At 46.9% G+C, this 144,179-nt stretch overlaps 5 protein-coding genes, 2 long non-coding RNA genes and 4 pseudogenes across 7 annotated transcripts; 3 read left to right on the forward strand and 8 right to left on the reverse strand.

Moving 5' to 3' along the window:
* Window positions 1-25,595: 25,595 nt before the first annotated feature.
* On the reverse strand, window positions 25,596-29,024 carry LOC125543080 (UDP-glycosyltransferase 1-like). The gene is made up of 2 exons (XM_048706329.1): window positions 27,831-29,024; window positions 25,596-27,499 (listed from the first exon to the last, which is right to left on the reverse strand). The coding sequence occupies exons 1-2, from the start codon at window positions 28,322-28,324 to the stop codon at window positions 26,497-26,499; spliced, it is 1,497 nt and encodes a 498-aa protein (XP_048562286.1). The 5' UTR covers window positions 28,325-29,024; the 3' UTR covers window positions 25,596-26,496.
* An 83-nt stretch (window positions 29,025-29,107) lies between these two features.
* On the reverse strand, window positions 29,108-31,535 carry LOC125543079 (UDP-glycosyltransferase 73C10-like). Its single transcript, XM_048706327.1, has 2 exons — window positions 30,840-31,535; window positions 29,108-30,515 (listed from the first exon to the last, which is right to left on the reverse strand). Exons 1-2 carry the CDS (start codon window positions 31,331-31,333, stop codon window positions 29,519-29,521), a joined length of 1,491 nt encoding a protein of 496 aa, XP_048562284.1. The 5' UTR covers window positions 31,334-31,535; the 3' UTR covers window positions 29,108-29,518.
* Window positions 31,536-31,836: 301 nt separating this feature from the next.
* Window positions 31,837-32,464, forward strand: LOC125543081. Its single transcript, XR_007298280.1, has 2 exons — window positions 31,837-32,080; window positions 32,268-32,464. It is a non-coding gene; the product is annotated as an uncharacterized LOC125543081 (long non-coding RNA).
* A 12,379-nt stretch (window positions 32,465-44,843) lies between these two features.
* On the forward strand, window positions 44,844-70,320 carry LOC125548058 (annotated as a pseudogene).
* A 7,002-nt stretch (window positions 70,321-77,322) lies between these two features.
* Window positions 77,323-79,372, reverse strand: LOC125543084 (annotated as a pseudogene).
* Window positions 79,373-80,334: 962 nt separating this feature from the next.
* Window positions 80,335-82,415, reverse strand: LOC125543083 (annotated as a pseudogene).
* Window positions 82,416-82,664: 249 nt separating this feature from the next.
* On the forward strand, window positions 82,665-92,865 carry LOC125543085. The gene is made up of 3 exons (XR_007298281.1): window positions 82,665-82,806; window positions 82,982-83,116; window positions 92,624-92,865. It is a non-coding gene; the product is annotated as an uncharacterized LOC125543085 (long non-coding RNA).
* LOC125543082 (chloride channel protein CLC-c-like) lies at window positions 85,236-92,761 on the reverse strand. The gene is made up of 8 exons (XM_048706330.1): window positions 92,470-92,761; window positions 90,450-90,740; window positions 89,396-89,596; window positions 88,954-89,131; window positions 87,725-87,987; window positions 87,095-87,364; window positions 85,855-86,986; window positions 85,236-85,655 (listed from the first exon to the last, which is right to left on the reverse strand). The coding sequence occupies exons 2-8, from the start codon at window positions 90,707-90,709 to the stop codon at window positions 85,542-85,544; spliced, it is 2,418 nt and encodes an 805-aa protein (XP_048562287.1). The 5' UTR covers window positions 90,710-90,740; window positions 92,470-92,761; the 3' UTR covers window positions 85,236-85,541.
* A 40,539-nt stretch (window positions 92,866-133,404) lies between the features above and the next one.
* LOC125543086 lies at window positions 133,405-136,640 on the reverse strand (annotated as a pseudogene).
* A 20-nt stretch (window positions 136,641-136,660) lies between these two features.
* On the reverse strand, window positions 136,661-137,739 carry LOC125543087 (UDP-glycosyltransferase 73C3-like). The gene has a single exon (XM_048706331.1). It carries the CDS (start codon window positions 137,636-137,638, stop codon window positions 137,090-137,092), a length of 549 nt encoding a protein of 182 aa, XP_048562288.1. The 5' UTR covers window positions 137,639-137,739; the 3' UTR covers window positions 136,661-137,089.
* Window positions 137,740-139,164: 1,425 nt separating this feature from the next.
* Window positions 139,165-141,221, reverse strand: LOC125543089 (UDP-glycosyltransferase 73C5-like). Its single transcript, XM_048706332.1, has one exon. The coding sequence runs from the start codon at window positions 140,874-140,876 to the stop codon at window positions 139,221-139,223; it is 1,656 nt and encodes a 551-aa protein (XP_048562289.1). The 5' UTR covers window positions 140,877-141,221; the 3' UTR covers window positions 139,165-139,220.
* Between the last annotated feature and the right edge of the window lie 2,958 nt (window positions 141,222-144,179).

Consider the following 144,179-nt stretch of genomic DNA (forward strand, 5'->3'; position numbering starts at 1 on the left):
CTACCTTCGGGATTAGTATTAGACCTAAATAATTGTTATTTGGTGCCAGCGTTGAGCATGAACATTATATCTGGATCTTGTTTGATGCGATACGGTTATTCATTTAAATCAGAGAATAATGGTTGTTCTATTTATATGAGTAATATCTTTTATGGTCATGCACCCTTGAAGAGTGGTCTATTCTTATTGAATCTCGATAGTAGTGATACACATATTCATAATGTTGAAGCCAAAAGATGCAGATTTGATAATGATAGTGCAACTTATTTGTGGCACTGTCGTTTGGGTCATATCGGTGTAAAGCGCATGAAGAAACTCCATACTGATGGACTTTTGGAACCACTTGATTATGAATCGCTTGGTACTTGCGAACCGTGCCTTATGGGTAAGATGACTAAAACATCTTTCTCCGGTACTATGGAGAGAGCAACAGATTTGTTGGAAATCATACATACCGATGTATGTGGTCCGATGAATGTTGAGGCTCGTGGCGGATATCGTTATTTTCTCACCTTCACAGATGATTTAAGCAGATATGGTTATATCTACTTAATGAAACATAAGTCTGAAACATTTGAAAAGTTCAAAGAATTTTAGAGTGAAGTTGAAAATCATCGTAACAAGATAATAAAGTTTCTACGATCTGATCGTGGAGGAGAATATTTGAGTTACGAGTTTGGTGTACATTTGAAACACTGTGGAATAGTTTCGCAACTCATGCCACCCGGAACACCACAGCGTAATGGTGTGTCCGAACGTCGTAATCGTACTTTACTTGATATGGTGCGATCTATGATGTCTCTTACTGATTTACCGCTATCATTTTGGGGTTATGCTCTAGAGACGGCCGCATTCACGTTAAATAGGGCACCATCAAAATCCGTTGAGACGACGCCTTATGAACTGTGGTTTGGCAAGAAACCAAAGTTGTCGTTTCTTAAAGTTTGGGGCTGCGATGCTTATGTGAAAAAGTTTCAACCTGATAAGGTCGAACCCAAATCGGAGAAATGTGTCTTCATAGGATATCCAAAGGAGACTGTTGGGTACACCTTCTATCACAGATCCGAAGGCAAGACTTTTGTTGCTAAATTGGATCTTTTCTAGAGAATGAGTTTCTCTCGAAAGAAGTGAGTGGGAGGAAAGTAGAACTTGATGAGGTAACTGTACCTGCTCCCTTATTGGAAAGTAGTACATCACAGAAACCTGTTTCTGTGACACCTACACCAGTTAGTGAGGAAGCTAATGATGATGATCATGAAACTTCGGATCAAGATACTACTGAACCTCGTAGATCAACCAGAGTAAGATCCGCACCAGAGTGGTACGGTAATCCTGTTCTGGAAGTCATGCTACTAGATCATGATTAACCTACGAACTATGGAGAAGCGATGGTGAGCCAGATTCCGCAAAGTGGCTTGAAGCCATGAAATTTGAGATGGGATCCATGTATGGGAACAAAGTATGGACTTTGGTTGACTTGCCCGATGATCGGCAAGCAGTTGAGAATAAATGGATCTTTAAGAAGAAGACTGATGCTGATGGTAATGTTATTGTCTACAAAGCTCGACTTGTCGCAAAAGGTTTTCGGCAAGTTCAAGGGATTGACTACGATGAGACCTTCTCACCCGTAGGGATGCTTAAGTCTGTCCGAATCATGTTAGCGATTGCCGCATTTTATGATTATGAAATTTGGCAGATGGATGTCAATACTGCATTCCTGAATGGATTTCTGAAGAAGAGTTGTATATGATGCAACCGGAAGGTTTTGTCGATCCAAAGGGAGCTAACAAAGTGTGCAAGCTCCAGTGATCCATTTATGGACTGGTGCAAGCTTCTCGGAGTTGGAATAAACGTTTTGATAGTGTGATCAAAGCATTTGGTTTTGTACAGACTTTTGGAGAAGCCTGTATTTACAAGAAAGTGAGTGGGAGCTCTATAGCATTTCTGATATTATATGTAGATGACATATTACTAATCGGAAATGATATATAATTTCTGGATAGCATAAAGGGATACTTGAATAAGAGTTTTTCAATGAAAGACCTCGGTGAAGCTGCTTACATATTAGGCATTAAGATCTATAGAGATAGATCAAGACGCTTAATTGGACTTTCACAAAGCACATACCTTGACAAAATTTTGAAAAAGTTCAAAATGGATCAAGCAAAGAAAGGATTCTTGCCTGTGTTACAAGGTGTGAAATTGAGTAAGACTCAATGCCCGACCAATGCAGAAGATAGAGAGAAAATGAAAGATGTTCCCTATGCTTCAGCCATAGGATCTATCATGTATGCAATGCTGTGTACCAGACCTGATGTGTGTCTTGCTATAAGTCTAGCAGGGAGGTACCAAAGTAATCCAGGGGTGGATCACTGGACAGCGGTCAAGAACATCCTGAAATACCTAAAAAGGACTAAGGATATGTTTCTCATATATGGAGGTGACAAAGAGCTCATCGTAAATGGTTACGTTGATGCAAGATTTGACACTGATCCGGATGATTCTAAATCGCAAACCGGATACGTGTTTACATTAAACGGTGGAGCTGTCAGTTGGTGCAGTTCTAAACAAAGCGTTGTGGCGGGATCTACATGTGAAGCGGAGTACATAGCTGCTTCGGAAGCAGCAAACAAAGGAGTCTGGATGAAGGAGTTCATATCCGATCTAGGAGTCATACCTAGTGCATCGGGTCCAATGAAAAACTTTTGTGACAATACTGGTGCAATTGCCTTGGCAAAGGAATCCAGATTTCACAAGAGAACCAAGCACATCAAGAGACGCTTCAATTCCATCGGGGATCTAGTCCAGGTGGGAGACATAGAGATTTGCAAGATACATACGGATCTGAATGTTGCAGACCCGTTGACTAAGCCTCTTCCACGAGCAAAACATGATCAGCACCAAATCTCCATGGGTGTTAGAATCATTACTGTGTAATCTAGATTATTGACTCTAGTGCAAGTGGGAGACTGAAGGAAATATGCCCTAGAGGCAATAATAATGTTATTATTTTATTTCCTTATATCATGATAAATGTTTATTATTCATGCTAGAATTGTATTATCCGGAAACATAATACTTGTGTGAATACATAGACAAACTAAAACGTCAGTAGTATGCCTCTACTTGACTAGCTTATTAATCAAAGATGGTTATGTTTCCTAACCATAGACATGTGTTGTCATTTGATTAACGGGATCACATTATTAGGAAAATGATGTGATTGACATGACCCATTCCATTAGCTTAGCACCCGATCGTTTAGTATGTTGCTATTGCTTTCTTCATGACTTATACATGTTCCTATGACTATGAGATTATGCAACTCCCGTTTGCCGGAGGAACACTTTGTGTGCTACCAAACGTCACAACGTAACTGGGTGATTATAAAGGAGCTCTACAGGTGTCTCCAAAGGTAAATGTTGGGTTGGCGTATTTCGAGATTAGGATTTGTCACTCCGATTGTCGGAGAGGTATCTCTGGGCCCTCTCGGTAATACACATCACATAAGCCTTGCAAGCATTGCAACTAATGAGTTAGTCGCGAGATGATGTATTACGAAACGAGTAAAGAGACTTGCCGGTAACGAGATTGAACTAGATATTGAGATACCGACGATCGAATCTCGGGCAAGTAACATACCGATGACAAAGGGAACAACGTATGTTGTTATGCGGTCTGGCCGATAAAGATCTTCGTAGAATATGTGGGAGCCAATATGAGCATCCAGGTTCCGCTATTGGTTATTGACCGGAGACATGTCTCGGTCATGTCTACATTGTTCTTGAACCCGTAGGGTCCGCACGCTTAAGGTTTCGATGACAGTTATATTATGAGTTTATGAGTTTTGATGTACCGAAGTTAGTTCGGAGTCCCGGATGTGATCACGTACATGACGAGGAGTCTCGAAATGGTCGAGACATAAAGATTGATATATTGGACGGCTATATTCGGACACCGGAAGTGTTCTGAGTGATTTCGGAGAAAACCGGAGTGCCGGAGGGTTACCGGACCCCCTCGGGAGAAGTAATGGGCCGTATGGGCCTTAGTGGAGAGAGAGAGGAGCAGCCAGGGTGGGCCGCGCGCCTCCTCCCCCTGGTCCAAATTGGACTAGGAGAGGGGGGGCGGCGCCCCCCTTTCCTTTCCCCCTCCTAGTAGGAGTAGGAAAGAGGGGAGTCCTACTCCTACTAGGAGGAGGACTCCTCCTCCTTGGCGCGCCATAGGGCCGGCCGGCCTCCTCCCCTTGCTCCTTTATATACAGGGGCAGGGGGCACCCCTAGACACACAAGTTGATCCACGTGATCGTTTTCTTAGCCGTGTGCGGTGCCCCCTTCCACCATAATCCTCGATAATATTGTAGCGGTGCTTAGGCGAAGCCCTGCGACGGTTAAACATCAAAGATCGTCACCACGCCATCGTGCTGACGGAACTCTTCCCTGACACTTTGCTGGATCGGAATCCGGGGATCGTCATCGAGCTGAACGTGTGCTAAAACTCGGAGGTGCCGTAATTTCGGTGCTTGATCGGTCGGGCCGTGAAGACGTACGACTACATCAACCGCGTTGTCATAACGCTTCCGCTGTCGGTCTACAAGGGTACGTAGCCTCTCGTTGCTATGCATCACCATGATCTTGCGTGTGCGTAGGAATTTTTTTGAAATTACTACGTTCCCCAACACTCTTCGTTTTCCGCATCGAGGACCACTTGTAGCCAGTCTGTTCCGGTATTTCTTAGCTTTTGCTCAGCCGGTAACACCCAGATCTTCCTCATCTCTGCTCTCAAGGCCCGGCTTTTGGTACAAGTTATGACTGCATGGTGTTCATCCTCCTCACCATTTCCACAAATGCTGCATGTGGCATCCACTTCCAAGGTTCTCTTCCATTTATTTTTCTTGGTAGCCAGAGTATTTGTCGCAATCCTCCATGCAAAGATACAGACCTTACCGGGGACCTTTGCCTTCCAAATAAGATCCCAAATTCTTCTGTCATACGGTTCCCTGGTAGAGCTCGAAGGATTCTGAGCCGACTGATCCTGTATGGCCGCGGCCAGCTTGTAGGCGCTCTTAACCGAGAAAACACCGTTTTTCTCATGGTGCCAGGCAATACAATCGCCTACCTCCGAGGCTGGAATGCTGAGTTTGCATATCTCATCAGCATCGAAGGGGTGGAAAATTTGTCTGATGAGCATTTCATTCCATGCTTTCCTATCTGGTACCATGAGTTGGTTAACCCATCTGATCCGGGAACGCCTCACAAAAGCGGCTGTCATGAGGCCTTCCTTTCTCGGGATCCATTGATCCCTTTGGATCTGTATACTTTTTCCATCTCCCACCCTCCATATAAGCCCCTTCTTCAATAGTTCCAAGCCGAACTCAATAGCTTGCCACACCGGTGAGGCATCATGTGCAAACACCGTATCCAGCAGATTTCCATTAGGGTAGTATTTAGATTTTAGCACTCTTGCACACAGACTATCTGGCTTTTGCAGGAGCCTCCAACCTTGCTTTGCCAGCAGTGCTTGGTTAAACAAATGCATGTCCCTGAAGCCAATGCCCCCGGCTCTTTTTGGTTTTGTCATACGATCCCAAGACATCCAATGTACCTTTCTCTGTCCCTCCATGTCACCCCACCAGAAGTCTCTAATCATTTTCTCGTATTTGTCACAAAAGCCTTTGGAGAGCAAGAAGACACTCATGGTGAAAGTTGGGAGTGCCTGCACAACTGATTTCACATGAACTTCTTTTGCAGCAAAGGACATAAACTTCTTAGACCAATCGCTGCATCTCTTACCGAATCTATCCAAAATAGGCTGAAATTGATCCTCCTTCATCCTCCCCTCAGGAGTAGGTAAGCCTAGGTATTTGCTTTCGAAAGAAACCGAAACCACACCCAGGATGTTCTTCATTGCCTCTCTTCTTTCCGGTGGGCAGATTTCGCTGAACAGTAGAGAGCATTTGTTAGAACTGAGAAGCTGCCTGGTGCACCTTTGGAAAGTATCCAACACTTTCTTGATCGTTGCGGCTTGTTCTGGCACCGCTTTAAAGAAAATCAAGCTATCATCCGCAAAAAGTAGATTTGAAATGCCCGGGCTATTTCTAGCAATCTTGATAGGGTTGATATTGTTCTCGGCCAGCTCCTTCTTCAGCAAAAGCACCAAACCATCTGCAATAAAGAGGAAAAGATAAGGACTTAACGGGTCCCCTTGCCGCAACCCCCGGGAGGGTAAGAATGGCTCCATCAGCTCTCCATTGCACTTCACTGAGTATCTCACTGATTTGACACATTGCATCACCCATTGAGTCCATTTGGAGCAGAAACCAACTTTCTGGAGCACCCCTTCCAAAAAAACCCCAATCCACTCTGTCATAAGCCTTGGCTAGGTCCAGTTTGTAAGCGCAGTAGTTGTCGTTCACATTCATGCAGTGTTGAATCTTATGGAAACATTCAAAGGCAATGATGGCATTATCCGTAATCATTCTGCCCGGTATGAAAGCGCTCTGGGTTTCCGAGGTGATCTCGTCTAGAATAGGATGCAGACGATTTACAAGACACTTGGAGATGACCTTGTATATGACGTTGCACAAACTGATAGGTCTGAAATCGTTAAGAGACTGCAGGTCTTTTCCTTTTGGGATAAGCACGATCACTGTGTCGTTTATTCCTTCAGGCATGACACTATCCACAAAGAAACTCCGAACGCTCTTGATCACATCATCCTTCATATCTCCCCGGTTTCTTTGGAAGAAACGAGATGGGAACCCGTCCGGTCCAGGTGCTTTTAGAGGGCCAATCTGAAAAAGAGCATCGCTAATTTCCTCGTTAGAGAACGGCTTTGTTAGATCTTTGTTCATGTCACCCGAAACCCTAGTTGTCACCAGCTCCAAGATATCCATTGGGTCAGTGTTCTCCTCACAAGTGTACAGGTTGCAAAAAAAGGCCTTCGTTGTTGCATGCAGACCGCTAGTGTCCTCGACCCAATTGCCATCCGTGTCTCGTAATTTTTGAATAGCATTCTTCTTCTGACACCAAGTAGCTTTCCGCTGAAACCACTTCGTATTCCTATCCCCCTCACGCAGGTATGTCACACTAGATCTCTGTCTCCACATTAATTCCTCTGTTAGGAGCAGCTCGTCTAGGTCCGTTGAGAGCTTGACTGCTTCCACCTCCAGAGCAGCCGTTGGGGTGGCACACCAGATTCTTCTTAACCTTTTCCTGATTTCTGCTATCTCCTTTGTACCGAGCCAAAATCTCGCTTGGCCCATTCAGACAGCTCCTTTTGCATGTTCTACAGTTTTGCGCCTATCATACGTAAACTGGCGGCCGGCCCGAACTTGCCCCAAGATGCAGTTATAGTTGGCTGAAGCGACTCCGCCCTTTCCCACATCTCCTCGTATCTGAAGTTGCTCTGTCTGCCCTGTTCCACCGGCCTCCATTCTTTCCTGTGCCCCATCCTCAGAATAATAGGGAGATGATCTGAGCGCGAAGAACAAATATGATCCACGGATGCGTTTTTGAACAGGTCTGACCATGACGGAGAAGCGAAGAACCTGTCCAGCCTCGCTCGGACATTGCTGTTGCCCTGCTGCTTATTATTGTAGGTCCATCCCGGCCCTTTGAAGCCCAGATCGAAGAGATTACAGTCGGACAACACCTCCCTGAAATTGCACATATATCTTTCTGACCTCTTAGCGGCTGAAAAAAGTTCAGACTGCCACATAGTTTCATTGAAATCCCTGGTCATGAGACACGGCAAGTTGCTTGTATCTTTGATTCTTCTCAGGAGTAACCACATGTGATGATGCTCATGTGCTTTAGGTTCCCCATAAACAAAAGTTCCCCTCCATTGGGGGCCATGAACATCAAGTCTGACCAACACATCAATATACCTCGTCCCCACGACAATCTTTTTTATTTCCACACTATCATCATAGAATAGAGCAATGCCGGCACCTTTACCAATGCCGGGTTGCGTGATACAATGGCGGAGACCCAGCCTCCACTTTAGGTTTGTGACAAACTTGTTATTCTGCCGCGTTTCAGTAAGGAAGACGAGCTTGGGCATATGTGTGTGTACAAGACACACTAGTTCTTGAACTGTACGAGGTTGCCCGAGGCCTCGACAGTTCCAGCTCATGATCGTCATGGCTCCTGGTGGGCGCCGCCCTTGGCACCCACCAGGTTGGCGGGAGCCCCCTGCCCGGTCGCTTCCTTGCTGTCCGCAGATCCCTCTTTCACCATACCAGCCGCCCACACCTTCCTGAACTTGTCCGGTCCCCCATCAGACTCAGCCTCCACTGGAGCTTCGACAACAAGCTCATCATGCCCACCCCTTTTTCCCAGAATCGAGTGCACCTGTCCGGCTCTTTTCTTTGACCTGTTGTCCTTTATCACCCTACCGTTGAACAAGCCCTCCACCGTCCACACAGTCTGCTGCTTTGTGAAGCGAGGAACTGGCCCAAAACCAGGAGGGACTAGCAGCTCCATAGTGGTCTCTCCCACATCCTCACCGACCTTTGTGCCTTCGCTCTTGGGCACCACATCGCTGCCCTCTTCCAGGGCCGGATAAGCCTGCGCCTGCGCCAGTCCAAGCTCGAGGTTGACCATGGGAGCTTTTCCATCTGACTTGCTTGGAACTGATTTCTCCACAGCGTCGGCCTGACCTTTCGTCTGATCCGCCCCAATGGTACGAGGGGGTAGGCTCTGATCCAGCAGGGCACCCACTCCTCCAGAAAGGGGCGTGCTCGCCACGGTTTGCCTGGTAACGATCCCGACCCCATCAGGTTTCTTGGTCAATGTTGGTGTAGATGACCTTGGGGGGCCGCTATCATCATAGACCCTGAGAGCACTTACAGCAGCAATAGCCGCCTGCACTTGCGGGTTTAGCAGCACCTCCTCCGGGATCTTCTCGCAGGCCCTCTTCCCATGGCTTGGGCTCTTCCCTTTGTGAAATTCTCTCCCAAAACTAAGGAGGCGACGCGCGCTATTCGCCACAGGAGCCACATAGCCCCCTCTACTATTGCTTTTCTTATATGGGGAGGCACGCATTGTTGCCGTGAACCTCATCTCATGGAGGTCCTCCGGCAACTTACAGTCGCGTTGGCCATGCCCAAGATACCCGCAGTAACCACAAAAACGCGGCACCCTTTCATACTTAACCTCTAGAGAGAACACCTTATCGCTAGGTTTATCACGGGATTTTATCCTATCTCTGAGGGGCTCATCAACATCATGATTGATGCGGATCCTAATGAAGTCTCCCCATATCTTGCCCCTGCTATCAATATCTACTTCCAAAACCTCTCCCAGCTCCGCTCCGAGTTTCCACGCGACACCTTCATCGAGCATAATGGGGGGAACATCATGGACACGCACCCAGATGGGCATGGGTGCAACCTCCACCTCGCCCGGCGGGGCGCCGCCATCCACCGTAACCATGAGGAAGGCATCCCCCTGGTGAGTCCATGGGCCGTTGTTGAGGATGAATCGCCGGTTCCCCTCCCGCTCAAACTCGATGAGGAAGCGGTTGTTCTTCAGGGGCTTGTAGTCCATGCCCCCGTGGAGACCCCACTTGCCCTTGAGCTCTCCGAAGAGCCCTTCATTGCTATAGGGCAGGGGCGAGAAGAAGAGCCCTACAGCAACCCACCGGTAGTTCATGGCAGATCGCTCCTTCGTCAGGTCCAACTCCACCACCCCCTCACCACAGGGGGCGTAGCGGGTCGGGAATCTTTGGGCAATGATGTCACTGCCCGCCCCAAGCCTCCTCATCGAAGCCCTGTCTCCCTGGCTGCGGGAGTTGTCGCCGCGGAGCAGGGCCCCGGTTATGTTCCTCCCGCCTGCGAGGCCGGGACCAGCCTCACCTTCCATGGGGGCCTTGTCTTTCCGGGACTCCATGTTCGGCATCACTGGTGGTTTAGCGAAAGCGTACAGCGCGCCAGCAGACAGAAGAGAGGCGAGATGTGTGTGTTCTTCCAGCTCGCCTCCTCTTTTTAAACAAGCCTCTACCCAATTTGCTCCCAGCGATTCCGTGATCCTTGTGGGTGATATCTTTCCTTCCTCTTGATTCCTTGCCCTGCCGTCCGATGCTGGTGATCCTTTGAGCTTATCCGGGGGATCCCTATCCTTTGAACAGAATGATTCTGGATCCGAAACCCTAGAGACTTTCCTTCCCCTCCCTTGATCCAGACCTTTCCTCATGGCTTGCAATCTCTCCCCGATCCTTTTCATGGCTACACCATCAATTGCACGTACCTTCCCCACGATCCCAGATCGGAACACGCCGATCTTCTCCTTTTCCATGCCGATCTGCTTACTCTCTTTCCTCATTCGCAGCCATGCCTCGCGGAGCCTCAACAGGCCCACTGCCGGCTCCGAATCCCTACCACCCTCGGTGACTCTATCCTCTCTTCTCCAGTCGCCGGGGTTGTCCGTCGGCGGCCGGCCCCTCGGGTAGTTGGGCGTCGCCCTACTGTCGCCTCGACAGGGGCTCCGTAATTTTCGGTGTCCATCCTTACTATTCCTATGATGATTTCATCAATGTAGAAAATGTACCGGCTCAGGCTCTAGACACACAGGCTTTTCATTCTCTTTATCAATGTCATTTTGTACTTCATCAGGATCATCACCAAGCATCTCTCTGTCAACTGCCTCATTGATCTCACCAATTCTTTGTGTACCAATGCCAAGTCGCCTCGCAAAGTCATCAGGGTCCTGTGTACAATCAAATTCATCTTCTTTCTGATAATCTACATCATTGTAAAGTCCTCCAGCACAGCTGAGTCTTTGGCGAATTTAGCATTAACTTGTTCCACTCCGGAGAGTAGTTTCTCATTTGACATTTTTTCTCAAGCAGTTTTTTCCTAGTCTCTCTCTCAGCAATCAAGTTCATGTCAACTTCATACTGGCTAGAAATAACTTCTTCCCTGTGTGTATCTTCATCATAAGCTGCACTTGTATCTACATGTAGTTGATTCCTCGGAGATTTACTGCATCCAGCATCATCTCCATTTGCCTTATCTCTAGGTCTTTTTTCAGCAACACTAGCATTCGCGGCAATGTTTCTCGGAGGTAGTTCTCCATAGTCGGAGATGAACATCCACAAGGTAGTTCATGTCAACCTCGGAGATGAACATCCACGAGGTAGTTTTCCACAATCGACTCGCGTATCGCCTTATTTTAGAAGACCCTCGCCAAGACGCCGATAACGTTGAAGCTATCCATGTACATTGGTATCGCAACACAAACGTACTCGTCGCGGCTATACTTCATCATCATATTTTTTATCTCATCCACCAAAAAACCGCACAACATGGCAGTGGAGATGCAAGCGAATAAGGTGCTGATTTTCCCAGTCTATCAAGTGATGTTCATCCCTAGTTAGAATTAATTCACTAGGGCCAAGGGGGGTCGTGCCCCCCTACCGTCGAGAAATTATGTGAAATATCATTAGTTGCTAAGCTAAAATTTTAAGGATTGTCCCTTTTGGCCCCTCTCAACTCTACTTTGCCTAATGTCCAAACAAGAATTATAATTGTAAAGATAAGTTGACATATTCTTCGTGTCATTGACGAGAAAACCGCACAACACAACGGTGGAGATGCAAGCGAATAAGGTGCTGCTAATTGTCCCAATCTACCAAGTGATCCCGAACCAAACCTTCGAGCTGCACGCCGACGACACGGGTGGGATGATTGTGGACTCCGGCGCCATCTTCATGGTCCTCGTGGAGAGTGCTTTCAGGGTGGTCGCCAACCACGTGGCCCAGGTGCTCGACCAGCCGCCGCTCAACACAACGAGCCTGGAGAGACCTTGCTTCCCGGCTCCTGCCGATGAGCGGCAGCTCCCGGCCATGCCGGACATGGTGCTGCACTTCGCCGGCGGTGCGGATATGAGGCTGCATGGGGGCAACTACGGGCCTGTTTGGTTCATGGCTAACTTTGCCACAACTAAGCTTAGGCAAAGTGTGGCTGCCACAAAAAAGTGTGTCTCACAAAATGGCCACCACAAGTGTGGTAAGATTTGACAAAAAGTTGAGCCTATGACATGTAGACCAAGTGGCTAGAAAAGTGTGACAAACCACAAGTGTGGCAATAAACCAAACACATGCCTAAGCTATTGTGGCACGACTAAGGTTAGGCATGGCAAGCTTAGGCTGCAAACCAAACAGGCCCTACATGTCCTTTAACGAAGAGGACTCCTCATTCTGCTTAAACATTGTTGGGGCCACGTCGGCTTCGAGTTCGGTGCTGGGCAATTTCCAGCAACACAACATACAGATGTTGTTTGACATCATCGTAGGGCAATTGTCATTTGTCCCCACCGATTGTAGTAAGCTCTGAGGTTTACCTGTACTTTATTAAACGATGCACTATTTTTTCATGCATGGCAGCATGAGATCAAATGATATCCAATCAAAACACTTCCATGAATAAAGGGGTGGCTCTGGAATTAATAGGATTGTAAGAAACACTACATGAAAAAATTTGTATGCCGAGGAGTGTACTAGTATTTCCTAGGGCGCTCAGCACAAAGCATTTCAGAAAAAGAAAATATTGACTTGTGTTTCGTCGTAATCTGAGTGTAATTTGTTGGCCATTCGACTTACAAGAGCGTAAGTTGAGGGCAACCCTAACACAAGAAAAACGAAGGACCCTTGTCTGACACCACCGTACACCAAGCAAAGTTTGAGAAACACTCAATTAGAGCATCTCCAGCCATTCGGCCCCCAAAGGACGCTTTTAGGCGAAAAAATAGCGCCTCTTTGGGGCCTGCCGATGATAATTTGGGTGTGGGGGCGAATCGATTCCCAGCCGAGACCGCACCAGCATGGACGAAATCTTTTTCTAAAACCACAAATTCAACGAAGTTCGGTAACATTTGGACAAAATATAGGCGATTTCATTAATATTTGGCAAATTTTTACATAGATAATAAACATAAAAAACTACTCCAAGTTCATGACGAGGAGTTTGTAGAAGGCGGTGTAGTCGTCGCCGTCGTCATCGTCACGGTCGCTCGGCGGCCCGTCCTTAGGGGCGCCGTCCTTGCTGCAGCCCTGCCCTGGGTCGCCGCAGCGGACCGGCTGGCTCGGCGCAACAACCTCGTCGTCGTTGTCAGAGAGCACGTCGACGCTGGCCTTGTCGCGGCCGCGGCGCTGCGTGGCGATCTCCTCCAGAGCGCGGCGCTGGCGCTCCATCTCATCCTACACGTAGTCCTGACGCGACCATAGGAGGCCGCTCTCCAGGTCTGGGACCATGGCCTCGTGCTCCTTCTTCACGGGGAGGAGCTTCGCTAGCTCCTTCTTCGGCTTGACCAGGTGGGAGGGGAGAGGGGAAGGGGCGCGGCTGCCATCATTGATGACGAGGGCGCCGCCGTGGGTGCGCCGACGGAGCGGCGTCTCCTGCGGCTCGAGCTTGACGGGGAGGAGTGCCGTCTACCCGGAGGAGCGGTAGCCCGAGGGCGACGAGGATGTCATGTCTATGCGCCTCGGCGTCCAGGAGCTTCCCCGGCGGCGAGAGAAGGAGGGCGCCGGGTACTCGAGCGACGGCTCATTGCCACTCTCGATGTGCGCGAGCACGGCGGAGAGGGCCCTCCCCAGTGCGCCCCGCCATAGATGGCGGCCCTCCGCGTTGTGGCGCCCCCCGGCGCTGGGGCACCGTTGGTGGACGCCAGCTGCTCGACGCAGCGCCACTCGAAGTACGCGGTCTAGAGCGGCTGGTTGTCCGCCGCGTACCGCGGCTGCTGGCGCGCCTGCTCCGGCATGTCCGCCCGGATCACCGCGATCTCGGCGGCGCGCTCCGCGCCGGAGGGCAGTGGAGGCATGGGACACCGCCCGTGCTCAGCTGCCATGCACCGGCCACGCGCATGTCGGGCACCGTTGGGTAGTTGACCTGCTGCAGAAGGCGCGCCTCCCAGACGTGTAGCCAGCGGCGGCCGAAGCTGTTGGCCGCCGCTCCGCCGTTGGTGAACCTCTCCATCATGGGTGAATGAGTGAAGGATAGAGGGCGAGAGCAAGGGCGGCGAAGGAGATCCTTGCACTATTCGGAGCAGCCTTGGGCCTCAGAATCAACCTTGTCAAGAGCGCGACACTTCCCATTCGGTGCTCTCCCGTGGAGTTGGATTTGGTTTGCCAAGCACTAGAATGCACAAGTGCGGCCTTTCCATGCAAATACCTTGGCCTACCACTTACAATCAGGAAGGCCACTGCTGCACAATTTCAGTACTTGGTGGAGCAATTTGCTGGTCGTCTACCCAACTGGAAAGCGGCTGCCCTACCCAAAAGTGGCCGGCTCATTCTCATACTCTCAGTGTTGTGCGCGATTCCGATACATGCGATGATGGCACTTTAGATACCTCCCAAAACTCTCACGGCTTTGACGAAGATATGTCGCGGTTTCCTGTGGTGTGGCAAGATGGAGGCTCGGGAAGGGAACTGTGCAGTGGCATGGGACTCAGTTTGCCGCCCCAGATGGGCGGGTGGGCTTGGCATACCGAACCTGAGATGGTTGTAACACTCCACTGTTGGCGAGATGGCCGTGGTTGCAACGCACTGACCAGTCCCGACCTTAGGCTCAGTTCAAGATTACAGTTCCGGCCGAATCTATGGCACTCTTTCGCATGGCAGCTGCAACAACCTGGGCAATGGCGAGACAACGCTCTTCTGGGAAGATAGATGGCTTGAGGGCTATCGGGTCGAGGAGCTGGTACCACTCCTTTACAAAGAAGTACCACACCAAACTAGGGCGACTCGCACGGTGGCTGATGCTCTGGCGGATCACACTTGGGCAGTGGAAGTGGGGGTGGATCTATCTACAACCATGCTTCGACAATTCCTTGACCTATGGCAGCAAGTGGAAAGGCTTAACATCCAACCGGCAACAGGTGACAGCGTCTACTGGGTATGGGAGAAAGACGGCAAGTTTTCGGCGCGATCGGTGTATGCGGCCAAGTTCGCCAGCCTCCAAGTTACTCCTACGGCTGAATTCATGTGGAAGTCCAAGACGCCACTGTGTAAACGCTTCTTCGTTTGGTTGGCCATCAAGGACAGGTGCTGGACCTCGGACAGATTAGCACGGCGAGGCCTCCCACACCAAACCTCATGCCCTCTCTGCAGCCAGCACGATGAAACAGTGACTCACATCATGATCGGATGTGTTTTTGCTCGGGAGGTTTGGGCAAAGGTATGCCTTGCCTTGGACCAGCCAGGCAGGACACCAACAACAACAGAGACGCTGCCTGAATGGTGCCTTCGACAAGAGGAATGTGGGCAGCACAAGAAACTCGCAAGACCAATTTGCATTCTGGTCCTATGGGAGCTGTGGACGCACCGCAACGCCGTAGTTTTTGATGGAGCGGCGCCAGCTACAAGCCAGGTACTACGAAGCATACAGAGAGAAGCCCGAGCATGGAAGCAAGCAGGTCTACTGAAGGGAGGAATTGAGGCATTTTTGGACGGCCTTGAAGCGTGGGTTAGGGCCGAGTAGTAAGTGTAATATGTAGTGGAGTGGATGAAATCCACTTGTAAATACTCAGGTAACTCTCTGAATGCGGAGGGAGTCTTTCCCCTTCCCTCTTTAATATATGATACGCACACTCGTGCATATTCGAGAAAAAAAGGCGGCGAAGGAGAGAAGGTGGTAGGCGCTGGAGGCATGCGAGAGAGAGAGAGAGAGAGAGAGAGAGAGAGATGGCTGTGACGAGTGTGCGGCGAGCGGCGACAAATGCCGACTTTTATAGCGGTGAGGGGGCGTCAACAGTGTAGACGTGTGGCGGGAAAGGGCGGGATGTGCGGTGGCTGGGCATCACTACGCTGCCCATGATCAATGGAAGGCTGACCGGTGGCAGCCTTAGAATTGATTCGCGCGGGAGCCGAGGCGAGGTGATGAGGACGAGATGCCTAGTCGCTGACTCCGGCGGGCAGTTTTGGCGTCATTTTTCTTTCGACCAGCGCCCCTGGCCGGCCCCAGCACGCTGGTTTCGGCGTGGGTCTCGACGCAAATTTCGACCCAAACCGATGAATTTTAGGCTCATGGGGCCGAGCTAAAAAAGGTACCGGGGTGCTCTTGGGCGGGGGGTGTGGAGGAGATGCTCTTACAGGAACTATGATCGATAAAGCGGCTCCGTCTGTACCAGTATTAAAGAAAAAAATATGTCCAATAGATATTTATATCCCGTGGTGCCTCGGCCCCAAACGTTTCCCTTATAGAACATTTATATCCCGTTGCAATGCACGGACATGTTGGGGAACGTAGCAGAAATTCAAAATTTTCTACGCATCACCAAGATCAATCTATGAGTAATCTAGCAACGAGGAAGGAGAGTGCATCTACATACCCTTGTAGATCGCTAAGCGGAAGCGTTCAAGTGAACGGGGTTGATGGAGTCATACTCGTCGTGATCCAAATCACCGATGATCCAGTGCCGAACGGACGGCACCTCCGTGTTCCTCACACGTACAGCCCGGTGACTTCTCCTACGCCTGATCCAGCAAGGGGAGAAGGAGAGGTTGGAGAAGACTCCATCCAGCAGCAGCACGACGGCGTGGTGGTGGTGGAGGAGCGCGTGAACTCCAGCAGGGCTTCGCCAAGCACTACGAGAGACGAGGAGGGAGAGGTAGGGCTGCGCCAAGAGGGAGATTGAATCTCGTGTGTGGCAGCCCCAAACCTCAAGTATATATAGGGGAAGGGGAGGGGCTGCGCCCCCACCTAGGGTTCCCTCCCTAGGGGTGGCGGCAGCCCCCAGATCCCATCTGGGTGGCGGCCACAAGGGGGAGAGGGGGAGGCGCACCTAGGGTGGGCCTTAGGGCCCAACTGCCCTAGGATTTGCCCCCTTCCCCTCTTGGAGGCGCCTTGGGCCTTGGTGGGAGGCGCCCCAGCCCACCTAGGGGCTGGTCCCTTCCCACTATTGGCCCATGTAGGCCTCCGGGGCTGGTGGACCCACCTGGTGGACCCCTGGACCCCTCCGGTGTTCCCGGTACACTACCAGTGATGCCCGGAACACTTCCGGTGGCCAAAACCATACTTCCTATATATCAATATTTACCTCCAGACCATTCCGGAACTCCTCGTGACGTCCGGGATCTCATCCGGGACTCCGAACAACATTCGGTAACCGCGTACATACTTTCCCTATAACCCTAGCGTCATCGAACCTTAAGTGTGTAGACCCTACGGGTTCGGGAAGTCCATGCAGACATGCCGAGACAACTCTCCGGTCAATAACCAACAGCGGGATCTGGAATACCCATGTTGGCTCCCACATGCTCCACGATGATCTCATCGGATGAACCCACGATGTCAAGGACTTAATCAATCCCGTATACAATTCCCTTTGTCTAGCGGTACGATACTTGCCCGAGATTCGATCGTTGGTATCCCGATACCTTGTTCAATCTCGTTACCGGCAAGTCTCTTTACTCGTTCCGTAACACATCATCCCGGGATCAACTCCTTGATCACATTGTGCACATTATGATAATGTCCTACCGAGTGGGCCCAGAGATACCTCTCCATTTACACGGAGTGACAAATCCCAGTCTCGATTCGTGCCAACCCAACAGACACTTTCGGAGATACCTGTAGTGTACCTTTATAGCCACCCAGTTACGTTGTGACATTTGGCACACCCAAAGCACTCCTACGGTATCCGGGAGTTGCACAATCTCATGGTCTAAGGAAATGATACTTGACATTAGAAAAGCTTTAGCATACGAACTACACGATCTTTGTGCTAGGCTTAGGATTGGGTCTTGTCCATCATCATCTATCAACGATCCCGTTAGGAAACCGTAACCATCTATTGATCAACGAGCTAGTCAACTAGAGGCTTACTAGGGACATGGTGTTGTCTATGTATCCACACATGTATCTGAGTTTCCTATCAATACAATTCTAGCATGGATAATAAACGATTATCATGAACAAGGAAATATAATAATAACCAATTTATTCTTGCCTCTAGGGCATATTTCCAACAGTCTCCCACTTGCACTAGAGTCAGTAATCTAGTTGACATCACATGTGATTAACACTCACAGGTCACATCGCCATGTGACCAACATCCAAGAGTCTACTAGACTCAATGATCTAGTTCACATCACTATGTGATAAACACTCAAAGAGTTCTGGGTTTGATCATGTTATGCTTGTGAGAGAGGTTGTAGTCAACGGGTCTTGCCATATTCAGATCCCTATGTATTTCGCAAAACTTTATATCGTAGATGCTGCTACCACGTTCCACTTGGAGCTATTCCAAATTATTGCTCCATTATACGTATCCGGTATCTCTACTCAGAGCTATCCGGATAGGTGTTAAGCTTGCATCGACGTAACTCTTTATGTCGAACTCTTTATCACCTCCATAACCGAGAAACATTTCCTTATTCCTCTAAGGATAATTTTGACCGCTATCTGGTGATCTACTCCTAGATCACCTTTGTACCCTCTTGCCAGACATGTGGCAAGGCACACATCAGGTGCGGTACTCAGCATGGCATACCGTATAGAGCCTATGACAAGAGCATAGGGGACGACCTTCGTCCTTCCTCTTTCTTCTGCCGTGGTCAATCTTGAGTCTTACTCAACTTCACACCTTACAACTCAGGTAAGAACCCCTTCTTTGACTGATCTATTTTGAACTCCTTCAAAAACATGTCAAGGTGTGCGTTCTTTGAAAGTACCATCAGGCGTCTTGATCTATCTCTATAGATCTTGATGCCCAATATGTAAGCAGCTTTATCCAGGTCTTCCTTTGAAAAACACTCTTCAAACAACCGTTTATGCTTTCCAGAAATTCTACATTATTTCGGATCAACAATATGTCATCCACATATACTTATCAGAAATGTTGTAGTGCTCCCACTCACTTTCTTGTAAATACAAGTTTCTAGCAAACATTGTATAAACCTAAAAGCTTTGATCACTCCATCAAAACATATATTCCGATTCCGAGATGCTTGCTCTAGTCCATAGAAGGATTGCTGGATCCAGCATACCTTTTAGCATCCTTAGGATCGTCAAAACCTTTTATTGTATCACATACAACTTTTCTTACGAAAACTGGTAAGAAAACTTGTTTTGACATCCATCTGTAAGATTTCATAATCGAAAAATACAGCTAATGCTAACATGATTCCGACGGACTTAAGCATCGCTACGGTGAAGAAATTCTCATCGTAGTCAACTCCTTGAACTGTGAAAAGACTCTTTCCCACAAGTCGAGCTTCATAGACGGTAACATTACCGCCACCTCCGTCTTCTTCTTAAAGATCCATTTATCTCAATGGCTTGCCGATCATCGGGCAAGTCCACAAAGTCCATACTTTGTTCTGATACATGGATCCTATGGATTTCATGGCTTCTAACCATTTGTCGGAATACGGGCCCACCATCGCTTCTCCATAGCTCGTAGGTTCATTGTTGTCTAACAACATGATACTAAGACAGGATTACCGTACCACTCAGGAGTAGTACATATCCTTGTCGACCTACGATGTTCGATAGCAACTTGATCTAAAGCTTCATGATCACTATCATTAACTTCCTATTCAACAGACGTAGGCTCACAGAAAACATCTTTCTGTGTTGCATCACTCTCTGGTTGAAGTAAAGGTTCGACAACCTCATCAAGTTCTATCTTCCTCCCACTCAATTCTTTCGAGAGAAACTCCTTCTCGAGAAAGGACCCGTTCTTAGCGACAAACAATTTGCCCTCGGATCTGAGATAGAAGGTATACCCAACTGTCACCTTTGGGTATCCTATGAAGATGTGTTTGTCCGCTTTGGGTTCGAGCTTCTCCGGCTGAAGCCTTAAGCATCGCAGCCCCAAACATTAAGAAACGACAACTTTGGTTTCTTGCCAAACCAATGTTCATACGACGTCGTCTCAACGGACTTAGATGGTGTCCTATCTAAAGTGAATGCAGCTGTTCTCTAACGCATAACCTCAAAATGAAAACGGTAGATTGATAAGAGACATCATAGATCACACCATATCTCATAAGGTTCGATTACGACGTCCGGACACACCATAACCCAGTGGTGTTCCAGGTGGCTTCAACTGTGAAACAATTCCACAATGTCTTAAGTGTTTGCCAAACTCATAACTGAGATATTCTCATTGATCAGATCATAGGAATTTGATCTTCTTGTTATGATGATCCTTAACTTCACTCTGAAATCGCTTGAACTTTTCAAATGTTTTAGACTTGTGCTTCATTAAGTAAATATACCTATATCTACTCAAATCGTCAGTGAAGATGAGAAAATAGCGATATCCACCGCACGCTTCAATTCTCATTGGATCACACGCATCAGCATGTATGATTTCCAACAAGTCACTTGCCCGTTTCATTGTACCTGAAAGCGGGGTCTTAGTCATCCTGCCCATGAGGCATGGCTCACATGTGTCAAGCGATTCAAAATCAAGTGACTCCAAACATCCATCGACATGGAGTTTCTTCATGCATCTTACGCCAATATGACCTAAGCGGCAGTGCCACGAGAAAGTGGTACTATCATTATTAACTCTACATCTTTTGGCGTGAACATGTGTATTACCACGACCGAGATTCAATGAACCATTCACATAGGGTGCATGACCATGAAAGGTATCATTCATGTAAACAGAATAACCATTATTCTCTAACTTAAATGAATGACCATATTGCAATGAACATGATCTAATCATATTCATGCTCAACGTAGACACCTGATAACATTTATCTAGGTTCAATACTAATCCCAAAGGCAGATGGAGCGTGCGATGGTGATCTCATCAACTTTGGAAACACTTCCAACACACATCGTCACCTCGCCCTTAGCCAGTCTCCGTTTAGTCCATAACTTTTGCTTCAAGTCACCAGTAATAGCAACTGAACCGGTATCCAATACCCAGGTGCTACCAGGAGTACTAGCGAGGTACACATTAATAACACGTATATACTTTGTTGAAGTTGCCAGCCTTCTTATCTACCATGCATTTGGGGTAATTCCGCTACCAGTGACCGTTCCCCTTACAATAGAAGCACTTAGTCTCGGGTTTGGGTTCAACCTTGGGTTCCTTTACTGGAGCGGCAACTGGTTTGCCATCCATGAAGTTTCCCTTCTAGCCCTTGCCCTTCTTGAAACCAGTGGTCTTGTTAAACCATCAACACTTGATGCTCCTTCTTGATTTCTACCTTTTACAGTCTTAAGCACCGCGAACAACTCCGGGATCAACTCCATCCCTTGCATGTCATAGTTCATCACGAAGATCTAGTAGCTTAGTGATAGTGGCTAGAGAACTCTGTCAATCACTATCTTATCTGGAAGTTTAACTCCCACTTGATTTAAGTGATTGTAGCGCCCAGACATTCTGAGCACATGCTCACTAGCTGAGCTATTCTCCTCCATCTTGTTGGCAAAAGAACTTGTCAGAGGTCTCACACCTCTCAACACGGGCATGAGCCTGAAATCCCAATTTAAGCTCTTGGAACATCTCATATGTTCTATGGCGTTCAAAACGTCATTGGAATCCCGATTCTAAGCCGTAAAGTATGGTGCACTAAACTATCAAGTAGTCATCAGGATGTGTCTGTCAGGTGTTCACAACATCCACAGACGACGTTGTAGGGGTTTGCACATCGAGCGGTGCATCAAAGACGTAAGCCTTCTGTGTAGCAGTGAGGACACTCCTCGGACTACGGACCTAGTCCGCATCAGTGTTTACAATATCTTTCAACTTGGTCTTTCTCTAGGAACGTATTGAAACAGGGAGCTACAACGTGAGCTATTTATCTACAACATATTTGCAAAGACAATTTAGACTATGTTCATGATAATTGAGTTCATCTAATGAACTCCCACTCAGATAGACATCCCTCTAGTCATCCAAGTGAAACATGATCCGAGTCAACTAGGCCGTGTCCGATCATCACGTGAGACGGACTAGTCAACATCGGTGAACATCTTCATGTTGATCGTATCTTCTATACGACTCATGCTCGACCTTTCGGTCTTCCGTGTTCCGAGGCCAAGTCTGTACATGCTAGGCTCGTCAAGTCAACCTAAGTGTTTTTGCTGTGTAAATCTGGCTTACACCCATTGTATTCGAACGTTAGAATCTATCACACCCGATCATCACGTGGTGCTTCGAAACAACGAACCTTCGCAACGGTGCACAGTTAGGGGGAACACCTTTCTTGAAATTTTAGTGAGGGATCATCTTATTTAAGCTACCGTCGTTCTAAGCAAATAAGATGTAAAACATGATAAACATCACATGCAATCAAATAGTGACATGATATGGCCAATATCATTTTGCTCCTTTTGATCTCCATCTTCGGGGCTCCATGATCATCATTGTCACCGGCACGACACCATGATCTCCATCATCATGATCTCCATCATCGTGTCTTCTTGAAGTTGTCTCATCATCTATTACTTCTACTACTATGGCTAACGCTTTAGCAATAAAGTAAAGTAACTACATGACGTTTATGTTGACACGCAGGTCATAAATAAATTAAGACAACTCCTATGGCTCCTGCCGGTTGTCATACTCATCGACATGCAAGTCGTGATTCCTATTACAAGAACAAGATCAATCTCATACATCACATATATCATTCATCACATCCTTTTGGCCATATCACATCACAAGGCATATGCTGCAAAAACAAGTTAGACGTCCTCTAATTGTTGTTGCAAGTTTTTACGTGGCTGCTATAGGTTTCTAGCAAGAACGTTTCTTACCTACGCCAAAACCACAACGTGATATGCCAATTTCTATTTACCCTTCATAAGGACCCTTTTCATCGAATCCGATCCGACTAAAGTGGGAGAGACAGACACCCGCTAGCCACCTTATGCAACTAGTGCATGTCAGTCGGTGGAACCAGTCTCACGTAAGAGTACGTGTAAGGTCGGTCCGGGCCGCTTCATCCCATGATGCCGCCGAATCAAGATAAGACTAGTAACGGCAAGTAAATTGACAAAATCAACGCCCACAACTGCTTTGTGTTCTACTCCTGCATAGAAACTACACATAGACCTAGCTCATGATGCCACTGTTGGGGAACGTAGCAGAAATTCAAAATTATCTACGCATCACCAAGATCAATCTATGGAGTAATCTAGCAACGAGGGGAAGGAGAGTGCATCTACATACCCTTGTAGATCGCTAAGCGGAAGCGTTCAAGTGAACGGGGTTGATGGAGTCGTACTCGTCGTGATCCAAATCACCGATGATCCTAGTGCCGAACGGACGGCACCTCCGTGTTCAACACACGTACAGCCCGGTGACGTCTCCTACGCCTTGATCCAGGAAGGGGAGAAGGAGAGGTTGGGGAAGACTCCATCTAGCAGCAGCACGACGGCGTGGTGGTGGTGGAGGAGCATGGTACTCCAGCAGGGCTTCGCCAAGGACCGCAAGAGACGAGGAGGGAGAGGGGTAGGGCTGCGCCAAGAAGGAGATGTTCTCATGTGATTGGCAGCCCAAAACCTCAAGTATGTATAGGGGAGGGGAGGGGCTGCGCCCCCACCTAGGGTTCCCACCCCAAGGGGTGCGGCAGCCCTAGATCCCATCTAGGGTGGCGGCCACAAGGGGGAGAGGGGGAGGCGCACCTAGGGTGGGCCTTAGGGCCCATCTGCCCTAGGGTTTGCCCCCTTCCCCTCTTGGAGGCGCCTTGGGCCTTGGTGGGAGGCGCCCCAGCCCACCTAGGGGCTGGTCCCTTCCCACTATTGGCCCATGTAGGCCTCCGGGGCTGGTGGCCCCACCTGGTGGACCCTCGGACCCCTCCGGTGGTCCCGGTACACTACCGGTGATGCCCGGAACAATTCCGGTGGCCAAAACCATACTTCCTATATATCAATCTTTACCTCTGGACCATTCCGGAACTCCTCGTGACGTCCGGGATCTCATCCGGGACTCCGAACAACATTCGGTAACCGCATACAAACTTTCCCTATAACCCTAGCGTCATCGAACCTTAAGTGTGTAGACCCTACGGGTTCAGGAGTCATGCAGACATGGCCGAGACAACTCTCCGGTCAATAACCAACAGCGAGATCTGGATACCCATGTTGGCTCCCACATGCTCCACGATGATCTCATCGGATGAACCACGATGTCAAGGACTTAATCAATCCCGTATACAATTCCCTTTGTCTAGCGGTACGATACTTGCCCGAGATTCGATCGTCGGTATCCCGATACCTTGTTCAATCTTGTTACTGGCAAGTCTCTTTACTCGTTCCGTAACACATCATCCCGTGATCAACTCCTTGGTCACATTGTGCACATTATGATGATGTCCTACCGAGTGGGCCCAAAGATACCTCTCCGTTTACACGGAGTGACAAATCCCAGTCTCGATTCGTGCCAACCCAACAGACACTTTCGGAGATACCTGTAGTGAACCTTTATAGCCACCCAGTTACGTTGTGACGTTTGGCACACCCAAAGCACTCCTACGGTATCCGGGAGTTGCACAATCTCATGGTCTAAGGAAATGATACTTGACATTAGAAAAGCTTTAGCATACGAACTACACGATCTTTGTGCTAGGCTTAGGATTGGGTCTTGTCCATCACATCTATGGTTAGGAAACTGTAACCATCTATTGATCAACGAGCTAGTGAACTAGAGGCTTACTAGGGACATGGTGTTGTCTATGTATCTCCACACATGTATCTGAGTTTCCTATCAATACAATTCTAGCATGGATAATAAACGATTATCATGAACAAGAATATAATAATAACCAATTTATTATTGCCTCTAGGGCATATTTTTCCAACAGTCTCCCACTTGCACTAGAGTCAGTAATCTAGTTGACATCACCATGTGATTAACACTCACAGGTCACATCGCCATGTGACCAACATCCAAGAGTCTACTAGACTCAATGATCTAGTTCACATCACTATGTGATAAACACTCAAAGAGTTCTGGGTTTGATCATGTTATGCTTGTGAGAGAGGTTGTAGTCAACGGGTCTTGCTCAATATATGGCGAGCTAAACAGGGGAGATCCTTCCAAACGAAAAACACGGGACGAATGCGAGCGAAGCCTCCCTGCCTGCCGGTTGCCAGCCGACCTGCTGCAGCGCAGCCTGCGACGAGTCCACCTCCAGCTACCGATTTCACCCTCGCTCCACCGCGTCGGCATCGTCCGCACTCCGCGACAGATCTCCCCTCTCTCCTTCCTTGGCCAATCTCTGGTGGTTGCTGCCGCTGCAGCCGTGAACCAGACGCGAGCCGCCACCTCGACCCTTGTAGCCTCGTGCGCCCGTGGCCTGTTCGACGGAATTCCCCGCCGGGGCGCCTGGTTCGGCTTCCGGCGCTGAGGATGCTCTTGCGGGCGTACATGGGCATCCTGGCACGCGGAGCCAGGCCCGACGCGTACACGCTCCTGCCATAATGCCATTGCTCAATGCGCGGTGTGGAGCCGGCTGTCAGACTCCGTTCATGCGCAAGTCGTGGCTAAGTTTGGGCTAGAGCTCAACGCCCGCTTGCCAAAGCTCTCTGGTCCTCAAGGTGAGGAGGCTATCCATATGATTTACAGAATGCTCCAGATGAAGGGGCAGTCATCAGTGCATAGCGAAACCAGGTTTGTTTTGTTTCCTCCAGTCTACAGCTTTCCCTTTGCCTAGTTCGTACTCCATTTGAATATAGAATATGTTACCATGCCTATTCATAATTGCTCAGTAAATCTTGGCACTTCCTATGAAAGTCATCTGTTTATATGCTTTTATTACATAATGGTTTCTTTGAACTTATCCAGGCCTCTTTGTGCCCCCAGTAGCCAGATAAATACATGATTTTATCCGTTTAGAAGACTTAATAAGTTCAGGTTTAGATTGATTTTGGCAACTAGGAGTATCAACCAGCACGTTCAAAACAATAGGTTTGCTCACTGGTCTTGAGCTTGACCCTTTAGCTACTTGTCATATAAACAGTACAAGAAAACCTTGTTTTAGGTGATCCTAACCTCTTTTAGTATGAAGATTAGGGAGATCCTTGAAATTTCATGTTTGCCACACTACTAAGTCAAACATATAAGATTCTAATGTCATATGTGCGTTATGTGAGTTCCATTTCCTTCTCTTCCGTTGATTATTCACCTCGAAGCATCTCTTACTCTTAGTTTCAGTTTGATAATGTGCATACAGTTTATTTCATTTTTTTCTCATTCCGAACCCTTATTTAACTCTGATGAGCACGTGGTAGCAAAATAAAAAGGAGAGCATAACATCTGGAGAAGAAGACTGTGTGATCATTATGTTGACAGCAATGAAACCGCACAGCAGCGTAGACAATTGATATTGCTGTCATTTGGACCCTCGTTTAATCTCAAAACAATCGCGCCCCCGCCAGTGAGCCTAATACAAGGAACGGGTTATTTCTAAAATAAAATTATTTCCAATGACATAAAGGCTCTTTCTAATGACAACAGGTTATTTGTACTATAGGCTCTTTTATTTTATGTTTACACCAAAAAAGAGAGCTTACTACCATCTGTATCAACCACATGCATTTGTCTTGTTTCCCGTTTCTTGAATTAATAGCCTTATGTTGTCATGTGAAGGACCTCCCTCATCAAAAGCCTTCCTTGCCTTAATGGCGCAGTCTTTTGCTCTCACCTCGTCTCTTCTGCAGCCGCCCCCCTCATCCATCAGGGTGTTCACAGCTTTCTCCACCTCATCTCTTGTAATTGTAACCATAACCTCCTGTTTTTCACTTCCCCACTGTGTAACTCCTTTCACTCCAACCTCCACCCTGATTTTCAGCACATCCACCACTAGCTTCTGATTCCAAAACTGCTCCCCAAAGTGTGGCCATGTGATCATGGGAAGACCTGCACAGATGCCCTCTATTGTTGAGTTCCTCCCGCAGTGCGTCACAAATCCCCCAACGGCTTGGTGCCGCATGATCATGAGCTGTGGTGCCCAACCCCTTATGACCATGCCTCTATTTTTGACACGCTCCTCGAACTCGTCTACGAGCCATTCCTTAACTTCTGGAAGCTTAGCTCCTGCTTCGATCACCCAAATAAATGGTTTCCTGGAGGCTTCAAGTCCCAGTCTCAGCTCAACAAGCTGTTGAGGTGTAGTGCAAGCGAGGCTGCCAAAGCTCACAAAGACCACTGAGCCTGGCTTCATTGTATCAAGCCATTGCAAGTACTGGGCCTCACCCATTGACGTCTTGTTTCCTCTTGCGGCCATAGTGTTGTTGTCTTGGTGGAAGAGGCACATTGGTCCAATTGCCCAGACCTTCTTCTTTGTGGTCTGCTCAAAGGATTCACTGTACAATGTCTCCAGTTCTTGGAAGCTGTTAATGACCTCACCATCACTTCTCAGCTCCTCTTCAAGGAACTTCTTACGGATTTGCTCCATACCAGGAATGGAAAGATTTCCCGGGCATTTAGCCTTCGTCAGCTCTAGTGGTGTAGGGAAAAGCCTGATCGTGATGAGCTCATTTTCGTCTTTGACATTTTCAAATACATTATTGTGAAAAGTGATGTACCTGCAAGATGGTCGTAGTTGTTTCAAATACATATGAGTGCAGACTTCTTCGACAAACGTCAACTAGATATGATGATATAGCTGGCCTAAAAACTTGCTCATGAAAACCTTTGGTGTCTGTGATGGAGTGTAAATTACATGTTTTGTTACATAAAGTAGTACTCAGATCATTTTTTTTTCATTTCAGGTGTAGCATTTTGTATGTTCATTGCTTTCTTCTCTATGGAAGAAATTTACACTAGTTTCCCATCCACTGTTGAAGTAAAGCACTTAATTGTAATGTGTCTAGTACAAAATTAATTACTCACAAGGTTTGCCTCTTTTGGTTGTACCTGATGAGGGACGAGAAGCCACAGAAGCCACTAAAGGTCAGCCTCAGGATACCAAGCTCCCTCGCGATGTCACCAGTCCACCAGTGAATCAGGTCACATATGATGCAGCTCGGAGGCGAGCGCTGCTGCTCATGGAGGTATGCCTTGAGCGGCTCCTGAAGCATAGCGATGGCATACATGAAGTTGGGGAGAAGATACGTGGATTGGATCATGTCTAGGTTCTCGCACCCATCCGGTAGGCCGAACTCGGCGCTCGGGAAATGGAGCTCCATGAGCCGAACTTCCAGGCCCGACGCCTCCACATCGGCTGCAAAGCCTGCCAACCTGGAGGCGTTCACTGGCATGGTGATGAAGCTGACATGCGCTCCGTGCTCTGCCAGCAGGCGCGCCATGTCGGTCATGGGGATGGTGTGCCCCTGAGCCAACATCGGTACCAGCACAAAGTGCGCCCTCATGGAGCCGCTCTGGCCATCGCCACTGCCCGTGAAGGTCATGGCTAATCGGCTGTTGTAGCAAAAGTACTGGTGATGGAGTCAGTCAAACTGGGAGAACAGTGACACTGGCAAGATAGCATGATCTGCTGGACACAATCAGATGATGGTCACAATGGCAACTATAGTGTGTGTATATAACACATGGTGCTATACCTTCCCAAGGAAAGTTGACGAGCTGACGATGCAACAACGTATCAAATTGGTCACCTCTTGCCAGTGACGCATGCTCTCACATCAATCATGGACTCGTGGAGTCAGCCATGTGGATGAATCTTCAGGTTCTGAATCGTCAGAATCCAGGCCATCTGATCAGACATTGAGGGCTCAGATTAACCACCGCTACCGCCTGTCATGCTCAAAGAGGAGTCATTTTTACAGGATTTGGATGATCCCCGTGTCTGATGCTGACTTGTCGTATATGCACACTTACTTAACTCTCAAGGCTGTGGAAGGCCGAGCCAGCCGATATAATATGATAGTGCATTATTTTCTGTGTGGAGATTCAGTCATTCGGTGTACTGTGATAGTGGGTGGAATTTTCTTGTTTGTATCCTTTCAGAGTTTTAAGCTAAAAGGAACTCCCAGTGACATGGAAAATATGAGTCCATTTCTGGAGCGACGCAATGCATCCTAATCAACACAGTGGCTTCCTGACGCAAAGAGGTACGACTGAGGCTCCTTGTTTTCATTTTGCTTCATGCACACAGACCAAATGAACTCTATATCTAGAAAGAATTTAATACACCCTAAAAAGAGAATTTAATACAAGACCGCAGCGATTAGCATGAAACAAGGTCTGTTATTAAGCCATGTACAATGCCTGGCGCAATGCAACAGCGCAGTGTCCGGTGCACGGCGGCGCCCCTCCCTAGTTGCTCCCACGAAACGGTGCTTGGCGCCGGCGGCACCATCATGGGAGTCATTGTCCTACACCTCCACCAACTGTGGCTAGTCGTGCAGCGGTAGCAAAATGCAAGGGAGAGCGTAACCATCTAGAAGAGCAGACTGTGTAGTTGTTATGTGGACTGCCATGAAAGAGCGTACATAACAGACCGATGTTGCATTCATTTGGATCATCTCTAATCTCTAAATAATCACCTGTGGGCCTGGTACAGAATTCTATATGATGATATATGTATTCTAGGATCTTTCACTTCATGTTTACACCGAAAAAGCGAGCTTAGGTAATCTCTATCAACCACATGCATTCGTCTTGTTTCCCATTTCTTGAATTAACAGCCTTACGTTGTTGTAAGAAGAACCTTCCTCGTTGAAAGCCCTCCTTGCCTTAATGGCGCAGTCTTCTGCTCTCATTCTCAACTCCTCTGTAGCCTCCCCTTCACCCATCAGGGTGTTCACTGCTATCTCCACAGCACCTCTGGTAACCATAACCTCTTGTTGTTCACTTCCCCACTGTGTAACTCCTTGCACTCCAACCTCTACCCCAAGTTTCAGCACATCCACGACCAGCTTCTCATTCAGAAACTGCTCTGCAAAGTGTGGCCATGTGATCATGGGCACACCTGCACAGATGCCCTCTATTGTTGAGTTCCACCCACAGTGTGTCACAAATCCTCCAATGGCTTGGTGCCACAGGATCAACACCTGTGGCGCCCAGCCCCTTATGATCATGCCTCTGTCTTTGACACGCTCCTCGAACCCATCTGCGAGCCATTCCTCGACTTCTGGAAACTTAGGTCCTGCTTTGATCACCCAAATAAACGGTTTCTTGGAGGCTTCGAGTCCCAGTCCCAGCTCAACAAGTTGTTGTGGTGTAGTGCAAGCAAGGCTTCCAAAACTCACAAAGATCACTGAGCCTGGCTTCCTTGAATCAAGCCATTGCAAGCACTGTGCCTCATCCATTGGTGCCTTGTTTCCTCTTGCGGCCGTTGTGTTGCTGTTTCGGTGGCAGAGGCACATTGGCCCGATCGTCCAGACCTTCTTCCTTGCTATCTGCTCATAAGATTCAATGTACAATGTCTCGAGCTCTTTGAAGCTATTAGTGATCTCACCATCGCATCTCAGCTCCTCCTCATACATCTTCTCACGGATTTGCTCCATACCCGGAACACAAAGGGTTCCAGGCAACTTAGCCTTCGTCAACTCTAGCGGTGTAGGGAACCCCGGGATCGTGATGAGCTCATTGTCATCTGTGACATGCTCCAATAAATTATTGTGAAAAATGATGTACCTGCAATATGATATTAGTTGTTTAGAATACGTTGAAGTGCAGACATTGTTGACACATCAACCAGCTGCAACTGGCGTAACAATATCTGATGAAAATGCTTATTTTCTATACTTTCTTATGCAGTTTGAATTACATGTTTCATTACATAAGGTAGTACACACGTTGATTTTATTATCTTGTGTACTCTATTATATATGTATGCTTTCTTCTTTTCTGGAAGGAATTTACTGTAATATGTCCTTTACTACTGAAGTAAAATACTTAATCATAGCAGCAAAAATATGTCCAGTACTCACAAGGTTTGCCTCTTATGTTTGTACGTACCTGACAAGGGACGAGAAGCCACAAAAGCCACTGAAGGTGAGCCTCGGGATGTCGAGCTCCCTTGCGATGTCGCCGGTCCACCAGTGCATCATGTCAGATATGATGCAGCTAGGAGGCGAGCGCTGCTGCTGACGGAGGTACGCCATGAGCGGCTCCTGCAGCACGGCACAGGCCTTCATGAAGTTCAAGAACAAATTCTTTGATTGAATCATGTCGAGGTTCTCACAGCCATCTGGTAGGCCGAACTCTACACTCGGGAAGTGGAGCTCCACAAGCTGAACCGCCAGGCCCGCCGCCTTCACGTCAGCGGCGAAGCCCTCCAACCTAGCAGCGTTTACCGGCATGGTGATGAAGCTGACCTGCACGCCATGCTCTGCCAGCAGGCGTGCCATGTCGGTCATGGGGATGGTATGGCCCTGAGCCATCATCGGCACCAGCACGAAGTGCGCCCTCGCGGAGCCGCTCTGGCCATCGCCGCTGCCGGAGAGGGTCATGGCTAATCGGCTGTGGCAGCAAAAATGCTAGTGGAGTTTGTCAAGCTGGGAAGACTTGGACTCTGTGCAATGGCATCCGTACTGTCTATATGCACCTGCTGCTATATATCTTCCTAAGTTGAGTTGACGAGCTGACGTTGGAACGGGTGCAGCGTATCAACTTGGGCACCTCTTGCTAGTGACGCATGCTCTAACGTCAGCCATGGACTCATGGAGTCGGCCATGTGGATGAATGAATCTTCTCAAGTTCTGAACCTCCGGAAAGGCGGCATCCAGGCGGTCCGATGGGACATCGGATGGCGCAGGTTAACCCCGGGCACCGCTCATGGTCAAAGAAGAGGACGCCATTCGATACTGCATTGAATTTGGCTGCCCGGATGATGTTCAACTCTGATGCTGACTTGCCGTATATGCATGGTGCTGCTCAACTCTCAAGCCTGTGGCCTGTGGAAGGCAGAGCCAGCTGGTTCTGCCAATAATATGCAGGAGTGCATTATTTTCCATGTGGAGATTCAGTGTACTGCGACAGCGGGTGGAATTTTCTTGTCTGTTTTTTAGCCATATTGGTCTAGTCAAAGATTACTCGGTATGGTCTGTATCCTCTCAGGCCTTTGGAAGTGAGAAGCTTCTGCAGAGAAAAGTACTCCATCGATTTGGAAAATACGAGTCCATTTTTGGAGCGACGCCGGTGGACTGGAGGCAGTGCATCCTATTCAACATTGATATAAACTTAACTTCCGCAAAGAGGTACGACGGCAACGCCTCCTCCTTCTCCGTTTTGTTTCACTGTCTGTCCTCGCTACTCAGCGCACACAAAACCAAAGAAACACTATCTGAAAGGGACTCCCTAGTTTTAGTACTGTAACAGATAACCTGCGGCGATTAGCAATGAACCAAGGTTTGTTATTGTCTGATTTTATTGGATGGCATACAGTGCAGGTCCACTCAAACTCTCTGCCGCACCGGTGACTGAAGTGAAGCGTGGCCCATCCTATTGCCAGGTTTTGTTTTGATTCTAGAACTCCTGTAATTTGGTTGATGACCTCACCGGCTTTTTTTTACGTCACACAAGAAAAAACGTGAAACCGTGGACAAAAGAAAAATGACATGCATCTTTTTAAGAGGACGCCATTCGATGCATTGAATTTGGCTGTTTGCCAGTGAGAAGCTTCTGCAGAAAAAATAACTTCATCGATTTGGAAAATATGAGTCCATTTTTGGAGCGACGCCAGTGGAGGCAATGCATCATATTCAACACTGATATACAAAAAACGAGACCAGTCAGAACTAGCCCTTGGCGGCATATGTTTATAGAAGAAAATCTCTAATGACCCGTGGTAGAGCCAAGCCTCAAACCGAGGTGAGCAGCTTGTGCTCCCGCAAAGCTAACCAACAGAGCATATAGACTTCATGTCGCAAAGAGGTACAATGGCAATGCCTCCTGTTCAAAAAGAAAAGAAAAAAGATTTAGTGGACACATGTCTGATGCAACGACTTTGTTCAAAAATTAGGGCTGTGGGAACGACAAATTGTTTAGCAAATTGACCGGAGTTCTGTCAACGACGATGATCACACGCACAATATAATAGACACAAAAGACACGAAAAAGATTTCCTTGATACAACTAAAAGTTACTCCCTCCGTCCCGTGTCAAAAAACGTATTACATTATGTGACGGAGGGTTTAGTACATTGAAGACTTTTGAATCCTCAACTCTACCTCCACAATTTGCAGCTTGACATTTCTCAAAACTTTAGTAGAAAAATTTGTCAGCACACCAAACATACAAAAACGTGACTAAAATTGGGTTTTTGAAGAGCCGCTTAAGTCATCCATCCCAATAGGTGAGAACCGATGAGCGTTGAACGTTTTATCCCCTTGCAAGGTAGGCTACAAAATCCCTAGTTCATCATGTATTGTCCCAGAAAAAGTTTTGCTATCACAAAAGAAGTAACTATGAGAAATAATAACCACATTGTTAGGGGGTTAGTTCATGTAGCATTCAAATCGAACCCTACATCCACGAAAATTCTAACGTAACCTTCCTAAACTAATTAAACCCCCCCCCCCCCCCCGGAATTTCAGGGGGTGGGGTCGTCCTCCAGTGTTACCCAATCAAATAAGACCATGTCATCCAATATGTAACTTTCCGTAGGTAACTGACGTAATGTTGGGGAACGTAGCGTAAATTCAAAATTTTCCTATGTGTCACCAAGATCTATCTATGGAGCCATCTAGCAACGAGGGAGGAGTGGGTCTACATACCCTTGTAGATCACGCGCGGAAGTGTTCAAGAGAACGGGGTTGATGGAGTCGTACTCGTCGTGATCCAAATCACCGATGATCCTAGCGCCGAACGGACGGCACCTCCGCGTTCAACACACGTACGGAGCAGCGACGTCTCCTCCTTCTTGATCCAGCAAGGGGGGAGGAGAGGTTGATGGAGATCCAGCAGCACGACGGCGTGGTGGTGGAAGTAGCGGGATTCCAACAGGGCTTCGCCAAGCGCTGCGGGAGGAGGGAGATGTGTCATGGGAGGGAGAGGGAGGCGCCAGGGCTTAGGTGTGGCTGCCCCCCTTCCCCCCACTATATATAGGGCCAAGGGAGAGGGGGGGCGCAGCCTTGGCCCTTCCTCCAAGGAAGGGTGCGGCCAGGGAGGAGTCCATCCTCCCCAAGGCACCTAGGAGGTGCCTTCCCCCTTTAGGACTCTTTCCTTCCCTTATCTCTTGGCGCATGGGCCTCTTGGGGCTGGTGCCCTTGGCCCATATAGGCCAAGGCGCACACCCCTACAGCCCATGTGGCCCCCCGGAGCAGGTGGACCCCCTTGGTGGACCCCGGACCCCTTTCGGCACTCCCGGTACAATACCGATAATGTGCGAAACTTTTCCGGTGACCAAAACAAGACTTCCCATATATAAATCTTTACCTCCGGACCATTCCGAAACTCCTCGTGAAGTCCGGGATCTCATCCGGGACTCCGAACAACTTTCGGGTTACCACATACTAATATCTCTATAACCCTAGCGTCACCGAACCTTAAGTGTGTAGACCCTACGGGTTCGGGAGACATGCAGACATGACCGAGATGACTCTCCGGTCAATAACCAACAGCGGGATCTGGATACCCATGTTGGCTCCCACATGTTCCACGATGATCTCATCGGATGAACCACGATGTCAAGGACTTAATCAATCCCGTATACAATTCCCTTTGTCTAGCGGTACGATACTTGCCCGAGATTCGATCGTCGGTATTCCGATACCTTGTTCAATCTCGTTACCGGCAAGTCTCTTTACTCGTTTCGTAACACATCATCCCGTGATCAACTCCTTGATCACATTGTGCACATTATGATGATGTCCTACCGAGTGGGCCCAGAGATACCTCTCCGTTTACACGGAGTGACAAATCCCAGTCTCGATTCGTGCCAACCCAACAGACACTTTCGGAGATACCTGTAGTGTACCTTTATAGCCACCCAGTTACGTTGTGACGTTTGGCGCACCCAAAGCACTCCTACGGTATCCGGGAGTTGCACAATCTCATGGTCTAAGGAAATGATACTTGACATTAGAAAAGCTTTAGCATACGAACTACATGATCTTGTGCTAGGCTTAGGATTGGGTCTTTGTCCATCACATCATTCTCCTAATGATGTGATCCCGTCATCAACGACATCCAATGTCCATGGTCAGGAAACTGTAACCATCTATTGATCAACGAGCTAGTCAACTAGAGGCTTACTAGGGACATGGTTTTGTTTATGTATCCACACATGTATCTGAGTTTCCTATCAATACAATTCTAGCATGGATAATAAACGATTATCATGAACAAGGAAATATAATAATAACAAATTTATTATTGCCTCTAGGGCATATTTCCAACAGTCTCCCACTTGCACTAGAGTCAATAATCTAGTTCCCATCGTCATGTGATTAACACTCATAGGTCACATCGCCATGTGACCAACATCCAAAGAGTTTACTAGTGTCACTAAACTAGTTCACATCATCATGTGATTAAGACTCAATGAGTTCTGGTTTTGATCACGTTTTGCTTGTGAGAGAGGTTTTAGTCAACGGGTCTGCAACATTCAGATCCGTATGTACTTCGCATATCTCTAGGTCATATTATAAATGCTGCTTTCACACTCCACTTGGAGCTATTCCAAATGGTTGCTCCACTATACGTATCCGGTTTGCTACTCAGAGTCATTCGGATAGGTGTTAAAGCTTGCATCGATGTAACCCTTTACGCCGAACTCTTTATCACCTCCATAATTGAGAAACATGTCCTTATTACTCCAAGGACAATTTTGACCGATGTCTAGTGATCCACTCCTGGATCACCTTTGTACCCTCTTGCCAGACATGTGGCAAGGCACACATCAGGTGCGGTACTTAGCATGGCATACCGTATAGAGCCTATGACAAAAGCATAGGGGACGACATTCGTCCTTTCTCTTTCTTCTGCCGTGGTCGAGCTTTAAGTCTTAACTTCATACCTTACAACTCAGGCAAGAACTCCTTCTTTGACTGATCCATCTTGAACACCTTCAAGATCATGTCAAGGTATGTGCTCATTTGAAAGTACCATTAAGCGTTTTGATCTATCCTTATAGATCTTGATGCTCAATGTTCAAGTAGCTTAATCCAGGCTTTCCATTGAAAAACACTTTCCAAATAACCCTATATGCTTTCCAGAAATTCTACATCATTTCTGATCCATAATATGTCAACAACATATACTCATCAGAAATTCTATAGTGCTCCCACTCACTTCTTTGGAAATACAAGTTTCTCATAAACTTTGTATAAACCCAAAATCTTTGATCATCTCATCAAAGCATACATTCCAACTCCGAGATGCTTACTCCAGTCCTTAGAAGGATTGCTGGAGCTTTGCATACTTATTAGCATCTTTCAGGATTGACAAAACCTTCCGGTTGTATCACATACAACCTTTCCTCAAAAACGTCGAAGAGACAATGTTTTGACATCCTATCTGCAAGATTTCATAAATAATGCAGTAATCGCTAATATAATTCCAACAGACTCTTAGCATCGCTACGAGTGAGAAAGTCTCATCGCAGTCAACTCCTTGAACTTGTCGGAAAACATCTTAACGACAAGTCGAGCTTTCTTAATGGTGATACCTACCATCATTGTCCGTCTTCCTTTTAAAATCCAGATGTACCTAACAGCCTTACGACCATCAAGTAGTTCTCCCAAAGTCTACACTTTGTTTTCATATATGGATCCTCTCTCGGATTATATGGCCTCGAGCCATTTTGGAATCCAGGCCCAGCATCGCTTCTCCATAGCTCGTAGGTTCATTGTTGTCTAGCAACATGACTTCCAAGATAGGATTACGTACCACTCTGACGTAGTACGCATCCTTGTCATCCCATGAGGTTTGGTAGTGACTTGATCTGAAGTTTCATGATCACTATCATAAGCTTCCACTTCAATTGGTGTAGGTGCCACAGGAACAACTCCTGTGCCCTGCCACACACTAGTTGAAGAGACGGTTCAATAACCTCATCAAGTCTCCACCATCCTCCCACTCAATTCTTTCGAGAGAAACTTTTCCTCGAGAAAGGACCCGATTCTAGAAACAATCCCTTATTGCTTTTGGATCTGAGACAGGAGGTATACCTAACTTTTGTGGGTGTCCTATGAAGATGCATTTATCCGCTTTGGGTTCGAACTTATTATCCTGAAACTTTTTCACATAAGCATCGCAGCCCCAAACTTCTAAGAAATGACAGCTTAGGTTTCTCTAAACCATAGTTCATATGGTGTCATCTCATCGGAATTACGTGGTGCCCTATTTAAAGTGAATGTGGTTGTCTTTAATGCCTAACCCATAAACTATCGTGGTAATTCGATAAGAGACATCATGGTATGCATCATATCCAATAGGGTGCAGTTATGATGTTCGGACACACCATCACACTATGGTGTTCCAGGCTGTATCAGTTGTGAAACAATTTCCACAATGTCTTAATTCTGTGCCAAACTCGTAATTCAGATATTCATCTCTATGATCATATCATAGATATTTTATCCTCTTGTCACGACGATCTTTCAACTTCACCCTGAAATTACTTGAACCTTTCAATAATTCAGACTCGTGATTCATCAAGTAGATATACTCAACATCTACTCAAATCATCTGTGAAGTAAGAACATAACGATATCCACTACACGCCTCAGCACTCATTGGACTGCACACATCAAAATGTATTACTTCCAACAAGTTGCTTTCTAGTTCCATTTTACTGAAAACGAGGCTTTCAGTCATCTTGCCCATGTGGTATGATTTGCATGTCTCAAGTGATTCAAAATCAAGTGAGTCCAAACGATCCATCTGTATAGAGTTTCTTCATGCATATCTACCAACAAACATGGTTCGCATGTCTCAATCCTTTCAAAAATGAGTGAGTCCAAAGATCCATCAACATGGAGCTTCTTCATGCGTTTTATACCGATATGACTTAAGTGGCAGTGCCACAAGTAGGTGGTACTATCATTACTATCTTATATCTTTTGGCATGAACATGTGCATCACTACGATCGAGATTCAATAAACCATTCATTTTAGGTGCAAGACCATTGAAGGTATTATTCAAATAAACAGAGTAACTATTATTCTCTTTAAATGAATAACCGCATTGCGATAGACATAACCCAATCATGTCTATGCTCAACGCAAACACCAAATAACAATTATTTAGGTTTAACACCAATCTCGATGGTAGAGGGAGCGTGCAATGCTTGATCATATCAACATCGGAAACACTTCCAACACATATCGTCAGCTCACCTTTAGCTAGTCTCCGTTTATTCCGTAGCTTTTATTTCGAGTTACTAACACTTAGCAACCGAACCGGTATCTAATACCCTGGTGCTACTAGGAGTACTAGTAAAGTACACATCAACACAATGTATATCCAATATACTTCTATCGACCTTGCCAGCCTTCTCATCTACCAAGTATCTAGGGTAATTCTGCTCCAGTGGATGTTCCCCTTATTACAGAAGCACTTAGTCTCGGGTTTGGGTTCAACCTTGGGTTTCTTCACTAGAGCAGCAGCTGAATTGCCGTTTCATGAAGTATCCCTTCGTGCCCTTTCCCTTCTTGAAACTAGTGGTTTCACCAACCATCAACAATTTATGCTCCTTCTTGATTTCTACTTTTGTGGTGTCAAACATCGCGAATATCTCAAGGATCATCATATATGTCCCTGATATATTATAGTTCATCACGAAGCTCTAGCAGCTTGGTGGTAATGACTTCGGAGAAACATCACTTTCTCATCTGGAAGATCAACTCCCACTCGATTCAAATGATTGTTGTACTCAGACAATTTGAGCACGAGCTCAACAATTGAGCTTTTCTCCCTTAGTTTGCAGGCTAAGAAAATCGTCGGAGGTCTCATACCTCTTGACGTGGGCACGATCCTGAAATCCCAATTTCAGCCCTCGAAACATCTCATATGTTTCGCGACGTTTCAAAAACGTCTTCAGTGCCTCAACTCTAAGCCGTTTAACTGAACTATCATGTAGTTATCAAAATGTGTATGTCAGATGTTCGCAACATCCATAGACAACGTTCGAGGTTCAGCACACTGAGCAGTGCATTAAGGACATAAGCCTTCTATGAAGCAATGAGGACAATCCTCAGTTTACGGACCTAGTCCGCATAATTGCTACTATCAACTTTCAACTAAATTTTCTCTAGGAACATAACTAAACAGTAGAACTGAAGCGCGAGCTATGACATAATTTGCGAAGACCTTTTGACTATGTTCAGGATAATTAAGTTCATCTTATGAACTCCCACTCAGATAGACATCCCTCTAGTCATCTAAGTGATTACATGATCCGAGTCAACTAGGCCGTGTCCGATCATCACGTGAGACGGACTAGTCATCATCGGTGAACATCTTCATGTTGATCGTATCTACCATACGACTCATGCTCGACCTTTCGGTCTCTTGTGTTCCGAGGCCATGTCTGTACATGCTAGGCTCGTCAACACCCGTTGTATTCGAACATAGGAATCTATCACACCCGATCATCACATGGTGCTTCGAAACGACGAACTTTCACAATGGTGCACAGTTAGGGAGAACACTTTCTTGAAATTATTATGAGGGATCATCTTATTTACTACCGTCGTTCTAAGTAAACAAGATGCATAAACATGATAAACATCACATGCAATCAAATAGTGACATGATATGGCCATCATCACTTTGCTCCTCTTGATCTCCATCTTCGGGGCTCCATGATCATCATCGTCACCGGCATGACACCATGATCTCCATCATCATGATCTCTATCATCGTGTCTTCATGAAGTTGTCTCGTCAACTACTACTTCTACTACTACAGCTAACGGTTAGCAATAAAGTAAAGTAATTACATGACGTTTATGTTGACACGCAGGTCATAAATAAATTAAGACAACTCCTATGGCTCCTGCCGGTTGTCATACTCATCGACATGCAAGTCGTGATTCCTATTACAAGAACATGATCAATCTCATACATCACATATATCATTCATCACATCCTTTTGGCCATATCACATCACATAGCATACCCTGCAAAAACAAGTTAGACGTCCTCTAATTGTTGTTTGCATGTTTTACGTGGCTGCTATGGGTTTCTAGCAAGAACGTTTCTTACCTAAGCAAAAACCACAACGTGATATGCCAATTGCTATTTACCCTTCATAAGGACCCTTTTCATCGAATCCGATCTGACTAAAGTGGGAGAGACAGACACCCGCTAGCCACCTTATGCAACTAGTGCATGTCAGTCGGTGGAACCAGTCTCACGTAAGAGTACGTGTAAGGTCGGTCCGTGCCGCTTCATTCCACAATGCCACTGAATCAAGATTGGACTAGTAACGGTAAGCATATTGAACAAAATCAACGCCCACAACTACTTTGTGTTCTACTCGTGCATAGAAACTACGCATAAACCTGGCTCTGATACCACTGTTGGGGAACGTAGCATAAATTCAAAATTTTCCTACGTGTCACCAAGATCTATCTATGGAGCCATCTAGCAACGAGGGAGGAGTGGATCTACAAACCCTTGTAGATCGCGCGCGGAAGCGTTCAAGAGAACGGGGTTGATGGAGTCGTACTCGTCGTGATCCAAATCACCGATGATCCTAGCGCCGAACGGACGGCACCTCCGCGTTCAACACACGTACGGAGCAGCGACGTCTCCTCCTTCTTGATCCAGCAAGGGGGGAGGAGAGGTTGATGGAGATCCAGCAGCACGACGGCATGGTGGTGGAAGTAGCGGCATTCCAACAGGGCTTCGCCAAGCGCTGCGGGAGGAGGGAGATGTGTCATGGGAGGGAGAGGGAGGCGCCAGGGCTTAGGTGTGGCTGCCCTCCCTTCCCCCCACTATATATAGGGCCAAGGGAGAGGGGGGGTGCAGCCTTGGCCCTTCCTCCAAGGAAGGGTGCGGCCAGGGAGGAGTCCATCCTCCCCAAGGCACCTAGGAGGTGCCTTCCCCCTTTAGGACTCTTTCCTTCCCTTATCTCTTGGCGCATGGACCTCTTGGGGCTGGTGCCCTTGGCCCATATAGGCCAAGGAGCACACCCCTATAGCCCATGTGGCCCCCCGGGGCAGGTGGACCCCCTTGGTGGACCCCCGGACCCCTTTCGGCACTCCCGGTACAATACCGATAATGCGCGGAACTTTTCCGGCGACCAAAACAAGACTTCCCATATATAAATCTTTACCTCCGGACCATTCCGGAACTCCTCGTGACGTCCAGGATCTCATCCGGGACTCCGAACAACTTTCGGGTTACCGCATACTAATATCTCTATAACCCTAGCGTCACCGAACCTTAAGTGTGTAGACCCTACGGGTTCGGGAGACATGCAGACATGACCGAGATGACTCTCCGGTCAATAACCAACAGCGGGATCTGGATACCCATGTTGGCTCCCACATGTTCCACGATGATCTCATCGGATGAACCACGATGTCAAGGACTTAATCAATCCCGTATACAATTCCCTTTGTCTAGCGGTGCGATACTTGCCCGAGATTGGATCATCGGTATTCCGATACCTTGTTCAATCTCGTTATCGGCAAGTCTCTTTACTCGTTTCGTAACACATCATCCCGTGATCAACTCCTTGATCACATTGTGCACATTATGATGATGTCCTACCGAGTGGGCCCAGAGATACCTCTCCGTTTACACGGAGTGACAAATCCCAGTCTCGATTCGTGCCAACCCAATAGACACTTTCGAAGATACCTGTAGTGTACCTTTATAGCCACCCAGTTACGTTGTGACGTTTGGCACACCCAAAGCACTCCTACGGTATCCGGGAGTTGCACAATCTCATGGTCTAAGGAAATGATACTTGACATTAGAAAAGCTTTAGCATACGAACTACATGATCTTGTGCTAGGCTTAGGATTGGGTCTTTGTCCATCACATCATTCTCCTAATGATGTGATCCCGTCATCAACGACATCCAATGTCCACGGTCAGGAAACCGTAACCATCTATTGATCAACGAGCTAGTCAACTAGAGGCTTACTAGGGACATGGTGTTGTCTATGTATCCACACATGTATCTGAGTTTCCTATCAATACAATTCTAGCATGGATAATAAACGATTATCATGAACATGGAGATATAATAATAACTAATTTATTATTGCCTCTAGGGCATATTTCCAACACGTAATTGTAGCAAAGCTCTATTATGGGTAACGTAGGAGACATCCGTATCCCCCCCCCCCCGGGAATTTCAGGGGGTGGGGTCGTCCTCCAGTATTATCCAATCAAATAAGACCATGTCATCCAATATGTAACTTTCCGTAGGTAACTGACGTAAGTGTAGCAAAGCTTTATTATGGGTAACGTAGGAGACATCCGTATTTCCCGGTGCACCCCCCCGGCGACGGCGGCTGCAGCGCACCGAGCGCGGTGGCTGCTGGCGGTGCAGTTCAGGGGAGGGGCTTGCCGGCCAGAGGCGGAATAGGTCTAAGCCACGGCAGGATCCATGTAAGTATGTAACCATGTTCAAGTGTAGGGAGACGGAGGGCCAAGCGGACCCAAAATTAAGCTGAGTGTTTATGTTCCTACACCTGGCTTACATGAAGGCAAAGAGGCTGGAGTTCTTTTAAAAAAGGAAATTGTAAGCCGAGCACAACATTAGTGGGAACTTGGCTTATATAGCCCACCATCACACAGACGTTAAGTGCGTTGAGGATGGACAAATGACAGCCATATAATGCCGAGGCTCGTCTGTAAGCCGAGTAGTTTTCCATAGGTATGCGTGAGTGTTTGTCGTAAGATGGCAGCCATATAATGTCGAGGCTCGTCTGTAAGCCGTGTAGTTTTCCATAGGTACACGTGAGTATTTGTCGTAAGATGAACAAATTTTTAGCGGTATTCAGCTTAGCGCGTGATATGCTGAGAGTCCGCTTTATACTGTGTCCTTTTTTGAGGGTACTCAGCTTAGGCCCTGTTTGGATTGGCATTTTCATTTTAAATACCCCGTATAAAACTTACAGACCCCCCCCCTCGTTTTTGTATCCAGCTGAAAATAGCTCTTGGCCAGTAAGTTACACAAATTAATTACACTTGTATTTTTTATTTTTTTAGAACGAAGGCTCTAGAGGAGCCCGGCTTTGAATTAACAAAGCCACCAACCGGCCAGGAAAAGAAATACAAGCGCGAAACCAACACAAGAAAACAAAAAAAAACAAGGTACAAAGACGCTGGACAGTAGCCCACAAGCCTCACACACACCAAGCTAAATATGATCGAACATGGAGACACGCAGCTCGAAGATGTGTAGGTCCTCAATCGCGTAAGAGTCACCAAGGATAGGAGAATGTCAGCACAGGAGTATCACTTCCGACGGTGAGGAAGGGCACGCCGTTGCCAAATCGCCAGCGGCCCCAACATGCCATGTCCTCCCAGCTCCACTGTCAAATAAAGCCCCTGCCTCCTCGCCTGGATCGAAGGCGCCGAACGGTTGACAGTGTCGCGGTTCACCCTAGACCCTGGGAGGAAGGACACCGGCAGGCTGCATCTGGAAAAGGAACCGAGCGCACCCGACAAGCCACGGAGTGCTCACCTGGAGCAGAGCACCACCAAATCCACGGACTGGACATGAATGAGAAAGAGATGCCGGAACGGGTGGAGAAGAGCATTAGCGGCCAGCTACCTCTGCCGCTGCACACCCACCACATCGCCGAGCAAGCCCAATGCCCACCTAGCTCCCAAAGACGGCGCCTTCAAGAAGGAACGCGACGCCAAGGGCGCCGCCACCGCCCAACAGTGTTGTGGTTTTCACCCGAGAGACTAGAGGGGAAGGGGGCGGCGGATCTGACCTGAACGGCGCCTCCAAGGAGGGGAGCGGCGCCCTCGAGCGTCGCCGCCGCCAAGACCGGCGAGGCCGGCCTAGGATTTCTCCCGGTCTTCGAATCCCCGCCACCCTTACCCCAACGGCGCGAGACCTGGCGGCCCGCAGAGGACAGGCCAGATCCGGCTGGGGAGGAGCTCGCCAAACAGGGGAGGAAGGGGCGGCCAGATCTGGCGCTGCCGATCTGCCGCTGCACCACGCCACCCGTCCTCCGGTTCACCCGCCGTCCACACGGCCAGGTTCGCCGGCCCACGCCCCCGCCACCGCCTGTCGAAGGGCCGGTGACGTCTCTCCGACAGGGCCGCCGCCCCGAGGACCTCGGCCCCCCGCAGAAGAGGCAGGGCAGCCAGGGCCCCGCCGCCACCTTCCTCGGCGTCGCGCCGGGCTTGCCCGGCGGCGGTCTCAGGCCGGCGGCGAGGGGGGAAGGGAGGGGAAAAGGAGGCGGCGGCGCTAGGGTTTGGACCCCCGAGTCGCCCGAGCAGGGGCGATGCGAGGGGAGTAGTAAGATTGAGTCACCCGAGCTGCCTTTTTGTTGATGATTCGGTGATACCACGTTCTACACTTGTATTCAATTACATCGATTCCAAAGTCCAAACGCAGCCTTAGGTGTTTATAAGAGAGTACACGAAAAATAACACTCCGCGTAAGTATAAACACTCGGCTACGAATGTTTTTCTTGTAGTGGGAGCGACGCCAGTGGCTGCAAATGGCGGCACCAGGTTTAGAGGCCGGAGGAGTAATATCAGTTCTAATGCTCTATAATTTGGTAAAACCGGCTGTCCAACTATGCTCTAGCGCCCTATTATCAGTTCTTCCGCCCTATACGTCTGGATGCTAAATAATGTATGCCCATTCCGTTCCAAACATTGTTAACGTTCCACTACTACATAACTTAGTGTTGTCATTTACCTTGTGGATCTTGACATTGTCAGAATTAAGGTGCAGAATGTTGGAAGAGGAAGATGGCAAAAATTTAGTTGCTCAAAAACTCTCCTAGATAATGACATGGATGTTTCAAACCCGGACCGCAGAGCTCTTTCAAGTTTACACTAGCCAGCTTTGCACTGATCATCCACATGCTCAGTTTCATGGATCACTTACAAGCTCTGAGCTTGCTTGTGCTTGCCTCACTGGTTCAGCTCAGCGGCGCCGCCACCGTCCGCTCCGGCCACCGCTCACGCTCACCACATTGACTCCAGAGCGGCTTCACCAAGGCAAGAGCTGATGCGCCGGGCCGCACACCAGAAGCCGCCTCCAAGCGGCCACGGGGTTTTCCAGCTCGGAGGCCGGGGCCAAGGCTCCGCTCGGGCCAAGCCAAGTACCTCATGGAGCTCGCCATCGGGACGCTGCCGGTGCCGTTCATCACCCTCTTCGACACCGGCAGCGACCTCACCTGGACGCAGTGTCAGCCTTGCAAGCTCTGCTTCCCGCAGGACACGCCCGTCCCCACCGCCTCGTCCAGCTTTCCTCCCTCTGACAATGTCTCCAGCGCCGCGTGCCTGCCCGTCTGGATGCCCGTGGACTGCGCCCCTCAGCTCCCTCTGCGGCTACCGCTAACGCCTATGGCGACGACCTCGCCACTCGGTCCGGCGTCCCTGCACGGAGACGCTCCCACTGTTCGGCTCTGCCCGGCCAAGTCCCGGCCCCCTTTGCCGGAGCTGTCGCGTTCGGCTGCGGGAGAGACAACGGGGGCGACTGGTACAACTCCACCGGGCTGGTCGGCCTCGGTCGCGGGAGCCTGTCTCTCGTGGCGCAGCTAGGGTTCGAGAAGTTTTCCTACTGCCTCACCGACTTCTACAATACCAGCCTGGGTAGCCATGTCTTGTTCGGCTCCCTCGCCGAGCTGGCCCCGCCGCCGTGCAGTCGACGCCGCTTGTGCAGAGCCCGTAGAGTCCATCAGGTACTATGTCCCTCTCGAGGGCATATCGCTCGGCGACGCTCGCCTGCCGATCCCGAACCAATCCTTTGAGCTGCACGCCGACGGCACGGGTGGGATGATTGTGGACTCCGGCACCATCTTCACCGTCCTCGTGGAAAGTGCTTTCAGGGTGGTCGCCGACCACGTGGCCGAGGTGCTAGGCCAGCCGGCGCTCAACACGACGAGCCTGGAGAGCCTTTGCTTCCCGGCTCCTGCCGGTGTGCGGCAGCTCCCGGCCATGCCGGACATGGTGCTGCACTTTGCCGACGGTGCGGATATGAGGCTGCATGGGGGCAACTACATGTCCTTTAACGAAGAGAACTCCTCGTCCTGCTTAAGCATTGTTGGGACGACGTCGGCTTCGAGTTCGGTGCTGGGCAATTTCTAGCAAGAACATACAAATTTTTTATGACATCACCGTAGGGCAATTGTCATTTGTCCCCACCGACTGTAGTAAGCTCTATGGTGGCTCCAGAATTAATAGGATTGTGAAAGAACAAAAATCCTAGATACACGGACAGTTTACTGAAGAGGTAAATACATCCATGGTGCTTGAACTTGCTGTGGATGGTCACTTTAGTGTCTGAATTTGAGAAATACGCCAAACTGGTTCTAAAACTTGACACGAACATGCAAATACGGTGTTAATCCTGTCCGTAGACATAAAGTACGTCGACATGGATTCGTATGTGGCTGACATGGCACTGACATTGCAAGGGGCCCACTTGTAGCTATGAAACAGGATAACTTAGTAATCTATGACTCTATGATTAGTGGGCCCTCCGGTGAATAATTAGGAAAATTAACATAAAAATGCCCTAGACGGGAATCAAACCTGCAACATGACGCTTGGTCAATGCTTCCCTAGCCAACAAAACCAGAATTGTATTGACGATAATGATGGCCCTTCTGGCTTAATATGGTTGAACCAAAAACGGTCGAATACATCAACGGCTGAAGGTAGTGGCCCATTTTACACAGGCTATTTCTAATGTAAAAATTATGTAAATAATAATCATAATAATTAAAGTTAGATTCAAATATTCACGTGTAATAAATAACTACCTCATGCTACACAAATATCCGTGTGCAGACAAATAAATATACAGCGGTTTGCAATAAAATAATCATAATAATCAATGGGTATTAAAAAATGTTGTAAATACAAACATTTAAAATACACAGTCATGGATTATATTTAACAATTATATGAATAATTAAAATATATAGTAATGAAATAATATATGAATAATAACAATGTTTGTATAATATAAATAATATATTTCTTTTATATTACAGTTTTGTACATATTCTTTCAATTATTCAAACATTTTAATATTTATATGCATATTTTAAATGTTTGTATTTGCAAACATTTTTAAGTAGTCATGGGTTATACTTAAAATATTAACTAGCAATGTGCCCGTGCGTTGCAATGGATCCACAGTAAAATAATACTTGTCCACAAACTTGAAAAAAATACTCTAGTTTTGATATACATATATCACTAAAAATATATTATGTTTCACTCAGAAAAATTTCTCGGACTGGTTTGATGAGGTGAGGAAGAGATGTGGTTGGTTTCAAGATACTAAGGTGTTTTCTGGACATTGGAGCAGAGAAGTGAGCTATTTTTACAAAAAGGTCACAACTTACCTTACCGTTTTTAGATGTAGATCTAATAGTTAAAAATGACGGATGGCAGACACACCATCATCACCAACTGAATCTTTTATAGGAGTAGAGATTTCTAAACTATATATAAGTTAATATTTCTAAAAATTACAGTTTTAATAAGTTATTTTATTGTATACCTTTAGATATTTATATTTTGTGCACACTGATATTTGTGTGGCATGAGGTAATTATTAATAACACATGAATATCTGAATCTAACTTTTCTTATTATGATTATTATTTACTTAAAAAAATAACGTGTGTAAAATGAGCCACTGGCTGCAGTCCATTTATGGATAGAAGAGTTTTAGTTAAAATACATTAAGAATGAGGCTGTCTTAGTTATCAAATCATATTCTATGTTGTGGCTAGTGCGACCAGCTCACAAGCAGCAGGTTTGCTAGTTCAAGTCCTTTCCGGCGCATTTTTCATATTAATTTTGCTAACGTACTGACAGGCAGGCCCACTAATCATAGAGACAAATAGTATTCAAGTAATTGTGTTTTGTAGATATAAGTGGGTCCCATGCCATTTCGGTGCCACCTCAGCCATATACTGTGCCATGTCGACGCACTTTATGTCCATAGACCGGATTATCGCCGTATTTGCACATTCATGCCAAGTTTCAGAACCAATTCGGCGTATTTTTCAAGTTCAGGCACTAATGTGAACGTCCATGGCAAGTTAAAGCACCACCGGTGTATTTACCTCTTTACTGAACATAACAGGTTGTTTCCAAACTAATCTTCTCCCCCCTTAATTTTCAGTGGGGATGGGCCCGTCAGTTTATTTCTACCTAATCAAAATCAGCCAGGTAAGCCACTCTATAATACCCTGTAAAGATATTTCGTGCGTGTAACATTGCTCGTGAAAGAAACACTACATGAAACTTTTTGTACGCCAAGGAGTGTATTTCCACGGGCACTCGGCACAAATCACTACAGAAAAAAATACATCATCTTATGTTTTGTCGTAAACCGAGTGTAATTTGTTGGCCACTCGACTTATAATAGTGTACACGTTCCTGCCCTTGCTCAAAGCGGCGCCGTGGAGTGAGCTGTCAAGGACGCTGTGCAGGTGCAAAGTTCAGGCTGGAGCTCAACGCCCACCGGCCCACGTGGCAAGCTCTCTGGTCCTCACGGTGAGGAGACCATCCATATGTTTTCCAGAATGCTCCAGTGTCATTCACTGGTGTTTTCACTGCTGACTTGATTAACAAAGGGTTACTTTCTCAACGCCTGCAGAATTTCCACCATGGATGCATAAATGCATAATCCACCTCCTTGGTGGAGCTGGGAAGCTAATAGAAGCATTGGAGAAAATATCTGAAATGCACATGAGATGAGACCCAGCTCTGCAATTTGGGGATCCCTGCTAGCAGGCAGCCTGTATGGTTCATGATAGTAGTAAGTTTTTCTCTGCTCATCTGAGTGTTCTTAGCTAGAATATTATTTTGAGAGAGGTACGACTCGATTCTTATATTTTTAAGTCGAGAGGAATTGCCTGGTCTTCTTATATATTTTCCACTAACATGTCATACATGATTCACTCACTGGCTTTGCAGTAAGTTTCATTGAGGAAAGCCTTTCAGTAGCATTGATTCTGACCAGAAGCTCATAGTCATCGCTAGAACATGTAGGATGCAGAGCCATGATTTGAGCATAAAGGTTGCCTAATGTATGAAAAACTATATTAATTGTCTATATCCAAACAAGAATATGTAATGAAATAGACCAAACAAGAAGTGGTTGGTTGCATGAGAAATTAAATTAACTACTACTATATACATTGAATGGTCTAATATCAAAACAACAATTATAATGGTAAAGATAAGTTGAATGTCGGAAGATCCACGAGGTAGTTTTTTTCGATCGAAGGGGCCACACGGCCCCCATTTTCATTATGAAAATGGAGTTGTTTACAAGGCATCAAACCAACATTACATCATTGATCTAGAAGCCACGCCGGGATGCTCCAGCCTATCCAGCCTAATCATCACACCACTGATATATATCACCACATCAGGATGCTTCAATCTGCCCAAAACTAACCATGGAAGGGCCTAGTGCTACGCTAGCTATAAAGGTATCAACAGACTAAAGGACGATAACCAAATTAACATAAATGCTTTGAAGCCAGCAAGCATTTCCAGTGGCTAGCTTCACAAAATCCTTCTCACATGCGGCACCAAACCATGCCCTCCTCTGAAGATATCATGAGTCACCCTCACGATACGCCTAGACACCTGATGAAGCAAGCTTTGCACCCCTCTTTTCTGCAATTTTTTCCATGAGTCAAGTAGGGAACAAGCAAGAAAGATAATGTCAGTAGGATCTCTAGGCATAACACTTTGAAAACAGGATTTGTTCCTTTTTTCCATATAGACCACAAGAGAGCAGCAGTACCCAATAAAACAACTACTCTATCTTTGCCAGTATAGCTAGACAGCCAGTTCTGCCATAGGTCGAAAAAACATATTGGATCTCTCTGGCTCCCTAGAGCACATCCCACAATATTCCACAGGAACTTAGCTATGGAACAAGTGAAAAATAAATGGTTCACACTCTTCACAGTCACAAAATTCACAAAACTTAGCACCTTTCCAGCCTTTTTTACTCAGATTGTCCTTGGTCAGAATCCTATTTTTGATTACTAACCAAGATAATGCCTTAACTTTAAGAGGCATCTTCATCCTCCATAGTTTTTTAAAAGGGAAAACAACTTGTCTAGCTATAAGATAGTGATACCGAGATTTAACGGAAAAGCTATCGGAGTTTGTAAGTAACCATTTAACTTTGTCAGGCTTATCCGACAAAATCACCTGACCACACATATCAAGTAACTTATTCCACATATCAAGAGTCTCCCAATGTAAACATCTTCTGAACCTAATACAATTAAACTCCAAGGTAAATACTTTCGCAACAGTAACATGTTTGCAAAAGGTTAGATTATAAAGACGAGGAAAATCAAACAAAGAGGAGTATCCTTTATCCACACATCTTCCCAAAATCTAGTTTTACGTCCATCCCCCACAATTCTCTGACAACAGCTATAGAAAATATTCTTAACTTCTATTAAGCCATTCCAGAAGTGGGAGTTGTTAGGAGATGATTCACATTGAGTCAAAATTTTCTTCTTCAGATACTTTGCTCTAATCAACTCCTGCCAGTCCCCCTCCTCATTTTCTAGTCTCTAGAGCCACTTACAAAGAAGACTAACATTTTTAACATCTAGATTAGTAACCCCAGTCCTCCCTGGTCCCTAGGTTGGCACACATCATTCCAGTTGACCAGGTGGTACTTCCGCACTCCCTCCCTTTCTTGCCAAATCAAACGAGCTCGGAAAAAATCAAAGCGTTTACGCACACCTTTAGGCAATCTAAAGAAGGAAAGCATGTGACTAGGAACACTACTCAAGCAAGTCTCAGTAAGAATGAGTCTCTCTCCCATAGGAAGCAAGCTCCCTTGCCAGGTAGCTGCTTTCTTCTCACATTTCTCCTCAGCAGGTTTCCAATCGCTATTACTAAGTTTCTTATAGTGTAGAGGCATACCTAGGTAGCGAAAAGGAAAGGTTCCAATTGTGCAAGTAAAGATCTGAGCATATTTCTTCTGTCTTACTTCTGCCTCACCGAAGCAGTAAACCTCGCTTTTAAAAAATAATAATTTTTAGACCAGTCAAGTGCTCAAAGACACAAAGAATGATTTTAAGATTCCTAGCTCCTTCCAAGTCGCCCTCAAAACAAAAAATCGTGTCGTCAGCATATTGTAAAACAGAAAGGCCACCTTCATAAATCTGAGGGGCTAGACCTTTTATAAACCCTTGCTCCTGAGCCCTTCCAACCAGGGTCACCAGGACATCAGCAGCTATATTAAACAGCAAGGGGGAGAAGGGATCCCCCTGCCTTAGACCTTTTCTAGTAGTAAAATAGTTACCCAACATCTCATTTAAAGTAATAGCGACTTTCCCATCAACAATGGTTGACTTGGTCCACTGAATAAACTTTTCAGGGAACCCTTTCATTTCTAACACAGAAAGCATAAAGTCCCAGTTAATTTTATCGTAAGCTTTCTCAAAATCGACTTTAAAAAGCACACCACAGAGCTTGTTTCTATGAAGATAGTGCATGGTCTCATGCAACATTACTACATTATCCAACAAATAACGCCCTTTAATAAACGCTGTTTGGATCTTAGACACTATCTTGTCAGCAACTAACATAGCTCTAGTGTTCAAAACCTTGGTAAAAATCTTAAAAGGAACATTAAGCATACAGATAGGTCTATACATCTGAATCTTATCAGCCCCCCTGGCCTTTGGCAATCAATGTAACAACACCATAATTTAGCCTAGAGAGGTCCAATTTGCCATCAAAAAAATCATTAAACAGCTGAAGTATATCGGAACAAATTAAATCCCAAAATACTTGGTAAAATTTAACGGGCATTCCATCAGGGCGAGCCGCTCGATTACGTTTCATAGAGAAGGCATCAAGCTTGATCTCTTCCAAGGAGAATCTAGCAGTCAACATTTTCTTATCTTTAATATCTAAACAAGCAGGAACGGGAATATTTAGAGAGATAGGTAAAAGGTCTACATGACCAAAAGGCTCTTTATAGAACTTGGTAGCATAGTCCAATAGCTCCTTATCGCCCTGGATAATAACCCCATCTTGCACAAAACGAAAGATCTTGTTCTTTCTTTTCCTACTGCTCGCCTTAATCATAAAATATCTAGTGATGTTATTCCCTTCCCTGAGATCTCTCTCTTTAGAGCGTTGATACCATTTGATTTCCTCCTCTCTCAAAATCTTATTCAGACTACACTGAAGGTCTTTTCTAAGTTCATAGTTAGCTACTGATAACCCAGTTAGCTCACATCTCCTATCAAGATCATCTAGTTGAGAACTTAGAGTGTTTCTCTTTTTCCTATAAGCCCCCTCCACATTGAGATTCCATCCTTTCAGGCATCTTCTCAAATTCCTCATTTTCTGCATCCAAATGGCCAAATTATCCTTGCCATTCACATTAGAATGCCAAAATTTATTAACTACAGCAGCAATATCATCTCTGGTAAACCAACATAATTCAAAACAAAAAGGCTTACTAGCTGTAAGGGTTTTAACCCCGTTATGCATAAGCAAGGCTGCATGGTCAGAGACACCTCTAACCAGTGTCCTGACAGTAACTAGTGGAAATTTTAACTCCCAAGTGGGGCTAACTAAGATCCTATCCAACTTAACAAAAAGGGGATCAATCTGGCTATTCGACCAAGTAAAATTTCGCCCAGAAAGCTCAAGCTCCTTCAGGCCCCAATGCTCAATAATAGAATTGAAAAAAAAGACCATTTAGGAAGCTTCTTGGCCTTGTTCCTATCCTTGCTCCTCCTAATGATATTAAAATCGCCGCCAACAACAAAAGGATGATCATTACACCCAAGCATATGCACAAAATCAATCAAGAAATCTTCTTTGTCTCTGGAGTGAGCAGCTCCATGGACATTGACCAGATTCCATTTGAAACCCGTCCTCTTATCCATAAGAGTCATCCTAGTCAAGTATTTACTAGCTACACAGTATCTACTTCAAATAAATCTTCTCTAACCCCCATAAGCAAGCCACCCGAAGCACCAACAGATGGCTGCCAAAGCCAAATAAAGGTGAAACGACCGCTAACCCCTGCCAGCCACGGGTCAGCGAATGCGCGCTTTTTTGTTTCTTGAATACAAACAAATTCTAGCTTATGCTTCGAGATAGTTTCTGCAAGAAATCTTCTCTTTTCAGGTTCCCCTAATCCTCTAGCATTCCAAAAAATACCAGCCATAAAAAACTTTATATATAATCAGGTATCATTACCAACACTACAGCGAACCTTTGGTTTAACACTGAACGCACCAGTGCAAACCTTTCTTTTAGGTTTAAACAGAGAAGATAACATCAATATTTCCTCTCTTAGATCCTCATCCTCTTCGGAATCAGAACCAGAATCAGAATCAGAAGCTAAATTCTTAATAGCATCAGGGTCAAAACTATCCAGTTTTGACTCAGTATCATTATCTTTTCTATCCTCTTTCCTTAATTTGGCAGTAAATAGATCACTTCTAGACTTTTCTAATTCCTTAATCATAGAAATAGATCGCTCTATTTCCTCAGGACTCCTACCTAAGCTAACATCAATAGAACTAGTAATATGGGAAATAAAGCTAGGTACAGTATTTAAAATAGTAGGTACCGTGGTATCACCTGGGGTTATCTCGAGGTTTTTCTTTCTAACCATCTCTGTAGCTTTATCCATAGTTTGTCCTTCATCTTTTTTCTTGTTCCTGTCGCTCCTTCTTCTTGCTGCCTCGTCAGAAGCAGCTTTGTCCTTGGCCTTTTAAACTGTAGCAGCAGCCTCGACGAGTTTCATTTTGGTAGCATCAACTCCCCCGACAATATAAGGTAACGAGTTTTGTAACACACTTTCAGACATAACCACACAAGGGTTTTTCCTCAGACCACCATCTTTCCCCGTAGGTGCAGCAGTTCGAGTCAAATTCAGACACACAGGCTTTTTTTTAGATCAGAGTAGTACAGACTACTCAGAAGGAGCACTTAATTCGGCCAACATCAGGGATCGAAGACTCTGCGGAACATCTGCAATCACCAGTTGGTCACCTGTACTCCTAGTTAGAGCCGCCAAACCATGCGCCAGCTCATTACACTTCCTCTTCACATACTGGATTCTGTAAGCGGCAAATCTCTTCAACACATCTTTTATGTCCATGATGAGTCCATAGCAGTCCGAGCGGGGCGGAAGCTTTGAGTTTAATTCAGCAATGACGTTTTGATGATCCATCTCGAGCACCACCTCCCCATTATAATATTTTCTCATTGTCATGAGCCCGACCAGGGCAGCTCTAGCTTCTGCCTCTTCTACACTACTACAGACCGGCAGCTTTTTGCAGACTGAAAGAAATACTAGTCCTCTGTGGTCCCTAGCAATCACGCCAGCTGCGCTCTCTCCAGTTACAGCTTCAAAAGCGGCATCACAATTGATTTTGGTCGTTCCCCGGTTCGGCGCATACCACTTGTCGCCTTGGAGTGTTGGTCCCTCCAGGCGGGCTCCTCCATCCACTCCCGCCTTCTTGGAAACGCCATGACTATCATTGGTCCCAGCAGCTGACCTCAGGTCCTCCTCATACTTCTGCAGAAACAACACAGATCCCCTTATAGATTCTTTTCCATCATGGCGCATGCAGTCTTCCCTATGGTGCCAGCAACGCCATAGAAGTAACAATAACTTGGTGCGCACCTCTTTGAAGGAAATATGCCCTAGAGGCAATAATAATGTTATTATTTTATTTCCTTATATCATGATAAATGTTAATTATTCATGCTAGAATTGTATTATCCGGAAACATAATACTTGTGTGAATACATTGACAAACTAAAACGTCACTAGTATGCCTCTACTTGACTAGCTTGTTAATCAAAGATGGTTATGTTTCCTAACCATAGACATGTGTTGTCATTTGATTAATGGGATCACATTATTAGGAGAATGATGTGATTGACATGACCCATTCCATTAGCTTAGCACCAGATCGTTTAGTTTGTTGCTATTGCTTTCTTCATGACTTATACATGTTCCTATGACTATGAGATTATGCAACTCCCATTTGCCGGAGGAACACTTTGTGTGCTACCAAACGTCACAACGTAACTGGGTGATTATAAAGGAGCTCTACAGGTGTCTCCAAAGGTAAATGTTGGGTTGGCGTATTTCGAGATTAGGATTTGTCACTCCGATTGTCGGAGAGGTATCTCTGGACCCTCTCGGTAACGCACATCACATAAGCCTTGCAAGCATTGCAACTAATGAGTTAGTTGCGAGATGATGTATTATGAAACGAGTAAAGAGACTTGCCGGTAACGAGATTGAACTAGGTATTGAGATACCGACGATCGAATCTCGGGCAAGTAACATACCGATGACAAACGGAACAACGTATGTTGTTATGCGGTCTGACCGATAAAGATCTTCGTAGAATATGTGGGAGCCAATATGAGCATCCAGGTTCCGCTATTGGTTATTGACCGCAGACATGTCTTGGTCATGTCTACATTGTTCTCGAACCCGTAGGGTCCGCATGCTTAAGGTTTCGATGACAGTTATATTATGAGTTTATGAGTTTTGATGTACCGAAGTTAGTTCGGAGTCCCGGATGTGATCACGGACATGACGAGGAGTCTCGAAATGTCCGAGACATGAAGATTGATATATTGGACGGCTATATTCGGACATCGGAAGTGTTCCGAGTGATTTCGGAGAAAACCGGAGTGCCGGAGGGTTACCGGAACCCCCCCGGGAGAAGTAATGGGTCGTATGGGCCTTAGTGGAGAGAGAGAGAGAGGAGCAGCCAGGGTAGGCCGCGCGCCTCCTCCCCCTGGTCCGAATTGGACTAGGAGAGGGGGGGCGGCGCCCCCCTTTCCTTCTCCCACCCCCCTTTCCTTTCCCCCTCCTAGTAGGAGTAGGAAAGAGGGGAGTCCTACTCCTACTAGGAGGAGGACTCCTCCTCCTTGGCGCGCCATAGGGCCGGCCGGCCTCCTCCCCTTGCTCCTTTATATACGGGGGCAGGGGCACCCCTAGACACACAAGTTGATCCACGTGATCGTTTTCTTAGCCGTGTGCGGTGCCCCCTTCCACCATAATCCTCGATAATATTGTAGCGGTGCTTAGGCGAAGCCCTGCGACGGTAGAACATCAAAGATCGTCACCACGCCATCGTGCTGACGGAACTCTTCCCCGACACTTTGCTGGATCGGAGTCCGGGGATCGTCATCGAGCTGAACGTGTGCTAAAACTCAGAGGTGCCGTAATTTCGGTGCTTGATCGGTCGGGCCATGAAGACGTACGACTACATCAACCGCGTTGTCATAACGCTTCCGCTGTCGGTCGACAAGGGTACGTAGATCACACTCTCCCCTCTCGTTGCTATGCATCACCATGATCTTGCGTGTGCGTAGGATTTTTTTTTGAAATTACTACGTTCCCCAACAGTGGCATCCGAGCCTAGGTTTTATGTGTTGATGTTATACGCACGAGTAGAACACAAGTGAGTTGTGGGCGATATAAGTCATACTGCTTACCAGCATGTCATACTTTGGTTCGGCGGTATTGTTGGACGAAGCGGCCTGGACCGACATTACGCGTACGCTTATGCGAGACCGGTTCTCCCGACGTGCTTTGCACAAAGGTGGCTAGCGGGTGTGAGTTTCTCCAACTTTAGTTGAACCGAGTGTGGCTACGCCCGGTCCTTGCGAAGGTTAAAACAGCACCAACTTGACAAACTATCGTTGTGGTTTTGATGCGTAGGTAAGATTGGTTCTTACTTAAGCCCGTAGCAGCCACGTAAAACTTGCAACAACAAAGTAGAGAACGTCTAACTTGTTTTTGCAGGGCATGTTGTGATGTGATATGGTCAAGACATGATGCTAAATTTTATTGTATGAGATGATCATGTTTTGTAACCGAGTTATCGGCAACTGGCAGGAGCCATATGGTTGTCGCTTTAGTGTATGCAATGCAACTACGTTGTAATGCTTTACTTTATCACTAAGCGGTAGCGATAGTCGTGGAAGCATAAGATTGGCGAGACAACAACGATGCTACGATGGTGATCAAGGTGTCGCGCCGGTGACGATGGTGATCATGACGGTGCTTCGAAGATGGAGATCACAAGCACAAGATGATGATGGCCATATCATATCACTTATATTGATTGCATGTGATGTTTATCTTTTATGCATCTTATCTTGCTTTGATTGACGGTAGCATTTTAAGATGATCTCTCACTAATTATCAAGAAGTGTTCTCCCTGAGTATGCACCGTTGCGAAAGTTCTTCGTGCTGAGACACCACGTGATGATCGGGTGTGATAGGCTCTACGTTCAAATACAACGGGTGCAAAACAGTTGCACACGCGGAATAGTCAGGTTATACTTGACGAGCCAAGCATATACAGATATGGCCTCGGAACACGGAGACCGAAATGTCGAGCATGAATCATATAGTAGATATGATCAACATAGTGATGTTCACCAATGAAACTACTCCATCTCATGTGATGATCAGACATGGTTTAGTTGATTTGGATCACGTAATCACTTAGAAGATTAGAGGGATGTCTATCTAAGTGGGAGTTCTTTAGTAATATGATTAATTGAACCTAAATTTATCATGAACTTAGTACCTGATAGTATCTTGCTTGTTTATGTTTGGTTGTAGATAGATGGCCCGTGTTGTTGTTCCATTGAATTTTAATGTGTTCCTTGAGAAAGCAAAGTTGAAAGATGATGGTAGCAATTACACGGACTGGGTCCGTAACTTGAGGATTATCCTCATTGCTGCACAGAAGAATTACGTCCTGGAAGCACCGCTGGGTGCTAGGCCTACTACTGGAGCAACACCAGATGTTATGAACGTCTGGCAGAGCAAAGCTGATGACTACTCGATAGTTCAGTGTGCCATGCTTTACGGCTTAGAATTGGGACGTCAACGACGTTTTGAACGTCATGGAGCATATGAGATGTTCCAGGAGTTGAAGTTAATATTTCAAGCAAATGCCCGAATTGAGAGATATGAAGTCTCCAATAAGTTCTATAGCTGCAAGATGGAGGAGAACAGTTCTGTCAGTGAGCATATACTCAAAATGTCTGGGTATAATAATCACTTGATTCAATTGGGAGTTAATCTTCCAGATGATTGTGTCATTGACAGAATTCTCCAATCACTGCCACCTAGCTACAAGAGCTTCGTGATGAACTATAATATGCAAGGGATGAATAAGACTATTCCCGAGCTCTTCGCAATGCTGAAAGCTGCGGAGGTAGAAATCAAGAAGGAGCATCAAGTGTTGATGGTCAACAAGACCACTAGTTTCAAGAAAAATGGCAAAGGGAAGAAGAAGGGGAACTTCAAAAAGAACATCAAGCAAGTTGCTGCTCAAGAGAAGAAACCCAAACCTGGACCTAAGCCTGAAACTGAGTGCTTCTACTGCAAGCAGACTGGTCACTGGAAGCAGAACTGCCCCAAGTATTTGGCGGATAAGAAGGATGGCAAGGTGAACAAAGCTATATGTGATATACATGTTATTGATGTGTACCTTACTAATGCTTGCAGTAGCACCTGGGTATTTGATACTGGTTCTGTTGCTAACATTTGCAACTCGAAACAGGGACTACGGATTAAGCGAAGATTGGCTAAGGATGAGGTGACGATGCGCGTGGGAAATGGTTCCAAAGTCGATGTGATCGCGGTCGGCACGCTACCTCTACATCTACCTTAGGGATTAGTATTAGACCTAAATAATTGTTATTTGGTGCCAGCGTTGAGCATGAACATTATATCTGGATCTTGTTTGATGCGATACGGTTATTCATTTAAATCAGAGAATAATGGTTGTTCTATTTATATGAGTAATATCTTTTATGGTCATGCACCCTTAAAGAGTGGTCTATTCTTATTAAATCTCGATAGTAGTGACACACATATTCATAATGTTGAAGCCAAAAGATGTAGAGTTGATAATGATAGTGCAACTTATTTGTGGCACTGCCGTTTGGGTCATATCGGTGTAAAGCGCATGAAGAAACTCCATACCGATGGACTTTTGGAACCACTTGATTATGAATCGCTTGGTACTTGCGAACCATGCCTTATGGTTAAGATGACAAAAACACCGTTCTCCGGTACTATGGAGAGAGCAACAGATTTGTTGGAAATCATACATACAGATGTATGTGGTCCAATGAATGTTGAGGCTCGTGGCGGATATCGTTATTTTCTCACCTTCACAGATGACTTAAGCAGATATGGGTATATCTACTTAATGAAACATAAGTCTGAAACATTTGAAAAGTTCAAAGAATTTCAGATGAAGTTGAAAATCATCGTAACAAGAAAATAAAATTCCTACGATCTGATCGTGGAGGAGAATATTTGAGTTACGAGTTTGGTGTACATTTGAAACAATGCGGAATAGTTTCGCAACTCACGCCACCCGGAACACCACAGCGTAATGGTGGGTCCGAACGTCGTAATCGTACTTTACTTGATATGGTGCGATCTATGATGTCTCTTACTGGTTTACCGCTATCATTTTGGGGTTATGCTCTAGAGATGGCCGCATTCACGTTAAATAGGGCACCATCAAAATCCATTGAGACGACGCCTTATGAACTGTGGTTTGGCAAGAAACCAAAGTTGTCGTTTCTGAAAGTTTGGGGTTGCGATGCTTATGTGAAAAAGTTTCAACCTGATAAGCTCGAACCCAAATCGGAGAAATGTGTCTTCATAGGATATCCAAAGGAAACTATTGGATACACCTTCTATCACAGATCCGAAGGCAAGACTTTTGTTGCTAAATTCGGAAATTTTCTAGAGAATGAGTTTCTCTCGAAAAAAGTGAGTGGGAGGAAAGTAGAACTTGACGAGGTAACTGTACCTGCTCCCTTATTGGAAAGTAGCACATCACAGAAACCAGTTTCTGTGACACCTGCACCAATTAGTGAGGAAGCTAATGATGATGATCATGAAACTTCACAACAAGATACTACTGAACCTCGTAGATCAACCAGAGTAAGATCCGCACCAGAGTGGTACGGTAATCCTGTTCTGGAAATCATGCTACTAGATCATGATGAACCTATGAACTATGGAGAAGCGATGGTGAGCCCAGATTCCGCAAAATGGCTTGAAGCCATGAAATCTGAGATGGGATCATGTATGAGAACAAAGTATGGACTTTGGTTGACTTGCCCAAAGATCGGCAAGCAATTGAGAATAAATGGATCTTCAAGAAGAAGACTGACGCTGACGGTAATGTTACTGTCTACAAAGCTCGACTTGTCGCAAAAGGTTTTCGACAAGTTCAAGGGATTGACTACGATGAGACCTTCTCACCCGTAGCGATGCTTAAGTCTGTCCGAATCATGTTAGCAATTGCCGCATTTTATAATTATGAAATTTGGCAAATGGATGTCAAAACTGCATTCCTAAATGGATTTCTGAAGAAGAGTTGTATATGATGCAACCGGAAGGTTTGTCGATCCAAAGGGAGCTAACAAAGTGTGAAAGCTCCAGTGATCCATTTATGGACTGGTGCAAGCTTCTCGGAGTTGGAATAAACTCTTTGATAGTGTGATCAAAGCATTTGGTTTTGTACAGACTTTTGGAGAAGCATGTATTTACAAGAAAGTGAGTGGGTGCTCTATAGCATTTCTGATATTATATGTAGATGACATATTACTAATCGGAAATGATATAGAATTTCTGGATAGCATAAAGGGATACTTGAATAAGAGTTTTTCAATGAAAGACCTCGGTGAAGCTGCTTACATATTAGGCATTAAGATATATAGAGATAGATCAAGACGCTTAATTGGACTTTCACAAAGCACATACCTTGACAAAATTTTGAAAAAGTTCAAAATGGATCAAGCAAAGAAAGGATTCTTGCCTGTGTTACAAGGTGTGAAATCGAGTAAGACTCAATGCCCGACCAATGCAGAAGATAGAGACAAAATGAAAGATGTTCCCTATGCTTCAGCCATAGGATCTATCATGTATGCAATGCTGTGTACTAGACCTGATGTGTGTCTTGCTATAAGTCTAGCAGGGAGGTACCAAAGTAATCCAGGGGTGGATCACTGGACAGCAGTCAAGAACATCCTGAAATACCTGAAAAGGACTAAGGATATGTTTCTCATATATGGAGGTGACAAAGAGCTCATCGTAAATGGTTACGTTGATGCAAGATTTGACACTGATTCGGACGATTCTAAATCGCAAACCGGATACGTGTTTACATTAAACGGTGGAGTTGTCAGTTGGTGCAGTTCTAAACAAAGCGTTGTGGTGGGATGTACATGTGAAGCGGAGTACATAGCTGCTTCGGAAGCAGCAAACGAAGGAGTCTGGATGAAGGAGTTCATATCCGATTTAGTTGTCATACCTAGTGCATCGGGTCCAATGAAAAACTTTTGTGACAATACTGGTGCAATTGCCTTGGCAAAGGAATCCAGATTTCACAAGAGAACCAAGCACATCAAGAGACGCTTCAATTCCATCCGGGATCTAGTCCAGGTGGGAGACATAGATATTTGCAAGATACATACGGATCTGAATATTGCAGACCCGTTGACTAAGCCTCTTCCACGAGCAAAACATGATCAGCACCAAATCTCCATGGGTGTTAGAATCATTACTGTGTAATCTAGATTATTGACTCTAGTGCAAGTGGGAGACTGAAGGAAATATGCCCTAGAGGCAATAATAATGTTATTATTTTATTTCCTTATATCATGATAAATGTTTATTATTCATACTAGAATTGTATTATCCGGAAACATAATACTTATGAGTTTATGAGTTTTGATGTACCGAAGTTAGTTCAGAGTCCCGGATGTGATCACGTACATGACGAGGAGTCTCGAAATGGTTGAGACATAAAGATTGATATATTGGACGGCTATATTCGGACACCTGAAGTGTTCTGAGTGATTTCGGAGAAAACCGGAGTGCCGGAGGGTTACCGGAACCCCCCCCCCCGGGAGAAGTAATGGGCCGTATGGGCCTTAGTGGAGAGAGAGAGAGGAGCAGCCAGGGTGGGCCACGCGCCTCCTCCCCCCTGGTCCGAATTGGACTAGGAGAGGGGGGGCGGCGCCCCCCTTTCCTCCTCCCTCCCCCCTTTCCTTTCCCCCTTCTAGTAGGAGTAGGAAAGAGCGGAGTCCTACTCCTACTAGGGGGAGGACTCCTCCTCCTTGGCGCGCCATAGGGCCGGCCGGCCTCCTCCCCTTGCTCCTTTATATACGGGGGCAGGGGGCACCCCTAGACACACAAGTTGATCCACGTGATCGTTTTCTTAGCCGTGTGCGGTGCCCCCTTCCACCATAATCCTCGATAATATTGTAGCAGTGCTTAGGCGAAGCCCTGCGACGGTAGAACATCAAAGATTGTCACCACGCCGTCGTGCTGACGGAACTCTTCCCCGACACTTTGCTGGATCGGAGTCCGGGGATCGTCATCGAGCTGAACGTGTGCTAAAACTCGGAGGTGCCGTAATTTCGGTGCTTGATCGGTCGGGCCGTGAAGACATACAACTACATCAACCGCGTTGTCATAACGCTTCCGCTGTCGGTCTACAAGGGTACGTAGATCACACTCTCCCCTCTCGTTGCTATGCATCACCATGATCTTGCGTGTGCGTAGGAATTTTTTTGAAATTACTATGTTCCCCAACACTCTTCGTTTTCCGCATCGAGGGCCACTTGTAGCCAGTCTGTTCCGGTATTTCTTAGCTTTTGCTCAGCCGGTAACACCCAGATCTTCCTCATCTCTGCTCTCAAGGCCCGGCTTTTGGTACAAGTTATGACTGCATGGTGTTCATCCTCCTCACCATTTCCACAAATGCTGCATGTGGCATCCACTTCCAAGGTTCTCTTCCATTTATTTTTCTTGGTAGCCAGAGTATTTGTCGCAATCCTCCATGCAAAGATACAGACCTTACCGGGGACCTTTGCCTTCCAAATAAGATCCCAAATGCTTCTGTCATACGGTTCCTGGTAGAGCTCGAAGGATTCTGAGCCGACTGATCCTGTATGGCCGCAGCCAGCTTGTAGGCGCTCTTAACCGAGAAAACACCGTTTTTCTCATGGTGCCAGGCAATACAATCGCCTACCTCCGAGGCTGGAATGCTGAGTTTGCATATCTCATCAGCATCGAAGGGGTGGAAAATTTGTCTGATGAGCATTTCATTCCATGCTTTCCTATCTGGTACCATGAGTTGGTTAACCCATCTGATCCGGGAACGCCTCACAAAAGCGGCTGTCATGAGGCCTTCCTTTCTCGGGATCCATTGATCCCTTTGGATCTGTATACTTTTTCCATCTCCCACCCTCCATATAAGCCCCTTCTTCAATAGTTCCAAGCCGAACTCAATAGCTCGCCACACCGGTGAGGCATCATGTGCAAACACCGTATCCAGCAGATTTCCATTAGGGTAGTATTTAGATTTTAGCACTCTCGCACACAGACTATCTGGCTTTTGCAGGAGCCTCCAACCTTGCTTGGCCAGTAGTGCTTGGTTAAACAAATGCATGTCCCTGAAGCCAATGCCCCTGGCTCTTTTTGGTTTTGTCATACGATCCCAAGACATCCAATGTACCTTTCTCTGTCCCTCCGTGTCACCCCACCAGAAGTCTCTAATCATTTTCTCGTATTTGTCACAAAAGCCTTTGGAGAGCAAGAAGACACTCATGGTGAAAGTTGGGAGTGCCTGCACAACTGATTTCACATGAACTTCTTTTGCACCAAAGGACATAAACTTCTCAGACCAATCGCTGCATCTCTTACCAAATCTATCCAAAATAGGCTGAAATTGATCCTCCTTCATCCTCCCCTCAGGAGTAGGTAAGCCTAGGTATTTGCTTTTGAAAGAAACCGAAACCACACCCAGGATGTTCTTTATTGCCTCTCTTCTTTCCGGTGGGCAGATTTCGTTGAACAGTAGAGAGCATTTGTTAGAACTGAGAAGCTGCCTGGTGCACCTTTGGAAAGTATCCAACACTTTCTTGATCGTTGCGGCTTGTTTTGGCACCGCTTTAAAGAAAATCAAGCTATCATCCACAAAAAGTAGATTTGAAATGCCCGGGCTATTTCTAGCAATCTTGATAGCTTGATAGGGTTGATATTGTTCTCGGCCAGCTCCTTCTTCAGCAAAAGCACCAAACCATCTACAATAAAGAGGAAAAGATAAGGACTTAACGGGTCCCCTTGCCGCAACCCCCGGGAGGGTAAGAACGGCTCCATCAGCTCTCCATTGCACTTCACCGAGTATCTCACTGATTTGACACATTGCATCACCCATTGAGTCCATTTGGAGCAGAAACCAACTTTCTGGAGCACCCCTTCCAAAAAACCCCAATCCACTCTGTCATAAGCCTTGGCTAGGTCCAGTTTGTAAGCGCAGTAGTTGTCGTTCACATTCATGCAGTGTTGTATCTTATGGAAACATTCAAAGGCAATGATGGCATTATCCATAATCATTCTGCCCGGTATGAAAGCGCTCTGGGTTTCCGAGGTGATCTCGTTTAGAATAGGACGCAGACGATTTACAAGACACTTGGAGATGACCTTGTATATGGCGTTGCACAAACTGATAGGTCTGAAATCGTTAAGAGACTGCGGGTCTTTTCCTTTTGGGATAAGCACGATCACTGTGTCATTTATTCCTTCAGGCATGACACTATCCACAAAGAAACTCCGAACGCTCTTGATCACATCATCCTTCATATCTCCCCGGTTTCTTTGGAAGAAACGAGATGGTAACCCGTCCGGTCCAGGTGCTTTTAGAGGGCCAATCTGAAAAAGAGCATCGCTAATTTCCTCGTTAGAGAATGGCTTTGTTAGATCTTTGTTCATGTCACCCAAAACCCTAGTTGTCACCAGCTCAAAGATATCCATTGGGTCGGTGTTCTCCTCACAAGTGTACAGGTTGCAAAAAAAAGGCCTTCGTTGTTGCATGCAGACCGCTAGTGTCCTTGACCCAATTGCCATCTGTGTCTCGTAATTTTTGAATAGCATTCTTCTTCTGACGCCAAGTAGCTTCCCGCTGAAACCACTTCGTATTCCTATCCCCCTCACGCAGGTATGTCACGCTAGATCTCTGTCTCCACATTAATTCCTCTCTTAGGAGCAGCTCGTCTAGGTCCTTTGAGAGCTTGGCTGCTTCCACCTCCAGAGCAGCCGTTGGGGTGGCACACCAGATTCTTCTTAACCTTTTCCTAATTTCTGCTGTCTTCCTTTGTACCGAGCCAAAATCTCGCTTGGCCCATTCAGACAGCTCCTTTTGCATGTTCTGCAGTTTTGCGCCTATCATACGTAAACTGGCGGCCGGCCCGAACTTGCCCCAAGATGCAGTTATAGTTGGCTGAAGCGACTCCGCCCTTTCCCACATCTCCTCGTATCTAAAGTTGCTCTGTCTGCCCTGTTCCACCGGCCTCCATTCTTTCCTGTGCCCCATCCTCAGAATAATAGGGAGATGATCTGAGCGCGAAGAACAAATATGATCCACGGATGCGTTTTTGAACAGGTCTGACCATGACGGAGACGCGACGAACCTGTCCAGCCTCGCTCGGACATTGCTGTTGCCCTGCTGCTTATTATTGTAGGTCCATCCCGGCCCTTTGAATCCCAGATTGAAGAGATTACAGTCGGACAACACCTCCCTGAAATTGCACATATATCTTTCTGACCTCTTAGCGGCTGAAAAAAGTTCAGACTGCCACATACTTTCATTCAAATCCCCGGTCATGAGACACGGCAAGTTGCTTGTATCTTTGATTCTTCTCAGGAGTAACCACATGTGATGACGCTCATGTGCTTTAGGTTCCCCATAAACAAAAGTTCCCCTCCATTGGGGGCCATGAACATCAAGTCTGACCAACACATCAATATACTCGTCCCCACGGCAATCTTTTTTATTTCCACACTATCATCATAGAATAGAGCAATGCCGGCACCTTTACCAATGCCGGGTTGCGTGATACAATGGAGGAGACCCAGCCTCCACTTTAGGTTTGTGACAAACTTGTTATTCTGCCGCGTTTCAGTAAGGAAGACGAGCTTGGGCTTATGTGTGTGTACAAGACACACTAGTTCTTGAACTGTACGAGGTTGCCCGAGGCCTCGACAGTTCCAGCTCATGATCGTCATGGCTTCCTGGTGGGCGCCGCCCTTGGCACCCACCAGGTTCGCGGGAGCCCCCTGCCCGGTCGCTTCCTTGCTGTCCGCAGATCCCTCTTTCACCATACCAGCCGCCCACACCTTCCTGAACTTGTCCGGTCCCCCATCAGACTCAGCCTCCACTGGAGCTTCGACAACAAGCTCATCATGCCCACCCCTTTTTCCCAGAATCGAGTGCACCTGTCCGGCTCTTTTCTTTGACCTGTTGTCCTTTATCACCCTACCGTTGAACAAGCCCTCCACCGTCCACACAGTCTGCTGCTTTGTGAAGCGAGGAACTGGCCCAAAACCAGGAGGGACTAGCAGCTCCATAGTGGTCTCTCCCACATCCTCACCGACCTTTGTGCCTTCGCTCTTGGGCACCACATCGCTGCCCTCTTCCAGGGCCGGATAAGCCTGCGCCTGCGCCAGTCCAAGCTCGAGGTTGACCATGGGAGCTTTTCCATCTGACTTGCTTGGAACTGATTTCTCCACAGCGTCGGCCTGACCTTTCGTCTGATCCGCCCCAATGGTACGAGGGGGTAGGCTCTGATCCAGCAGGGCACCCACTCCTCCAGAAAGGGGCGTGCTCGCCACGGTTTGCCTGGTAACGATCCCGACCCCATCAGGTTTCTTGGTCAATGTTGGTGTAGATGACCTTGGGGGGCCGCTATCATCATAGACCCTGAGAGCACTTACAGCAGCAATAGCCGCCTGCACTTGCGGGTTTAGCAGCACCTCCTCCGGGATCTTCTCGCAGGCCCTCTTCCCATGGCTTGGGCTCTTCCCTTTGTGAAATTCTCTCCCAAAACTAAGGAGGCGACGCGCGCTATTCGCCACAGGAGCCACATAGCCCCCTCTACTATTGCTTTTCTTATATGGGGAGGCACGCATTGTTGCCGTGAACCTCATCTCATGGAGGTCCTCCGGCAACTTACAGTCGCGTTGGCCATGCCCAAGATACCCGCAGTAACCACAAAAACGCGGCACCCTTTCATACTTAACCTCTAGAGAGAACACCTTATCGCTAGGTTTATCACGGGATTTTATCCTATCTCTGAGGGGCTCATCAACATCATGATTGATGCGGATCCTAATGAAGTCTCCCCATATCTTGCCCCTGCTATCAATATCTACTTCCAAAACCTCTCCCAGCTCCGCTCCGAGTTTCCACGCGACACCTTCATCGAGCATAATGGGGGGAACATCATGGACACGCACCCAGATGGGCATGGGTGCAACCTCCACCTCGCCCGGCGGGGCGCCGCCATCCACCGTAACCATGAGGAAGGCATCCCCCTGGTGAGTCCATGGGCCGTTGTTGAGGATGAATCGCCGGTTCCCCTCCCGCTCAAACTCGATGAGGAAGCGGTTGTTCTTCAGGGGCTTGTAGTCCATGCCCCCGTGGAGACCCCACTTGCCCTTGAGCTCTCCGAAGAGCCCTTCATTGCTATAGGGCAGGGGCGAGAAGAAGAGCCCTACAGCAACCCACCGGTAGTTCATGGCAGATCGCTCCTTCGTCAGGTCCAACTCCACCACCCCCTCACCACAGGGGGCGTAGCGGGTCGGGAATCTTTGGGCAATGATGTCACTGCCCGCCCCAAGCCTCCTCATCGAAGCCCTGTCTCCCTGGCTGCGGGAGTTGTCGCCGCGGAGCAGGGCCCCGGTTATGTTCCTCCCGCCTGCGAGGCCGGGACCAGCCTCACCTTCCATGGGGGCCTTGTCTTTCCGGGACTCCATGTTCGGCATCACTGTTGGTTTAGCGAAAGCGTACAGCGCGCCAGCAGACAGAAGAGAGGCGAGATGTGTGTGTTCTTCCAGCTCGCCTCCTCTTTTTAAACAAGCCTCTACCCAATTTGCTCCCAGCGATTCCGTGATCCTTGTGGGTGATATCTTTCCTTCCTCTTGATTCCTTGCCCTGCCGTCCGATGCTGGTGATCCTTTGAGCTTATCTGGGGGATCCCTATCCTTTGAACAGAATGATTCTGGATCCGAAACCCTAGAGACTTTCCTTCCCCTCCCTTGATCCAGACCTTTCCTCATGGCTTGCAATCTCTCCCCGATCCTTTTCATGGCTACACCATCAATTGCACGTACCTTCCCCACGATCCCAGATCGGAACACGCCGATCTTCTCCTTTTCCATGCCGATCTGCTTACTCTCTTTCCTCATTCGCAGCCATGCCTCGCGGAGCCTCAACAGGCCCACTGCCGGCTCCGAATCCCTACCACCCTCGGTGACTCTATCCTCTCTTCTCCAGTCGCCGGGGTTGTCCGTCGGCGGCCGGCCCCTCGGGTAGTTGGGCGTCGCCCTACTGTCGCCTCGACAGGGGCTCCGTAATTTTCGGTGTCCATCCTTACTATTCCTATGATGATTTCATCAATGTAGAAAATGTACCGGCTCAGGCTCTAGACACACAGGCTTTTCATTCTCTTTATCAATGTCATTTTGTACTTCATCAGGATCATCACCAAGCATCTCTCTGTCAACTGCCTCATTGATCTCACCAATTCTTTGTGTACCAATGCCAAGTCGCCTCGCAAAGTCATCAGGGTCCTGTGTACAATCAAATTCATCTTCTTTCTGATAATCTACATCATTGTAAAGTCCTCCAGCACAGCTGAGTCTTTGGCGAATTTAGCATTAACTTGTTCCACTCCGGAGAGTAGTTTCTCATTTGACATTTTTTTCTCAAGCAGTTTTTTCCTAGTCTCTCTCTCAGCAATCAAGTTCATGTCAACTTCATACTGGCTAGAAATAACTTCTTCCCTGTGTGTATCTTCATCATAAGCTGCACTTGTATCTACATGTAGTTGATTCCTCGGAGATTTACTGCATCCAACATCATCTCCATTTGCCTTATCTCTAGGTCGTTTTTTAGCAACACTAGCATTCGCGGCAATATTTCTCGGAGGTAGTTCTCCATAGTCGGAGATGAACATCCACGAGGTAGTTCATGTAAACCTCGGAGATGAACATCCACGAGGTAGTTTTCCATAGTCGACTCGCGTATCACCTTATTTTAGAAGACCCTCGCCAAGACGCCGATAAAGTTGAAGCTATCCATGTACATTGGTATCGCAACACAAACGTACTCGTCGCGGCTATACTTCATCATCATATTTTTTATCTCATCCACCAAAAAACCGCACAACATGGCAGTGGAGATGCAAGCGAATAAGGTGCTGATTTTCCCAGTCTATCAAGTGATGTTCATCCCTAGTTAGAATTAATTCACTAGGGCCAAGGGGGGTCGTGCCCCCCCTACCGTAGAGAAATTATGTGAAATATCATTAGTTGTATTAGTTGCTAAGCTAAAATTTTAAGGATTGTCCCTTTTGGCCCCTCTCAACTCTACTTTGCCTAATGTCCAAACAAGAATTATAATTGTAAAGATAAGTTGACATATTCTTCGTGTCATTGACGAGAAAACCGCACAACACAACGGTGGAGATGCAAGCGAATAAGGTGCTGCTAATTGTCCCAATCTACCAAGTGATCCGAACCAAACCTTCGAGCTGCACGCCGACGACACGGGTGGGATGATTGTGGACTCCGACGCCATCTTCATGGTCCTTGTGGAGAGTGCTTTCAGGGTGGTCGCCAACCACGTGGCCCAGGTGCTCGACCAGCCGCCGCTCAACACAACGAGCCTGGAGAGACCTTGCTTCCCGGCTCCTGCCGATGAGCGGCAGCTCCCGGCCATGCCGGACATGGTGTTGCACTTCGCCGGCGGTGCGGATATGAGGCTGCATGGGGGCAACTACGGGCCTGTTTGGTTCATGGCTAACTTTGCCACAACTAAGCTTAGGCAAAGTGTGGCTGCCACAAAAAAGTGTGTCTCACAAAATGGCCACCACAAGTGTGGTAAGATTGGACAAAAAGTTGAGCCTATGACATGTAGACCAAGTGGCTAGAAAAGTGTGACAAACCACAAGTGTGGCAATAAACCAAACACATGCCTAAGCTATTGTGGCACGACTAAGGTTAGGCATGGCAAGCTTAGGCTGCAAACCAAACAGGCCCTACATGTCCTTTAACGAAGAGGACTCCTCATTCTGCTTAAACATTGTTGGGGCCACGTCGGCTTCGAGTTCGGTGCTGGGCAATTTCCAGCAACACAACATACAGATGTTGTTTGACATCATCGTAGGGCAATTGTCATTTGTCCCCACCGATTGTAGCAAGCTCTGAGGTTTACCTGTACTTTATTAAACGATGCACTATTTTTTCATGCATGGCAGCATGAGATCAAATGATATCCAATCAAAACACTTCCATGAATAAAGGGGTGGCTCTGGAATTAATAGGATTGTAAGAAACACTACATGAAAAAATTTGTATGCCGAGGAGTGTACTAGTATTTCCTAGGGCGCTCAGCACAAAGCATTTCAGAAAAAGAAAATATTGACTTGTGTTTTGTCGTAATCTGAGTGTAATTTGTTGGCCATTCGACTTACAAGAGCGTAAGTTGAGGGCAACCCTAACACAAGAAAAACGAAGGACCCTTGTCTGACACCATCGTACACCAAGCAAAGTTTGAGAAACACTCGATTAGAGCATCTCCAGCCATTCGGCCCCCAAAGGACGCTTTTGGGCGAAAAATAGCGCCTCTTTGGGGCCTGTCGATGATAATTTGGGTGTGGGGGCGAACCGATTCCCAGCCGAGAGCGCACCAGCATGGACAAAATCTTTTTCTAAAACCACAAATTCAACGAAGTTCAATAACGTTTGGACAAAATATAGGCGATTTCATTAATATTTGGCAAATTTTTACATAGATAATAAACATTAAAAACTACTCCAAGTTCATGACGAGGAGTTTGTAGAAGGCGGTGTAGTCGTCGCCGTCGTCGTCGTCACGGTCGCTCGGCGGCCCGTCCTTCGGGGCGCCGTCCTTGCTGCAGCCCTGCCCTGGGTCGCCGCAGCGGACCGGATGGCTCGGCACAACAACCTCGTCGTCGTTGTCAGAGAGCACGTCGACGCCGGCCTTGTCGCGGCCGCGGCGCTGCGCGGCGATCTCCTCCAGAGCGCGGCACTGGCGCTCCATCTCATACTACACGTAGTCCTGACGCGACCATAGGAGGCCGCTCTCCAGGTCTGGGGCCATGTCCTTGTGCTCCTTCTTCACGGGGAGGAGCTTCGCCGGCTCCTTCTTCGGCTTGACCAGGTAGGAGGGGGGGGGGGAAGGGGGGGGGGGTGACTCGGTCGGGGGCGCCCAGCCGCGGGTGCGCCGACGGAGTGGCGTCTCCTGCGGCTCGGGCTTGACGGGGAGGAGTGTCGTCTACCCGGAGCAGCGGTAACCCAAGGGCGACGAGGATGTCATGTCTATGCGCCTCGGCGTTCAGGAGCTTCCCCGGCGGCGAGAGAAGGAGGGCGTCGGGTACTCGAGCGACGGCTCATTGCCACTCTCGATGTGCGCGAGCACGGCGGAGAGGGCCCTTCCCAGTGCGCCCCTCCATAGATGGCGGCCCTCCGCGTTGTGGCGCCCCCCGACGCTGGGGCGCCGTTGGTGGACGCCAGCTCTCGACGCGCACTCGAAGTACGCGGGTGCCGCGTAACGATGCTCGGCATGTCCGCCCGGATCACCGCGATCTCGGTGCGCGCTCCGCGCCGGAGGGCAGTGGAGGCACGGAACACCGCCCGTGCTCAACTGCCATGCGCCGGCCACACGCATGTCGGGCAGCGTTGGGTAGTTGACCTGCTGCAGAAGGCGCGACTCCCAGACGTGTAGCCAGCGGCGGCCCAAGCTGTTGGCCGCCGCTCCGCCGCCGGTGAACCTCTCCGTCATGGGTGAATGAGTGAAGGATAAAGGGCGAGAGCAAGGGCGGCGATGGAGATCCTTGCACTATTCGGAGCAGCCTCGGGCCTCAGAATCAACCATGCCAAGAGCGCGGCACTTCCCATTCGGTGCTCTCCCGTGGAGTTGGATTTGGTTTGACAAGCACTAGAATGAACAAGTGCGGCCTTTCCATGCAAATACCTCGGCCTACCACTTACAATCAGGAAGGCCACTGCTGCACAATTTCAGTACTTGGTGGAGCAATTTGCTGGTCGTCTACCCAAATGGAAAGCGGCTGCCCTACCCAAAAGTGGCCGGCTCATTCTCATAGTCTCAATGTTGTGCGCGATTCTGATACATGCGATGATGGCACTTCAGATACCTCCCAAAACTCTCACGGCTTTGACGAAGATATGTCGCGGTTTCCTGTGGTGTGGCAAGATGGAGGCTCGGGGAGGGAACTGCGCAGTGGCATGGGACTCAGTTTGCCGCCCTAGATGGGCGGGTGGGCTTGGCATACCGAACTTGAGATGGTTGAACACTCCACTGTTGGCGAGATGGCCGTGGTTGCAACGCACTGACCAGTCCCGACCTTAGGCTCAGTTCAAGATTACAGTTCCGGCCGAATCTATGGCACTCTTTCGCGTGGCAGCTGCAACAACCTGGGCAATGGCGAGACAACGCTCTTCTGGGAAGATAGATGGCTTGAGGGCTATCGGGTCGAGGAGCTGGTACCACTCCTTTACAAAGAAGTACCACACCAAACTAGGGCGACTCGCACGGTGGCTGATGCTCTGGCGGATCACACTTGGGCAGTGGAAGTGGGGGTGGATCTATCTACAACCATGCTTCGACAATTCCTTGACCTATGGCAGCAAGTGGAAAGGCTTAACATCCAACCGGCAACAGGTGACAGCGTCTACTGGGTATGGGAGAAAGACGGCAAGTTTTCGGCGCGATCGGTGTATGCGGCCAAGTTCGCCAGCCTCCAAGTTACTCCTACGGCTGAATTCATGTGGAAGTCCAAGACGCCACTGTGTAAACGCTTCTTCGTTTGGTTGGCCATCAAGGACAGGTGCTGGACCTCGGACAGATTAGCGCGGCGAGGCCTCCCACACCAAACCTCATGCCCTCTCTGCAGCCAGCACGATGAAACAGTGACTCACATCATGATCGGATGTGTTTTTGCTCGGGAGGTTTGGGCAAAGGTATGCCTTGCCTTGGACCAGCCAGGCAGGACACCAACAACAACAGAGACGCTGCCTGAATGGTGCCTTCGACAAGAGGAATGTGGGCAGCACAAGAAACTCGCAAGACCAATTTGCATTCTGGTCCTATGGGAGCTGTGGACGCACCGCAACGCCGTAGTTTTTGATGGAGCGGCGCCAGCTACAAGCCAGGTACTACGAAGCATACAGAGAGAAGCCCGAGCATGGAAGCAAGCAGGTCTACTGAAGGGAGGAATTGAGGCATTTTTGGACGGCCTTGAAGCGTGGGTTAGGGCCGAGTAGTAAGTGTAATATGTAGTGGAGTGGATGAAATCCACTTGTAAATACTCAGGTAACTCTCTGAATGCGGAGGGAATCTTTCCCCTTCCCTCTTTAATATATGATACGCACACTCGTGCATATTCGAGAAAAAAAGGCGGCGAAGGAGAGAAGGTGGTAGGCGCTGGAGGCATGCGAGAGAGAGAGAGAGAGAGAGAGAGAGAGAGATGGCTGTGACGAGTGTGCGGCGAGCGGCGACAAATGCCGACTTTTATAGCGGTGAGGGGGCGTCAACAGTGTAGACGTGTGGCGGGAAAGGGCGGGATGTGCGGTGGCTGGGCATCACTACGCTGCCCATGATCAATGGAAGGCTGACCGGTGGCAGCCTTAGAATTGATTCGCGCGGGAGCCGAGGCGAGGTGATGAGGACGAGATGCCTAGTCGCTGACTCCGGCGGGCAGTTTTGGCGTCATTTTTCTTTCGACCAGCGCCCCTGGCCGGCCCCAGCACGCTGGTTTCGGCGTGGGTCTCGACGCCAATTTCGACCCAAACCGATGAATTTTAGGCTCATGGGGCCGAGCTAAAAAAGGTACCGGGGTGCTCTTGGCGGGGGGTGTGGAGGAGATGCTCTTACAGGAACTATGATCGATAAAGCGGCTCCGTCTGTACCAGTATTAAAGAAAAAAATATGTCCAATAGATATTTATATCCCGTGGTGCCTCGGCCCCAAACGTTTCCCTTATAGAACATTTATATCCCGTTGCAATGCACGGACACTGTTGGGGAACGTAGCAGAAATTCAAAATTTTCTACGCATCACCAAGATCAATCTATGGAGTAATCTAGCAACGAGGGGAAGGAGAGTGCATCTACATACCCTTGTAGATCGCTAAGCGGAAGCGTTCAAGTGAACGGGGTTGATGGAGTCGTACTCGTCGTGATCCAAATCGCCGATGATCCTAGTGCCGAACGAACGACACCTCTGTGTTCAACACACGTACATCCCGGTGACGTCTCCTACGCCTTGATCCAGCAAGGGGAGAAGGAGAGGTTGGGGAAGACTCCATCTAGCAGTAGCATGACGGCGTGGTGGTGGTGGAGGAGCGTGGTACTCCAGCAGGGCTTCGCCAAGCACCAAAAGAGACGAGGAGGGAGAGGGGTAGGGCTGCGCCAAGAAGGAGATGTTCTCGTGTGATTGGCAGCCCAAAACCTCAAGTATATATAGGGGAGGGGAGGGGCTGCACCCCCACCTAGGGTTCCCACCCCAAGGGGTGCGGCAGCCCTAGATCCCATCTAGGGTGGCGACCACAAGGGGGAGAGGGGGAGGCGCACCTAGGGTGGGCCTTAGGGCCCATCTGCCCTAGGGTTTGCCCCCTTCCCCTCTTGGAGGCGCCTTGGGCCTTGGTGGGAGGCGCCCCAGCCCACCTAGGGGCTGGTCCCTTCCCACTATTGGCCCATGTAGGCCTCTGGGGCTGGTGGCCCCACCTGCTGGACCCCTGGACCCCTCCGATGATCCCGGTACACTACCGGTGATGCCCGGAACAATTCCGGTGGCCAAAACCATACTTCCTATATATCAATATTTACCTCCGGACCATTCCGGAACTCCTCGTGACGTCCGGGATCTCATCCGGGACTCCGAACAACATTTGGTAACCGCATACATACTTTCCCTATAACCCTAGCGTCATCGAACCTTAAGTGTGTAGACCCTACGGGTTCGGGAGTCATGCAGACATGGCCGAGACAACTCTCCGGTCAATAAGCAATAGCAGGATCTGGATACCCATGTTGGCTCCCACATGCTCCACGATGATCTCATCGGATGAACCACGATGTCAAGGACTTAATCAATCCCCTATACAATTCCCTTTGTCTAGCGGTACGATACTTGCCCGAGATTCGATCGTCGGTATCCCGATACCTTGTTCAATCTCGTTACTGGCAAGTCTCTTTACTCGTTCCGTAACACATCATCCTGTGATAAACTCCTTGGTCACATTATGCACATTATGATGATGTCCTACCGAGTGGGCCTAGAGATACCTCTCCGTTTACACGGAGTGACAAATCCCAGTCTCGATTCGTGCCAACCCAACAGACACTTTTGAAGATACCTGTAGTGAACCTTTATAGCCACCCAGTTACGTTGTGACGTTTGGCACACCCAAAGCACTCCTACGGTATCCGGGAGTTGCACAATCTCATTGTCTAAGGAAATGATACTTGACATTAGAAAAGCTTTAGCATACGAACTACACGATCTTTGTGCTAGGCTTAGGATTGGGTCTTGTCCATCACATCATTCTCCTAATGATGTGATCCCGTTATCAACAACATCCAATGTCTATGGTCAGGAAACCGTAACCATCCATTGATCAACGAGCTAGTCAACTAGAGGCTTACTAGGGACATGGTGTTGTCTATGTATCCACACATGTATCTGAGTTTCCTATCAATACAATTCTAGTATGGATAATAAACGATTATCATGAACAAGGAAATATAATAATAACCAATTTATTATTGCCTCTAGGGCATATTTTCAACAGGACACTGTTCATCAAAGAAAAAAAAGTCCAATAGATATGGGATTGGCGTGCTCAATATATGGCGAGCTAAACAGGGGAGATCCTTCCAAACGAAAAACACGAGACGAATGCGAGCGAAGCCTCCCTGCCTGCCGGTTGCCGGCCGACCTGCCGCAGCGCAGCCTGCGACGAGTCCACCTCCAGCGACCAATTTCACCCTCGCTCCACCGCGCCGGCATCGTCTGCACTCCGCGACAGATCTCCCCTCTCTCCTTCCTTGGCCAATCTCCAGTGACTGCTGCCGCTGCAGCCGTGAACCAGACGCGAGCCGTCGCCTCGACCCTCGTAGCCTCGTGCGCCCGTGGCCTGTTCGACAGAATTCCCCGCCGGGGCGCCTGGTTCGGCTTCCGACGTTGAGGATGCTCTTGCGGGCGTTCGTGGGCATCCTGGCACGCGGAGCCAGGCCCGACGCGTACACGCTCCTGCCATAATGCCATTGCTCAATGCGCGGTGTGGAGCCGGCTGTCGGACTCCGTTCACGCGCAAGTCGTGGCAAAGTTTGGGCTAGAGCTCAACGCCCGCTTGCCAAAGCTCTCTGGTCCTCAAGGTGAGGAGGCTATCCATATGATTTACAGAATGCTCCAGATGAAGGGGCAGTCATTAGTGCATAGCGAAACCAGGTTTGTTCTGTTTCCTCCAGTCTACAGCTTTCCCTTTGCCTAGTTCGTACTCCATTTGAATATAGAATATGTTACCATGCCTGTTCATAATTGCTCAGTAAATCTTGGCACTTCCTATGAAAGTCATCTGTTTATATGTTTTTATTACATAATGGTTTCTTTGAACTTATCCAGGCCTCTTTGTGCCCCCAGTTGCTAGATAAATACATGATTTTATCCGTTTAGAAGACTTAATAAGTTCAGGTTTAGATTGATTTTGGCAACTAGGAGTATCAACCAGCACCGTTCAAAACAATAGGTTTGCTCACTGGTCTTGAGCTTGACCATTTAGCTACTTGTCATATAAACAGTACAAGAAAACCTTGTTTTAGGTGATCCTAACCTCTTTTAGTATGAATATTAGGGAGATCCTTGAAATTTCATGTTTGCCACACTACTAAGTCAAACATATAAGATTCTAATGTCATATATGCGTTATGTGAGTTCCATTTCCTTCTCTTCCGTTGATTATTCACCTCGAAGCATCTCTTACTCTTAGTTTCAGTTTGATAATGTGCATACAGTTTATTTCATTTTTTTCTCATTCCGAACCGTTATTTAACTCTGATGAGCACGTGGTAGCAAAATAAAAAGGAGAGCATAACATCTGGAGAAGAAGACTGTGTGATCATTATGTTGACAACAATGAAACCGCACAGCAGCGTAGACAATTGATATTGCTGTCATTTGGACCCTCGTTTAATCTCAAAACAATCGCGCCCCCGCCAGTGAGCCTAATACAAGGAACGGGTTATTTGTAAAATAAAATTATTTCCAATGACATAAAGGCTCTTTCTAATGACAACAGGTTATTTGTACTATAGGCTCTTTTATTTTATGTTTACACCAAAAAAGAGAGCTTACTACCATCTGTATCAACCACATGCATTTGTCTTGTTTCCCGTTTCTTGAATTAATAGCCTTATGTTGTCATGTGAAGGAACTCCCTCATCAAAAGCCTTCCTTGCCTTAATGGTTTAGTCTTTTGCTCTCACCCTCGTCTCTTCCGCAGCCGCCCCCCTCATCCATTAGGGTGTTCACAGCTTTCTCCACCTCATCTCTTGTAATTGTAACCATAACCTCCTGTTTTTCACTTCCCCACTGTGTAACTCCTTTCACTCCAACCTCCACCCCGATTTTCAGCACATCCACCATTAGCTTCTGATTCCAAAACTGCTCCCCAAAGTGTGGCCATGTGATCATGGGAACACCTGCACAGATGCCCTCTATTGTTGAGTTCCACCCGCAGTGCGTCACGAATCCCCCGACGGCTTGGTGCCGCAGGATCATGAGCTGTGGTGCCCAACCCCTTATGACCATGCCTCTATTTTTGACACGCTCCTCGAACTCGTCTGCGAGCCATTCCTTAACTTCTGGAAGCTTAGCTCCTGCTTTGATCACCCAAATAAACGGTTTCCTGGAGGCTTCAAGTCCCAGTCCCAGCTCAACAAGCTGTTGAGGTGTAGTGCAAGCGAGGCTGCCAAAGCTCACAAAGACCACTGAGCCTGGCTTCATTGAATCAAGCCATTGCAAGTACTGGGCCTCACCCATTGACGTCTTGTTTCCTCTTGCGGCCATAGTGTTGTTGTCTCGGTGGCAGAGGCACATTGGTCCAATTGCCCAGACCTTCTTCTTTGTGGTCTGCTCAAAGGATTCAATGTACAATGTCTCCAGTTCTTGGAAGCTGTTAATGACCTCACCATCACTTCTCAGCTCCTCTTCAAGGAACTTCTTACGGATTTGCTCCATACCAGGAATGGAAAGATTTCCCGGGCATTTAGCCTTCGTCAGCTCTAGTGGTGTAGGGAAACCCGTGATTGTGATGAGCTCATTTTTGCCTTTGACATTTTCAAATACATTATTGTGAAAGGTGATGTACCTGCAAGATGGTCGTAGTTGTTTCAAATACATATGAGTGCAGACTTCTTCGACAAACGTCAACCAGATATGATGATATAGCTGGCCTAAAAACTTGCTCATGAAAACCTTTGGTGTCTGTGATGCAGTGTAAATTACATGTTTCGTTACATAAAGTAGTACTCAGATCATTTTTTTTCATTTCAGGTGTAGCATTTTGTATGTTCATTGCTTTCTTCTCTATGGAAGCAATTTACACTACTTTCCCATCCACTGTTGAAGTAAACCACTTAACTGTAGTATGTCTAGTACAAAATTAATTACTCACAAGGTTTGCCTCTTTTGGTTGTACCTGATGAGGGACGAGAAGCCACAAAAGCCACTAAAGGTCAGCCTCGGGATACCAAGCTCCCTCGCGATGTCACCAGTCCACCAGTGAATCAGGTCAGATATGATGCAGCTCGGAGGCGAGCGCTGCTGCTCATGGAGGTATGCCTTGACCGGCTCCTGAAGCGCAGCGTTGGCATCCATGAAGTCGGGGAGCAGATCTGTGGATTGGATCATGTCTAGGTTCTCGCACCCGTCCGGTAGGCCGAACTCGGCGCTCGGGAAATGGAGCTCCACGAGCCGAACTGCCAGGCCCGCCGCCTCCACATCGGCTGCAAAGCCTGCCAACCTGGTGGCGTTCACTGGCGTGGTGATGAAGCTGACATGCGCCCCGTGCTCTGCCAGCAGGCGCGCCATGTCGGTCATGGGGATGGTGTGCCCCTGAGCCAACATCGGTACCAGCACAAAGTGTGCCCTCATGGAGCCGCTCTGGCCATCGCCACTGCCCGTGAAGGTCATGGCTGATCGGCTGTTGGAGCAAAAGTACTGGTGGTGGAATCAGTCAAACTGGGAGAACAGTGACACTAGCAAGATAGCACGATCTGCTGGGCACAATCAGATGATGGTCACAATGGCAACTATAGCGTATATATATATATAACACCTGGTGCTATACCTTCCCAAGGAAAGTTGACGAGTTGACGATGCAACAGCGTGTCAAATTGGTCACCTCTTGCCAGTTACGCATGCTCTCACATCAATCATGGACTCGTGGAGTCAGCCATGTGGATGAATCTTCAGGTTCTGAATCGTCAGAATCCAGGCCATCTGATCAGACATTGAGGGCTCACATTAACCACCACTACCGCCTGTCACGCTCAAAGAGGAGACATTTTTACAGGATTTGGATGATCCCCATGTCTGATGCTGAGTTGTCGTATATGCACACTTAATTAACTCTCAAGGCTGTGGAAGGCCGAGACAGCCGATATTTTCCGTGTGGAGATTCAGTCATTCAGTGTACTGTGACAGTGGGTGGAATTTTCTTGTCTGTATCCTTTCAGAGTTTTGTTAGTGAGAAGCTAAAAGGATCTCCCAGTGATATGGAAAATATGAGTCCATTTCTGGAGCGACGCAATGCATCCTAATCAACACAGTGGCTTCCTGACGCAAAGAGGTACGGCTGAGGCTCCTTGTTTTTCATTTTGCTTCATGCACACAGATCAAATAAACTCTATATCTCGCAAGAATTTAATACCCCTAAAAAAATTAATACAAGACCGCAGCGATTAGCAATGAAACAAGATCTGTTATTAGGCCATGTATAGTGCCTGGTGCAATGCAACAACGCAGTGTCCGGTGCACGGCAGCACCCCTCCCTAATTGCTCCCACGGAACGGTGCCTGGCGCCGGCGGCACCGTCATGGGAATCATTGTCCTACGCCTCCACGAACCGGTAGCAAAATGCAAGGGAGAGCGTATAACCATCTAAAGAGCAGACTGTGTAGTTGTTATGTGGACTGCCATGAAAGAGTATTTTTTTTTGAAAGAGCATACATAATAGAGAGGATAATTGACATTGCCTTCATTTGGATCATCTCTAATCTCTAAATAATCACCTGTGGGCCTGGTACAGAATTCTATATGATGATATATGTATTCTAGGATCTTTCACTTCATGTTTACACCGAAAAAGCGAGCTTAGGTAATCTCTATCAACCACATGCATTCGTCTTGTTTCCCATTTCTTGAATTAACAGCCTTGCGTTGTTGTAAGAAGAACCTTCCTCGTTGAAAGCCCTCCTTGCCTTAATGGCGCAGTCTTCTGCTCTCATTCTCAACTCCTCTGTAGCCTCCCCTTCACCCATCAGGGTGTTCACTGCTGTCTCCACAGCATCTCTGGTAACCATAACCTCTTGTTGTTCACTTCCCCACTGTGTAACTCCTTGCACTCCAACCTCTACCCCAAGTTTCAGCACATCCACGACCAGCTTCTCATTCAGAAACTGCTCTGCAAAGTGTGGCCATGTGATCATGGGCACACCTGCACAGATGCCCTCTATTGTTGAGTTCCACCCACAGTGCGTAACAAATCCTCCAATGGCTTGGTGCCACAGGATCATCACCTGTGGCGCCCAGCCTCTTATGATCATGCCTCTGTCTTTGATGCACTCCTCGAACCCATCTGTGAGCCATTCCTCGACTTCTGGAAACTTAGGTCCTGCTTTGATCACCCAAATAAACGGTTTCTTGGAGGCTTCGAGTCCCATTCCCAGCTCAACAAGTTGTTGAGGCGTGGTGCAAGCGAGGCTGCCAAAGCTTACAAAGATCACTGAGCCTGGCTTCCTTGAATCAAGCCATTGCAAGCACTGTGCCTCGTCCATTAACGCCTTGTTACCCCTAGCGGCCATTGTGTTGCTGCTTCGGTGGCAGAGGCACATTGGCCCGACTGTCCAGACCTTCTTCCTTGTTATCTGCTCAAAGGATTCAATGTACAATGCCTCGAGCTCTTTGAAGCTATTAGTGATCTCACCATCGCATCTCAGCTCCTCCTCAAACATCTTCTCATGGATTTGCTCCATACCCGGAACAGAAAGGGTTCCTGGCAACTTAGCCTTCATCAACTCTAGCGGTGTAGGAAACCCCGGGATCGTGATGAGCTCATTATCATCTGTGACATGCTCCAGTACATTCTTGTGAATAATGATGTGCCTGCAAGATGGTCTTAGTTGTTTAAAATACGTTGAAGTGCAGACATCTTTGACACATCAAGCAGCTGCGACTGGCGTAACAAACATCTGATGAAAATGCTTATTCTCTATACTTATGCAGTTTGAATTACATGTTTCATCACATAAGGTAGTACACACGTCGATTTTATTATCTTGTGTAGTCTACTATATGTGTATGCTTTCTTCTTTTCTGGAAGGAATTTACAGTAATCTGTCCTGTAAGTAAAATACTTAATCATAGCAGCAAAAATATGTCCAGTACTCACAAGGTTTGCCTCTTTATGTTTGTACCTGACAAGGGACGAGAAGCCACAAAAGCCACTAAAGGTGAGCCTCGGGAGCCAAGCTCCCTTGCAATGTCGCCGGTCCACCAATGCATCATGTCAGATATGATGCAGCTAGGAGGCGAGCGCTGCTGCTCACGGAGGTATGCCATGAGCGGCTCCTGAAGCGCGGCACATGTCTCCATGAAGTTCAGGAACAAATTCTTTGATTGGATCATGTCGAGGTTCTCACACCCGTCTGGTAGGCCGAACTCCACTGTCGGGAAGTGGAGCTCCACGAGCTGAACCGCCGGGCCCGCCGCCTTCACGTCAGCGGTGAAGCCCTCCAACCTAGCGGCGTTGACGGGCGTGGTGATGAAGCTGACCTGTGTGCCATGCTCTGCCAGCAGGCGTGCCATGTCGGTCATGGGGATGGTATGGCCCTGAGCCATCATCGGTACCAGCACGAAGTGCGCCCTCGCGGAGCCGCTCTGGCCATCGCCGCTGCCGGCGAAGGTCATGGCTGATCGGCCGTGGCAGCAAAAGTGCGAGAGGAGTCTGTCAAGCTGGGAGGACTTGGAAGCCGTGCAATGGCAACCGTAATGTATATACAGCAGCACCTGGTGCTATATCTTCCTAAGTTGAGCTGACGAGCTGACAATCGAATGGGTGCAGCGCAGCAGCAGCGTTTCAACTTGGTCACCTCTTACTAGTGATGCATGCTCTCATGTCAGTCATGGACTCCTAGTCAGCCATGTGGATGAATCTTCTTCACTTCTGAACCATCAGAAAGGGGGCATCCAGGCGGTTCGATCAGACATCGGATGGCGCAGATTAGCCCCCGCTATTGCCGAAAGAGGAGTCATTTTTATATGATTTGGACGCCATTCAATGCACTGACTTTGCTGCCCGGATGGTCTTCAGGTCTGATGCTGACTTGCCGTATATGCATGGTGCTGCTCAACTCTCAAAGATGTGGAAGGTAGAGCCAGCCGATTCTGCCAATGATATCACACTGCATTATTTTCTGTGTGTCACCGTCAAAATTATTTTCTTTGTGTACTGTGACAGTGGGCGGGATATTTTTTTGTCCGCTTCTTGATCATATTACCGAGTCAAAGATTTACAGCGTATGATTAATGTCTGTATCCTTTCAGGCCTTTGTAAGTGAGAAGCTTCTGCAGAGAAAAGAACCCCCATCGATTTGGAAAATACGAGTCCATTTTTTGAGTGACGCCAATGGAGGCAATGCATCGTATTCAACACTGGTATAGACTTGCTGTCGCAAAGAGGTATTCCTTTTCCGTTTTGTTTCGCTGTCTGTCCTCGCTCCTCAGCGCATCATCATGCACACAAAACCAAATAAACACACTCTTATCTAAAAAATACTCCTAGTTTAGTACTCCTAACAAATAACCTGTGGCGATTAGCAATGGAACAAGGTTTGTTATTATCTGATTTTATTGGATGACACTCTAAACTCTGGTGGAGCACGACCCGAAGAGTGTGTCGTTTTATATGACGGGCTCCAGGGAGCCCATTTTTGAAGAAGAAAAATCAAAATATATTTAAAAGAAAAAAATTCTACAACTACATATACAGATTCTGTAAGTACTGCCTCCGTAAAGAAATATAAAAGTATTTAGATTACTAAAATAGTGATGTAAACGCTTTTATATTTCTTTACAGAGGGAGTATCTGCGAGGTTTCATTAAATAATACTCCCTCAGTTCCTAAATATTTGTCTTTTTAGAGATTCAAATGGACTACCACATACGGATGTATATAGACATATTTTAGAGGTGTAGATTCACTCATTTTGCTTCGTATGTAGTCATTTGTTGAAATCTCTAGAAAGACAAATATTTAGGAATGAAGAGAGTACAATTATTTGCAGGCTACTGAAAAAAGACAAAAAACTGGCCGAAATACATCAAAGAAAAAGCACATTTAATCCATGTATGTCTTTTGTTGTACATCACATATATGTACATAAATTTCATACATATATCGGAAAGGTGCGACGGCACCCGGGTGTCTCGGCACCCTGTAATCGCGTCCATCCACTATGTATGAAGATTCGTGCTGGTAAATGTACATGTGCAGACGTGTTTCAACAGTAGAGTAATTAGGACAGATGTTTCAAGGGGACAAAGAGCGACGGGAGCTGGCAGTCATCCAGAGAAAGGCGTTGCAGGGCTAGCATGTCAAGAATCCTTTGTCGGTCCACGAGACGGATGAAATGACAGCATACAGCCGCTGCATGCACCCGTTCGTTTCAGAAGAGATTCTCGTTCGCCACGTGTTGTTCAGCCTGCTCACTCCATTCTCATTTTGGTCTCTCCTTTCCGCCTGGTCAATGCAACTGTTTTTGATAGTACAAATGTTCCTAGTAGGACTGAAAGAAGTAACCGAAAATCTTCGAGAGCCTTTGAAAAACACAGTATTTTTCCGTTTTCAATAACTGGGGCTATTGAAGTTACCGTTAAGAGCATCTGCAACAAGGGACCAATTTTTTTGGATACCGAAATCCATTTTTTAATGAAGAGAGATAAATTACTGAGATTAACAAGGCAAGTCCTAGGCTATAGCAGGGAATTGTAGCCTTGTAGGCATCCAGGAGGTCACGGATATCATCCGGGATAGGCATGTCAGGACTACGGGCGGGCCATCCTTGAAAGGATAAGGCATAGAGGTGCATGCGCTTAATGAGGTACCGGTTCTGCCAATGCATCTGTTAGCTACAGTATGACTCACAAATCTCAAGGCACCATATTCTGAATGAATGGTCAGATAGGAGGGTGCCTAGACACCCGGGAACTGAAAATCCACTCTGTACATATATACTACACATATATGTGTGTATATTTGTTTCAGTTTTTTTAGATGTAGAAAATGTATTTTCGCTGAGAAAAAAGAAGAGCCCCTAGAGCCTGACCATATGCACTTTTCTGATGATCTGAATCACTATCATCAGCTGCCTGACACATTGAAGGGCAATATGGGTGCTCTGAGGTGTGGTCGCCGCATGCCACAACAAGGCTGAAGGGGCACGCACGAATTCTGATGTGGTTGGATGGTGGATTCATCCGGTAGAACCGGCTCCACTAGGATTTCATTTCGAAGAAAAACATAGCATATTATTTGTTCATACACAAGACACCTCACACATCATCATGCAAAACATTAAACACATAGACACAGATCATGTGGATCTGATAATGACACCTGGATCAGCAGGATGTTAATATATCTTCTGTCTTGACAACTGATACGTGGATCTGATGAAAGGCAGTTGGCACTCACAATAAATCACAAATTCACAATACACTACAATGAGATGCAAATGTGAATGGTCGGAGGGCAATTGAAAGGCAAATAGACTCAAGAGGCCAAGCAAATACTTGCAAATGAGGAACTAAAATCTCATACTCAAACATGCTTTTTAGAAACTTTAGCATGTATGTTTATCTTTTGAGTTCCAAGGTTTTGAATGTTTAGTCTACAGTTGGCACCACGATTCCTGTCATAGGCTCATAATAGAAAACTAGGGTTGCCGGCTTCCTTGTCATCAGTTCACCCACTTCCTTGACCTTCTGGCACTAGGCAGATGTCCAACCATGTTGCCACATTATTATTACAAAAGCGCAATCTGATTGATGTACACAAGACTCGTATGATTTTTGTGAATGGGAAGAAACATAAAAAAATTCACAATCAACCTCCCATTGAGGCTGAATGAAAGTTGTGAGGATTGAGACTTGGGAACAGGTCGTGGATATGTTCCGCCACAAAATCATGCCTTGTGAGAATTCCAACAATGGGAGGCCTCTGCATTCAACATATGAAATATGTCAGTAATGGTGGACACCTTTACAAATAAAAGGGAACTATTCCATAGTGGGAACAGTTGGTACAAAATCATATTATAATGAGTGAGAAAATGCATCACGCGTGAAAACACACACACACACACATATAATATATATATATATATAGTGAGAGAGAGAGAGAGAGAGAGAACCCTTACGTATGGGGTCTTTGGAACAACCAAGAGATGCCTCAATCCTAGTTCTCGGAATAGGAGTGCAGCTTTTGCTAGTGACATTGTCTCAACCACCGTATATGGTGAGGTGTTTGCAATTGCATGGAGATCCACATACATTTGCATCTCCTCATCAGTGAAATATAGATCCTCAATTTTCAAACCCTTCCCTGACCCTGCCTTAGCAAAATCAAAGGCACCAAATCTTTCCATAACAAAGCTACCACTCATTTTCACTGGCTCCTTCATGAACATCTTGCCTTTCAGCAAAACCAATAGATGAGACCTGATCACAAGCCCAACCAACTCAGGCACTTCTGTTAGAGGTGGCTCATCAACCACTGGAAACCCATTGTGGCCCGTGATCCTCAACGCAGTAACAATGTCCCCTACCTTCTCAACACCTGAAAAGGTGATTAGTGGGCCAGACACGACATCACCAGCAACCAGATGTCTCATGTACGGTTCAGCATGAGCCTCCATGTACGGCAAACCTTTCATTACCACTATTTGATCATAAACTCCTTTGTTAAAGTTATCCGCTATGGTCTTCGATATTAGAAGAACAAGCATGACCAAAGGGAGCATTTGTAGATCGTTGGTGAGTTCTAGAAGGATCACGCAGACTGACACGGTCATTCTCATTGTTCCACCGAGAAAAGAGGCCGCACCAAGAAGCGCAAAAAGTCCAGGGTCAAGATTTGATATGGATCCCAAAAGAGTACCCACTATTCGACCGTATGTGGCTCCAGCAAGGATAACAGGGATAAAGAGACCAGATGGGACGGCAATTCCATAAGTTACAAGTCCAAGGCAATAAATTGCGACGAAGAAGATGAAAAGACTAGACATGTGGTACTCAGTTGCAGTTCCAGTGCTGAAAAGATTGCGTATGGCATCATCGTTTGTATTGAAGAAAAGTGATGCCATACCATTGTAATACCCTGGTGGGCACTGAAAGTTTTTATAGTTTCCAGAGCGACCAACGGTAGGACATTGCTCCACGGCATCCTCGGGGCATTGAGTGCACGAAGCAAGCCAAGGGAGGCCATAGGAGCACATTGATGTGATAACTGATACTATTATAGTGAGAAGGATCTTGGATGGAGCACCTCTCCTGCAGACAGATGAAGAACGTCAGATGATATCACATCATAAACTAGGTATAGAAAACAGAAAAGTTATGCAATCACATTTACTATTACAATTCATCCTCGGCACTTACTCGTTGATAATACTGTAAACACGAAGAATTTTATCCAAGAGAAAGTTGAAGAGGCCTCCGAATATACCACCAATTATTCCAAGGAGAATTATTGCAAGTAGATCCGGACTACTATAGGTTGCAACAGTTGAACTGAGATCAAACATAATCAATCCACCTTGCCCAAAGAGGCCACACTTTCCACTGCGACAGAACTCAATCAGAGTCCTCAACACGACAGCCACAACAGCAGTTGTAAAGAATGCTCTCCATAAAAGAGCACTTCGCCACCTGTAAAATGAAGTTGAAAAAAATAAAACACATTAAAATGTATTCTCGTGGCTAGCAATTTAAGTTTTTTCAAAAATAAACTAACATTTTGAAGATAAACATGTAGGTTAACAGTACATAACTATGGCGGTACTAGTTTGGTTCTGCATATTTATCGGTTGGCCCAATCACTGTAACTACATATCCAACTAATGATTCTTGTCAAACACTATATATGAAATACACTTCAAGTCAATATTAGACAAGGAAATATGAATCCTAGAATCTCATGACTAATGTGGTTGTGATTTGTAGAAACCTACAAAAGACAATGAACGCCCCAAAGTAACAGATGATAATTTGCCATGAAAAGGTTATTACCATGATGCTGCTTCCTCAAGAGCAAACAGGACGCCACCAACAGGTGCGCGGAAGGCAGCGGCCACTCCAGCTGCGCACCCACACGTAATCAAATCCCGCCTATCCCTGTCGTTCTTGAAATACCTCAGCCAATTGCATGTAAGATGGTACTTGCGTGACCCTCCCTGACCAAGTAAGTTTGCAATGCACGCCCCCGTATGTACCATTGGACCTTCCTTTCCAAGTACAAATCCAGCTGAAACTCCAAGTATTGAACCAAATATCTACAAATCAGTAGAAGATTTCATGACAAAGAAAAGGGTTATGCGATAACATAGAAGAGTAGAATGCACAACGTGGAACTGGTAGAACATGTTTTCAACTGTCAGTGTAGAATGATATGCCAAAGGAAGACAACTTATCAAAAAAATTGAATAAAAAATCTTTTGCAGTTTTTTTCACAAAAGGTGTTGAGGTAATATGTTGCTATTTACTAGCATAAGAAATCTTAGGTACAGTCAAGTGTAGGCATTAATAGTACTCCCTCCGTTCCAAATTACTCGTCGTGGTTTTAGTAAACCACGACGAGTAATTTGGAACGGAGGGAGTAGTAGTTAGTACTACCACCAGTGTAAAAGTTTGCACACTTACAAAATGTCAAATGATGTCTCACTTGTTTGTCTTTTGGGCATCACACCTCGTGGATTTGTCAAGTCACGAACTTTGCAGAGTATTTTATTGTTTTCAATGAAAATAAATTAATAAGATTGCCCTGTTGTAGATGAAGCTCTAAATTTGTTCATAATTATTACTCCCTCTGTTCCAAAATACATGGTGTATTAGTCTTTTCAAAAGTCAAACCTGTGCATGTTTGACCAAGTTTTTAGAAAAAAATGTGAATATCTACAATACCAATTTTGTATCATTAGATCCATTATGAAAAATAGTTTCACAATTTATTTATTTTGTATTCGCATGTTCATATTTTATTCTATAATGTTGGTCAAACATACATATGTTTGACTTCTACGAAATTTGATGGAACATGCACTTTATATTGTGGAACGGGGGAGTATTTCTTTTTTCCAAAAGAAGCCCAAACTATTACTGGAAGATTCTTTAGCTTGTAGTTCAGTAATGATGATGGAGAAGATAGCGCACAGTTGAGCTTAGTGATACTATATGAAGAATGCACAAAAAGTAAGAGAGAACATATTTGTGTACGAATGCGTTTGTAAGTTAGGACTCACCTTCACAAAGAGTGTACTAGGGGCCAGTATAGAATAAGCATCAACTCCATTAAGATATGCTTTAACTTCAGGAATACCAGATCCAGCAGCTGCAGGTGCAATGTAAGCACATATTGCTGCAGCAGCTGCTGCCAAGACTAGATTGGAACCTCCATATGCCAAAAATGCAGTGAAATACCTGCACTGGAAGCACAACACTATTGGTCATTTCAAATAATCCAGCAAGTGTAAGCTGATACAGAATCAACGCTCTTGTTAAAGTTTGTAAAAATAGAAACCTAACTATCGCTTTCATGAACTTAGCACCATTCCAGGAATTATGACATGAAAATGTGTAGAGATCTAATCGCTAACATGATCTCGCTCGATGGAAGGTATGTGCCAATGGCCATTAGCAGGCAAAAGATGAAAAATTAACAAATGGCACAAAGTAAAACTTCACCTTTGCTTGAGCATAAGATCACTTGTGATTAGCAATTTTAATCCAGCAATGTTTTCGACCGCAAGGTTATTGAAGAAGCCAACAAGTCCAGTCAACAAGCCGATTAGAAGCACCAAAGTCCACTTCATAACAATATACTGAAATATTTGCTTCTTCTTTCTTGACCGCCAGTCTTGCTTGAAAAGGTTGTTCTCCACAACTCTGGTACAAGCAAATGTTCAACATTGTAACAAAACTGACTGTAATGTCCAGTGTGGATTTATAAAATTCGAAAATCTTCACATGTACATATTCAATCAATGTAGAACTCGGAAATAGACCAGGCTCACTACTAGGAGAAAGCCTACTAGCAGTGCTGGAAATACCTATAGCAGCAGGGCTGGGGCCATCGCTACTGCTAACACACTACAACTAAGTTGTAGCAGTAGCGCTGCTCGGACCAGCGCTACTGTTAATTATCTGTAGCGCTGCACCGAAGCAAACGCTGCTGCTAAATCAGCGCTACTGCTAATTAGTAGTAGCGTTTTTTCCATTTCCAGCGCTACTGCTAAAGCATTACTTGTAGCGCTGCCCCAGACCAGCGCTACTGCTAATTAACAGCGGTGCTTGTTATTTTCCAGCGCTACTACTGATGTTCTACCTATAAGCATTTCTCTAGTAGTGGCTGACTGCTTTCTGTGCAAAACTAGCCATACTCAAAATTAACACTTCACTTCGAATTCTAATCTTAGTGGTAGCAGGTTTTCGCCCTGTAGTAAGAAATTCTAATCTTAGTGGTAGCAGGTTTTCGCCCTGTAGTAAGATTTTCGATAGCGAGCTCTCAGAGCCAGCATGCATTTGCCCTTTCCCATTCCCTCTAATTTTGCTTTGTGAACTGAGCTGATTATGTGGAGCAATTAATGGAAAGAGGTTTGCTAGATTGAAAAAAAGAACACTTCACTTTGAATTCTAAGATATGAAGATGTGTCCATCTAAGAACTAAAAATAAGTCTGGTTGACATGCCAACAGCACCAAATAAGAAGACAGAAGGATTGCATGGCACAGAATGCGTACTCGTAGTCGAGGCTCTCGATGGGGCAAATGTTGGCGCCGACAATGGCGATCTGGGAGGTGGTGTTGATGGTACGCTTCCGCATGAGCGGCTCGCATATGCTCCCGCGGTCGTCATACCGGAGCAGCGCGTTAGAAGAACTGTTCTGCCACCAATCCCCTTCTGCTGCACCGTCCATGCCCTCAATGTCGTGGTTGTTGTTCCCCTCCCGCTCCGGCGTGTGGTGGTGCTGCTGAGGCCGCGGCGATTGGTCTCCGTCCATTTGCCCCCGCTTCTTGTCGTCCTCTTGGCAACTGCAACATACAAGTATCAATAGATATTATGGTTTCATTTTGCAAAAAAAAAAAGATTATGGTTGCAACAATCGCTCATTAGAATTTCTCAACTAAATTTTCAGAGGGTCAAGGGTTTTACCAACAAAAGAAAATTTAAATAGTTTAACAATAATAATTTGTTTCCCGTGAAAAAAATTGTTTCTTTTTTGTGAAAGAGAATAATTTGGTTCTAAGTATATGGTTTTGTTGAAAATGCTTTGATGAAGTCTTATTAGATATTCAGAAACACTGTTCGGTATGAGCAGTTAGCTATCTTATAAACCAATATCAACAAAAAAAAATAGATATCCGGAGACAAGTGAAAAAATGAAAGATGCGGCTCAGGAGTTAGGAGGAAGGGCTCATGAATGGGAGATGGGCATACAGAGAGAGTATCAGGTGATATGGGAGCTTTGGTGCTCCCGTGATATGAGCTCCCGTAAGCCATTGGATCTGAGATCCAATGACAGCGGACAAAGATCCTGCAAATTTGCAATAAAAACCTCCACAAATATCCTATTTATGCACAATTCCAGTAACTGGGCTGTGACCCTTAGATCTCGAATCCAACAACTCCCGAGAGCCCGTATCACGAAAGCACCTAAGCTCTTGTATCATCTAATATTTTCCCTACCACCAGGACCGTGCTCGTGGATTTTAACAGCCACATGGACATGTGGTACCATGCTTCTGAACTCCAAATGGATATTTGCAACTAGTGGCTTCCCAAACTACTACGTACACAAGATATTTCCTCCCGGCTATTCCGGCGTATTTCCTCTCGCGTATTCCGACGTGCCAGCAAAATTTGATAAATACAATAGCAGTTTGCTGAAAATTTGAGTGGCTGTTGCTAAAAAAAAATACTCCCTTAGTTTCAAAATAAACATACAAAGTTGTACTAAATCGATAACACTTATTTTGACACGAAGGGAGTAGAAAGCAGACCAGAAAGCAATGCATGACATGACACTTGTTATTCAAGATTAGCCATGTTTAGAAACGTCTGCAAGGCTTCACACGTGATGATTTGAAGCCTTCTCTGTGCTTTTGTATGAAAAGAGGCCAACATACATTGACATCGTTCATCAGACCTTGGAGGATATTACCTTAGAGACACATAACGATAACCTGTTACAGCCACACAACGCTTACTACTGGCGGCTCCGTACTCCACTTTTTCGAATAATAAATCAAGTTTGCTACTTAGAAGAAGTGGGCATAACTACACTGGATTGTATGCAAGGGCCGTTGAGCAAAATTTATTCTGAACTTGCAAAAAAAAAATTCCTTTGTGATTAGCAAGCCAATGCAGAGTTGTCCCACGTTATCGTTCTTCTGGGTCAAAGACAGACGGTGGGCCGACCGCTAGATGGCCATTACCCAATAACGTGCAGACACAGCAGATCGAGCTTGGCTTCCTCCCCCTCTCCCTCTCTCTCTCCCTAGCCAAGCTATTACCGAGATTCAGATCAAGATGTATGGTGGAGCGGCGAAATGATACAGAAAGATATGGTTCGCGGAACACAAATCAAAACCCACATATACAGGGAACAGAGGAATACTACTGCTAGTTCAGCTAACAGCTATGAATCTGCAGCAGGGCCTAACAAGGGGATTTTCTAAAGAAAGAAAAGCAATCATAGTGACATAGTCCGACGGGACTCGAACTTAACCGCAAGGATGGACGGATGGATGGATCGCATACCTTAGCTATGAAGAGAACTCGAGCTTGAGCTGGTGACGCGGCCAATTGCGGTGATCATCCAGAGCGCGTAGACGTAGCACAGCAGCTCATCGCCCGACCGGACCCAATGCCCCCCTTCCCCTCTGTATCTGACTATCTGTGCTTATGTACACAGCTGAGCGGAGTCGGAGCCGGAGCGACATGGGCGTGATGCACAAGTTGCGGATGAGCAACATGGGTGTGATGTTACAGGTTGTGTGGAAGGAAGGGACCATTCGGATGCGGGAAAAGCCGTGGCTTCTCCACTCCTGTTTTGTGGCTTCACCCCATTGCCCATGAGTATTCTATATGCCGCCGCAGCAGCAGGGATATGTTCATACACTGATCCTGATCCATGTATGTATGTATGTATGTATGTATGTATGTATGTATGTATGTATGTATGTATGTATGTATGTATGTACTCCTATAGGAATATGTGTGTAAGGCGTACACTCATGAGCCGTAGGTTGCGTGCTTTCTTGGAGGAAGGCGACCCGGTGCATCACCGCGAGCGATTCCATGCTTAATAAATTGACCCGAAAGGCCACCCGGCTCTTTTCTATTCGCGTGATCCAGACCAGAGGCCGTCGTACATCAAAATTTAATTTGCAGTCCGTGTCCAGCGGACCTCTCCCTGTCTGGATTAATGGAGTCGGTACGAAGCGTGGAGGATTCAACACCCCACCACTGTCCACTGCTACGATGCTCCCTGGCTAGCTCGTTAACGCCACGATGGCCATGCGTGGCCTGTCGACCGAGCTGGCCGGTCCAAATGGACGTCCCTCTCCACCTCAGTACGGCACCTACCCTACGTTCTGCATCGCGCAAGGGAGAGGAGAGGTTTTGTTCGCTGGCACGTGCGCCGGGCCGGGCTCCCCGGCCGGTCCGCTCATTGAATCGTGGGTGCCTACGGATCGATGGAGTTTGTTGCCTCCTTGGCACGTGATCCTCGTCACACAGGCCCACGCGGCCATGATTCGATGAGAAAATTCATTTTGCTGCTCACACACGCACGCACCAGCTGCTATCTCATTTATCCTCTTGCAATCCTTATCCTTTTTGTTCGATAGACGCCTCGTTTCCACAAAATGACGCATGAGGCTGACCGTGACCGTGAAGTGCATGCTGAATAATCTGTACACTAAGGCCAACTCCACCGCGCGACCCTATCCTGTCCATCCCCGTCCGTTTGGGGTAAAAGAGACAAACGAGACGGCCCAGCGCACGGGCGCAAACGGACAAATGTCCGGATTCCGTCCGCTTTCGACCCATTCCCGGTTCAAACTTGCGCTCGTTTTGGGGTGAAATGGACACGCGCGGACGGCCTCGACGCACGCCCTTGTCCTCCCCGTGGCCCGCCTGTCGGGGACACTAGCAGTCCCTCCGCTCCCAACGCTTCACCCTCTCTCCCTGCCCCACCCCGCCGCCGGCGCCGCCGCTATTCTCCGGCCGCCTCCTCACCGCGCAGCCCCCCCGCCGTCCATACCAAACCACGTCTCGACATGGCCGCCACCACGCCCGCGCTTCCGCCGTAGTTTTGGTCGTCGATCGGAGGAGGTTTGGCCGTCGCCGTCCTTGCCGGTGGCAGAGGGGACACGGCTACCGGCGACGTACCATGGCGGCCGAGGCAGATTCCGACGAGAGCTCCAGAGCGGCCTGTAGCCGGCCGGCAACCACCCTGCTGCGTCGAGGTGATCATCGCGGCCTCTTCGCCACCACGACCGCAAGGTGTTCGACCTTTTGCCAACAAAGGTATGGACAGTGGAGACGAGTTTTTCTTCCATCACTTCCTTTGTTCATCGGACGATTCGTCGTCGGATGATGACGATCATGTGGTGGCTGCACTGGTCGTTCACGACCATATTCAACGGCAGCTTCCTCGGTACAGGGGGTCAGTCCCTGGCCGTGCTCCCAACCTGAACCGCAACAGGGAGAGAGGCCACGCCCTGCTCTATGCCGATTACTTTGCCAACACCCCGCTCTTCAGGACGGATAAATTCCGTCGCCGTTTTCGTATGGCAAGGCATGTGTTCAATCGTATCCGAGAGGGAGTGGTTGCTCATGACCCATACTTCGAGTGCAAGACGGATGCCCTTGGCAAGCTTGGATTCTCCTCCTACCAGAAATGCACCGCGGCCATCCGCATGCTTGCATATGGAATTCCAGGCGGTTTGGTGAATGAGTATGTGCGTATGAGTGAGACAACATGTCTGATGTCAATGTACAAGTTTTGCCAGGCTGTGATCGAGGTCTTTGGCCCAGAGTACTTGAGGCAGCCAACTGTCGCTGATACAGAGAGATTGTTGGCGACCAACGCAGCTAGAGGCTTTCCAGGTATGCTTGGCAGCATAGATTGTATGCACTGGGAGTGGAAGAACTGTCCATTTGCTTGGCAGGCCCAGTACAAGGGGCATGTTAACAGGTGCACTGTCATATTAGAAGCGGTGGCATCACAAGATCTTTGGATATGGCATTCTTTCTTCGGCATGGCAGGTTCTCACAATGATATCAACGTGCTGCAGCGTTCTCCAGTCTTCGCGAGGCTTGCAGAAGGCCACTCCCCACCTGTCAACTTTGAGATCAACGGCCACCATTACAACAAGGGATACTATCTAGCAGATGGTATATATCCTCAGCGGTCAACTTTTGTGAAGACAATCTCGAAATCCCAAGGTGAGAAGAGAAAGAGATTTACCCAAATGCAAGAGAGTGTTAGAAAGGATGTGGAACGTGCTTTTGGTGTGCTTCAATCCCGGTGGTGTATCGTTCGAAACCCTGCACTGTCATGGGATGAAGGGAAGCTTTGGGAGGTGATGACTGCTTGTGTGATCATGCACAACATGATCGTCGAGGACGAGCGTGATGAGAGTATCTTCGACCAAGGATTTGATTATCAAGGTGAAAATATTGAGCCCCTGCACCAAGACCCGGCCACATTTGAACAGTTTGCCCAATTCCACCGTGAGATGCGTGATTGGCACACTCATGTGAATCTTCTAAATGACTTGGTTGAGCACGTGTGGGATCACATTGGCAACCAATAGATGTATTTGTCCATTTTATGTTCAGTCAAGACAATTTCGATTTGGTTGTAAAACTATTTTATTAAAGACAATTTCAATTGGGTTGTAAAACTATTTTAATTTTCAGACAAAAATTTGGGTTCAAAACTAGTTTTAATGCAAATTTGGACATTTCTTGGCCCTGACGGACAGGATGGGGCAAAAGGATGCGGCAGCGCGCTGGGCGCACGGTCACCGCATCCCAGGACAGGCCCGGACACGACCTCAAATCCCTACCCAAAGGGACAAAAACAGGACAAAACAGACGTCCGTTTAGGATCGCGCGATGAAGTTGGCCTAAAGTGTCCTAAAATGTTTTGAAATAATAATTCATATATTGGTGAATCATGCATTACCTAAACCAAAAATGCACCCTTGCTTTTATCGCCACCCGCTGTTGTTGACACTGTTAAAACAAACTGAAACTCCAGCCGTGTTTGCGTATCTACCAGAAAACTAACAAAACATATGGCTTCTTATGTAGTACGAAGAAAGGATGTTTCAAAAAAGCAAGCCCATTTCTTCAACAACCCATTTTTTTCATGTATTTGTATTTTTTTTGTATATCTCACATACAAGCGCTATAACATCCTCGATGCAACTATATCTCTCACATGTCGAGGCACAACTTAGAGGCATAATCGCATTGAAGGCATATGTCGCAAGTGAGGTAATCTTCACACCACCCATGTAATATAATAAGGGAAAAATATACATAGTTGGCTTACAATCGCCACTTCACACAATTACATGAATAAAGCATTACATCATCCAGATACAATCAAGGTCCGACTATGGAACCAAAATAAAAGAAGAACCCCAAATGCAACAAAGGTCCCCGATCGACCCCAACCGGGCTCCACTACTGATCAATTAGAATGGAACAACACAAAGGACAAGATCGTCAACGAGCTCCTCCTGAGCTTGGTTGCGTCATCTGCACGGACTCATCGGCACCTGCAAACTGGTTTTGAAGTAACTGTGAGCCACGGGGACTCAGCAATCTCGCACCCTCGCGATCAAGACTATTTAAGCTTATGGGTAAGGTAAATGGATGAGGAGTAGCTGCAGCAAGCGACTAGCATATATGGTGGCTAACATACACAAATGAGAGCGAGAAGAGAAGGCAAAGCACGGTCGATAAAAGTATGATCAAGAAGTGATCCTATAGCAACCTACGCCAAGCATAACTCCAACAACCGTGTTCACTTTCCGGACTCCGCCGGAAAGAGACCATCACGGTTACACACGCGGTTGATTCATTTTAATTAAGGTCAACTTCAGGTTTTCTACAACCGGACGTTAACAAATCCCATCTGCCCATAACCGCGGGCACGGCTTTCTAAAATTCAAATCCCTGCAGGGGAATCCCAACTTAGCCCATCACAAGCTCTCACGGTCAACGAAGGAATAGACCTCCACCCGAGACGTTCCGATCAGACTCGGTATCCCGGTACAACAAGACATTTCGACAGGGTAAAACTAAACCAGCAACACCGCCCGAATGTGCCGACAAATCCCGATAGGAGCTGCACATATCTCTTTCTCAGGGCACACTCAGATGAGACATCCTACGAGTAAAACCAACCCTCAAGTTGCCCCGAGGTGGCCCCGCAGTCTACTCGGTCGGACCAACACTCAGAGGAGCACTGGCCCGGGGGGGGGGGGGGTAAAATAAAGATGACCCTTGAGTCTGCAGAACCCAAGGTAAAGAAAAGGCTAGATGGCGAATGGTAAAACCAATGTTGGGCATTGCTGGAAGAGCTTTACTTAAGGCAAACTGTCAAGGGGTTCCCATTATAGCCTAACCGCGTAAGGGACGCAAAATCCGGGAACATAACACCGATATGACGGAAACTAGGGCGGCAAGAGTGGAACAAAACACCAGGCATAAGACCGAGCCTTCCATCCTTTACCAAGTATATAGATGCATTAATTAAATAAGATAATATAATGATATCCCAACAAGTAAAAAAAGATGTTTCAACAAGGAACGGCCTCCAATCTTCACCTGCAACTAGCAACGCTATAAGAGGGGGCTGAGCAAAGCGGTAACATAGCCAATCAACGGTTTGCTAGGACATGGTGGGTTAGAGGTTTGACATGGAAATTTGGGAGGCTTGCAAGCAAGTGGTAGGCATCGCAGCAATGGCATAGCAAAAGAGCGAGCAAACTAGCATAGCAAAGATAGTAGTGATTTCGAGGGTATGATCATCTTGCCTGCACAGTTGTCAGAGTTGACTGGATCCTCGAAAGCAAACTCAACGGGCTCCTCGTTAGCGAACTCGTCTCCCGGCTCTACCCAAACAAGACAATCAAGCAACAATGATACAATCAACCACGTGCAAGACCAAGCAATATGATGAAATGATGATATGCTATGCGGGATGCGATGCGGGATGCAAAATGCAAGATATGACAGGAAATGCATGAACCTGGCCTCAACTTGGAATTCCAAGTGTGCCACTGGAAAGATGAGATGAAATCTCTTGAAAACGATATAAAGAATGCCGGAATCGGAGTTACGGTTTGGAAAAGGCGAGCGATTCAAAAATGACACCGGTCTGCGATTCACAGCAAGTAGGCCTCTACATGCAATGAAATAAACATGCTACAGCACCCAAATAAGACAACAAAATACATGGCAGGGAAGCATTCAAGATGCTTAACAAAAGTCTAGCACTGAGCTACGGCCAATTCATCCATTAACAGGTTCAAACAAGCATGGCAAAAACGCAAATGGTAAACAGATCTCAGACTTAGTGAAATTAACACTTGTCTAAAATTTCAGATCATATAGCCCTCTTCGGAGCAACAAAATAACATGCTACAGGACCTGAACATGACAAAGAAAGACATGTCATGGAACTACTCAACAAGCTTAACAAAAGTCCCTTAGTGACCTTGAGCCAAAAGGGATCACAAAATATACTAACAAGCACACGAACATAGCAAAAACATAATCAGTTTTCAGACTTAGTGAAAACTAAGACATGCTGAAACATAACTCACGAAGGCATGTTTACGAGCTCGATGCACTCACCACGGTGCAAGTCATGGCAAGACAAGAATACATCCCTTAAAAAGTCACAAAATGCAAGCTAGACATGGCAAGAACAATGGCATAGCATGCACGGATCAACTACAATAACATCGGCAAAATCGCAAACAAGTTGACGATCTGCCCAGATTCGCAACGAAGCAAAATAAGAGCTCGATTGACTCAAGCTAGGGTGCTCCATAATTTCAAACAAAGACATGTATGGATAGAGCACTACAAGGTTAACAAAACTCCCTTACTGATCATCCTCAAAAGAGGCACGGATCACTAGGAAACAACATGAACATATGGCATCATGAACTAAACAATCCCAGGACTTGGTGAAATTACTAAGTCCCTGAAAACAGAATTAGCAAGTGCACCACTTTGCAAGCTTGCACAAGTCACCACACACATCCTAAAAATACATGGGTTGCACCTCTGGAGAGATGACAAAACTCTTAACAAAACATATGAAGAACTCACGGGCATATCATGCACACATTAATCATGGCAAAAATGACAAAAGTGCTAAACGGAGTAGCAGATTTGACAATTAACTCAAGTAGCCCTCTTCTAATAGCATTTCGGGCATCAAGATGAGCTCAAATGAAAATGATGCAATGGAGTGAAATGATGTACTCTCTGAGATGAACATTTTGATATGCTATATGCATGAATCGGAGCTACGAATGCAAAGTTACGGCGCCACGAACATGGGCATATGGATCTGGGATTCCGGGACTTAGTGAAAATTATACCCTCCGAGAAAGTCAACCCGGGACGGAGTCGTGCGGGACGGAGGGATCCGGTTCGGGATGGCGCCGTTTGGTTCGTCTCCTGGTGGATCTCGTCCATCATCGTCTCCGGCGAGCTCGAGGAAGTCCGGCGAGGTCGGGGTTGGCCGGAGTTGATGGATCCGGGCCGGATCTGTCCGGATCCGACCGGATCTCGACGAGGGCGGCGCGGGCAGGCTTGCCGGCGACAAGGCGGCGGCCGGAGCGGGGTATAGGCGGCGGAGGGTCGCCGGCCGGTGGGAGGAGCTGGGGCTCCGGCGAGCAAGGATGGCGGCGGCAGCCAACGGAAAACCGCGGCGGGGCGGTGGCGCTCGGAGGCGGCCGGGCGCGCGGGCGGCGGGCCAGTGCCGGCGGAGGAACAGGGCGGAGGCGGCGGCCGGTGGGCACAGGCGGCGGCGCTTGGCGACGGTCGGCGCTAGGCGGCGGAGCTCGGCCGGCGAGGGAGATACGGGAGCGGACGCGGGCTCCCGCGGGGAGGCGGCGGCGAGATGGGCCCGCGCGGGCCCCGGATGGGCTCCGCGGGCCGCGGCGGCGGGGAGGAGAGAGAAGGGCGACGGCCGGACAGGTGGCAGCGCGCGATTGGGCGCGGGACGGGGCGGACATGTCCGGGCGAGAGGGTGGACGTGTCCGTCGGCGGGAGGATGAAGAAGCTAGGGTTTCATCCGCGAAAATTTCGGGGGTGGCCACATATTTATAGGTAGAGGGAGCTAGGAGAGTCCAAATGAGGTGTGGTTTTCGGCCACGCGATCGTGATCGAATGCTCTAGAACATGGAGCAGAGTTTGGTGGGTTTTGGGCCAACTTGGAGGGGTGTTGGGCTGTAACACACACGAGGCCTTTTCGGTCCCTCGGTTAACCGTTGGAGTATCAAACGAAGTCCAAATGATACGAAACTTGACATACGGTCTACCGGTAGTAAACCAAGGACGTATGACAAGTCTCGGTCCAATCCGGAAATGTTTAACCCCCACACATGAAAGAAAGGTAGAAATGACCACCGGAGGAGAACGAAGCGCCGGAATACAAAACGGACAACGGGGAAAATGATCGGATGCATGAGACGAGCACGTATGCGAATGAAATGCACATGATGACATGATATGCAATGCATGACACGCAAGCAATGACAAGGCAACAACAGCGAATAACTGGACGACACCTGGCACATCGGTCTCGGGGCGTTACAAGCGCGTATATTGATGAATTTTTGCACAACTACACTACACTTCTAGATGTGCATGTACAAAAAGTTTCCAAAGTTTTTGAGTCATAAAACTCTTTTATTTAACTTGAAAAAATGGCTCATATTGACCGTGGTTCAATTGGACTTTTCAGGCTGTAGGGGCTCTTGTAGGATCAAATGTAATGAACGATTGTAATAACATTATTAATTAATTAATGTATGGGGGGTTTTCAAAAAAAACAAGAAGAAGGACATTGATTAAGGCGTTGTTTGGATAGGGAAGATTAGAGATGGGTATATAGAAAACAAGTTTTTAGCTAGATTTTAATCGAATCGGTTTTACTTGCGTTTTTCCAAATAATTAGTATATAGAAAGTCATGTTTGGGTTGGGAAAGTGTCAAAACTGGTATATATATCTTTTCTTGTTTGGATAAGCATGTTCCTGTTCTCTCGGTGGGCGGATCTCTCTCGTTGATTTGTTGAGAAACGAGCGGGCAGATAAAAACGGTTACGATCACGCATATGGCAATCGCGTTTGTGGAAAAACGATACTCATTTTTTCTATAAACCTGAAATCCTGGGTTGTACAGTTCCTAGTTTCCTATATACCTGGATTTGTTACAGTAGCCAAACGAGCTTTTGTTCAGTTCAACCATTTTCCTAGTTTGTAGAGTATGGATTTTGTATATATCGTCTATCCAAACAATGCCTAAGAGCATCTCCAACAGCTCACAAAAAAGACAGTAACCACCTATAGGGGCCCAATAACACTTTTCTGGTTATTGGGATGCATGTTCTAACAGTCCCCAACAAATCCCTCACCCCCCTCAAATTGATTTTTCTTTAAACTTGCATGTAAACTACATACACATTGGCCATTCTATTGACATAATAATTCAAATAATTATATTTTCATATTCAAATAATTGACCATCATTTAAAATCCACAATGTAAGAACGGCTTACGCCAGGGTGACCCCCTTCCCCCTTTCCTAAAATAGCCATCCTCCTCAATGGCATTCCTCGCCCATGGATTCAATCTAAGAACGGCTTACGCCAGGGTGACCCCCTTTCCCCTTTTCTATTCATAATCGTTGCCGATGTCCTTCAAAGGATGATAAAGAACGCTTGTGATCAAAATCTTCTCGCCCACACCATATCCTCAACACTCCCTTGCCCAGTTCTCCACTATGCGGACGATATGCTAACAATCCTTAAGGCAGATGAATCAGCGGCAACCAACCTTAAACACATTCTAGATGATTTTTCTAGCGCCACATGCCTCTCCATTAATTTCTTCAAAACCACGTTCGTTCCTTTAAACATTGAGCCCATGCTCGCCGCCTCCATGGCTGCGACACTCGCCACCTCAGTCGTCTCCTTCCCGCAAAAATACTTCGGCCTTCCTCTGTCCCCGCATAAACTCCCTCCTTCTGTGTTCCAACTAGTTATTGATCGTTGTGATATCTCCTTAGCAGGATGGCACACTCTTCTGCTCTCTCGTGTGGGTCGTCTCATTCTTCTATCTGTCGGCCTGGACAACCTACGCACGTACTTTCTGATGTGTTTTTCTCTTCCAATAAGCATTCTGGAAGAAATTGACAAGCGTCGACGAATCTTCTTCTGGTCGAACGATGATACCTTTTATGGGGCCAAGTGCCTGGTTGCATGGGATAGGGTATGTATGAAGGAAATATGCCCTAGAGGCAATAATAAAGTTGTTATTTATATTTCCTTATATCATGATAAATGTTTATTATTCATGCTAGAATTGTATTAACCGGAAACATAATACATGTGTGAATACATAGACAAACAAAGTGTCACTAGTATGCCTCTACTTGACTAGCTCGTTGAATCAATGATGGTTATGTTTCCTGACCATAGACATGAGTTTTCATTTGATTAACGGGATCACATCATTAGAGAATGATGTGATTGACTTGACCCATCCGTTAGCTTAGCACGATGATCGTTTAGTTTGTTGCTATTGCTTTCTCCATAACTTATACATGTTCCTATGACTATGAGATCATGCAAATCCCGAATACCGGAGGAACACTTAGTGTGCTATCAAACGTCACAATGTAACTGGGTGACTATAAAGATGCTCTACAGGTGTCTCTGATGGTGTTTGTTGAGTTGGCATAGATCGAGATTAGGATTAGTCACTCCGAGTATCGGAGAGGTATCTCTGGGTCCTCTCGGTAAAGCACATCACTATAAGCCTTGCAAGCAATGTGACTAATGAGTTAGTTGCGGGATGATGCATTACGGAATGAGTAAAGAGACTTGCCAGTAATGAGATTGAACTAGGTATTGAGATACCGACGATCGGATCTCGGGCGAGTAACATACCAATGACAAAGGGAACAACGTATGTTGTTGTGCGGTTTGACCGATGAAGATCTTCGTAGAATATGTAGGAACCAATATGAGCATCCAAGTTCCGCTATTGGTTATTGACTGGAGATGAGTCTCGGTCATGTCTACATAGTTCTCGAACCCGTAGGGTCCGCACGCTTAACGTTCGGTGACGATCAATATTATGATTTTATGTGTTTTGATGTACCGAAGGTAGTTCGGAGTCCCGGATATGATCACGGACATGACGAGGAGTCTCGAAATGGTCGAGACATAAAGATCGATATATTAGAAGCCTATGTTTGGACATCGGAATGGTTCCGGATGAGTTTTTGTATTTTTCGGAGTACCGGGAGGTTACCGGAACCCCTCGGGGAGTATATGGGCCTTATTGGGTCTTAGTGGAATAGAGGAGAGGAAGGGAAAAGGTGGGTGGCGCCCCCCTAGCCAATCCGAATTAGGTGGGGGCCGCCCCCCTTTCCTTCCCTCTCTCCTCCCCTTCCTTCTCTCCTACTCCTACTACTTGGAAGGGGGAATCCTACTCCCGGTGGGAGTAGGACTCCCCTAGGGCACGCATAGAGGGCCGGCCCTCCCCCCTCCTCCACTCCTTTATATACGGGGGAGGGGGCACCCCGTAGACACACAAGTTGATCATTGTCTTAGCCGTGTGCGGTGCCCCCTCCACCATAATCCACCTCGATTATATTATCGTAGTGCTTAGGGGAAGCCCTGCGCCGGTAGCTTCATGATCACCGTCATCATGCCGTCGTGCTGACGAAGCTCTCCCTCGACACTCAGCTGGATCAAGAGTTCGTGGGACGTCACCGAGCTGAACGTGTGCATATCGCGGAGGTGGCGTACATTCGGTACTAGGATCGATCGGATCATGAAGGCGTATGACTACATCAACCGCATTGTCATAATGCCTCTGCTTACAGTCTACAAGGGTACATAGACAACACTCTCCCCTCTCGTTGCTATGCATCACCTAGATAGATCTTGCGTGTGCGTACATTTTTTTTAAATTATTGTGTTCCTAAATAGTGGCATCCGAGCCAGGTCTATGCGTAGATGTTATATGCACGTGTAGAACACAAAGGAGTTGTGGGCGTGGGTATATACATATTGCTTGCCGTCACTAGTTGATTCTTGATTCAGCGGTATTGTTGGATGAAGCGGCCCAGACCGACATTATGCGTACGCTTACGCGAGACTGGTTCTACCGATGTGCTTCGCACACAGGTGGCTAGTGGGTGTCAGTTTCACCAACTTTAGTTGAATCGGATTCAATGAACAGGGTTCTTTCTGAAGATCAAAAAGCAATCACTATACCGCATTGTGATTTCTGATGTGTAGGTAAGAACGGTTCTTGCTCAGCCCATAGCAGCCACGTAAAACTTGTAACAACAAGGTAGAGGACGTCTAACTTGTTTTTTGCAGGGCATGTTGTGATGTGATATGGTAAAGACATGGTGCTAAATTTTATTGTATGAGATTATCATGTTTTGTAACAGAATTATCGGCAACTGGCAAGAGCCATATGGTTGTCGCTTTATTGTATGAAATGTAATCGCCATGTAATTGCTTTACTTTATCACTAAGCGATAGCGATAGTCGTAGAAGCAATAGTTGGCGAGATGACAACGATGCTTCAATGGAGATCAAGGTGTCAAGCCGGTGACGATGGTGATCATGACGGTGCTTTGGAGATGGAGATCAAAGGCACAAGATGATGATGGCCATATCATATCACTTATATTGTTTGCATGTGATGTTTATCCTTTATGCATCTTATTTTGCTTAGTTCGGCGATAGCATTATAAGATGACCTCTCACTAAATTTCAAGGTACAAGTGTTCTCCCTGAGTATGCACCATTGCTACAGTTCGGCGTGCCGAGACACTACGTGATGATCCGGTGTGATAAGCTCTACGTCCATCTACAACGGGTGCAAGCCAGTTTTTGCACACGCAGAATACTCAGGTTAAACTTGACGAGCCTAGCATATGCAGATATGGCCTCGGAACACTGAGACTGAAAGGTCGAGCGTGAATCATATAGTAGATATGATCAACATAGTGATGTTCACCATTAAAAACCACTCCATCTCACGTGATGATCGAACATGGTTTAGTTGATATGGATCACGTGATCACTTAGATGATTAGAGAGATGTCTATCTAAGTGGGAGTTCTTAAGTAATTTGATTAATTGAACTTTAATTTATCATGAACTTAGTACCTGATAGTATTTTGCCTGTCTATGTTGTTGTAGATAGATGGTCCGTGTTGTTGTTCTGTTGAATTTTAATGCATTCGTAGAGAAAGCTAAGTTGAAAGATGATGGTAGCAACTACACGGACTGGGTCCGTAACTTGAGGATTATCCTCATTGCTGCACAGAAGAATTACGTCCTGAAAGCATCGCTAGGTGACAAACCCGCTGCAGGAGCATCACCAGATGTTGTGAACACCTGGCAGAGCAAAGCTGATGACTACTCGATAGTTTAGTGTGCCATGCTTTACGGCTTAGAACCGGGACTTCAACGATGTTTTGAACGTCATGGAGCATATGAGATGTTCCAGGAGTTGAAGTTAATATTTCAAGTCAATGCCCGGATTGAGAGATATGAAGTCTCCAATAAGTTCTACAGCTGCAAAATGGAGGAGAATAGTTCTATCAGTGAACATATACTCAGAATGTTTGGGTACCACAACCACTTGACTCAGCTAGGAGTTAATCTTCCTGATGATAGTGTCATTGACAGAGTTCTTCAATCACTGCCACCAAGCTATAAGAGCTTCGTGATGAACTATAATATGCAAGGGATGGATAAGGCTATTCCCGAGCTCTTCGCAATGCTAAAGACTGCGGAGGTAGAAATCAAAAAGGAGCATCAAGTGTTGATGGTCAACAAGACCACTAGTTTCAAGAAAAAAGGGTAAAGGGAAGAAGGGGAACTTCAAAAAGAACAACAAGCCAGTTGTTGCTCAAGTGAAGAAACCCAAGTCTGGACCTAAGCCTGAAACTGAGTGCTTCTACTGCAAAGGGACTGGTAACTGGAAGCAGAATTGCCCGAAGTAGTTGGCGGAGAAGAAGGATGGCAAAGTGAAAGGTATATTTGATATACATGTTATTGATGTGTACCTTACTAATGCTCGCAGTAGCGCTTGGGTATTTGATATTGGTTCGGTTGCTAATATTTGCAACTCGAAATAGGGGCTACAGATTAAGCGAAGATTGGCTAAGGACGAGGTGACGATGCGCGTGGGAAATGGTTCCAAAGTCAATGTGATCGCCGTCGGCACGCTACCTCTACATCTACCTTCGGGATTAGTTTTAGACCTAAATAATTGTTATTTGGTGCCAGCGTTGAGCATGAACATTATATCTGGATCTTGTTTGATGCGAGACGATTATTCATTTAAATCAGAGAATAATGGTTGTTCTATTTATATGAATAATATCTTTTACGGTCATGCACCCTTGATGAGTGGTCTATTTTTACTAAATCTTGATAGTAGTGATACACATGTTCATAGTATTGAAGCCAAAAGATGCAAAGTTGATAATGATAGTGCAACTTATTTGTGGCACTTCCGTTTGGGTCATATTGGTGTGAGAAGTTCAAAGAATTTCAGAGTGAAGTGGAAAATCATCGTAACAAGAAAATCAAGTTTCTACGATCTGATCGTGGAGGTGAATATTTGACTTATGAGTTTCGTCTTCATTTGAAACAATGCGGAATAGTTTCGCAACTCACGCCACCTGGAACACCACAACGTAATGGTGTGTCCAAACGTCGTAACCGCACTTTATTAGATATGGTCCGATCTATGATGTCTCTCACTGATTTATCGCTATTGTTTTGGGGTTATGCTTTAGAGACAACTGCATTCACGTTAAATAGGGCACCATCAAAATTCGTTGAGACGACACCTTATGAACTGTGGTTTGGCAAGAAACCCAAGTTGTCGTTTCTTAAAGTTTGGGGCTGCGATGCTTATGTGAAAAAGCTTCAACCTGATAAGCTCGAACCCAAATCATAGAAAAGTGTCTTCATAGGATACCCAAAGGAGATTGTTGGGTACACATTCTATCACAGATCCAAAGGAAATATATTCGTTGCTAAGAATGGATCCTTTCTAGAGAAGGAGTTTCTCTCGAAAGAAGTGAGTGGGAGGAAACTAGAACTTGATGAGGTAATTGTACCTTCTCCCTTATTGGAATGTAGTTCATCACTGAAATCAGTTCCAGTGATTCCTACGCCAGGAAGAGACGAAGCTGATGATGATGACCATGAAGCTTCCGATCAAGTTACTATCGAACCTCGTAGGTCAACCAGAGTAAGATCCGCACTAGAGTGGTACGGTAATCCTGTTCTGGAGGTCATGTTACTTGACCATGACGAACCTACGAACTATGAGGAAGCGATGATGAGCCCAGATTCCGCAAAATGGCTTGAGGCCATGAAATCTGAGATGGGATCCATGTTTGAGAACAAAGTGTGGACTTTGGTTGACTTGCCCGATGATCGGTAGGCCATAGAGAATAAATGGATCTTCAAGAAAAAGACTGACGCTGACGGTAATGTTACTGTCTACAAAGCTCGACTTGTTGCAAAAGGTTTTCGACAAGTTTAAGGAGTTGACTACGATGAGACCTTCTCACCTTTAGCGATGCTTAAGTCCGTCTGAATCATGTTAGCAATTGCCGCATTGTATGATTATGAAATTTGGCAAATGGATGTCAAAACTGCATTCCTTAATGGATATATTAAAGAAGAGTTGTATATGATGCAACCAGAAGGTTTTGTCGATCCGAAAGGTGCTAACAAAGTGTGCAAGCTCCAGCGATCCACTTATGGATTGGTGCAAGCCTCTCGGAGTTGGAATATATGCTTTGATAGTGTGATCAAAGCATATGGTTTTATACAGACTTTTGGAGAAGCCTGTATTTACAAGAAAGTGAGTGGGAGCTCTGTAGCATTTTTGATATTATATGTAGATGACATATTATTGATCGAAAATGACACTGAATTTCTGAATAGCATAAAAGGATACTTGAATAAGAATTTTTCAATGAAAGACCTCGGTGAAGCTGCTTATATATTGGGCATCAAGATCTATAGAGATACATCAAGACGCTTAATTGGACTTTCACAAAGCACATACCTTGATAAAGTTTTGAAAAAGTTCAAAATGGATCAAGCAAAGAAAGGGTTCTTTGCCTGTGTTACAAGGTGTGAAGTTGAGTCAGACTCAATGCCCGACCACTTCAGAAGATAGAGAGAAAATGAAAGTCATTCCCTATGCTTCAGCCATAGGTTCTATCATGTGTACCAGACCCCATGTGTGCCTTGCTATTCGTTTACCAGGGAGGTACCAACGTAATCCAGGAGTGGATCATTGGATAGCGGTCAAGAACATCTTGAAATACCTGAAAAGTACTAAGGATATGTTTCTCAATTATGGAGATGACAAAGAGCTCGTCGTAAACGGTTACGTCGATGAAAGCTTTGACACTGATCCGGATGACTCTAAGTCACAAACCGGATACGTATTTTTATTAAATGGTGGAGCTGTCAGTTGGTGCAGTTCCAAGCAGAGCGTCGTGGCGGGATCTACATGTGAAGCGGAGTACATAGCTGCTTCGGAAGCAGCAAATGAAGGAGTCTGGATGAAGGAGTTCATATCCGATCTAGGTGTAATACCTAGTGCATCGGGTCCAATGAAAATCTTTTGTGACAATACTGGTGCAATTGCCTTGGCAAAGGAATCTAGATCTCACAAGAGAACCACGCACATTAAGAGACACTTCAATTCCATGCGCGATCAAGTCAAGGAGGGAGACATAGAGATTTTCAAGATACATATGGATCTGAATGTTGCAGACCCATTGACTAAGCCTCTCTCACGAGCAAAACATGATCAACACCAAGACTCCATGGGTGTTAGAATCATTACAATGTAATCTAGATTATTGACTCTAGTGCAAGTGGGAGACTGAAGGAAATATGCCCTAGAGGCAATAATAAAGTTGTTATTTATATTTCCTTATATGAGGATAAATGTTTATTATTCATGCTAGAATTGTATTAACCGCAAACTTAGTACATGTGTGAATACATAGACAAACAGAGTTTCACTAGTATGCCTCTACTTGACTAGCTCGTTGAATCAATGATGGTTATGTTTTATGACCATAGACATGAGTTTTGATTTGATTAATGGGATCACATCATTAGAGAATGATGTGATTGACTTAACCCATCCGTTATCTTAGCACGATGATCGTTTAGTTTGTTGCTATTGCTTTCTCCTGTTCATGTGACTATGAGATCCTGCAACTCCTGAATATCGGAGGAACACTTAGTGTGCTAAAACGTCACAACGTAACTGGGTGACTATAAAGATGCTCTACAGGTGTCTCCGATGGTGTTTGTTGAGTTGGCATAGATCGAGATTAGGATTAGTCACTCCGAGTATCGGAGAGGTATCTCTGGGCCCTCTCCATAATGCACATCACTATAAGCCTTGCAAGCAATGTGACTAATGAGTTAGTTGCAGGATGATGCATTACAGAACGAGTAAAGAGACTTGCCAGTAACGAGATTGAACTAGGTGTTGAGATACCGACGATCGAATCTCGGGCAAGTAACATACCGATGACAAAGGGAACAACGTATGTTGTTGTGCGGTTTGACCGATGAAGATCTTCATAGAATATGTAGGAACCAATATGAGCATCCAGGTTCCGCTATTGGTTATTGACCGGAGATGAGTCTCGGTCATGTCTACATAGTTCTCGAACACGTAGGGTCCGCACGCTTAACATTCGGTGACGATCCATATTATGAGTTTATGTGTTTTGATGTACCAAAGATAGTTTGGAGTCCCGGATATGATCACAGACATGATGAGGAGTCTCGATATGGTCGAGACATAAATATCGATGTATTGCAAGCCTATGTTTGGACATCGAAATGATTCCGAATGAGTTCGGGCATTTTCCGGAGTACCGAGAGGTTACCGGAACCCCCGGGTGAGTATATGGGCCTTATTGGGCCTTAGTGGAATAGAGGAGAGGAAGGGAAAAGGTGGGAGGTGCGCCCCCCTGGCCCAACCCGAATTGGGTGGGGGCCGCCCCCCTCTCCTTCCCTCTCTCCTCCCCTTCCATCTCTCCTACTCCTACTACTTGGAAGGGGGGAATCCTAGTACTCCAGGTGGGAGTAGGACTCCCCTAGGGCGCGCCATAGAGGGTCGGCCCTCCCACCTCCTCCACTCCTTTATATACGGGGGAGGGGGCACCCCATAGACACACAAGTTGATCATTGTCTTAGCCGTGTGCAGTGCCCCCCTCCACCTTAATCCACCTCAGTTATATTGTCGTAGTGCTTAGGCGAAGCCCTGTGCCGGTAGCTTCATCATCACCGTCATCACACCGTCGTGCTGACGAAGCTCTCCCTAGACACTTAGCTGGATCAAGAGTTCGTGGGACGTCACCGAGCTGAACGTGTGCATATCGCGGAGGTGTCGTACTTTCGGTACTAGGATTGGTCGGATCGTGAAGACGTACGACTACATCAACCGCATTGTCATAACGCTTCCGCTTACGGTCTACACGGGTACGTAGACAACACTCTCCCCTCTCGTTGCTATGCATCACCTAGATAGATCTTGCGTGTGCGTAGGATTTTTTTTTTTGAAATTACTATGTTCCACAACAATGTATGCCTAAGCACACAAGTGGTCTAGGAGTTAAAAACTTATGAGCACAATTTTTTGCCTTGTGTTGAAATTTGCTTTCAAATTCTTCACTCACCTCTTCTTCCTTGGAAGGACTGGATTATTAACCACTCTCCACTACATATAGGTCTAGGTAAAAGTGCCTCATTCCTTGGCAAGGCTATTTTTAGACACCTTAACACCCTCAGAGAGATCTCACAGGTTCATATAGGTAATGGCTCATCCACCTTTTTTTGGTTAGATCATTGGCTGTTTCCAAAACCCCTTTGCACTGCTTTCCCAGCCTTGTTCTCGCATCACACTAAGCCAAATGCTCTTGTTAAAAATTTAGTTATGGATGGGATTGATATGGGCCTATGTAGCCGTCTAACCTTAACCGCCAATGAATTGGCTGCCTTGAGACTTTTGTTGCAGGATGTGAACCTCTCGGAAGTGCCGGACGAGCGATCTTTGCTCAACGGGCCCCCCTTCTTCACCAAGGGTGCATATGATGCTCTTGCCTCCCATCTTTTAGATCCGAACCTTGCTCACATTTGGGACTCCAATGTGCCTAGTAGGGACCGAATCTTTGGATGGCCTTTATACATGGACAGGCTAAACACTCGAGCTAACTTGCACCGCAAGATGATTATCGACTCTACATCTTGCCCACATTGCAATGCAGCTTAGGAGGACCGCGCCCACCTGTTCTTCTCTTGCCCCGCTTCGACTGCCATATGGGTACCGCTCGGTCTTCATCCCTGCTCCTCGCCGCTCTCTGAGCTATGGAACAAGCCATGTGTGACGCCCCCGATTCAATCGTACACTAATCATACACACAAACGTGTACGATCAAGATCAGGGACTCATGGGAAGATATCACAACACAACTCTAAAAATAAAATAAGCCATACAAGCATCATATTACAAGCCAGGGGCCTCAAAGGCTCGAATACAAGAGCTCGATCATAGACGAGTCAGCGGAAGCAACAATATCTGAGTACAGAGATAAGTTAAACAAGTTTGCCTTAAGAAGGCTAGCACAAACTGGGATACAGATCGAAAGAGGCGCATGCCTCCTGCCTGGGATCCTCCTAAACTACTCCTGGTCGTCGTCAACGGGCTGCACATAGTAGTAGGCACCTCCAGTGTAGTAGAAGTCGTCGTCGACGGTGGCGTCTGGCTCCTGGACTCCAACGTCTGGTCGCGGAAATCGTGTATAGAAAGGGGGAAAAGAGGGAGCAAAGCAACCGTGAGTACTCATCCAAAGTACTTGCAAACAAGGAGCTACACTACATATGTATGCATTGGTATCAAATGGAATGAGGGTATCATATGTGGACTGAACTACAGAATGCTGGAATAAGAGGGGGATAGCTAGTTCTATCGAAGTCTATGCTTCTGGTAACTTCTATCTTGCAGCAGAAGAAGAGAGTAGATGGTAAGTTCACCAAGTAACATCGCACAGCATAACCCTACTGATGATCATCCCCTCGTCGCCCAGTGAGAGAGCGATCACCGGTTGTATCTGGCAGTTGGAAAGGTGTGTTCTATTAAGTATCCGGTTCTAGTTGTCATAAGGTCAAGGTACAACTCCAAGTCATCCTGTTACCGAAGATCACGGCTATTCGAATAGATTAACTTCCTTGCAGGGGTGCACCACATTTCCCAACACGCTCGATCCCCTTTGTCCGGACACACTTTCCTGGGTCATGCCCGGCCTCGGAAGGTCAACACGTCGCAGCCCTACCTAGGCACAACAGAGAGGTCAGCACGCCGATCTAAATCCTATGGCGCAGGGGTCTGGGCCCATCACCCATTGCACACCTGCATGTTGCGAGGGCGGCCGGTGAGCAGACCTAGCCTCCCTTATACAAGAGCAGGCGTTCCAGTCCAACCCGGCGCACGCCGCTCAGTCGCTGACGGGACGAAGGCTTTGGCTGATACCACGACATCGAGTGCCCATAACTGTTCCCGCGTAGTTGGTTAGTGCGAATAGGCCAGTAGCCAGACTCGGGTCAAATACCTAGATCTCGTTAAGCGTGTTATTTTGAAGTAACCGCGAACGCCGACCAGGGCCAGGCCCACCTCTCTCCTAGGTGGTCTCAACCCGCCCTGTCGCTCCGCCACAAAGTAATAGTCGGGGACCGTCAAGAACTCAGGCCCACCACTACCTGGATGGAGCCACCTGCCCCTTCAGCCCCCACATCAGAATCACTTGCGGGTACTCAACAAGCCGACCCGACTTTAGTCACCACCTGTATAGCATGTATATATGTATGTATTTACCCGTGATCAACACCCGACGTGATCACGACCCGATAGTATAGCATGGCAGACTGACAAGAATGTAGGGCCACTGATGATAATCTAGCATCCTATATTAAGTATTTAGGATTGCAGGTAAGGTATCAAGAGTTGTAGCAACAATGACAGGCTATACATCAGAATAGGTTTAACGGAAAGCAATAACATGCTACACTACTCTAATGCAAGAAGTAGAGAGAAGAGTAGGCGATATCTGGTGATCAAAGGGGGGGCTTGCCTGGTTGCTCTGGCAAGAGAGAGGGGTCGTCAACACCGTAGTTGAACTGGGGGTCTCCGGCAGTCTCGGGGTCTACCGAAAAGAAGTAACGGAGGGGGAACACAATAAATAACAGAGCAATCAATGTAACAAAAAGCAAGATGCGGCATTACGTTGTGCTAGGGGTGACCTGACACGGTACTAAGTGATACAGGCAAAAGGGGGGAAACATCCGGGAAAGTATCCCCGGTGTTTCGCGTTTTCGGATAGGTGAACCGGAGGGGGAAAGTTGCGTGTTTGCTATGCTAGGGATGTGTGGCGGACGAACGGAGAGTGTATCCAGATTCATCTCGTTGTTCTGAGCAACTTTCATGTACAAAGTTTTTCCATCCGAGCTACAGTTTATTTTATACTGATTTTAAAAGATTTAAATCATTTTTAGAATTTATTTAATTCAACATTATTCAGAATAGTGTTTGCTGACGTCATCATGACGCCAGTAGTCAACAGAGGTTGACTGGTCAACCTGACATGTGGGTCCCACATGTCATTGACTGTTTAGTTAATTAATAGTAGTTAATTAGGTTAATTAGTCTTTAGGGTAATTAATCATAATTAGTTAATTTAAACAGAATTAATCAAGTTAATTATTTTAGTTAGTTAATTAATTAATTATTATAATTATTATTTATTCTTTTTATCATTATTTTTTAATCCTTTTTTTGGAAACGTTCTGCAGGCGGGGCCCTCCTGTCATTGGCCCATAGGGGAGCCTAGTGGGTTTACGGGCGCTTGTTGCGGGCGTGGTGCCCGTGCCCAAGGCCGAACGGGGCTGGCCCTGGGCGCAGCCCGTGGCGTGGGTGCCGGCAGCCAGAACGCCGGCCAGTGGGGGGACGAGCCGCGGTGGACGGGGTGAGGCCAGGGAAGACGACGAGCGAGGCGGGAGGCGAGCGCGTCGAGGGGGAAGCAGGGGGCGGCCACGCGCGAGCTACGGACGGCGCGGGCGGCCGGTGGGCGAGCAGAGGCGGGGTCCGGATCGGGCGACGGCGAGCGTCCAAGGCCGCAGCCGGCGCAACGGGGCTAGGCGGGGCTGCGCGGCGGATTGGAGCACGCGCGCGGGATGAGCACCGGCGCCCAAGCGGCGTCGCGCGCGAGCAGGGAGGGGCTACGTGTGCGCAGGCCATCGTGGACGTAGCAGTGTCGGCGAGGCGGGGCGGGCGCAGCTGCAGGGAGGCAGCAGGTAGAGCAAGCAGCAGCACAGCAGCCAGCGGCAGCAGAGCAAGCAGATAGCAGCGGCGGGTGAGGACGGCCAGCGGGGTCGCGATGCGGCTGGCGAGCATGGCGGTGGGCGCGCGGTCGCAGAGGCGGAGGCGACGACGAGGAGTGGTGGCCGTGAGGCGTGCGTGCGCGTGGCGATGGCATGGGTGAGGCACCGGCGAGCATGGCCGGAGCGCGAGCTCTGTCACTCGGCCACGGCGATCGGTAGAGAGAAGTGGGGGAGGAAGTCGAGGCTCACGGGGTTTTGCAGGGCACGAGGCAGTGGGGGGTCGAGGAGGAGTCGACGAGGTCCGGTGGGGAGGCATCGGCAACAGGGATGGGGAGCGCCGGCGACGGAGAGAACCGTGGCGGCGTCGAGGTCATGCGCGCGGTTGTGCTCGCCGGGGCCGCGGGGAGCAGCGGCGAACGCCGCTGGGACGGCGAGGCGTCGGCTAGCGGGGGCTCCGGGGAGGAGGCACCGTCGTCGGGGGCGCAGGGCGGCGCGAGATCGGGCGGGGAGGGTGACGGGGGTTGCCCGATCCCGATCCAGGCGGGAACAGGGGAGAGGGGGGAGTGGGATAGTGGGTGGACTAGGGTTTCGGGAGTGGGGGGTGGCCTAAGTAGGCCAGGGGGTGGGCCGGCAGGCCACTCGGCCACACGACCAACTGGGCCAAGGCCCAATCGGAGGGGGGATAAAGTTGTTTTCCTTTTATTTTATTTTTGTTTTATTTTATATTTTTGTTTTATTGTTTTATTTTAGTTTCCTTTTGAATTTGGTTTTATAAACTACACCACTGGTTCCTAATTTAGTTTTAATAAGTACGCCACTGCCCCATAAATTTTTGGCAATAAAACAAATAGTTTAATATTTTAGCAAATTGAAAAGGGTAGTTAGTTAAATGTTTTGCTGCTGTTTTAAATATTTTAGTGCACTTAAACTTTTTATAAAATTGGGGTTTCTCCAAATAATTACCTATGCCTTATTTGGCAACACCCCAACATTTTAGTTTTAATATTTGAAAATATTTTATTGTTTGCTTGATTTTGAATTTGAATTCGAACTGGTTTCGAACTAACGCGAGATTAGCAACAATAATCGAGGTGACGTGGCATCATTAACGTGGGATTACTGTAGCCTAATTATCCGGTCGTCACACCATGCCACCCCACCCTTCCACAGGCTATTTGGCCCTTTTATCCTACTGCTAGTACTATGGAAAATTTGGGATGATAGAAATTCTAGGACTTCTAAAGGAATTGTACAATCACAGTTGATGTAGTTCAGGTTGTAATCTCTGACCTCACCATTTGGTCTCACCGCCTATGAAAGGCGGATCTAAAAATCCATGCTGGAATGTGGCAGGATTTTTTTCTCCTCTCGTCTCCTCTAAACATGTGTTGATATTTTTTAGTTGAAATATATTCAAGTGGGAGCCTCCCCCACCCCCGGTGACAGTTTCAAAAAAAACACAATGCATGAAATTAGTGTCAAAATTCAAATTCAAATTCAAATTTGAAATTGTACATGGTCCAATTGATTAAAGGTAAACATAGCATATGCTTGAAATCTCAAATAATGGTCCAATTTATTGCCCATGGAGTGTCCACAAATGTTCAGTTGTTCACGCCCTGTGCAATTTTCGATTTGTCAATGCACTTCAAGAAATCTCTGCAGTAATTCTTCATTCCTCTGTGGTTGAATAGGCGGTATATAAATTTTGTTCCCTTCATTCTGATAGCAGAAGTCTTGCGGCTTGTCCCGCTCATCCTCTATGATCACGTTATGCAGGATAACACATGTGGTCATGATGTGCCACAAATCCGTTTGATGCCAGAATCTTGCAAGGCAACGAACAATTGCAAAACTAGCTTGCAACACCCCAAATGCCCGCTCAACATCCTTTATACATGCTTCTCGATGCCTCACAAAGTGAGTTCTCTTGTTACCTGTAGGGTTGGGTATTGTCTTGACAAAATCAGACCAGAAAGGATATATGCCATCAGCAAGATAGTATCCCATGTTGTATTGACACACATTGATTTCGAAGTTCACCGTAGATTCCTCCCCAACAACAAGCCTTAAGAACAAATGAGACTTTGTAGAACATTCAGGTCGTTGTGAGATATTGACAAACAATGAATGCCACATCCAAAGGTCATTTGATGCCACAACTTCAAAAATTATGGTTGCATCTTTTTTACGTACTTTGAATTATCCATGCAATGTTGTAGGGCAATTCTTCGAATTTCAATGCATGAAATCGATGCTTCCAAGAATAAAAAGGAGACCCTATGATGCACCCATCTCAATTAGTCTAGTAGTGTCCTGTGCATAGGGAGCTCCAAGATATTCCTCACACAAGATTTGAATGACGACGTTCACAAATATTATCAAACTTTTTATGCAAATGCTCCCATCCATTCCAATTCAATCATCAATAGAATCAGTTGGACAACCATATGCAAGCATGCACACCGCCACCGCAACATTCTTCAGAGCATTGTGACCTAGTTGACCAACTTCATTTCTTTTCTACACAATATGGGCACAAGCTTCCACAACATGTGCAATGCGCAAGAACAAATCTCTCGACATTCAGAACCTTCCTATGAAAGTTTTTATGCTTGAAACACCTGATTCTCCAAAGTATTCCAGCATAAGCTTAGCATGACCGACTTGCTATTCCTGACGAAGTACATGCCCGAGCACTGAACCTTCATGCTTCGGCCTCTTATTTTCCAACATGTCTGCATTTAAAGCCAACACCATATCAAGGTCGTCGCCATCGTCCGGTTACGAGTCATCAAACTACACGTCGACAAGAGAGTTGATCTGCATAGTATGAAACTTCCAATTAAATGATATGAAACAAACATATAGGTCATTTCGTCCAAAAAAATTGGTTCAGGAATTTCAGAAAACACCAGTCAAGCTTGAGTGGCTTCTTTTTCTCGGAGTTGTTGTGTATGAGCCGACAACCGGGGAAGCTTTTTTGGGCTGAAGGACAACCAACGAGGAGTGGTCTGAAGGCTTGAAGACATTACAAACTGATTTTGATGCGGAAGCAACAGATACATGAGATATAGTAAGGAAATGAATCGAGAATAGGGAAAACTCCAGCTGTAACAAAAGGTAAAGAAAATGGCAAGATAAAAAAGACTCTCCCATATGAGCTTTTTGCGTCTTACATGGAAGACTTACAAAATATCCTTGTGCAAGAACCTTTGACGGTATTATAAAAAATCCCCACTTGTTATAAATTCTTAAAGGATATCCTTAACCAAAAGAGGAGTATAGTTCCCAAAGAGCGAGTGGCTACAATAAGTAGCTACCCCTTCAACGAGAAAATCTTGATAAACTTGAAGATCGAGGTATACTAACAATTTCTTGTTCTATCGGCAAGATGGATATTAAAAAATGTTCTATGTGATCACGGAGCAGGGGTAAGTATTATGCCACTTTTGCTTTTAAGTTGAATTTAAGGAGCATATGTTGCGTGCTCGGAGATAAATGATGATTACTCTTGGAGGCAACCTCTATCTAATCGGCGTGTATGGTAGCCACTTCAGCCGGTGGTGCCCTATTTGTTCTGGGGTGTGTTTTAACAATTATAATCGACTGCCCACCTCCCCTCCCCCATACGTTGAGGACCCTCTGTAGATGTATGAATTGCACATATTGATTCGGTGCAATGTGCACGGTATATATAAGTACAAGATGGGGCCTCTACCTCAATCTATACAACAAACTAGAGAGGTGGGCCTAGTCAATATACATGCACACATAACATACTCAACACCCCCCCCCCCCCCCCCCCCCCCCCCCCCCCCCCCCCCCCCCCCCCGCAGTCGAAGCGGCACCGCGGCTGACGCAAAGACTAGACCGGAACTCCTCAAAAGACGTCGTAGGCAAGCCTTTGGTCATGATATCGGCAAATTGTTGGAAAGTAGGGACGTGTAGAACACGAATATGGCCAAGAGCCACCTGCTCCCGAACAAAGTGAATATCCAACTCAATATGCTTGGTCCGGCGATGATGTACCGGGTTAGCGGAGAGGTAGACCGCCGAGACGTTGTCAGAGTAGACCATCGTGGCATGGTCAACAGGGCAGGAAAACTCCTGAAGCAGCTGGCGAAGCCACGAACACTTGGCGACGGTGTTGGCCACTGCACGATACTCAGCCTCAGCACTGGAACGAGAGACCGTAGGCTGCCTCTTAGATGACCACGAGATAAGTGAGGGTCCAAGGTAGACACAATAGTCCGAAGTGGAACGATGAGTGTCAGGACAGCCCGCCCAGTCTGCATCGGAGTAGGCGGTGAGGACGGTGTCGGCGGAGGCGTGAAGCGTGACGCCAAGATCCATAGTGCCACAGACATAGCAAAGAATCCGCTTGACGACAGCCCAGTGAACGTCTCGAGGAGCATGCATATGAAGACACACCTGCTGCACGGCATATTGGATCTCCGGTCGAGTCAGGGTGAGGTACTGAAGAGCACCAACGATAGACCGATAGAATGCAGCATTCGAAGCAGGAGAACAATCTGTGGCAGAAAGCTTGGCCTTCGTATCAACAGGCATAGTGGCGGGCTTGTAGTTAAGCATGCCGGCGCGCTCCAGGAGCTCATGAGCGTACTTCTGCTGATGAAGGAAGAAGCCATCCGGACGACGCACCACCTCGACACCGAGGAAGTAGTGCAAAGGGCCCAAGTCCTTGATGGCGAACTCAGCGCGAAGACGAGCCGTGAGCTGATTGAGGAGACCAGCCGTACATGCCGCCAGGATGATGTTGTCGACATAGAGCAGCAAGTAGGTTGTGTCGGTGTAGGGGAACGTAGTAATTTCAAAAAAATTCCTACGCACACGCAAGATCATGGTGATGCATAGCAACGAGAGGGGAGAGTGTTGTCTACGTACCCTCGTAGACCGAAAGCGGAAGCGTTAGCACAACGCGGTTGATGTAGTCGTACGTCTTCACGATCCGACCGATCAAGTACCGAACGCACGACACCTCCGAGTTCTGCACACGTTCAACTCGATGACGTCCCTCGAACTCCGATCCAGCCGAGTGTTGAGGAAGAGTTTCATCAGCACGACGGCGTGGTGACGATGATGATGTTCTACCGACGCAGGGCTTCGCCTAAGCACCGCTACGATATGATCGAGGTGGATTATGGTGGAGGGGGGCACCTCACACAGCTAAGAGATCAAGAGATCAATTGCTATCCCTATGGGGTGCCCCCTGGCCACGTATATAAAGGAGTGGAGGAGGGGAGGGGTTGGCCCTCTCTATGGCGCGCCCTAGGGGAGTCCTACTCCCACCGGGAGTAGGATCCCCTTTCCTAGTAGAACTAGGAGCCCTTCCAAGTAGTAGGAGTAGGAGGGAAGGAAAGGGAAGGGAAAAGGAGAAGGAAGGAAGGGGGCGCCCCCTCCCTAGTCCAATTCGGACCAGCCCATGGGGAGGGGTGTGGCCACCCTTTGAGGCCTTTCTCTCCTTTCCCGTATGGCCCATTAAGGCCCAATATGAATTCCCGTAACTTCCCGGTACTCCCGAAAATACCCGAATCACTCGGAACCTTTCCGATGTCCGAATATAGTCGTCCAATATATCGATCTTTACGTCTCGACCATTTCGAGACTCCTCGCCATGTCCCCGTTCTCATCCAGGACTCCGAACTCCTTCGGTACATCAAAACATATAAACTCATAATATAACTGTCATCGAACTTTAAGCGTGCGGACCCTACAGGCTCGAGAACTATGTAGACATGACCGAGACATGTCTCCGGTCAATAACCAATAGCGGAACCTGGATGCTCATATTGGCTCCTACATATTCTACGAAGATCTTTATCGGTCAAACTGCATAACAACATACGTTGTTCCCTTTGTCATTGGTATGTTACTTGCCCGAGATTCGATCGTCGGTATCATCATACCTAGTTCAATCTCGTTACCTGCAAGTCTCTTTACTCATCCTGTAATACATCATCCCGCAACCAACTCATTAGTCGCAATGCTTGCAAGGCTTATAGTGATGTGCATTACCGAATGGGCCCAGAGATACCTCTCCGACAATCGGAGTGACAAATCCTAATCTCGAAATACGCCAACCCAACAAGTACCTTCGGAGACACCTGTAGAGCACCTTTATAATCACCCAGTTACGTTGTGACGTTTGGTAGCACACAAAGTGTTCCTCCGGTAAATGGGAGTTGCATAATCTCATAGTCATATGAACATGTATAAGTCATGAAGAAAGCAATAGCAACAAACTAAGCGATCAAGTGCTATGCTAACGAAATGGGTCGAGTCAATCACATCATTCTCCTAATGATGTGATCCCGTTAATCAAATGACAACTCATGTATATGGTTAGGAAACATAACCATCTTTGATCAATGAGCTAGTCAAGTAGAGGCATACCAGTGACATACTGTTTGTCTATGTATTCACACATGTATTATGTTTCCGGTTAATACAATTCTAGCATGAATAATAAACATTTATCATGATATAAGGAAATAAATAATAACTTTATTATTGCCTCTAGGCCATATTTCCTTCAGTCTCCCACTTGCACTAGAGTCAATAATCTAGTTCACATCGCCATGTGATTTAATACCAATAGTTCACATCACCATGTGATTAACACCCATAGTTCACATCGACATGTGACCAACACCCAAAGGGTTTACTAGAGTCTATAATCTAGTTCACATCGCTATGTGATTAACACCCAAAGAGTACTAAGGTGTGATCATGATTTGCTTGTGAGAGAAGTTTAGTCAACGGGTCTGCCACATTCAGATCCGTAAGTATTTTGCAAATTTCTATGTCAACAATGCTCTACATGGAGCTACTCTAGCTAATTGCTCCCACTTTCAATATGTATCCAAATTGAGATTTAGAGTCATCTGGATCAGTGTCAAAATTTGCATCGAAGTAACCCTTTACAATGAACCTTTTTGTCACCTCCATAATCGACAAACATATCCTTATTCCACTAAGGATAATTTTGACCGCTGTCCAGTGATCTACTCCTAGATCACTATTGTACCCCTTGCCAAAAACAGTGTAGAGTATACAATAGATCTGGTACACAGCATGGCATATTTTATAGAACCTATGGCCAAGGCATAGGGAATGACTTTCATTCTCTTTCTATCTTCTGCCGTGGTCGGGCTTTGAGTCTTACTCCGTTTCACACCTTGTAACAAAGGCAAGAACTCTTTCTTTGACTGTTCCATTTTGAACTACTTCAAAATCTTCTCAAGATATGTACTCATTGAAAAACTTATCAAGCGTCTTGATCTATCTCTATAGATCTTGATGCTCAATATGTAAGCAGCTTCACCAAGGTATTTCTTTGAAAACTCCTTTCAAACACTCCTTTATGCTTTGCAGAATAATTCTACATTATCTCCGATCAACAATATGTCATTCACATATGCTTATCAGAAATGTTGTAGTGCTCCCACTCACTTTCTTGTAAATACAGGCTTCACCACAAGTCTGTATAAAACTATATGCTTTGATCAACTTATCAAAGCGTATATTCCAACTCCGAGATGCTTGCACCAGTCCATAGATGGATCGCTGGAGCTTGCATATTTTGTTAGCACCTTTAGGATTGACAAAACTTTCTTGTTGCATCATATACAACTCTTATTTAATAAATCCATTAAGGAATGTAGTTTTGTTTATCCATTTGCCAGATTTCATAAAATGTGGCAATTGCTAACATGATTCGGACAGACTTAAGCATAGATACGAGTGAGAAACTCTCATCGTAGTCAACACCTTGAACTTGTCGAAAACCTTTTTGCGACAATTCTAGCTTTGTAGATAGTAACACTACTATCAGCGTCCGTCTTCCTGTTGAAGATCCATTTAATCTCAATGGCTCGCCGATCAATGGGCAACTCAATCAAAGTCCATACTTTGTTCTCATACATGGATCTCATCTCAGATTTCATGGCCTCAAGCCATTTCGCGGAATCTGGGCTCATCATCGCTTCCTCATAGTTCGTAGACTCGTCATGGTCAAGTAACATGACCTCCAGAACAGGATTACCGTACCACTCTGGTGCGTATCTCACTCTGGTTTACCTACGAGGTTCCGGTAGTAACTTGATCTGAAGTTACATGATCATCATCATTAGCTTCCTCACTAATTGGTGTAGTAGTCACAGGAACAGATTTCTGTGATGAACTACTTTCCAATAAGGGAGCAGGTACAATTACCTCATCAAGTTCTACTTTCCTCCCACTCACTTCTTTCGAGAGAAACTCCTTCTCTAGAAAGGATCCATTCTCAGCAACGAATATCTTGCCTTCGGATCTGTGATAGAAGGTGTAATCAACATTTTCTTTTGGGTATCCTATGAAGACGCACTTCTCCGATTTGGGTTTGAGCTTATCAGGTTGAAACTTTTTCACATAAGCATTGCAACCTCAAACTTTAAGAAATGACAGCTTAGGTTTCTTGCCAAACCATAGTTCATACGGTGTCGTCTCAACGGATTTAGATGGTGCCCTATTTAATGTGAATATAGCTGTCTCTAATGCATAACCCCAAAACGATAGTGGTAAATTGGTAAGAGACATCATAGATTGCACCATATCTAATAAAGTACGGTTACGATGTTCGGACACACCATCACACTGTGGTGTTCCAGGTGGCGTGAGTAGTGAAACTATTTCACATTGTTTTAATTGAAGGCCAAACTCGTAACTCAAATATTTTACTTCTGCGATCATATCGTAGAAACTTCTATTTTTGTTACTATGATTCTCCACTTCACTCTGAAATTCTTTGAACTTTTCAACTGTTTCAGACTTGTGTTTCATTAAGTAGATATATCCATATCTGCTCAAATCATCTGTGAAGGTTAGAAAATAACGATACTTGCCGTGAGCCTTAACACTCATCGGACCGCATACATCAGTATGTATTATTTCCAATAAGTCAGTTGCTCGCTCCATTGTTCCGGAGAATGGAGTCTTAGTCATCTTGCCCATGAGGCATGGTTCGCAAGCATCAAGTGATTCATAATCAAGTGATTCCAAAAGTCCATCAACATGGAGTTTCTTCATGCGCTTTACACCAATATGACCTAAACGGCAGTGCCACAAATAAGTTGCACTATCATTATTAATTTTGCATCTTTTGGTTTCAATATTATGAATATGTGTATCACTACGATCGAGATCCAACGAACCATTTTCATTGGGTGTGTAACCATATAAGGTTTTATTCATGTAAACAGAACAACAATATATTCTCTTACTTAAATGAATAACCGTATTGCAATAAACATGATCAAATCATATTCATGCTCAACGCAAACACCAAATAACACTTATTTAGGTTCAACACTAATCCCGAAAGTATAGGGAGTGTGCGATGATGATCATATCAATCTTGGAACCACTTCCAACACACATTGTTACTTCACCCTTAACTAGTCTCTGTTCATTCTGCAACTCCCGTTTCGAGTTACTACTCTTAGCAACTGAACAGTATCAAATACCGAGGGGTTGCTATGAACACTAGTAAAATACACATCAATAATTTGTATATTAAATATACCTTTTTTCACTTTGCCATCATTCTTATCCGCCAAATACTTGGGGCAGTTTCGCTTCCAGTGACCAGTCCCTTTGCAGTAGAAGCACTTAGTCTCAGGCTTAGGACCAGACTTGGGCTTCTTCACTTGAGCAGCAACTTGCTTGCCGTTCTTCTTGAAGTTCCCCTTCTTCCCTTTGCCCTTTTCTTGAAACTAGTGGTCTTGTCTACCATCAACACTTGATATTTTTATTGATTTCTACCTTCGTTGATTTCAGCATTACGAAGAGCTTGGGAATCGTTTCTGTTATCCCTTGCATATCATAGTTCATCACGAAGTTCTACTAACTTGGTGATGGTGACTAGAGAATTCTGTCAATCACTATCTTATCTGGAAGATTAATTCCCACTTGATTCAAGCGATTGTAGTACCCAGACAATCTGAGTACATGCTCACTGCTTGAGCTATTCTCCTCCATCTTTTTAGCTATAGAACTTGTTGGAGACTTGATATCTCTCAACTCAGGTATTTGCTTGAAATATTAACTTCAACTCCTGGAACATCTCATATGGTCCATGACATTCAAAACGTCTTTGAAGTCCCGATTCTAAGCCGTTAAGCATGGTGCACTAAACTATCAAGTAGTCATCATATTGAGCTATCCAAACGTTCATAACGTCTGCACCTACTCCTGCAATAGGTCTGTCACCTAGCGGTGCATCAAAGACATAATTCTTCTGTGCAGCAATGAGGATAATCCTCAGATCACGGATCCAATCCGCATCATTGCTACTAACATTTTTCAACATATTTTTTCTCTAGGAACACAATAAACTGGGAGCAATATCGCGAGCTATTGATCTACAACATAGATATGCTAATACTACCATGACTAACTTCATGATAAATTAAAGTTCAATTAATCATATTACTTAAGAACTCCCACTTAGACAGACATCCCTCTAATCTTCTAAGTGATCACGCGATCCATATCAACTAAACCATGTCCGATCATCACGTGAGACGGAGTAGTTTCAATGGTGAACATCACTATGTTGATCATATCTACTATATAATTCACGCTCGACCTTTCGGTCTCCGTGTTCCGAGGCCATATTTGTTATATGCTAGGCTCGTCAAGTTTAACCTGAGTATTCCGCGTGTGCAACTGTTTTGCACCCGTTGTATTTGAACGTAGAGCCTATCACACCCGATCATCACGTGGTGTCTCAGCACGAAGAACTTTCGCAACGGTGCATACTCAGGGAGAACACTTGTACATTGATAATTAGTGAGAGATTATCTTATAAAGCTACCGTCGAACTAAGCAAAATAAGATGTATAAAAGATAAACATCACATGCAAACAAAATATGTGACATGATATGGCCATCATAATCTTGTGCCTTTGATCTCCATCTCCAAAGTATCATCATGATCTCCATCGTCACCGACATGACACCATGATCTCCATCATCTTGATCTATATCAATGTGTCGTCACATGGTTGTCTCGCCAACAATTGCTCTTGCAACTATTGCTATCGCATAGCGATAAAGTAAAGCAATTATTTGGTGCTTGCATCTTATGCAATAGAGAGATAACCATAAGGCTTTTTCCTGCTGCCGATAACTTCAACAAAACATGATCATCTCATACAACAACTTATATCTCATCACGTCTTGACCATATCACATCACAACATGCCGTGCAAAAACAAGTTAAACGTCCTCTACTTTGTAGTTGCAAGTTTTACGTGGCTGCTACGGGCTGAGCAAGAACCGTTCTTACCTACGCATCAAAACCACAACGATAGTTTGTCAAGTTGGTGCTGTTTTAACCTTCGCAAGGACCGGGCGTAGCCACACTCGGTTCAACTAAAGTTGGAGAAACTGACACCCGCCAGCCACCTGTGTGCAAAGCACGTCGGTAGAACCAGTCTCGCGTAAGCGTACGCGTAATGTCGATCCGGGCCACTTCATCCAACAATACCGCCAAACCAAAGTGTGACATGCTGGTAAGCAGTATGACTTATATCGCCCACAACTCACTTGTGGTCTACTCGTGCATATTACATCAACGCATAAAACCTGGCTCGGATGCCACTGCTGGGGAACGTAGTAATTTCAAAAAAATTCCTACACACACGCAAGATCATGGTGATGCATAGCAACGAGAGGGGAGAGTGTTGTCTACGTACCCTCGTAGACCGAAAGCAGAAGTGTTAGCACAATGCGGTTGATGTAGTCGTATGTCTTCACGACCCGACCGATCAAGTACCGAACGCACGGCACCTCTGAGTTCTGCACACGTTCAACTCGATGACGTCCCTCGAACTCCGATCCAGCCGAGTGTTGAGGGAGAGTTTCGTTAGCACGACGGCGTGGTGATGATGATGATGTTCTACCGACGCAGGGCTTCGCCTAAGCACCACTACGATATGATCGAGGTGGATTATGGTGGAGGGGGGCACCGCACACAGCTAAGAGATCAAGAGATCAATTGTTGTCCCTATGGGGTGCCCCCTGGCCACGTATATAAAGGAGTGGAGGAGGGGAGGGGCCGACCCTCTCTATGGAGCACCCTAGGGGAGTCCTACTCCCACCGGGAGTAGGATTCCCCCTTTCCTAGTAGAACTAGGAGCCCTTCCAAGTAGTAGGAGTAGGAGGGAAGGAAAGGGAAGGGAAAAGGAGAAGGAAGGAAGGGAGCGCCCTCCCTCCCTAGTCTAATTCGGACCAGCCCATGGGGAGGGGTGCGGCCACCCTTTGAGGCCTTTCTCTCCTTTCCCGTATGGCCCATTAAGGCCCAATACGAATTCCCGTAACTTCCCGGTACTCCCGAAAATACCCGAATCACTCGGAACCTTTCCGATGTCCGAATATAGTCGTCCAATATATCGATATTTACGTCTCGACCACTTCGAGACTCCTCGTCATGTCCCCGATCTCATCCGGGACTCCGAACTCCTTCGGTACATCAAAACATATAAACTCATAATATAACCGTCATCGAACTTTAAGCGTGCGGACCCTACGGGTTCGAGAACTATGTAGACATGACCGAGACATGTCTCCGGTCAATAACCAATAGCGGAACCTGGATGCTCATATTGGCTCCTACATATTCTACGAAGATCTTTATCGGTCAAACCGCATAACAACATACGTTGTTCCCTTTGTCATCGGTATGTTACTTGCCCGAGATTCGATAGTCGGTATCTCAATACCTAGTTCAATCTCGTTACCGGCAAGTCTCTTTACTCGTTCTGTAACACATCATCCCGCAACCAACTCATTAGTCGCAATGCTTGCAAGGCTTATAGTGATGTGCATTACCGAGTGGGCCCAGAGATACCTCTCCGACAATCGGAGTGACAAATCCTAATCTCGAAATACGCCAACCCAACAAGTACCTTCGGAGACACCTGTAGAGCACCTTTATAATCACCCAGTTACGTTGTGACGTTTGGTAGCACACAAAGTGTTCCTCCGGTAAATGGGAGTTGCATAATCTCATAGTCATATGAACATGTATAAGTCATGAAGAAAGCAATAGCAACAAACTAAGCGATCAAGTGCTATGCTAACGAAATGGGTCGAGTCAATCACATCATTCTCCTAATGATGTGATCCCGTTAATCAAATGACAACTCATGTCTATGGTTAGGAAACATAACCACCTTTGATTATTGAGCTAGTCAAGTAGAGGCATACTAGTGACATACTGTTTGTCTATGTATTCACACATGTATTATGTTTCCGGTTAATACAATTCTAGCATGAATAATAAACATTTATCATGATATAAGGAAATAAATAATAACTTTATTATTGCCTCTAGGGCATATTTCCTTCAGTTGGAGCCCTGATGATAGACGAAGAGCGAGGCGTTTGAGCGGGTAGAGCGAAACCCAAGTTGGTGGAGAAACGCCGTGATGCGCTGGTACCAAGCACGCGGAGCCTGCTTGAGTCCATACAAGGACTGTGAGAGCAGGCACACGTGGTCGGGAAGTGCCGGGTCAACAATCCCGGTGGGCTGCTGGCAGAAGACCTGCTCCTCGAGGTGACCATGGAGGAAGGCGTTGGAGACGTCCATCTGGTGCACTGGCTAAGCACGGGAGACCGCAAGGTGAAGAACCATGCGAATCGTGCCGGGCTTGACGACCGGAGCGAAGGTGTCGGTAAAGTCGATGCCAGCATGCTGCCTGAAGCCCCGAATGGCCCAGCACGCTTTATAGCGATCAAGAGTACCATCAGGACGGAGCTTGTGTTTGAAGACCCACTTCCCGGTAATCACGTTGGTGTGCCGGAGACGGGGAACAAGCTGCCACGTCCGGTTGCACAACAGGGCGTCAAACTCCTCTTGCATCGCAGCCATCCAGAGCGGGTCACAAAGAGCGGCTCGGACGGAAGATGGCAAAGGGGACGGCTCAGAGGTGGACGTAGTCATCCGCGGCATAGCGCGAGCTCGTGCAAAAAATGCCCGTATGGGCGCGGGTGACCGGGCCGGCCACAGGTGCCGGAGGCGCGGGGGGCGGGGGCGCCGAGGGGCGCCAAGGGGACCGAGGAGGACGCGGGCGCCGGAGGGGGGGCGCGGGGGCCAGTCCCGCGGCTGTAGGAGGCACCGCAGGCGTAGGGCGCGCCTAGCCAGGGGTGGGCCAAGAGAGGCGCGCAAGCGCCCTGGGAGCGACGCCGAGGAACCCGCGTCACCGGTGGCGGGAGGAACAGCCGGAGGCACCTGCTGAAATGGAAACACATGCTCATCAAAGTAAACGTGCCGGGAAGTGAACACACGGTGGGAGACGAGATCGTAGCACCGATATCCCTTGGAGTTGGAGGGGTAGCCGATGAAGATGCAAGCTACAGAACGAGGTGCGACTTTGTGAGGAGCGGAGTCCGCAGTGCTAGGATAGCAAAGGCACCCAAAAATATGCAAGTCATCATAAGATGGGGGCGTACCGAAGAGAAGATGGTGAGGTGCATAGTTCCACCATGGGCGGCAAGGGCGAAGGTTAAGGAGAAGTGAAGCAATAGCGAGTGCATCTGGCCAAAAACGAGGCGGGACATGAGCGTGGAACAGGAGCGTCCGAACGCAGTCGTTCAAAGTGCGAAGGACACGTTCGGCTTGACCATTCTACTGTGAAGTATACGAGCATGTGAGACGAAAAACTGTGCCGTGGTGTGACAGACAAGTGCGGAAAGCAAGATTGTCGAACTATTTTCCATTGTTAGTCTGAAGAGCAAGGATGGGACGCCCAAACTGCGTGCTGGCATAGGAGTAAAAGGCCGACAAAGTGGAGAGTGCATCCGACTTTCGTCGTAAAGGAAACGTCCACACGTAGTGAGAATAGTCATCAAGAAGAACCAGATAGTATAAATAGCCGGAATTACTAGGAACCGGAGAGGTCCACACATCGCTATGAATCAACTGAAAAGGAAAAGAAGCTACGATGGTGGAGTTATTAAACGGAAGGCGAACATGTTTGCCGACACAACAGGCATGACATGTGTGATCCTCTATCTTATTACAACTGAAACTGAAACTCCTAAGAATATGACGAAGTGTGACGGGGTTGGGATGACCCAGACGAGCGTGCCAGAGATCGACGCTGGCGGAGAGAGCAACTGGTGCGGTGGTAGAGGTGGACGGCGGATGCACCGGATAAAGCTGGTCGAGGCTGTCACATCGGTGAAGTACCATCCTGGTTCGAGCGTCCTTGACACAAAAACCAAGTTCGTCAAATTCAACAGTAACAGGATTTTCACGAGTTAAACAACGAACGGAAACAAGATTCTTAATAAGATGAGGTGACACAAGTATGTTAGACAAAGTAATAGGCATAGAAGTAAAAGGAAAGGAAGTGTGCCCGACATATGTGATAGGTAGTGTGGAATCATCACCGACAATGATGCGGCGGTCGGTGGTGACAGGGGTGAAGGAGGCAGGATTACCAGGATGAGCAAACATGTGAGCCGTAGCCCCGGTGTCCATGTACCTATCACCGCCTCCAGTGTAGTTGTTTGGCTTAGGCACAGCGTACAGCGCGGCGAGGAGCGCCGGATCCCAAGGTGTCGGCGGCAGGACCGGCGAGGGTGGCGGCGGAACGATAGGAAGACCGTAGGCACCGCTCATCTGCGGCGGTGGGTATCCTCCGTACGGTTGTGGGGCCGCATAGTACGCCTGGTGCGCCGGTGGGCGCGGCACGGGAAGCGTCGGTGCAGGAGCCCGTGGAACCGGCATGGTGTACGCATGGACAATATCGGTCCAGGGGTTGTAGCCGGAGGCCCATGGGGCGGCACCTGGAGCTGCTACGGTGCCTGAAACTGCTTGTGCTGGCCAGCTTGCTGCGGCTGCTGGTGCTGCTGACCGCCACGTCAGCCCCCGCGCCGCTTTTCAGCGGGAGGAGCGGGGGGCGCGGGTGGGCCGTACGGCAGTTGCAGGAGCCCCGGCTGCTGGGGCGCTGGGAAAGGCGCCTGATGGCGCTGCTGGGGCGCCGGGGCAGCAGGAGGCGCCGGAGGCCCACCGCGGGAGGTGACGGCGACGAGGGCGGTGTGGATGGCGCGCGTCTTCACCTGCTTCATCCGCTTCTCCTCCAAGCGGAGGTACGCAACAAACTTGGCGAAGGACGGGTTGGGGATGAGGCTGAGGTTCCCCCCGGCATTGCCGAAATCCTCGTTGAGCCCGGCGGTGAGCGTGCTGAGGAGGAGGTCATCATCGACCTTGGCGCCGATATCACGAAGCTCATCGGCGAGAGTCTTAAGGCAGCGACAATAGTCATCGATGGAGGTGTTGTCCTGATGACACCCAAAGAACTCTTGCTGCAGAAAAACGCGACACTGGAGCTTGTTGTCGGTGAAGAGCCCGTTCAGCTTGGTCCACACGGCGCAGGCATCATCACCATCCGTCACGACCGCCTGGAAGAGGTCGGGCGTGATGGTGAGGAAAAACCAACGGATGATCGTGATGTCGATGGTGGACCAGTCGTGAAACTCGAGGACGAGGCTGGAGTCAACAGTGTCGTCCACGCGGTCCATGAGATGGTACTCCCGGAATACGAGGGAGAAGTACGTCTTCAACGTGTGATAGGAGGAGTCCGCCTGGGAGAGATGAACCGGCACCCGCTCGAAGATGTTGAGCTTGCGGATGTCGTTGACGTTGGGAGGGTTGGCATCGGCGAACGGGTTGGAATTGGTGGACGCGGAGAAGGTGACGGATGACATGACACGCGGTGGCAACAGCGGCTTCAGAGGACACAGGTGTAGGGCAGCGGCTGCTGACGAGGCTAGGTAGTGTGGCGCGGGCTGGCGGGGCGATCGTGAGCAAAGGGAACTGGCGAGCTGCCGAAGGGAACTGGCGAGCGAAGGGCTGGCGCGATGCGATGCGTAGGCGGCGGGGTTGGAGCGATGCGGGAGATGCGCTACCTGGCGATGCGTAGGCGGCGGGGTTGGAGCGATGCGGGAGATGCGACGCGAAGCCTTTGGAGAGGCGCATGCGTGACGGGCGGCGGCCGGCGCAGGAGTGCGCAGGCGGCGGCGGCGGTGCAGGAGGAGGTGCGGCGGCGGCGGAAGCTAGGGTTTTAGAACCTAAAAACTGATACCATGTAGATGTATGAATTGCACGTCATATTGATTCGGTGCAATGTGCACGGTATATATAACTACAAGATGGGGCCTCTACCTCAATCTATACAACAAACTAGAGAGGTGGTCCTAGTCAATATACATGCACAAATAACATACTCAACACCCTCCCTCCTGCTGGCCCCCGATTAGATCTAGCGTGCCGCGAACTACCTCCCTATCCAGCTGCTGCACCGCATCCTGCTCGGCGGCGCGGTCGCGCCCGCGTTCCTCCCTCATTCGCCTCTGGTCCCCCACTGGTGCAGAGCCCTTTTTGCTACTGTCCATTGGAACGGGCAAGGCCCTTGGGGAAGGTGGCCTGGGCTCGGTCCTACCTCGGTGCAGGCCGCCCTCCATCCTCGACGACGTCTCCTCCGAGCTACGGTGACTACCCCTGCTTATCTGTGGTCACACACTCACAGCGATCCTCGGATAGTCTGGTGTAGCTTCGCGATGTATCTTTGTCGACACCGCTCTGGTCCCGACGTCCATGGACTTGTGTTCTCCCGTGTCCTTGATCTACTAGCCACCTATACCGGTGTGGTTTTGGCCTCGGCGCACCGGCTGATGCGCACTTTTCAGCTTCGGTTAGCCGGCGTTCTGGTGGCTTTGCCTCGGCAGCACGGATCGGATTGCCAGTGGCATCAGCTGCCTTCCTTCCATCCGCGTCGGCTCTCTACACCGCTGCCTCTCCGATCCTGTCCACCTATGAGTCATGTTGGCTCCAAATCTCGTGTTTTTGTTGGCGGCAGGTGCAGCCCCACCCCCTTCCAAGGTAGTAGTCGATTTGCTGGTTGGCTCGGACATGTTCAGATCCTACTCTGGTGGCTTTGGGATCGTTTGGACTTAGGCCACCATCTCCCAAAGGAGGATCTGAAAATCCACGACGGAATGTGGTGGGATTTTTTCTCCTCTCGTCTCTCCTAAACATGTGTTGATATTTTTTTAGTTGAAATATATTCTGGTGGGAAGCCTTCCCCCTTGGTGAGAGTTCAAAAATAATAATATGCTAAATAATTTGTACACTAAAGTATCTTCAAATATTTTGAAATAATTCATATATCGGTGAATCATATTCATTACCTAAACCAAAATACACCCCTGGTTTTTATCGACACCCACTATTGTTGAGACTGTTAAAACAAACTGAAATTCCATCCATGTTTCCATATCTCTCAAAATACTAACAAAGCATATGTCTTCTTTTTTCCGAAATGGAGGCAAAATATTTGCCTCATCCATTAATTAAGCAGAAGAGATTTGCCCAGTTAATTAGTGAAAACCAGGTGAAAATCACCACAAACCGCTGAGCGGCACACAGAGGATACCCACACATGCCACTCCAAAGAGGGCCTCATCGAGACAATACAATGACGTCATCGTCATCACTTCTCCCCTAGAGGCGTCATCTCCATACCAAACTCTAAGAAACGACTCCGACTTCGCCAAAGATGATCGTCGAACCAACCCACACTGAAAAGGCCGTGTGGAGTCACATGAAGATCCGCGCCAGACCTCAGCCACCGCGACAAGTAGTATGGTTCACGATAGTAGTAAGTTTTTCTCTGCTCCTCTGAGTGTTCTTTGCTAAAATGTTATTTTGAGAGAGGTACAACTCGATTCTTATATATTTTTTAAGTCAAGAGGAATTGCCTAGCCTTCTTATATAATTTCCACTAACATGTCATACATGATTCACTCACCTGCTTTGCAGTAAGTTTCATTGAGGAAATTCTTTTGGTAACATTGATTATGACCGGAAGCTAGTCATCGTCATAACATGTACAGTAGGATGCGGAGCCATGATTTGAGCATAGAGGTTGCCTAATGTATGAAAAACTATATTAATTGTCTATATCCAAACAAGAATATGTAATGAAACAGACCAAACAAGCAGTGGTTGGTTGTATGAGATATTATATTAACTACTACTATATACATTGAATGGCCTAATATCAAAATAAGAATTATAATGGTAAAGATAATTTGAATGTCGGCAGATCCACAATGTAGTTCTCCACAGCCGACTCGCGTATCACCTTCTTGTAGAAGAACCTCGCCAAGACACCGATAACCTTGAAGCTGTCCATGTACATCGGTATCGCAGCGCACACGTACTCGTTGCAGCTATACTTCTTCATCGTCTTCTTTATCTCATCCACCAGAAAACCGCACAACACGACGGTGGAGATGCAAGCGAATAAGGTGTTGCCAGTTGTCCTAATCTACCAAGTGATGTTCATCCCTAGTTAGAATTAATTCACTAGGGCCAGGGGGCGATGCCCCCCCACCGTAGAGAAATTATGTGAAATATCATTAGTTGTTAAGCTGATATTCTAAAGATTGTGAAAGTTTAAGCATAATTTGTCATTTTGGCCCATCTCAACCCTGCTTTGCCTTATATCCAAAAAGAATTATAGGTCGACTCCTGCTAGCAGGCAGCCTGTACGGTTCACGGCAGTAGTAAGTTTTTCTTTGCTCCTCTGAGTGTTCTTAGCCAAAATGATATTTTGAGAGAGGCACGACTCAATTCTTATATGTTTATGTCAAAAGAAATATGCCTGATCTTCTTATATAATTTCTACTAGCAAGTCATACATGATTCGCTCACTGGCTTTGCAGTAAGTTTCATTGAGGAAAGTCTTTCAGTAACATATATTCTGACCGGAAGCTCATAATCATCGCCATAACATGTAGGATGGAGCCATGAGTTGAGCATAGAGGTTGCCTAATGTATGAAAAATTATGTTAATTCTCTGTATCCAAACAAGAATATGTAATAAAACAGACCAAACAGTGGTTGGTTGTTCAATGTATGAGAATTTATGTTAACTACTATATGCATTGAATGGCCTAATATCCAAACAAGAACTATAGTGGTAAAGATAAGTCGAACGTCGGTAGATCCACGAGGTAGTTCTCCAGTTGGCTCACGTATCACCTTCTTGTAGAATACCACCAAGATGCTAATCATGTTCATGTTGTTCATGTACATCGGTATCACATCACACACGCAATGACGGAGCTATGTTGAGGTCAGGGGTGGTGGGGGGGCCCCCCCCCCCCCCGAAAAAAAGCTTTGGAGAAAACTCAGAAGAAAAATGTATTTGAATGGCCTAGATGAGGGGAAAATAAGCCTTTTGCACATACGTACTTGTCACAACTATACATCTTCACCATCTTTTTGTGTCATCCACCAGAACTGCAGAAAATGATCATGGAGATGCAAGCGAAGGTGGTGTCAGTTGTCCCAATCTACCAAGTGATGTCCATCCCTATTTAAAATTAAAATGGATATATCAAATTTGAAACACAAAACGGGCAGAGCTTCATTAGGGCCAAGGGGAGCCATGCCACCCCAACCCTAGAGAAATTATGTGAAATATCATTAGCTGTTAAGCTAAATTTTTGAAGATCATCAAAGTTTAAGCAGAAATTTTCCTTTTGGCCCCTCAACTCTGCTTTTCCCCCTCAACAATTTCTGTCAAACTCTTCCACTGGTCATGGTGCAACAATGTTCTATCAATTGCTTTGTAGTAAATGTGGGTGGGAGTGTGTCTGTCGAAGCTCTACTCTTGGGTGCATAGTGAAACCAAGTTTGTTCTATTTCCTCTATTTTATAGCTTTCATATGTTCGATCCCATAGCCTAGTTAATATTTGAATTTGATGAACTTAACACATTGAGCTACTATGAATATTGATGACCATGCTTGTTCATGATTATTCAGTAAGTCTCGACACTTCTTATGAAACAGTCATTTTGTTTATGTGCTTTTATTACAACATGGTCTATTTGAAGTTATTCACACCTCCTTGTGCCTCCACTTGCTAAGATAAACATACATTTATCCAGAAATTTAGTTTAGTAGTCTAAAATGCATATTTGGATGGATTTTGGCCGCTAGGAGCACTAACCAGTACATTCAGAACAATATATTTTCCTCACTACTCTTTGAGTTTTACCCTTTAGCTACTTTTCATATAAACAGGACAAGACAACCTTGTTGTACTATAGGCTCTTTCCCTTTATGTTCACACTGGAAAATATATCTTATAACCATCTGTATCAACCATGTAAATCCACCGTTTTTCCCATTTCTTGAATCAATAGCCTTGTGTTGTTATATGAAGAACCTTCCTCATCGAAAGCCCTCCTTGCCATAATGGTGTAGTCTTTTGCTCTCACCCTCAACTTCTCCGCAGCCCCCCCCATCATTCAGGGTTTTTACTGCCGTCTCCACTGTGTAACTCCTTGCACTCCAACCTCCACCCCGATTTTCAGCACATCAACCACCAGCTTATTATTCACAAACTGTTCCGCAAAGTGCGGCCATGTGATCATGGGCACACTTGCACAAATGCCCTATATTATTGAGTTCCACCCACAGTGCATCACAAATCCTCCAATGGCTTGGTGCCATAGGATCATCACTTGTGGCGCCCAGCCCCTTATGATCATGCCTTTGTTTTTGACACGCTCCTCAAACCCATCTGCGAGCCATTCCTCGACTTCTGGAAGCTTAGCTCCTGCTTTTATCACCCAAATAAACGGTTTCTGCGAGGCTTCAAGTCCCAGTCCCAGCTCAACAAGCTGTTGAGGTGTAGTGCAAGCAAGGCTGCCAAAGCTGACAAAGACCACTGAGCCTGGCTTCATTGAATCAAGCCATTGCAAGCAATGTGCCTCATCCATTGACACTTTGTTTCCTCTTGCGGCCAGTGTGTTGGTGTTTCGGTGGCAGAGACACATTGGCCCGATCGTCCAGGCCTTCTTTCCTGTCATTTGCTCAAAAGATTCGATGTAAAATGCCTCAAGCTCCTGAAAGCTGTTAATGACCTCACCATCGGACCTCGGCGCCTCTTCAAGGATCATGCCTTGGATTTGGTGCGCGCTAGGAATGGAAAGGCCTCCAGGGGATTTAGCCTTCGTCAACTATAGTGGTGTAGGGAACCCTGTGATCGTGACGCGCTCATTTTCATCTTTGACATGTTCAAAAATACATTGGTGTGAAAAGTGATGTGCCCGCGAGATGGTTTTAGTTGTTTAAAATAGATAGAGGTGAGCACTTGTTCGACAAACATCAACCAACCGCAAGTTTGCAACATGCCTAAAAAATTGTTGTTTGTAGTTCCTTATGCAATGCAAATTACACCTTTTGTTTCATAGAGTAGTACTACTAAGTTTTTCCTTTAGTGTGTAGCCTTTTATATGTTCATGTTCTTTTTTCTGTGGAGAAGCAATTTACACTAATATCCCCTTACTGTTGAAGTAAAGCACTTAACTATAGCAGGAAAAATACGTCCAGTACAAAAATTACTACTGAAAATTTGCCTCTCATGGTTGTACCTGATGAGGGACGAGAAGCCACAAAAGCCAACAAAGGCGAGCCTCGGGATGCCGAGCTCCCTTGCGATGTCACCTGTCCACCAGTTTATCATGTCAGATATGATGCAGCTCTAACGCAAGCGTTGCTGCTCACGAAGGTGGGCCATGAGCGGCTCCCGAAGTGCGTCAATGGCCTTCATGAATTTCGAAAGCAGGTCCGTGGCATGGATCATGTCGAGGTTCTCGCACCCGTCCGATAGGCCGAACTCAGCGGTCGGGAACCAAAGCTCCACGAGCTGAATCGCCAGGCCCGCTGCCTTCACGTCGGCTGCAAATCCTGCCAAGCTGGAGGCGTTCACCGGCGTGGTGATGGAGCTGACCTGCGCCCCATGCTCTGGCAGCAGGCGCACCATGTCAGTCATGGGGATGGTGTGGCCCTGCGCCAACAACGACACCGGCAAGAAGTGCGCCATTGTTGAGCTGCTCCATCCATCGCCGCTACGGGGGAAGATCATGGCCAGAATTGGCCGTGGCAGCGGAAGTGGCACCTTGAAGACACCACAATCTGTTGGAAGCAACGCAATGGTAACTGTAGTGTACATATAGCACCCGGTGATAGCCGCACATGCTGACACATCAGTCATGAACTCATGGATGAAGCTTCTTCGGTTCTGAACCATGGGAAAGAGTGGGAAAGGCGGTGTCCGGGTGGTCGGATTGAGCAATGGGTGGCTCAGATCAACCCCTGCAACCGCCTTCCAGGCTTGAGATCTATAGCCAGTTGAATTATGCCTGCCTGTGATGTTGCATGCTACAATCGGTATCCTGCCTTTTGGTTGCTCGAGATGCGGATCTTGCAACATATGGTTCTACTTGCTTGTCAATCCATAGCCAACTGAATTCTGCCAATGATTTGCTTGTCTTACCTGCATTATTTCTGTATGTTTGAAGACACTACATATGGTCAAGCTTCTGTAGGTAAAATGTTGGCATCAATCAATCTGAGAAAAAGAAGTCCATTTCTGGAGTGACTTCTTCCATTATTAGTGTTGAAGCGGTCGGCGTCCTTCCTCTTTTATGAGAATCTTCTCACTAATAGTTTGGCAAAAATAAAGACGTACATACAAAACCACACACCCAAGGGAGTGCTGCTTTTCTCTCCGCGGCACGAGGGGAACTAGATCCTCTAACATTAAAAAGGAATGTTAGAGAAGTTACAATATCCTAACTTGCCTTCTTTCAATCCATATGATTAAGGCTAAAATGACTTAGATTAATTTGTGAATTACAGATTTAATATGTACATTTATAATCATTACTTGCAAACAAATTGATGCTGAAATAAAATCAATTATAGATTATTTTTATCTACATCAAGTACCAATAATAAATAATATGGGCTAGGGATACCACAGTCCCTCTAATCATCCAACCATGGGTTGGTTCACTATGTACTAAACGTCTCTACAATTACTTCTTTATTTTATACTAGGATAGCATTGTAGCACCGTGACTTTGCTTCTGTAAGTTAGAGGATCCGGCTCCGGCTCCGGCATGGGGATGCCAAAAGAGCAGGGATGAAGTTTTTCTCGCTTTTGGCGTACCAAGCGACCGGCTATTAGCTCAATGGTACATTTTATACATTTGTTGCCCAAATTTTGCAAGCCCACGTGTACAATAATGAGTTTTATAACAACTATTTCCTTGATTTTCTCGTCCTAAAAAACTACTCTCCTGTAGCGTAGGGTCAAAAGCGCTCTTATATTATCAGATGGAGGAAGTAGCTTATACTCCGAAAGTGCCTTTCTGCTCCCGAGCTCATTTGAGCTTGGTGAACAGTAAAATCGAAAAAAAAATCAAAAAAAAATCAAAAAATTCTAAATTTTTTTGGGAGAAACATTGACAAAAGTTCTAATTGCTTGCAAAAATTCATCATGAAATCACATTCCTGTAAAGCGTGGCAAAAAAAATAAATTCAATGCTCCAAAATGCTTTTGAAAGTAGCTTTTTCAGTATACTGATTTTGTTTTTTTGCCACGCCTTCTAGAAATGTGATTTTATGGCAAATTTTTGCAAGCACTTAGAACTTTTGTCAATGTTTCTCCCAAAAAAAATTGGATTTTTTAGATTTTTTTTTGATTTAGTTTTGATTTTACTGTTCACCCGAGCTCGGGTGTAGAAACTCCGCGTCCCTTATACTCGTATCTTTGCAATACTAAAAAAACAGCTTTGCAATCCGATAATGAGTTATAGTACTACAACTTAGGACTGTAGTGACAATGCAGCACCGGCTTCGATCTTGTCGCTGTCGTTGCTTCGGAGCTCTGCCACCGCGAAAGGCAGGGTCATCGAGCTTCCGTCCCTCTCGTGGCTGCTTTTCCTCGACAGCTCCGAGACGTAGTGGATCATGTCCGTCAGGTCGGAGTAGGACGACCCGCCTTCCTCCATGGCCACTCTCATCTCCGCGGCGACTTCCTTGGCTCTGGACCTCCTCACCATCCCCTCGGACCCGCCGTCCATCAGCTCGGCAATGGCCTTCTCCATGTCGCCGCTCGGCACCTGGACGCCCTCGGCCTCCTCGGGGACGTTCTTGGCGGGCACCTTGACGCCGGACCTGACGCCTACGCGGAGCACGTCCACGAGCAGCCGCTCGCTGCAGAACTGGTCGGCGAAGCAGGGCCATGTCAGCGTCGGCACGCCGTGGGAGATGGCCTCCAGCGTGGCGTTCCAGCCGCAGTGCGTGAGGAAGCCGCCCACCGCCCGGTGCGAGAGGATGGTCACCTGCGGTGCCCACCCGCGCACGACGAGGCCCCTGTCCTCCACGCGCGACTCGAACCCTTCGTCGTCGAGCAGCGCCTTCACGGCGGCGTCGGCCTTGGCCCTTTTGATGGCCCAGACGAACGGCCGCCCCGACGCCTCGAGGCCGCGCGCGAGCTCGGCGAGCTGCTTCGCTGGCAGCTGCGCGATGCTGCCGAAACTGACGTACAGCACAGACGCCGGTGGCATGGCGTCGAGCCATGAGACGACGTGGCCGACATCGACGTCAGCGCGGTTGCCGCGGCCGGCCATGGCGTCGGCGTCCTTGTCCAAGATGCCGGAGGTGCACGTCGGCCCGATGGCCCACGTCCTCTTGCCGAGCGCCGCCGCGTACGCGTCGACGAAGATGCCCTCGACGCCGCGGAACGTGTTGATCAGCAGGCCATCAGCGGTGGCCTCGGCATCGAGAACGTCGCGCTGCTCCTTCTCCGCGCCGGGGTGCTGGAAGAAGCCGCGGAACGTGGCCGTGTTCCCGACGGCGCGCACCGGGAAGTCCGGCACCTCGAACGGCTCCAACTCGTCGTCGCCGACGCGGTCGTACACGCCGTGCGTGGACAGGTTGTGCACGGCGAGGAGGAAATAGGCGGACGGGCAGTGCAGCACCAGCCTCGGGATGTCGAGCGCCGTGCAAACGCCCGCCGTCCACGGGTTGCACGAGTCGGCGACGAGGCAGTCCGGCCGCCGCGGCAGCGCACGGACGTACCCCTGCAGCGGCTCCGCCATCTTCCAGATGGCCTGGAAGAAGGCGAGGTACGTGGTACTGCTGACGTCGTCGAGCAGCTGGTCGAGGTTCTCCAGCCCCTCCGGCAACCCCAGCTGCGGGCCGGGGAAGGGGAGCTCCGCGAGCTCGATGGCGAGGCCCGCCCTCCTGGCGCTGTCGACGGTGGCCCTGTTCCGCGCAGCGTTGACAGGCGTGGTGACGACGGTGACGCGCGGCCCCCGCGCGGCGAGGAGGCGCGCCAGGTCCACCATGGGGATGATGTGGCCCTGCGCCACCAGCGGCACCAGCAGGAAGTGTAGCTCCGACGCAGCCATCTCTTCCCGCTGTACGCACTGGTCAACAATGGCAGCAACAGCGGCGAGCGGTTCAGGCTTATCCATCCAGCTGGTGACATTGCGTGTATCCCTTGAGGCTTGAGCTGCCTAGAATTCTTTGGGTTGCCTCCAGTCAAACACCGACAAGCCGGGGTGCCTCGCGGCCATACCTGGCCAAACGGGCCGGCCCGGCCCGCCGTAAATGTGCCTGGCACGGCACGGCCCGTCTCAACACGAATAATAACCGGGTCATGCCGTGCCGGCCCACGGGCGGGAGCTAGCAGCCCAGGCACGGCACGTGGCTACGTGGGCTGGCACGCGGCACCCTAGGCACGCCGGCCCGTTGGAGGACGCTGGCCCGTCTGGCATGATTTTTTTTCTTCCTAATACCTCTGAAAACAGCAAAAAAAAGGCCAAAAAAATGTAGAAAATTGCAAAATCTGGTAGACTATTATGTGAGATAAATCTAGAGTTTTATTAGCACATGTACATTATTAAAACTCCCATCTGAAAGAATAAAAGAATACAAAACATACTCTATAATTACAAAAGGATAAAAAATACAAAGACTACACTATAACACTACTACTTTAGATTCAAGCACTAATAAAATACGCATGCACTATGAAAATATTAAACATATTAGGGTATTCGGTATTTATATAGGACATATATATTTATACTTTTCAAAAAAACATAAACGGGCCGTGCCGTGCCGACCCGCGTGCCTAGCCTCCAGACCCAGGCATGGCCCATGGCGTGCCGCGTGCCGGGCCTGGCCCGTTTAGGCCGGGCCGTGCCGTGCCCGGGTCGTGCCGGGCCTGCGTGCTACCGGGCCAGCCCAGTTAGCACGGCCCGTTTGGCCAGCTATACTCGCGGCTTGATCAACTAAGGCCCTGTTTGATTCATAAGTCTTAGGACTTTTTAGTCCCAACTTATAAGTCTCAAGTCCCTAAAAAGTCTCTTCCTGTTTGGTTCCGAGACTTATAAGCCTCTATAAGACCACATTACAACTATAAGTCGCTATAAGTCTCTCCTTGAGAGTCTTATTTCATAAGTCCCAAATGCCCATTTTAAGTCCCTATAAGTCCCTCCTGTTTGGTGTAGATAAGACTCATAGGGACTTTTTAAGTCCTTAAACCAATAAGTTCCTGGAAACAAACACCCTCTAAAGGGTTGCTTTCTCAGCGCCTGCAGGGTTGCTCAAAGTGTGATCCAGATTTTTCCTTTTTGGTAGCTCTCATTTTAACAGATTTCAAAATTTACAAACATGTTATGTAGCTAGGTTGCGAGCCTGCACGAGCACATTGTGGGGCGGAGCTTAGTAGCCGAGGAAATCTGATTTGGTCGGCCTCAAACTGCGCCGCAGGCGACATGAGGCCAGGAGCCGTTGGAGATTTTCTTAATTCACCTAGCTTGAGGAGGGATCTGGGCCGCCGTCGCCAGCGTTGGGGTTGCCGCTCTGTACGCGATTTGTGATTGAACGACGAGGTCATTGAGACCAAATTATCCTGTATCGAAGGACCTTTTTGCAAATTATGCGGACAAATCGCTCCACCTAAATCTGGGCCATCAGTCTTCCAACTAGTGGTCAGATCCATTTTTTATATTTTTCTTTCACAAACATGTTTACTATTGTAGTTGCTCCCATCTACTCCCTCTGTTCCATAATGTATAGTGTCAAAAAGTGTCTTACATTATGGGACGGAGGGAGTAGGTATGTATGAATTTGTTTTTAGAATTTTTGAAACTGAAAAATTCAAATTTTGAAGTTTTCAAATTAAAACCTTTACGGAGCTCGGTCTCCATTTGGCATTTTCGAATTATACTCCCCTTCTGTACTGGTAATAGATCGATTTCAAAAATTTGGGCTAAAATAAAACCGGTACTAAAAAAATTGCTTCCAAATGTTCCAGTGACATTCATCGGTGTTTCACTGCCAGCTTGATTAACAAAGGGTTGCTTTCTCAGCGTCTACATGGGTGCTCATAGTGTGATCCACTATGGATGCATAATCCACCTCCTTGGTTGAGCTGCGAAGCTAATAGAAGCATTGGGAGAGAATATCTAAAATGCACATGAGATGAGACCCAGCGCTGCAATTTGGGGGATCCCCGCTAGCAGGCAACTTGTATGGTTCACGGTAGTAGTAAGTTTTTCTCTGCTCCTCTGAGTGTTCTTAGCCACAATGTTATTTTGAGAGAGGTACGACTCGGTTCTTATATTTTTAGGTCGAAAGGAATATGCCTGGCCTTCTTATATAATTTCCACTAGCATGTCGTACATGATTCACTCAGTAAGTTTCATTGAGGGAAGTCTTTCAATAACATTGATTCTGACCAGAAGATGTAGGATGAAGAGCCATGGTTTGAGCATAGAGATTGCCTAATGTATGAAAAACAATATTAATTGTTTGTATCCAAACAAAAATATGTAATGAAACAGACTAAGCAGTGATTAGTCATTCAATGTATGAGAAATTATATTAACTACTATATACATTGAATGGCCTAATATCCAAACAAGAATTATAATGGTAAAGATAAGTTGAATGTCGGCAGATCCACGAGGTAGTTCTCCACAGTCGACTCACGTATCACCTTCTTGTGAAAGACCCTCGCCAAGATGCCAATGACATTCAGAGTGTCCATGTACATTGGTATCGCGCACACACATACTCGTCGCGGCTGTACTTTCTTCATCGTCTTCTTTATCTCATCCACCAGAAAACCGCACAACACGACGGTGGAGATGCAAGCGAATAAGGTGCTGCCAATTGTTCCAGTCTACCAAGTGATGTTCATCTCTAGTTAGAATTAATTCACTACGGCCAAGGGGGGCTATGCCCCCATCATAGAGAAATTATGTGAAATATCATTAGTCGTTAAGCTATAATTCTAAAGATTGTCAATGTTTAAGAAGAATTTGTTCGTTTGGCCCCTCTCAACTCTGCTTTGCCTAATATCCAAACAAGATTTATAATCGTAAAGATAATTTGAATGTCGGCATATCAATAAGGCAGCTCTCCTCGATCGACTGACGTATCACCTTCTTGTAGAAAACCGCCAAGACGCCAATCACATTCACGCGGGCCATGTACATCGGTATCACAACACACACGCAAAGGCGGAGCTATGTTGAGGCCTGGAAGGAGGGGCAGTAAACTAAAGATAATTTTATCTGAAGGGCCTAGATGAAGGGAAATTTAGCCTTTTGCACGCGCGTACTCGTCGTGGCTATACATCTTCACCATCTTCTTTGTGTCGCGCACCAGAAAACTGCACAACACGATGGTGGAGATGCAAGCAAATCAGGTGCTGCCAATTGTCCCAATCTACCAAGTGATGTCCATCCCTACTTAGAACTAAA

This window comes from Triticum urartu, chromosome 3 (genome assembly GCF_003073215.2).
Source record: "Triticum urartu cultivar G1812 chromosome 3, Tu2.1, whole genome shotgun sequence".
Lineage (NCBI taxonomy): Eukaryota > Viridiplantae > Streptophyta > Magnoliopsida > Poales > Poaceae > Triticum > Triticum urartu.

Excerpts from the sequence above, each read along its gene's own strand:
- LOC125543080 (XM_048706329.1), bottom strand. The coding sequence starts at position 28,324 with ATGACCTTCACGGGCAGTGGCGATGGCCAGAGCGGCTCCATGAGGGCG. Across the intron at positions 27,500-27,830 it reads GGCTTCTCGTCCCTCATCAG|GTACATCACTTTTCACAATA; the intron begins GTACAACCAAAA and ends ACCATCTTGCAG.
- LOC125543079 (XM_048706327.1), bottom strand. The coding sequence starts at position 31,333 with ATGACCCTCTCCGGCAGCGGCGATGGCCAGAGCGGCTCCGCGAGGGCG. Across the intron at positions 30,516-30,839 it reads GGCTTCTCGTCCCTTGTCAG|GTACATCATTTTTCACAATA; the intron begins GTACGTACAAAC and ends ATCATATTGCAG.
- LOC125543082 (XM_048706330.1), bottom strand. The coding sequence starts at position 90,709 with ATGGACGGAGACCAATCGCCGCGGCCTCAGCAGCACCACCACACGCCG. Across the intron at positions 87,988-88,953 it reads CTAGTACACTCTTTGTGAAG|ATATTTGGTTCAATACTTGG; the intron begins GTGAGTCCTAAC and ends ACTGATTTGTAG. Across the intron at positions 87,365-87,724 it reads CTTGAGGAAGCAGCATCATG|GTGGCGAAGTGCTCTTTTAT; the intron begins GTAATAACCTTT and ends TTCATTTTACAG.
- LOC125543087 (XM_048706331.1), bottom strand. The coding sequence starts at position 137,638 with ATGGTTCAGAACCGAAGAAGCTTCATCCATGAGTTCATGACTGATGTG.
- LOC125543089 (XM_048706332.1), bottom strand. The coding sequence starts at position 140,876 with ATGGATAAGCCTGAACCGCTCGCCGCTGTTGCTGCCATTGTTGACCAG.